Source organism: Glandiceps talaboti, chromosome 17 (genome assembly GCF_964340395.1).
Source record: "Glandiceps talaboti chromosome 17, keGlaTala1.1, whole genome shotgun sequence".
Taxonomy (NCBI): domain Eukaryota; kingdom Metazoa; phylum Hemichordata; class Enteropneusta; family Spengelidae; genus Glandiceps; species Glandiceps talaboti.
In genome coordinates, this window is record NC_135565.1 from 12,924,245 (window position 1) to 13,054,624 (window position 130,380).

General features: G+C 35.7%; 6 protein-coding genes and 1 pseudogene across 8 annotated transcripts in view; 3 read left to right on the forward strand and 4 right to left on the reverse strand.

Moving 5' to 3' along the window:
* The window catches only part of LOC144448608 (lipoyl amidotransferase LIPT1, mitochondrial-like), a 7,930-nt gene extending 1,537 nt beyond the window's left edge, over nt 1–6,393 (forward strand). The window contains exons 3-9 of the mRNA XM_078138886.1: nt 195–369; nt 1,184–1,342; nt 2,213–2,320; nt 3,313–3,459; nt 4,411–4,479; nt 5,043–5,214; nt 6,069–6,393. Coding sequence (XP_077995012.1) covers nt 195–369; nt 1,184–1,342; nt 2,213–2,320; nt 3,313–3,459; nt 4,411–4,479; nt 5,043–5,214; nt 6,069–6,202 — 964 coding nt within the window. The 3' untranslated portion in view covers nt 6,203–6,393. The remainder of the gene's footprint in view (nt 1–194; nt 370–1,183; nt 1,343–2,212; nt 2,321–3,312; nt 3,460–4,410; nt 4,480–5,042; nt 5,215–6,068) is intronic.
* Nucleotides 6,394–8,482: 2,089 nt separating this feature from the next.
* LOC144447915 (peptidyl-prolyl cis-trans isomerase FKBP4-like) lies at nt 8,483–20,510 on the forward strand. Its single transcript, XM_078138011.1, has 9 exons — nt 8,483–8,564; nt 8,887–9,232; nt 10,254–10,352; nt 11,857–12,018; nt 12,910–12,978; nt 13,525–13,703; nt 14,623–14,892; nt 15,680–15,919; nt 17,085–20,510. The coding sequence occupies exons 2-9, from the start codon at nt 8,908–8,910 to the stop codon at nt 17,289–17,291; spliced, it is 1,551 nt and encodes a 516-aa protein (XP_077994137.1). The 5' UTR covers nt 8,483–8,564; nt 8,887–8,907; the 3' UTR covers nt 17,292–20,510.
* An 18,282-nt stretch (nt 20,511–38,792) lies between these two features.
* LOC144448533 (GPI-N-acetylgalactosamine transferase PGAP4-like) lies at nt 38,793–41,362 on the reverse strand. The gene is made up of 2 exons (XM_078138799.1): nt 41,311–41,362; nt 38,793–40,374 (listed from the first exon to the last, which is right to left on the reverse strand). The coding sequence occupies exon 2, from the start codon at nt 40,088–40,090 to the stop codon at nt 38,855–38,857; it is 1,236 nt and encodes a 411-aa protein (XP_077994925.1). The 5' UTR covers nt 40,091–40,374; nt 41,311–41,362; the 3' UTR covers nt 38,793–38,854.
* Nucleotides 41,363–42,883: 1,521 nt separating this feature from the next.
* Nucleotides 42,884–48,922, reverse strand: LOC144448446 (prostaglandin reductase 1-like). The gene is given in 10 exon segments (XM_078138697.1): nt 42,884–42,994; nt 43,618–43,736; nt 44,070–44,175; nt 44,771–44,923; nt 45,428–45,545; nt 46,373–46,414; nt 46,416–46,544; nt 47,081–47,140; nt 48,557–48,602; nt 48,817–48,922. Coding segments are annotated over 10 exon segments (990 nt in total).
* A 1,235-nt stretch (nt 48,923–50,157) lies between these two features.
* LOC144448238 (cytochrome P450 3A24-like) lies at nt 50,158–67,126 on the reverse strand. Of its 2 annotated transcripts, XM_078138398.1 has the most exons (13): nt 66,981–67,126; nt 63,870–63,963; nt 62,907–62,959; nt 61,904–62,000; nt 61,245–61,361; nt 60,290–60,378; nt 59,654–59,802; nt 58,875–59,005; nt 56,262–56,432; nt 55,362–55,582; nt 54,282–54,419; nt 52,913–53,075; nt 50,158–51,059 (listed from the first exon to the last, which is right to left on the reverse strand). In XM_078138398.1, exons 1-13 carry the CDS (start codon nt 67,055–67,057, stop codon nt 50,985–50,987), a joined length of 1,575 nt encoding a protein of 524 aa, XP_077994524.1. In that variant the 5' UTR covers nt 67,058–67,126; the 3' UTR covers nt 50,158–50,984. The 2 variants fall into 2 exon arrangements, with proteins under 2 accessions (XP_077994524.1, XP_077994525.1); XM_078138399.1 differs by lacking the exon at nt 63,870–63,963 and having other exon boundaries at nt 66,981–67,115.
* Nucleotides 67,127–70,740: 3,614 nt separating this feature from the next.
* LOC144448489 (prostaglandin reductase 1-like) lies at nt 70,741–77,215 on the forward strand (annotated as a pseudogene).
* A 33,189-nt stretch (nt 77,216–110,404) lies between these two features.
* Nucleotides 110,405–121,592, reverse strand: LOC144448457 (uncharacterized). 2 transcript variants are annotated; one of them, XM_078138709.1, is made up of 11 exons: nt 121,458–121,592; nt 119,597–119,749; nt 118,133–118,309; nt 116,928–117,212; nt 116,017–116,322; nt 115,149–115,340; nt 114,475–114,651; nt 113,219–113,389; nt 112,863–112,925; nt 112,316–112,394; nt 110,405–111,776 (listed from the first exon to the last, which is right to left on the reverse strand). In XM_078138709.1, the coding sequence occupies exons 1-11, from the start codon at nt 121,525–121,527 to the stop codon at nt 111,224–111,226; spliced, it is 2,226 nt and encodes a 741-aa protein (XP_077994835.1). In that variant the 5' UTR covers nt 121,528–121,592; the 3' UTR covers nt 110,405–111,223. The 2 variants fall into 2 exon arrangements, with proteins under 2 accessions (XP_077994835.1, XP_077994836.1); XM_078138710.1 differs by lacking the exon at nt 113,219–113,389.
* Nucleotides 121,593–130,380: the final 8,788 nt, after the last annotated feature.

Here is a 130,380-nt window from a genome sequence, read left to right on the forward strand (position 1 = left end):
CCATCCAATTATAATATAATGTATGAAAATATATTTGTGTAATATATAAGTTGTCAATGCACAGTGGATATAGTGCCACTGTCCTTACGTTTCCATTTACCATATTTCTTACCTCAGTTTATACAGGTGTTCCTAAACACTGTGTGTTTAATACAAAGCAGACATCTTAATATTCAGAATTCATTTTTAAACAGGGCTTATGAAAACTGGACTTTTGAAGACATATATCTTCTTCTACTGTGGAGGAATGATCCATGTGTCGTGATAGGGAGACATCAGAATCCCTGGATGGAGTGCAATATACCTAAACTACAGACAGAGGATATCAAACTAGCCAGGAGAAAGAGTGGTGGGGGTACCGTTTATCATGTATGTGTTGTCATGGTTACAGTTGTTATGGTTACCTTTGTATATTTTACCATGTCATTACAGTGTTTTTGTAGTTCTTGAACACCCATTGGGATAGTCTCGGTTACCCAGAATCCTCTAACTTCCACCACTCCGGAGAGTATGGGAAATGCAGCACCAGTGATTGGTATAAGCCGGCTGCTCCAAGAAGATGACTCATAATATGACCTCTGCAATAAAAATGTGTAGTAGCAACTCTTGCTACGAGTATTTTGGTTAATCTTCTAACAAAGACGGTTTCAAAATTGTATACTATGATTTCCATATATACGAGAATTAAGAATCATTTGAAATGACTTAGAAACTTTGCACGTCAAGTGACAGCTGCCATATTACATTACATATCACTTACACAGCATTACCCCACAGACTCTGAAATCAGAGGAGTCTGGGTAATTGAGACTACTATTGGTGATATGGTTAAAGTGACACATAATGTTACTTGTAGTTCTCTCAACATTTGGTATGGAACCTAAGAATGGAAATGGATGTACCTCTGGTCTTTATATAGTATGAGTACCTGTATGATTTCTAGAGGTCAATGTTGACTACATTGTATGTTCTGTATTGAATATGTATTTACTGTTAAGCAACTTACTTGCATTTGTGTATATGTATGTGTGCACACCATGCGTGCATTTGTGCAGGTCTGCATGCATGTATGCATGTGTGTGTCCACCCCTACACTCTATTTTACAACTCCATAGTAATTTATACATATATTTCATACTTAAATAGTAACATTCTTGATGTAAATTGTATTGACTATCTACAGGATATGGGAAACTTAAATATCACTTTCTTCACACCCAGAAAGATGTATGACAGACACCTGAACTTGGAGTTTATTATGAGAACTCTGAAGACAACCTGGCCACACCTTGATGTTAAGTTATCACCACGAGATGATTTGATGCTTGATGCAAAGTACAAAGTATCCTTGATATTTCACAGAAAGTTACTACGAAACCAGCGTGAATATAGAGTTGCAATTGGGCAACACAACGCTCATTGTTACAGATTCCATAACAAAAATACAGACACGCATAAGCATAAAAAAATGATGCATTTTATGTCACTGTGAACACAAATCGATGCTACTGTTGAATGAAGCAAAGAAGATTCAAACACAAAATGGTTTCTTTATGTTCAAAGTGAGATAAAATGTATGTGCATACTTGCTAATAGTGTCTTTATTTTGTTTGTGTAATTCATGACAAAAAATGATGTGCAAGATGTGAAAACACTGTGCCGTTTAATTGAAATTCTACAGTCACTCAGGTTCAATAGTTAAGACTTACATGTAGTTCAGCTTAGGATTTAAAATTTAGGTGTAAAAAATAGTTTTCTGGCAGAGTTTTACATAATTTTTTTTCAAGAACAAAAGAATAACCCTATGTAATCTTTATGGCTTCACTGATGAAGTAACAATAAGGTGACAGCATGTACACTTACACTGTAAGATATGTCATTTCGCACTGCCCTCATCAGCTTGCTCTATCTGGAAAGAGGTTGACTGATGTGTGAGGGCGCCCCATCATGGCATACCATACAGACTAGTACCACATTGTGAATGTATGCATTTTACTCTAATCCTATTTTTGTATATTTAGCTGGCACAATTTCTGTGCCAAAGTAAATGTGACCAAATTTGATCTTTTTCATTTGTAATTCCTAAATAGTAGGTAATTCAAGCCCTGATACGTTCTGTGCTTGGTAATGACAATTTCTACTCACAGAGTCAAACAATTTCTTGAAAGTTCAGTGCTGTTTTCCATATTCATTTTCCTTATGCAGTTAATAGATTTCAGGTTCAGCAGCTAAGCTTGGTAGAAATAATGCATATCATCACTGCACCCTACTGTTTGATGCGGACACTTCTCTTCTACATAACATCCTACATGCAAATACGGTATGTCAGATCATTACAATTAATTGGTAATTGGATGGTCATCTGTATATGGTTGTTTGCACTTGGAGGGAGGGAGGGTGGTAATTGGATGATCATCTACATATGGTTGTTTGCACTTGGAGGGAGGGAGGCTGGTAATTGGATGATCATCTACACATGGTTGTTTGCACTTGGAGGGAGGGAGGATGGTAATTGGTAATATGAGATGGACAGATTCCCAATCCAAAATTCATAGTCCTAATTTTAGAGCAAAACATTTTCAACTAATGTAGCTATGAAAAAGATGTGACAAATTGGGGATGTTGCATGTTGTATGCTTTCTGTTGCAACATGCTGACTGAAGGTAGCCATATGGATGAAGTTTGGATATTTAACTTGGATTTTAATTAATTTTATTATGGTTTATTACTTGAAAAATAAATGCAAACCAACCAAATATGTTTTTGTCACGCAATACACTGCAAACAGCTAAAAATGTGTAAAAAAGTGTGTTATCGTACATACAATAACAATAATTTTACACATTTATCAGTCTTTTGCAATTTATTGAGTTACAAACAAGGACTTGGCATATGTTGTTTCACATTGATTTTCCAAGTAGAAAGCAATGATAAAATTATTTTATAAATTAAAAATCCAAAATAAATGTGCAATCCTCACCCATATGGCCAGTTGAAGGTTTAGGTAAATGGTTGGGTTATGTTATATATACAATGTATGTACATGTATAAACTTTAATTTTGATTGTGTCTATGAATATTCTCAATCATCCAGGTGTGAAGGTGATAACAAAGTAATATAATTATTTCCTACTGGATTAGCTTTTATTTTGAATGGCAACAGGTTCATGTCATATCCTGGATGCTTCTTCAGGCCGACTGATGATCTGCTGACAGATGGATAGTTTTGATTATTACAATTGAAATATTCCACCATAACTGTGTCCGAGACATAATTAGTATAACACATGTTGTTTGTTAATCTTGTTACAGGATGGAATTGACAGTAAGGCTACAGAGAGTGTCAGATCAAAGGTCAGAAACCTGTCTGAAGTAGAACCAGCCATCACTTATAAATCATTGGTAGAAGCATTTGGTAGGGAATTCTATGAATGTAACCCACCTAGTCATAACGCAAAGGTTAGTATTCACATTTCAGTATAAATAATATCGTTACCTTGGTAACATGCATAAGGAAACCAAATTTAGCAGTCATCCAATGAAAGTAATTAAATTGTTTATAAACCTGTGATGTCTACTGCATATATTGTTATTCACTATAGTGGCATTCAAGGTTTCAGCTTACTAAAATAGAAACAAACAAACTATTTTTTGTTCGATGTGGTAAAATAAGTAAGTGGGTGAAAGCATTGCCTCTGTTGTGAAGACGTAATTACCTTGTGTAAGCAAGATAGTGTAAACATTGAATGAAGTTGAATGCACAGCCACTTGAGGTAACCATGCTATCTGAGATGCCACCCTACTGTGAGTGTAATTACATCAATGTCAAAGCTATTGTTGTTTGATATGGTAGATTACACAAGCAGGTGATAGCAGTGCCTCTGTTATGAAGACATAATTACCCTGTGTAAGCAAAATAGTGTAAACACAGGGAGTTCCCAAAATGTACATTTCAAGACCACGGGTGTCATCAGAAAAGCCTCCCTACTGTGACTACAATTTACCCAGATGTCCATTAAATAGCTTATATCAGTATGTCGCATCAATAGTTTTAGTTAGCGTCCATCTTAGTAAGCCGAAACCTCATTTACCGCGGTCGTATAACAAGCTAACTTTTTGGTTATGACTTGAAAATCAATGCATATCCTGTATGTTTGTTTTCAGTAAAAGTTATTCATCACTTCAGTTGTACCTGTATCCACTGAGGAGTATGTATTTTTAATAGCAAACATACTTCATATCAAAACTGTACCGTGTTCAGTATTTAGTTTATTAGAAAATTTCATATTTCTTTCAGCAAACTCATGAAAAGTGATTGATGGTTACAAATTGAGGGGTAGGATAGTTTTTTTTAGAGGGACTGCATATACAAGGAATCTTTTAATTGATTCTTTTTTATTTTTTTTGTAGATTTACGAATTCAATCCGTTGGATGAGCAAAGTTACCCTAAAGTTGGTGAAATCAAAGAGGATCTTAAGGTAAAACTGATAGCATGTCTTGTGACAATATCTACTGAATTCATGAATATTAAAATTACATTAGCTTTATGTGTAGTATGATTTTTTCCATAAGACAACTAGCACTATATTTACTGAAAATCACTAAAATGCCAATAATTAGACATTGTGTATGTTCATTAGATGTCTACCTATATTTTTAAGTAATATAGTAAGAAATTGAAATTTTGATCACTTGGAGTTGCTGATTTATGGGTGTTGACCCTAAAATCAATTTGACTAGATAATAAATACAATGTTTGTTATTGTATGTACATGTACAATAACAAACCTTTTACATATACTAAATAGCTTTTTGCCATTTATCGAGTTACACACAAGGACTTGGCATACGTTGATTTTTTCAAGTAGGAAGCCATAAATAAAATTGTTTTATAAATTAAAAATCCGAAATAAATAACTAATCCGCATCCATATGGCAACTTAAAGTGTGTCAAAGTATGCAAATCCATGTGATGATGTCACGATAAGGTTATTAGGTTAGTGAACACCACATTGGCACAGTATTTGTATATTGCTTGTAGAAGTGGAATTGGAAATATGGGTTTACACCAAAGTTTGCAGTTACAGCAAGATTTGGTGAATTATCTGTTTGCTTTCAAACTAAGAATGGTCTTATACAGGATGTGATTATCAATGGACAAGAACCATGGTTGAATGAAGTTAGTCGTAGTCAAATTGTACAGAATTTACAAAGTAAGTAGTCATTATACTAAGTCTTGCAGCCTGGAATCCACATATTTGAGGATTTTGCTCTTGCCTTTCTCATACCACACCTGACATTTTGCTAGCAACCTATTGCTTTAATGAAATTATGGTCAGAAAATAAGCACAGAGTCTGATCGTTTTTTTTTCTTTTTGTCAAATTAATTCTTATTAATTTCCAAGCTGTCAGACTGATACAACACACCGCATAATCTGACAGTTCTTGTTTGGTGCCACAAGCTCGACTAGTTCCTAAGAATATTTTTGTGGCCCTAGCCAAAAATTTGTTTTGTAGTTCTCTACATTATCTATTTGGTGGCTCATTTGACTTGTTAATTTTGATATTTTGTACATTTGTAGATAAGTTTAGAGTATTTTGTAAGCCTATAATTTATGGCAGTTTCGTGCAGGGTCTATATTAGAACCAATTTAGAGGGTTGAGGGGCAAGATGTAACATGACTACAATATTCAACATGACTGCAGGAAATCGTAATCTCATTTTAGTTCAAATATGACTTATAGCGATATGTTAGGCATTGCAGGGGAAAATGAAAGCAAACTCCCCTCATGACTGGATCCTAGGTTGTATATCTAGTGATATATCTACAAGGGTAGCATGTCTATTTATCTATTAGTAGAGTTTGGATGAATGCATTACTAGTCATCAACTTGAAGTAACAAGACACATTACTATAGGTCATTCATATTTTTCTTTGCTGAATAAAAAAATGGATTTAGCATGACATCTAAATACATGTGAAATATGCAAAATTAGATTAATAAGTCCTCACTTCACCAAATTTTATGATGTTGCTGACTAATGTATATGTTTACAATTACACAGATATAAGGTATTGGCATGCTGACCTTGTGAGGGCGCTGTTGCCTCTGAAATCAACAACTCAATCAAGTGGAGAACGTCAAGAACTGAATGAATTGTTAGACAAGATTTGTGAAATGGCCAGGGACCACAGATGATACAGAGAATAGTTTGAACAATGCTGATAATCTGGCACTGAGGAGAGGATAGTTTATAAGATCTGACATTCGTGCCATGCTATCAGTTATCACTCACATCTGTACTACTCTGTGTGTCTCTGCCTACTAGGTCAGCGGATTTAGCCCCTTTTTGAACGTGTGATTAGACGTAGTTCAAACAGAGGTCAATATGTAGATTAATATCAAACAAGACAGACTAGTTTCTGCTTCTGGTGATAAGAACGATTGTTGTTATGATATTTATCAATTATTGATATTTGATAAAATACTAGACTATGGCCAGAAACGTATGTTTACCATAATGGTATTGATGTAACATTTAGGTGGCTGGTCTCATAAATCAGCCTTGAAAGGCTGACATCATGGTCAGTTTGATGCATTTTACATCATAATGATATTTGATTGGCTGCAACCAAATCTGGTTGCACTGTGCAGGATATTGGGCAGTTTAGTACAGTTGTGGTTTAGAAGCCTGATACAGCTTTAATAACAACACAAAGTATCTTATGGTGTAGTAAAGAGATGTGACATTGTAGGCATTAGTTGTTGGTGATGTAGTGATCAACTATCGGCCAATTTTATGTTATTTTATAGTTGAATAGGATGGACTTTAGCACTCAATTATGAATATTATCTGTTGTCAGAAGATGGGTAATTGGTTATTTACTTTTGTATTAGAAATGAAATTACGAAAATGAACTTTTTTTTTTGTAAATACAAAACACGGGTAATGGATTATTTATTATAATTAAAAAATGAAATTACTAACAAAATGGATTGTGTCTGTATCATGCTTGTATTGTATTCCATAATGGCAAAAGTCATACAAGTATCGTTTTGTTACTGTGTCCATCAGTTAATGAGATGTTTGTAAGTTGTGATGGTCATATGGTTCGAGTAGATTACTTGTAATTTGTTAATTGCTTATTTTCGGTACTGAGCTGCATTAACACCCTCACCTAGGTACTCTCACCACTGCCACCCTTAATTTCCTACATCAATTTGACAAAATTTGCACAACACTGACATTTGGTCTAGGCTATTAAAACAGTGCAACTCAGGAAGGATTATTCAGAGATGTGATCATGACTAATTCGAATCCCAGGGGTGGCACAACTGACCAGCTGTGATAGGGTGTGTGGCCAATACTGTCAACTACACTACAGAACCCATCTTGGACCCTTTTTGATCAAAAACCAATACCTCATATTAGCTCATCCCCCCCCCCCCCCCCAGATCAGAAGCTCGACTTTGTTTCCCTGAATGCCTCTTCTAAAACATATTTTTCAATTTTTTTATAATCTGCCAGTATCCCGTTTATGTCACCAGTAAAATGCTTGTAAATACTGTAATTATTGTGAGTGTACTTTTTTTCTGATCTGAGAGAAAGGGTTGCCGTTGACCAAGTGGTTAAATCACTTGCGGCAAGTTGCCTCTTACCACTGTGGTTGGGGTCTGAACTCATTCAGGGTTGTCGTTGGCCGAGTGGTTAAACCACTTGCCTCTTACCACAGCAGCAGGGGTTCGAACCCATTCAGGGTTTGAATAAATTAACCACGCTGTAAGTAAGAAGAGTATCATTCAGCTGCCTACCAAACAATGCAGGTTTTCTGTGGGTACTTCAGTTTCCTCCTGCATTAACACTGAACCCATGAGGGATGGTCCTCCTCATATGGACTTCTTGGGAGATAAGTGTTTATATATTTAAAGAACTATCCAGTATAAATAAAGATTTTTATTATAATCTTGGGGATGCAGTTTTGTGGTAAACAATAAAAGTTTAGTTTGACATTTGTCATCAGGAGAGACATGCAAAACACGTCATACCAAATCCATCAAATATTAATAATAACATATGCAAAGGGTTATTGAGATACATTCCTTCAACCTAAAGTTAATTCCCATTACATACTTAGATGTCTGTTTTATGTAATTTGTAATAAGAAATTCTTTTGTGAGATGTACACAAATCACTGTGCTACCGAATTGAAACTCTATAGTCACTCTGGTTTGGTAGTAAACAGGACATTTGTATCAGCTATTCAATGACAATGTCTGTTTAATTTTTCAAGTATATTTCATCACGTGCTGATACAGCTCTGGTTTGTCCTGTTGCAATACTTATGTATATTGTTATATTCCCCCCTGAATTCGAAATTGTTGTTTATTGCAAGCAAAACAAACGGTATGGCATCACAACATGTGATAACGCTCGTTGTGCATGCAGCCCTCAGCGTGGGGCGCCCTCAACAAATAACCCGGAAGTAACGTTGCGATCGAGGCTAAAAGAGCTGTCTTTCTCACGTGGGTATTTGGGGAATACCCATTGGGCTTCATTCAGGTAAATATTATGCGGTTCTTTTCCATTCATTGGATTATGCGTTTCTGTGCCATCGTTGATAAAATTTGACAGTATCGACATCTAACGAGGGTCACACCTATTGCAACTAATATACGTACTAACTCGGAGTGTATTTATGAAACCGTGCCAATAGCGGACATTTTCTTTTGTACCCACGTGTTGTATGTAAGTGTCAGAGTGTGTATCGCATCAGATTGTTTCTAGAGAATTCTACGAAGCTGCTTTCCGCGTGTCCCTTGACTTTGCAGTCTGCACCGCTCCGTAACTTTATCTCACGCTCTCTTTTTACTCCAAATAACAGCGGTAAACAGGAATTATCATCATGGATACGGGCGATACAGTGACCGAGCAGAAACAAGAAACATCACTGAAGTCAGAGTCAGACAATGGGGCCGGACCGACGATAATGGAAGGTTCGGGGGACGCTCCGGAAACTGTTCCACCCCTGATGGCAGGGCGGGGACAGGACATAACGCCCAACGAAGATGGGGGTGTTATGAAAGCCATTATTAAGGAGGGTATTGAGGGAGCAGTACCCATGAAAGGAGATCATGTTGAAGTCCACTACATTGGTACACTCCTTGATGGTACTAAGTTTGATTCTAGCCGGGATAGAGGGGAGAAATTCTCTTTCACATTAGGCGAAGGTAAACATGTATAAAATTTATCACATTTCTTTTCTGAAAACGTAGTTTATATAAATTAGGGAGAGGGGCGACTATGTATGTAATCGTTGCTTTTCATGGAGGGGGGGGGGGGGTTAATGTGTGCTGTTCTTGCCATAAAATACCAAAATAAATCACTTCCATGAAATGTACTAATAGGAAACACTTTCACGGAAGTGAACAGTTTTAGGAATTTTGTCAAAACAGCAAAGGAAACCTACAGAATTAGCAGAAGGCCATTTTTATAGGGGTCAACCCTAAGATTTTAAAGGCCAGAGTTTCAATCCTAGGTTTTCTTATTTGTATTTTTTATCAGTGGTGTCATGATGATGACAGCGGATCATTCTTTTTGTCCAACTTTTTGTAGAAGTCTGCCAGACAACCAACATTTTCATAGTTAATTTTTAGTCCTTATCTGAACTGGGCTAGCCTACCAGTAGATGTGTAGGGCTAATGCTACAACACTATTTCCACTATCCTAACTGACATTTTAATCGTTTTAAATTTTCACTCCGTCCCACAAATCTACAATGATAGCTTTGTCACACTGGTGTCGAATGGCATTCCTGTATCAACTGTTATTGGTCAAATACATAATAAGACATATTTAATGATGAGAATGCTGGTAGATTTTACCTATTTTTATTTTTTTTATTAGATTTTTTTTAAAAAGCAAAAACACTGTACATGCAAGAAGATATTTTAGCCACCACTTATTTTCACATGTTTGTTGTCCAGTGAAATAAGTAAAAATTAAGTCTTTTGTGAAAGTTTCCAGGTTCACATTAAATTCTGATAACTTGAAAAAGTTATGCTAAGATAGAGTACCATGTGACTTTTCCATCAACACCAGAACATTCCTAGCAATGTGAGAACAAAAACAGTTATTGTGGCGCTTGAGAGTATGATTGAAGAAACCATATAAAATTGTCTTTTCACTTATGTTTCCACAAAATGGCAGTTTCATAATTTTTATTCGCTCTTTTTTTTTTCATTCCTGTAGGGCAAGTAATCAAAGCATGGGACATTGGGGTGGCTACTATGCAAATGGGAGAAATAGCAGTTCTGACCTGTAAGCCAGAGTATGCATATGGCAAAAAAGGTAAGACTTGGATTCTTGCGCAATTTACATACTGTGACCCTGTTGGCACAGTCAAAGATACATAGCACACCTCCCTATAGAGCATAGCGTACATGATAAGAGTTGTACATATACTACTCTGAGGGTGTGTGTGTGGGGGGGGGGGTGTTGTCATCTAAGTGTGCACCATAAAAGTGTTCCTGACAGTGATGAGTTTGTGTTGTTTTTCTATGAAATAACTCGAACTCAAATAGGTCAATATGTCTTTCCTTCATCTGAAGTTTTTTGGCATTGAGCCTGAGATTTCTGTTAGTCGATAATCCACAACAGAATGACAACTTCTATAGGTACAGTTGACCACTAGGTGGCAGTATGATCATAGGAATTATAGTGTCTGATTGCGATAGCCTCCCTGATCTTTCTCGCGAAATCATGTTGGGATGTGTCAACAATGTTATTTGTTATTCCGATGAGGATTGTCAACCAAGACAGACTGAGAGCTCAATGCTAAAAACATTTAACTACTTACGCATTATAATCTATTTGAGATGAATATGTAGTCTAAAATATGATAAAGACAAAACAAACTAAAAAGTACAGAAGCAATGTCTCCCGTAATATGTTTTGGAACTCGAAGGCCAACTTTTGAAAGATATGATGGAGCTAAAAAATTAACTTGGAGGACTTAAGCATGAAATGATGACATCATTGCAGGGTTCTCCCATATGTATAAAGTGTGATGTCATGATGACATCATTGTAGAGTTGTCTTTGATAGTGTATGTATGAAGTGTGATGTCATGATGACATCATTGTAGAGTTGTCTTAGTGTATGTATACAAGTGTGATGTCATAATGACATCATTGTAGAGTTGTCTTAGTGTATGTATAAAGTGTGATGTCATGATGACATCATTGTAGAGTTGTCTTAGTGTATGTATACAAGTGTGATGTCATAATGACATCATTGTAGAGTTGTCTTAGTGTATGTATAAAGTGTGATGTCATGATGACATCATTGTAGAGTTGTCTTAGTGTATGTATACAAGTACCAGCGCCAGAAATGGCTGAACCCACTGATACTTACATACACAGTGATTCTATTGGCTCTACTGTGTCTGAACATGCACACAAATATCTAACCAACTGTAGGGAGGTGGGGGGTTTATATAGGGGTGAACAAATCATTTTGCGAACTGGTGGTCCCTGGACCAGTGCCTTAAAAATTCCAGTGGTCCTGCTGAAAGAATTAGTGATCCAAGGTCCCACTAATGTGATACATTAAATCTTACCTATGAATCTGTATATTCAGACGACTTTTTAACATGGTTATTAACAGTAAGGTACTGGTCCGACAGACCAGACAAGGTAAAATTTGTGTGGTCCGCCCCAAAAAATCACTAGTCCCGGACCCAAGACCAGTGGATTTGTTCACTCCTGGGATAGGAGGAAATTTAGAAGAAAAACCTTAAGCCATATACACTGTAATAATAGATTACTATGTGTTTATATTCCTGAATCCACAGCACAGGGAAAGATTCCACCGAATTCCACACTCGTGTTTGAAGTGGAGCTGTTTTCCTCGGAGGGAGAAGATTTAACAGAAGACCACAACAAAGGTATCCTAAGGAGAATCGTGGAAAGTGGTGATGGATGGCAGAATCCTAATGATGAAGGAACCGTAACAGGTGAGTATACCTTAAACAAACTCAAAGTGTTCATTCTGCCAAGGATATCAAATCTTCAAAAACACTTCTCCAACAAATAAATTTACAAGAACTGTAAACCAGAGCACATCACAAACTGTAAACACAGAAATAAATTACAAAAAAGTGTAATCACACCACAATACTTCAGTGTACCACACTGTCCTGTGTATGATAACTGAAAGGTGTTTTGCACAGTATAAAGCAGAATCAGAAATCTGTTGGTGTAAAAATAATTTAAAATGATGATGCACATGTTGTGGACTATAAAGAGGAACACCACTCCAGGAAATACAGACATTTTCATAAACCATGGGTTCTGGAGAGTCATTTCATGATTTTACATCACCTACAATTACTTGCAATTTCAGAGAAACATCACGTTGATCTTGATACTGTATAAAGGCACAAAATCAACTTGATGCTTTTCTGAAATCTGAAGTAATTGTAGGCAATGTAAAATCATGAAATGACTCTCCAGAACCATTAGTTCGTCTCTTTTTTCCTGGAGTGGCATTTCTCGTTAACCCATGTAAAACATGGTGGAAATTGTCACTCAAGACTTATTTTCACTAATTTCACTAGAAAACAAAACGCAAAAATAAAGAGTGACTAAAATGCATACATGAAAACAATGTACCAGTCTGGTAATGCACATTGTTCTACTAGCAAAAATATCTAGGTTTGCAGTATATTTGTACATACCACAGTAAGATTATATGCCATGTCGATATTAAACTTATACCATGGTGATTTCAACCTCTGGGCCCAGGGTTTCTTGATACCAAGGCTGTTCATGCATTGCCAACTAACATGTCACACTTTGATTTAGTGACAATAAATATGAATAATTCCTGGATTGTTATCTTTCAGTTCATGTGACTGGTACATATGAAGACAATACATTTGATGATAGAGAGGTGACTTTTATTATGGGTGAAGGTAAGTGTAATGTTTGGAGACAGTAAGTACAGGATTTAAGACATGTTATGGTTATCATTACTAGTAAACCAGAGAGAGTATAGAGTTTCAATTTAGCAGTTCAGTGAATTACTACCAAAAAAGAGAGACTATGAAGTTTCAATTTAGCAGTTCAGTGAATTACTACCAAACCAGAGTCTATAGAGTTTCAACAAGGTAGCATGATGTTTTATTAAGTCGTACATAATGTTTTTATTATGAATTACACACACACAAGATACACACTGATCGTACACATGCACATAAAATGTTAATTTTATCTCATTAACAACCCATGATTACATTCTTGCAAACATAAAGACTCCGCTTAAATGTCAATATCCCAAAGGTAAGCTTTCTTTTTATACCTTGCCTTTGACTTTGATCTTCGTATTCAAATAGGATTTTGGCCAAGAAATTATCAAGTTTTGTATCTGGAGACTCCATTCAAATTTGAACTAAAACTTTGCCATAGAACACACCAGTTTGGCGTATGTCTTGAATGAAGGCTTGTTAATTATATTACAGGTAATGCCCAGAGTATCCCACAGGGTATTGAAATTGCTCTCCAAAAGATGAAAAAGGGTGAAAAATCTCAGTTGACTTTAAAGCCAGAGTATGCGTTTGGTGCAAGTGGCAATGAGGAATTTAAAGTACCACCAAATTCAACCGTTACTTATGAAGTTCACCTCAAAGAATTTGAAAAGGTTGGTTGAAGTAGATTTCTCTCTAAAAATAAAAATAGTGCCAATGCAGGGCTCGAAATAAAGGTGTTTTACTTGCCCAGGACAAGTGACTTGAAGCATTGGACAAGGGCTTTAGAAAGTACTTGACTTCTCCGAATGGACAAGTAGAATTTCTCATGGTTTTGGTTTTACTGCATTCTCATTCTAATATAAGTAAAACTTTCCTATACCTGCAGAAATTTTAAAAGTGATATTTCAATTATGAATAGAAGCATATTTTTTTTAATTAATCTTTCATATACAGAGACCATTTTGGTGCTGAAATACTGTTCTGCCAATGGAACATATGAATGACATATCTGCTTAGATTTTCATTTCCTGAGTTTACAGTTTACAGTAACAACAAAATCCCAAACTCAAACTGGAAGTATTGATATGACAACTTGCTTGGTGACAAAGAGTGATTGAATGGGACAACATGAAAGTGAAATTTACAAAAAAAAATGTATTTCCATTTTGTGGACAAGTACATTCTGATTTGAATAAGTACTATTTTATTTCTATTCCATTGGGAAAGAAATTTCTTTTCATATAAATTTTCGAGCCCTGCAATGGCATTATAGCACATACTGTATAGTTTGTGATAATTTCAAGAAATATTTATCCACACGCCAATCCATCCTTGTTGTTACCCATGCATTATACACCATCATTTTAATGTTGCTATGTGCAGTTTCTCAGTTGCTGGGTGGCTTTATGTCATTAAAACAAATATTTATTTACTTGCTTAATTATATAGTCTAGCGACTCATAGTGACAAAGTCCCTTAAGTCACTCGTATTTTCCTTGGATGAATGAAGATATAATTGGAAATGACATCTAATTATCATAAATCTAATTTCTTCTCTCATGCTTTTCTTACCATATTCTTGAAATGCAGGCAAAGGAATCCTGGGAAATGGATGTCAATGAAAAACTGGAACAAGGTGAAGTTGTGAAAAACAAAGGCACAGAATACTTCAAGAGTGGAGACTACAGTAAAGCGATAAAACAGTACAAGAAAATTGTAGATTTCTTAGGAAATGAGACTGATGTGGAATCAGACAAGAAAGAGAAATCTGAAAAACTTCTTTTGGCAGCACACTTAAACCTAGCAATGTGTTATTTGAAAACATTGGATAACTTAGAAGCCATTGCTGCTTGTGAAAAGGTAAGTGAAGATTACCAAACTTTCTATAGGGTTGTATCATTTGTGACATTTACTAGCAAACCCCAAAGATTATAGAGTTATAATTTATAGGTGGCATGATGTTTTTTTACGTCTCCCACAGCATTTTTTTGCTATGAATTACACAAATAAATACAGGCACTGCAAGATTGGGGGAGAGGGGGGGGGGGGGGTATACCCCTTATTTGAGTATATGTATATATGTGCCACCCTATGGGGTGTCTTTTCTAGCCTTGTAGTCTAAAATTGGGTGTGTGTATTTCAAGGTGAAGAGTCTAAAATGGGGTCTACTTTGCATTATTTTCGATTTTGCTTGGTCTAAAATGTGGTCCGTTGTCATAACTGCCTTTAATTGCCTGAAAATGTTGCCTCCTAAGGAAAATGTATTTAGTTATAAATTTTCATCCTTTTACAAACCTGTAATGATCTAAAATGGGGTATTGATCTTTAGTCAAAGTGTGTTTAAAATGGGACCTGGGGTTTTCAGCACTGGCCACACACCCCTACCAGAGCTCGCCACTGGTACCGCCCCCGGGTATAAAACCTTCAGCAAGAACAACATGAACATGAGTGGTGACTTTGTATAAATTTGCTCTCCTTATGGTATCATACTCAATATTTTGACCCTCATTTTCCGGCTCCTAAATGGTTTGTGCACAGCACTCCAAGTGGCCAAACTATGAACTCATCTTGTTTCACTTATATCTTGAGTATGGCATATAATCAACGTATGCAATATTTATGTTATCCAATTTGTTTGTTGTTTCAGGCACTTGAAATGGACATGAAAAATGAAAAAGGATACTTCCGACGAGGTGCAGCTAGGGTGAACCAAAGTGAATTTGAACTTGCGGAAAAAGATTTCAAAAAAGTCTTAGAATTGGCTCCAAATAATAAAGCGGCCAGAAATCAACTGACATTAGTAAGCCAAAAAATTAAAGCACAGAAGGAGAAAGAAAAGAAAATTTATGGAAATATGTTTGCAAAGTTTGCTGAACAGGACGCAAGGGTGAGTATAGTTTTGAGTCCAGTCATTTGGAAGGTTGGAGTATTTCTATTTGTGGCTTTTGAAGTCAACATACCAATCTCATTAAAATCTGATGTATTGTACACATTGCGATTTCTTTTTGGCTGTTACATTTTCTGTCGTTTGTTCTTTTTTAGTGTGCGCTCGTTACATACATCCAACACAACCCCGTAGGCATTCCCGTACCAAACTCTAAGCGCTGAGTGAATTCACTTGTAAAAAAGATTGTGATTGGCTACTCATAAGTACAACATTTGGTACGGAAATGCCTATGGTGTTGTGTCAGATGTATGTAACGAACACTCACAAAAGAACAAGCGACAGTAAACATAACAGCCAAAAAGAAATCAGATTTTAATTAGATTGTAAACATACCAACCTGTATCCACACCTAAGATACACTAGTTTTGCTGTGTGAAAATTTGGGAATCCCTTTTTTTCAGAATGTTTTTATTTGAAATTAAGCATTTTTTACACTTCTACATGTTGTCTGTTTGTGATTGGATGATGGTAGAAGTCTGTCTCTTCAAACTGTACTGTAGTAAATACTACAGATGAGACTGGATGTCTTTGATGTAGATAATCTGAGATTAAAAGATTTGCTGATGGATATTTACAACCCATGGATTCAAGCATCCAGAGAGTCCTGCTCATTGCACTGGTCTATGATGCGAGCATGTTGTACTGTGTGGGTACATTATTGATATAATAATAATTATTATAATAATAATTTATTTTGTGTGCCAGCTCATACACTAAGAAATTGCACAAAACACACAAAAAGACTCATTACTATACAGTTGATGATGCAGAATATGTTTTGCTTCTTGGCAACAACTCTCTCTGATGAAACAACAATAAGATAGTTTATTAGTCATGTGATATGGTACTCACAAAGAACTTCAATCTCTGAGAATCATTCTTGTTTATGATATTTTTTTGCATGAAAGATAGTGTGCCATGAAAGAGGGAGAGCATTGTTACAGTACTAGTTGGATGGCCACTAGAGGGCGCTATACCAGCTGGATGAAAATAAAAAGACATGCTGTACTAGTTCGATAGATGAGGACGCTGTATACCAGTAGACCAGCCAAATTATAGAGAATACTTGTACTTTACTGTATTATTTTGTTTTGTTTACTTGTAGGCAGCAGCGTTGAAAAAAGCAGATGATTCTAAAAAACTTGACAAAGTCTTTGAAAAGGTTGGTGATGGGGACCAGGCTGATGATGAAATGGATGACTTAGAGTCTGAGGAAGAAGAAGAGGAGGAGGAGGAGGAGAACGAAGAGGCGGGTGAAGAAGGAAAAAAAAGTGAAAATGTAGAAAGTACAGAAGAAACAGCGAAAGCATGACACACGTAATGAAGAATGTGACAGGCATGTCAGTGTTTAACGTAGATGAGAGTAGATTTCACTTTCTTGATAGAATTTGTAGACTGATTTCTCTGTGAGTTCTAGTATGTTAAAATGTAGCACTTTAATACTTCAGACACTGCTAAGCTTTTTTCAGAACACTAACTAAAGCAACCACTTCTCACACTTAAAAGAAAAAAAATTCAGGGATACAACACGATTCATTTTAAAAAATGTAGCACAAAGTATCAAAAAAGTAAAAATGTCACAATTGGATTCAAAATGGCTGCCGTACTGCAATTTCATGTTATTAAGAATTGAAGTTAGTCAAATTACGTTGAAGAGTGAAAGATGTATTGCTATGGGCATAATATATGTATGTCAGTATACACACAAACTGTGATCAATGCTGACAGATATACTGATGTAACTTTTCAGGCCACTATTTTCGGACTTACCCGCAGAATGCAAAATTCAGGAAGTATGTGGCGGATCACAAAACAGAATGCAATTTTGGAAAAAGCAAAAAAGCATTTCATTGCAAAAAAAATATTGCATGGTGACACGTCAAAAATTGATATGGTCATTCAAATGGGATTTACAGAGATATTGTGTCTGTACATGTAAGTGTTTATGTAAATTCACCGGGGACAGCTACAAGGGTCAAGATCCTATGTTAACAATTATACAAATACATAATGATATGCATATGAGGCGCCATAGCTTTAACATGTACTTCATAACTACACAACATTAGTTAGGGATGGTCGCACAATGTCACATACGCTCAATAAGCGAACTTTGTTTAGCAGGGAAGATGGTCTGGCATCATACGATTGCTGAACTTCATTTTCACACTTCTATTAAACCAAATTTCAAAAAACTTTCATGCCTTCAATGAGAACAGTGTCTGTATTTACTACTGAGATGTTGATAAAAATTGACTTCTAATGCGAGATACAATGCTGGGATTCCGGTAGTATTTTGATGTATTTACCATCATCTCGGTAAGGTTGGAAATTCGTGTTTAACATGTTTTTACATTGCATCGATCGCAGTGGTGTGACCGCTACAGTTTTCATCATAGTTTACATCATATATAAATGTGTGATGTCACACTTGTGAACATTCGTTTAAGGGGAGGGGGTTTTGTCCTTAATGAACGATGTTTGCTTATTGAGCTTGTGTGACGTTGTGCGATCATCCCTAACTACCATGAATTCTCCTTTGTGTTAAGCAATGTTAATATTACAATATATCAATCAATGAGTCATCAGATGTCATTTGTTTTTTTCACGAGAGTTAAGAAATGATGTACATTAGAAAGATGATGAAGACCGATATTGCTATCACTCAAGATCAACTGATTTATATTTAAAGGTTTTGTTACACTTTTCAGTTGATATTTGTAGAAGGTTTTCGCTTATAGTTGTTGCATTTGGATATTTGTAAAATGTTTCCTTACAGTTGTTTTGATTGGATAATTGTAAAAGGTTTCCTTATAGCTGTTTTGATTGGATATTTGTAAAATAATTTCTTACAGATGTTTTGATTGGATAAATGTCAATTGTTTCCGAACTTACAGTTGTTTTGATTGGATTATTGTAGAAGGTTTCCTTACATTTGTTTTGATTGGATAATCATAAAAGGTTTCCTTAAAGTTGTTTTCATTGCCTGATTGTAGATATTTTGCAATATTTTGAAAACAATTAATGATCATGATGTTGATTTACAGTTTCCATGTCACAATATTTTTCACTTTGGATTTTTTAGTGCATATTTGTAATTCTATACTTGGCCCTGTATCTGTTGAAGGTAGCATGTTTGTGTAAGTTGGATAATAATCTTCAGCTCTTTCATTACAATGTTGAACCCCCCCCCCCAAAAAAAAAACAAACAAACAAAAAAAAACAAAAACAAACAAAAAAACCCAAGAACAAACAAACAAAAAACCCAGTATTTCTTCTTAGTATATTTGTCCTGTAATTGGTATTTGCATTCAGTAATATGACCCACTCGTGTTCAACTTGCCACAGTGCGTTTTATCATGTTTTGGTCTCACTCAGTACAGTGTGTACAGTGTGTACAGTGTTACTACAATATCAGGTTAACGTTTGATTTGCACTGCCATGATTTTGATAAATCTGACCCTTATTTCTGGAAACAAGTTTGTTACAAAACACTCAATCCTGATTATTCAAATTTCGCAAAGTTTCACACGTTTAAAAGAAAATAACACCATTTCAGGGTCAAATTGATTGATATGATAACATATTACCTCTGACCTTTCACCGTTTATTTGCATAATGTTTTCCAATGTTTCCAACTTGCCCTCTACTCAGTCACGCACACAATCCACACAATTATATTACGTTGTCTGTCATCTTATATAATCAAAGTAATCATCATTTGAGGCACATGATTACTGTGGTTATTAATCATGATTGTGATTGTTTATGTCACATTTATTTCGTACTCAAAGGCCATCGGCCCAAAATACAAGATTTAAATGTTTTCTAACAAAAAGGACAAGTCAGAACCATAATTAATGAATAAATACACAAGCCAATGAGAGAAAATATAATAAACATTACAAATCATCATTAAGTTTCTTTCTCAAAGTCATAGCGTGAAAAACAAAGGCTGCCAAACGCTGGATGTGATCCACATCATGATTGTGATTGGTACTTATCAAATACGAAATCGTAATCATGATTGTAGAAATCAAACACACCACATGGTTCTCTCTCCTGATTCCAACTATTTCTAGGCGTTAATAACTAGTAGTAGTATGTATTCCACCATGTGATTTCTTTAAGACGATAAAAATCAATGAACATACAATGTATGTATGTTAGTTTTTCCAAATATATTGTTATCTCTGACAAGATCACTGATTTTTGGATTTCTTGGTATACAGGTCAAACGACATTGAATAGTAGCATTTAGTGACGACTTGTGTATTTTTCCGTGATGAATAGCGCCATCTAGTGGTGATTCTTGTGTATTTTTCCGTGATGAATAGCGCCATCTAGTGGTGATTCTTGTCAAGAGCGTTAATACTAGACTGATGCATGTAATTTTGCAACATGATGAAAAAAAAATATTTTTTGTACTTCAATCACTTTAAAAGTTAAGAATGCACCAATATTATGTTCATGTTTTTTTTTTATCCCAACTGCCATTTTGTTTTGTTTTTGGACTTGTAATGATGATTTTATAGTTGTCCATCAAAAAAATAAACGTTTTCATAAGATGTACTGTGTATATGGTATTTATTTTGTAGTAGAATACTCGATTACCTATAGGGTCCAGTAAGGATCCTTTTTTTATCATAATAATTTCACAGATTTATACTTTTTGAGGATGCTTTCACTGGTCACACATATACGTTACCAAAATCTATAACACCTAACAGCTTATATGAAGGAGAAGGAGCAACATCAGAGTTTTACTCAAGGATAAGTACTTACACCATGCACAAGCCAAATTATTGTCTTTGAACAGAAAATATAGATTATATACCCTGGTCTTTATACGTCACAGCAACCCTTGTCTACGTCACTGGTTCTGCGGTGCTCGAAATATGAGTCGAAATTAAAGTTCCAAATTTTTCCATGTTTTCTCGATTTTGCGTGAAGTATGCTTGAGGATTATTCCCCAATGTTTGTCTTCATTCAGAAGAAGGGAAATACTCGTCTAGCTACTCATAGTGACAAGGCCCCTTAGGTCACTCGCATTCGAACTTTACCACGCTGTAAGTAAGAAGAGTGTCGTTCAGTTTGACTCAAGGCAGGTTTTCCCCGGGTACTCCGATTTCCTCCTGTACTAACACTGAACCAAAGGAGCCTATAAATGGGACTACCTCATGTTGGTTATATCCGATAAATACATAAAAATAAAACAAATATAATGGGTGAGATGCTTTCGAATGTAAAACTGTCACCATGGTGACGTGGAAAGCTTTGCTTAGTTGCATTTGATGTCTTGATTGCACGTTCATCTAGACGAAATGTCTGAAGAAGTCTTACTGTCTTCTAAAGTGTAGCATGTGCAGTTTCTAATTGATTTCTGCGTGGTTGCATCACACAGAGTCGCTGAACAATATTTTGAAATCCGCTGTAAAACGAAATAATTTTAGGTTCAGTTGGTGTAAGAAAACAGAACCACCACCACCACGTACCACCACCACCACCACCACCACAACAACAACAACAAAATCGCTATAAAGCAAGTATTCAAATTTTCGCCATTTTCTTTCCCCGTGCGAACCTGGCTGTCTGCGTCACACGATGAATATTTTATAAATGGCATAACCATGAGAAACCTGTTTTACGATTTCACGTTTGTCCCCACACGCCCACTTCACCTTACAAAGCAGTCGTTGCGAAATTCCCGTTCCTATGGGAACCGTGTAAAAGCAAACTTTACAATCACATAGTTATATACTATAATGGATGTTTTGTGACGCATAAACTTTCTTGTAAGAAAAAATACGTCGGTTATCACATTGATTAGTTCCAAGATGTGTTAAGTATTTACGATTTTGGATAATTGGCAGAGAAAGGACGTATACATGTTTGACAAGAATACGTCGACTAGTTACTCCCTGTCGAGTTCTTTTATCACATTCAAGGACGAGGAAGTGCTAAAACTTGAATATAAGTTGTCAGACTTGGGCGGTATCAAAGGATCGCCTCTATACTCTATTATCAAAGGGATGCGTCAGGCATACATAATTAGGTGTCTTTATTGAGTTGACTTCACCTCATGAAAAGCGACTATTCAGGTGAAAAACGTAGGGGTTATCAGAGGTTGTACGAAGTTTTCAGTTAATATTTACCGACTGGCTGTGGGACACATAGGCATAGTCAGTCAACATCTCTAATCAGAAGAGTTGCACAGAGTTCGACTGTAACTGCTAAAGGTGAGTTCTCGCTACGTTGATATTGTTTTATAGTATACCGTCTATCTCACACTCCCCTTTATTTGATTTCCCCCGTACTTTCTTCAAAATAGAAACGTCTAGTGATTTTTATTCACACACAGTCTGTTGTATTAATTTTGATCTGAACTTTGACGAAGCCATCGTTAGCAATACGATATAAATCTGAACAAATTACCCATGATCAAAATCGGCTTCAACTTGCTCAAGATTACGTTACGTTACAGACACAAACACGGATACACATCTTTAGTCAACGTTACGACAATGGGACCATTTTCAAGCATTAAAACCCAGGATTATTGAATTATTATGTACTCGTACGATACTTTAATAGCGGATCTTGTACCTTGTCGTTACCCTGAGTGAAGTTCATGATGTATGATGTTTACATGTACAGCGATAATATCTCTATATCCTACTCGAACGATCCTATCAATTTTTTTATGTGTCACGATTTAAAATCAACTTGTTTGTTTTATCTGGTTTTTGTTTATCGTGACATTCATCTAGACACATAGAGTGACCTAGAGTGACCTTCGGACTTTACAACGCTTGTTGTCATGTAAACAATATAGTCATTGACACACTATTTTCTGATTATGCGAATATATCGATTCCTTTGTACATGGGAGATGTAGGGAAATAGCATGGCAAGCCTAACTCTTTAAGACCCGACGTGTTATGCCATTCTATCAGGTACTATTTCAATGGAAATTCTGCCGATTAAGGCGGTTTAAAGACATGCAAGGCGTATTTTACAGTTTAGGCAAAACCCGAATTACAGAAAACAAGTACGTCATCATCATCATCATCATCATCATCATCATCATCATCATCATCATCATCATCATCATCATCATCATCAACAACAACAACAACAACAACAACAACAACGACGACGCGTGACGACGACGACGACGACGACGACGACGACAACAACAACAACAACAACAACAACATCATCATCATAATCATAACCATCAATAACAACCACTACAACTACTAAAAATATAATAACAAACATAACAATAATGACTAATTCTCGTGATTTGTTTTTGGTGTCGGGATACTACATGGAGGTGAGAATATCTAAGCTCACATGTATTCGATCAATCAACAAAACGACAAGAAAAAACCTGAACACTCGCTCAAATTCAAATTCTGTTAACGTTTCGCATTTTTTTTACCATTTTTGAAAACATTTTATGGCAATCATTTGTAACCCCCCCCCCCCCGCCCAGCTGACAAGGAAATAATACGAACAGTGTACTTATACTACATGGAAAATATCAAGTAACTACATTTTCGTTAATTATTCGTATAAACAGCCGACAACACCGCCCCCCCCCCCAATAAATAGACATCATTGTTTTTTAGCCTTGTAAAACTGTATATTATTAACAGCAATGAGATATTAAAAGTCAATACTTGTTATCTCTTTATCCGGATCCAGCGTGATGTGTTGAAGTGATGTAGATCCAGGTTAGTTATTCGCAGACGTATTCATAGATAAATGGACCAACATGATAACTAAAACCTAGATACGTTGTGAAGTTATAGGAAATCTTGTCCCTGAGAAACTATGCATATAATTGATATATGTGAATACATGTGTGAAGTGTGCTGAGTTCTAAGCTATGTTTATAGCTAGGTCCCCATGGGAGGGTTTTGAAGGGATGAGGCTGTACAAATATACAAATATTAAAAAAGTGGTCCGTTTGAGATGAAATTGGAGTGCAGGGTCAACAAACAGTACAGTATAGTTCTTATTAGTTAGAATAATCGTTGCTGTTTCGAATAGCGATTATTTGTCAAAAAAGGCATATGCAAGATAATCGTGGACTCACTATACCCAACCAATACGTGTGTACTGAAAAATAGCAGATAAACACAGTATAAAGTTCAAATAAACACTTAAATAAAACAAACAAACAAACAAACAAACAAACAAACAAACAGACAGACAGCCGGACAACACAAACAAACAGACAGACAGACTGATATAGATAGATAGATAGATAGATAGATAGATAGATAGATAGATATATAGATAGATAGACAGACAGACAGACAGACAGACAGACAGACAGCTAGCTAGCTAGCTAGATAGATAGATAGATAGATAGATAGATAGATAGATAGATAGATAGATAGATAGATAGATAGATAGATAGATAGATAGTAAATAAATAAATCGGATGTTTATTTTGAATTGGGCATTTGGAGACACATGAATAGGGACATAAGTATACCCCATGCGATTTTTTTCAAGGAGTTATTTTATTCTGCATAAGGTTACTTATCTTTTTTTACTTCCCAAATCATGGGTACTTATCAACCCGATTAAAATCTGATGTAGTGAATACAGCGTGATTTCTTTATTGACCTCTATTTATCTATTATTGTCGTTGTTTTTGTTGTTGTTGTTGTTGTTGTTGTTGTTGTTCCGGAAGTGAGCGTCTTCTTCTCACCCAGTAGGCCACACTAAGGCTCTTGTGAGCCAATCGTGGGAAGAAGGCGCCCACTCCCGGAACAACCAAATCGACAAAAAACAACAACAGCGATAATATACAACAGGAAATAGAGGTAAATAAAACAAATGTAGTTTTTGTCACGTGATCACCACATTATATTTTAATCAGATTGAGATAATCATCATCTGTTGCTGACAATTCAAAATTGCTATTTGATGACGTCATGATTTAGAATACGTCTATTGGAATATCGATGATTGTATCATGTGAAAAACTGACATTATCACGTGACCAACTGTGCTGGACAACAAATCGGCATAGAGGACCAGACGACATTGTAAGACATACAAATATTTTAGTTCGGAGGTGGGGGTGGGATGGGGTGGTGTTTTCAACCATTTTAGTCCTCACCCTACCAAAATGATTTAACTTTAAACTCTGTTTCTAAATCTGTTTTGTACCCCCAAATATAAATATTTCTGACAAGTGTCGTCAAATTGAGAAATGGAAGAATTTTCGCTATAGTAAATGAATGGCACTACATTAAGTGTCAATATAAGAACTAGTTTATCCCAACTACATACTGGCTTTGTATTCATAGCACTACATACTACTGCCATACATACTGATTTGATATTTATTGTGCTCAGTGTCTGAAACAATTTTCAATTTTGACCAATTGAGTTATAGAGGTAGAGTCACGGCAGGGGTGGGGGTGGGGGTCCTGAGGCTTAACTAAAAGAATGTAGTTTTATCTTCTATTAAACTATTGATCTGACCCCTTACGTACACGTTTATTGGTAGAACATCGATGGTACCTGATGAACTACAGTATCGTGTGACCAACCGTACCGACAACAATCGAGGCATTTGAATAGATAGAGAACCTGCGATTGATAAAGTACTGAGTCAGATTACTGTAAGCTATAGAAAATACACTGGCGTAACCTGTTTGCTCAGATCTCAGACTAATAGAGTTTGAAATGTCGGGAACCCATTCATAAAGGTCGTGCCTTCGTACAATAATACAGTGAAGGGCTAGGCCGATTTCACTACGTCAAATTGTTTAGGTTTTCTGTGGTCTTTTCGTGAAAAGCACACTTACTCTCGTATAGTTATTGTTTAGGTGTCCTTGCATGCCCTGATGCTTGATCACGGGATGTTCCATGCCACAAGCAAACTATGCACTGGTATTGGTTCATTCACAGACAACTAAGAACTCTCACAATACATGTATAATACGTACATTGAAAAATGACTAGAATGACGTAAACATATATACCAACTTATTTTTGGACTATTGAACCCAAGCTAACGGTATGAAATTAAATTTATAGCAGCGTTGAGATATGTGCGTGTATGGCAATAACATAATATTCAAATATTGCATGGGCGTGTACATTAATTTTGTAGGTGTCGGTGTAACATTTGCCTTTCCAGCTGTATTATTTTTTCAGACATTCAAATTCACTCCCAATGGGATCAGTTAGTATTTAGCAAACAAGCTGACCAAAAAATCACTTAATTAAAGAACACATTCAAAGATATAAACATAGACAATGAAAGTGATAGTTTCACAACATTTCTCTCTATAGGCATTCAAACATTCAATGAAATATGTTTTATTTTAGACAAGACTCACAATCAAATACAATCAAATTTCATATACATTACTAAACTTTTAATGACTACGATACAAAATATCGTATTATATTAACTTATAACTGACATACACATTAATATAATATAATATCATAAATTATATAACACTATTGTATAATTAATTATATAATTTCGATTAAGGCGCACTGCATTTTTACCTGGTATGTATGTATGTATGTATGTATGTATGTATGTATGTATGTATGTATGTATGTATGTGTGTATGTGTGTGTGTGTGTGTGTGTGTGTGTATGTATGTATGTATGTATGTATGTATGTATGTATGTATGTATGTATGTATGGATGGATGGACCGATGGATGGATGGATGGATGTATGGGCATGTCTGTCTGTCTGTCTGTCTGTCTGTCTGTCTGTCTGCCTGTCTGTCTGTCCGTCTGTATTTTCTGCTTATGCCAATATATTGATTCTTTTGCGTATGGGCGACGTGAAAATATTATGTGAAACCTTCCTCTGTAAGATCCGTCGTGTTGTGCCATATCGCATTATCGTATGTCTATGTGCACCTGTGTCATGTGTATGTACAATGTACAATGTGTGTGTGTGGGGGGGGGGGGGTGTGTGAGTCAGTAATTATGGATGCCTTATTACTCGACGAAGTACTAGTTACTGTTTGGTATCATTCGAGGCGGATATTGTAGAATGAAGTGTGCATAGACACACAGTTGTTGTCCGGGCAGCGATTAGAAAATCTACTATATTTAGTTCATACATGTCTACAGTGTTATGTTATACATAGTCGTGGACACAACATTTAATTCGAAATATTATTTGAGCTTTTCCTATTAAAGCCGATCCAGTGACACTGAACAGCAGGTATTGCTGCACGATGACCAAATTGAACGCTAACAAACAGTCGTCATCCACAGCATATCATCACACTCATAAACATTTATAATTTCCGGGGTTGCTAATATTAATTTGTCACCATAGCATAGGTGAACTTTGTAAATTTTGCTGGGCGTGGGTCACGTGATCAGTACCACTCGGCCGAGAGATTGAAAATAAACCAGTACTGACAGTGTAAAAGTTGTTATTAATGCTGACATGGAAAGTGCCCTTGGACCAAATCGCGACATTTTCAGTCGGATAATTCACGCTGTCAGGCAGCTGATTCGTTCAAGTCGAACAGAAAATAATGTTAACAGTAGTGACAGGACTGATATTGAACAGGCATCGACGATTTGTGACAGCGACGCTGTGAACCAAGGAGACACTCCTCCAGGCGATGTTGGCGATTCTCGTTCGCAAGCTTTGAGAAGGATCGGTGATGTTGTCCGCCGACTGGTAGGTCTACTCCGTAGAAATGACGACGAATCGAATAGAGATGTTAGCAACATGACCAATGGAGTCATGGAACAGCAGGCAAAGTCTCGTGGTGAAGATGATGGTGAGCAAGTACACATTGTGCCTGAGAGCGTGGATAATGTTTCAACTACATCGGACACCTTGACCCACATCATCGATCGGTTGAAGCAACCTGTAAACGGCAGCACTTCTGTGAATGTAAACAAGTCTTACGGAACATTAAAAATTGATGACGCATCTGGTGATGAAGATGACGGGGAAGAAAACGATGAGCGAGAACAGCATCTCGTTGATTGCTTTAAAGGACTGTTCAAGTTAGTATTAGACCGACTCATGTCGAAGTCTGACGACGTAAATCCAGAGGACGATGCCAATGCGATGCGTTCCGGAGCAAAAACAGTGAAAGGCAAAATGGATAACCTCTTGACCGACAAACTACGTTACACTTTCAATTCATCTGTGAATATTAATTTTATCGTTGCCTTTATATTTAGTGGCATCAACTTTGCCTACAGTATGAAAGACACCTTGTCTGTGTACCACATCGTGAACCTTGCTACGAGTACGGTAGAAACATCAGCAGTCACCATAGTGTTCTGGTTACGGTCAAAATTTCAAAGACTGTTTAAAAACCTACAGCACACGAATTCAGAGATCTCTCTCGAAAGTGCGACGGCTGAAATTGCGATATATCCACAGATTTTCACCGCTCTCCTTGGAATCATTGTGGCCGAAAACTACCTTTTACGTGACCGACAAGATTTGGATCAGTTGTTCATGTTTCTTTCCTGCCTGGCCACATTACTTTCGTTGTATGTTTCACGGCTTTACATGTTTTATAAAATGCTGAAACAAGTGGTTGATAAATTTTCGCAGACAGATTTTGTTCCCATCCCGAGTCCATTTTGGACTCTGTTTCCCTTTATTGTTAATATTCTAGGGAACCTTGTTATTTTTTTGATTATGTTGTTCATCCTGTCCTTACAGATGTCACATGATAATTCTGAAACTAAAGACCATACCATTAGTAGATGTACCATTGTAATGATGGGGTTCCAACCTGTGTTAACCATCCTCAGCGTTGCAATGTTCATCGCCATTCACGCTGGCAGAGCGTTAGAAGTCTTCGAGGCTGTCAATGTCATCGAAGCCTTAGACAACGCACCGGATGACGATGATGACTCCGATGACGCGACAGATAAACGTAACGAAATTGAGAGGCTACAGACAAGATTTCGCATGAGAGAAAAACATCCCCATAGATCAAATCTCCGTTTTGTACTTGCACATAAACTTGTAACCCTTTGTCTTTTTCTCTGGGGTGCACTTTTGGGCAGCTATATTTTAACTTTGTGGTTTGCACCGGGGGTGCCGCCCATAGCTCTCATCATAGTATGTGTAGCCAATGTTCTGATCAACATAAGAATAGCAATGACGCTCGTGGTAGTGATGGGTTGTTACATCGGCGTCATCGCCTTAGGAGTGTTTGTCATTTGCGGAGGATGGATTTTTATCATTATATACTGGAAGCTCTATCTTAAAAAGGGGAGGAAGTATAGAAGAGGAAAGAAAGAGCGATTCAACGAAGAACAACCGCTTAAACATTACGAAGAGACAGCGAGTCAGATTGACAATTGAAAGTCAATTATTTTTTTCTCCTTCAACTTCATAGTTTACATGTTATAATGTTAAACTGAAGTTAAATTGTATTATATCATATTACTGGTTTATTCTCATGTACAGTATTAAAAGTCCCCGCAAACTTTTGAACAATTTATTTATGGCGTGTTTTTGGAATTGGTCTATGTTCACAGTATTTTGTAATTCAAAATAGATATAGTTTCAATACTTTGGTCTACGTGTTTGATTAAAACGAATTTACGTAAGAGGGCAAATATGAGAGAGAGAGAGAGAGAGAGAGAGAGAGAGAGAGAGAGAGAGAGAGAGAGAGAGAGAGAGAGAGAGAGAGAGAGAGAGAGAGAGAGAGAGAGAGAGAGAGAGAGAGAGAGAGAGAGAGAGGTTATTAGCATAATGCATGTTGGGATGGGAACCTGAACGAATATGACGGCCACTAAAATCAATATGTTGCATTAACAATAAACTCATTGAGCGAGATGTTTTAACTTTTAACTCTTTAAAATACACAATTGGTTTACTGTTCATCGGAGTCGATAACAACAGTTTAACATTTGAACGTACCTGGCGACACTTGATAACTATCACGTGACTTCATCAATGCCCCCGGCATCGTTAATGCACTGCACGTCCCAGCTGAGGACTTCGACTTTGCGCAGTATCTGCCTTGGCTACGACCGGACTTAACCTTAATGTTAAATTGGCGTCCAGGGGACGAATTCTACCAAAAAAGCTGATTGGTTTTGAGGAAGCAAGTCATCCTTACTATGGAGTGCTCACTGACTTGACTCAACTTCAACAGGTTATGTTTACTATCATTACACGTAACTAGGTAAGACTGCCACCTGTTACAACAGGTATCAATGACACACGCCTCGCATGTTTGATAGCTTTACCCTCGCAGTATTCCGTCTTCGAGTGATATCGAAATCCGCTCTGTACAAGTATCATCAAGTACCAAAAATATATTGAGTCTGTATGAGATAATAGCGCGTTATGGTGTTATGTGGTCACTTCAAATTTTTTTAGGGACAACTATGAGTGATTTTTACTTTATTATTCGGTCAGGCTCCGGTCAGCGATTTCAAATGTATATAATAGTTATATATTTGACTATAGCCCCATTGGCATAGGTAATATTCTCAACTCCTACTTGAGTTAGATGGAGGGTTGTTAGTGTTACAGTGGATTTCAAAATAGCATTCAGCTTCTCTAGATCTGTTTGATACAACAACGCATGACATCAGTCAGAAACTCCCCTTGCTACACTTAAATAACAAGGGGGCAAAATATTGCTACATTTTGTCTAAACAAATATGCAAATTTAAACCAACGTACTGAAACTAGACGTATACACGCGCGCGGGCGTCAAAGTTTTGACGTTGGTATGGGATGTCTGCATGGTGGCGTCAGTTCATTTCATTTTAGACAAAATGTAGCAAGAAATTGTGTCCATTTTCAATCTTGCTGTAGCATATGCAACATATGCTTGCTTATTAGCGTCTGCATGATTTTATCAAACAGAGCTACCGAATGGCGTTTTGTAATTCGCTGTATGTACACAAGTAACCACATCCTCAAACTCTCCAGATTACGACATCTAGAGATATGGGAGGTCTGCCACAAACGTCCAGAGATAAGCCACCTGTACGTGGGAGGGTTCGTATCCGAAATTGGAAATAGTCCTAAATCTGCTGTGCTTGTAAGCGCGAATGACTTTGTAGTGGTAGTTCTACATATAAATGGAAAATTATCCTACCACCGGTAGAACTCGGAACCAGGACCCCCTCAGCTAGGAACATCTGAAATGGGATGTTTATTAGTTGGTTGTCGGCAATGACAACTGATATAATAGCTGGTTCAGATGTATGAGACTGGAAGTCAAATGGTGCAATATTTATAGTACTGACACGAGTTTTTGTTATCTCAACCACAGTACACAACCTTTGAAGGTCAGCATTACATGTAATCCCCGTACTGTAATCACGACACTTTGATAATCAGAAGCCCATTGTTTGATATAGATCACGCTTGCTAAGGATCACTGTCCGAAATATTCAGTATTGTAATTATTTGTATCACGAACGTATTGTGCTTATGTAAGAGTGAGTGAGTGAGTGAGTGAGTGAGTGAGTCAGTCAGTCAGTCAGTCAGTCAGTCAGTCAGTCAGTCAGTCAGTCAGTCAGTCAGTCAGTCAGTCAGTCAGTCAGTCAGTCAGTCAGTCCGTCAGTCAGTCAGTCAGTCAGTGAGTGAGTGAGTGAGTCAGTCAGTCATTCAGTGAGTCAGTCAGTGAGTGAGTGAGTGAGTGAGTCAGTCAGTCAGTCAGTCAGTCAGTCAGTCAGTCAGTCAGTCAGTCAGTCAGTCAGTCAGTCAGTCAGTCAGTCAGTCAGTCAGTCAGTCAGTCAGTCAGTCAATGGGTGGGTGGTATGGATGAGTGTGTGAGTGAGTGAGTGAGTGAGTGGGACACAAACATATGTATGAGATGTTGATGCTGCCAACGCTTTGCTACTACAAGTGACACTCCCGGTACTTGCACATGTTTACGTCCAGGAGTACTGTACCTTTACGTTATCGTGTGTGAATGATAATCAGTGATTGGATTACGGCTTACCTAAACTAAGCAGTATCACTTACACGCTGGTCTGTATTACCATGGCAACCTAATTAAAATGTTTAACACGTAGACGATAGACAGGTTTATTTAGATAACGGACAAAAGATCGACATTTTCAGGTTTCTTGGTCATTGAGGTCATCGTACGACTATTATTGTTAGTATAATATACTGAACTAAAGTACACGCGGGATGGTATGGGATGTACGTTTAAACTTTGAGTGGATATTTTTAGAGGAAAAACACGAGATTGAATTTTATGTTGAAAAGAAAAGCTGACCACAACAAAAAGGTATGCAGACATTTGTGCAACATTTCCAAGAATTTAAAAAGTATGTATGTATGTATGTATGTATGTATGTATGTATGTATGTATGTATGTATGTATGTAGGTAGGTAGGTAGGTAGGTAGGTAGGTAGGTAGGTAGGTGTGTGTGTGTGTGTGTGTGTGTGTGTGTGTGTGTGTGTGTGTATGTATGTATGTATGTATGTATGTATGTATGTATGTGTGCGGGTGTGATTGCACATAGACCCTCCACCAATGGTTTGTATGTATGTATGTATGTATGTATGTATGTATGTATGTATGTATGTATGTATGTATGTATGTATGTATGTATGTATGTATGTATGTATGTCAAGGTAATTGCAGTAGTTGCCAATTTGTGGATAAATATTTACCACATAGCAACTTCGGTATACTGTATTTTAGTTCTACCGTTTCTCGGTGACAATGTCATTGGTGTTGAGAATGAATGGAACGCTCCTTAGCTCTCTCGAACAAATACTTAATAAGTACTTCAACTTGTACTATATATTTTGTAAGGTAAAACATATAGATGTCCAAAGTATTGTCCATTGGAATGTAATATTGTGTTATTAAGCCTCAAGAGAAAACCCAGGACAATTCAATCATTTCTACAGAACAAATTTACAATAATCCACTTAGAAATAGTTTTTTATGTGGTAGTCATTGTATTGTCCCTAAAGGAAACGAAATCACAACGTATATTTGTGGGGTCATGATGATCGAATGGTCAGAGTAACCGGCTTAGAATCTGCAGGTTGCGCGTGTCTGAGCCTCGCAAGAACACTAATGATTTTAGTTTTGAATGGCTTTCCTTGGGTAAGATTTGAACCACGATTGTGCCACAGTCAACCCAGCCGTATAATTGGGGACCTGGTAGGATAGAGGTTGCAATGTGAATGATTTAATCCTATGCGCTTATAGAGGCTGCAATGGATTGTATGCTAACAGGGGAGTTAAGTATAAAGGGTCGTTGTGTCGATATAGATCCGAACCAGGGGTAATAATTGTTAAGCGCTTTGAGCACAGAGTGGGAAAGCACTATATAGAAACCAACATTTATTTTTATTAATTGACATTTCACAAAACGGGCTATTATAATGTAACTGAACCTAATGATGTCTAATTAACGCGTGTGTCCTTTCTTTGTCTATTAAACTATTTGGTAAGTCTAACTAAGTACTTATGATTTCTATCAGGGACACTCATCCACTGTTTTGGTAGGGATGTGTCGCACTGGTGTAATATCAAGTCAGACTAAATTTAGACCAATTTGAACAAAATACTGCCACGTTGTAATTTTATAACGGGAGGATTGATAACATTTTAGACCAAGCCTAGATAACCCCCATTTTAGCTCTACCTCCCTAAATCTATACTCCCATGCTTTTAAACCAATCCCCCAAATATAACACCCCACTTAAGACCAACCTCCTCAAATCCACACCCATTTTATACCAACACTCAAAAGTGCATACACCGAATGGTAACACATCAACATGATGGCCATCATGTACATATAGAGTAACAATTTGACTTGGTAAAATATTCTAATAGTTATGATAATTTTTGTCATATTATCAACCAATAAGTCGTTTTGTAGTTTTGGTATAATTTACTACAGTAACTATTATACTCAAAAGACTTCAGTTCAAAATGGATATATTATATATTTGATAGTTTATAACTTAGCGTTGTATGACTCTGTAACATACCTAGCAACTGGAGAACTTAATATACCACCCTATTAAAACAGTTGTGTGTGCTAATCTCTACTATTATAGGGGCATTAAAAATTGAACTCTCCGAGTATTTTTGGACCAATTCCAGTTGTTCAAGGTAATTGGCATATTTCTGAAAAGTAGGTCACTGACTTTGAACCTGTTTCATACCACATAACAAGTTTATAACTACACATACTTGTTTTGCTGACTGTTGGCCACGTCTACTTGCCTAATAAGTCATGATAAGATGTGTATGCTAATATTGTTCTGCTACACTGGGCCGCAAAGAGACTAGTTACAACTTGTTTTTAATTGACAGGATTATGTCAAAGTTGACTTGTGAGTATCAAGCAACTGCGAATACATGTCAGTCAAACTATCACAAATCAACACTCCAGCTTTTCAACTGTTGTTATGACGTCATCAGACAAAGGTCCAACATTTGGTTGTGGTCTCTCATGATAACGATCTAAACTGGTGATTATTTCAAGTTCCCGGCATACTACCTTCTAAAGTACGTACATACAACGGAAGCACCCACAAACCCAACATTTTTACATGGCAAGGGTCAATTGCTTCTTCCGTATCAGTCATATTCTGTATTTGAACTGCTCGTCTTGTTCGTTCCCTGTCTCATTCTAACCGTTGACGGCGCTGTGCCGATTTCGATCGCACGGCGAAGCCACTGAGACGTAATGAACTTGATAATGGAATGGGATGTTGAGAAACAGCCACACGATCTTATTTATTGACATTTTTTGTTCTCTTCCCTCTTTTGTTTTACCAATATAATTATGATTTTTATTTGTGTTATTTAATTTCAGAAAAACTATAGAACCACATCGACGTTACTATCACATGACCCGCTGAAAAGAAAAGAAATATCAGAGATTTGAGGAAATATTGGAACTATATCAAGCAGAAATGGAGTCGTCTGAACCCGTGGATAACTCATTAAAAACATTGACAACACAAAGTACATGTCTGCCTGGTCAAAGCGAAAATAATAACAATGTAGAACATCAGACGAACCAAACTGTGCAAAGTTCTACGGAGCATTCACAAATGAGGAGTTTTCCGAACTTTTCGAAGGAAGCCTGGAGCGAGGATGAAATCGAGGAGAGTAAAGGCACCAAAAAGTCGTATGGCAAAATGACGAAACTTTTGAAATCAATCAAATTTAAGAAACCAGTGCTTCGAGAGAAGAACAAAGTCAAGAAATTTTAGATTATGCCAGTTTTTTTTCGATTGCAACAGTCGTTGAGGGACGTACTAAAAAAGGCGTACACGCAAACTAGAACAGCACGTCGTAAAACCAAAGGCCACTTTGCGGCGCCATGAACAACCTCGTTCAACGACAACGTCAACGGCACATACTTGTATACGGATTATATTATTCTACTCATCGTCGTAAACCACAGCCTCTTTTACGGCACCGTCCAGTGTTGCAGAAGAAATAACAACTCTGGTTTGCCAGATTGAATTCTTATGTGTGTGTCTTTTGCAGCCAAAACGACAACCAAGCGAACAACAATGAATAACATTCACACGTGTGCTACGTAAAACGGTGCTTGTATGCATAATTAGAGAATTATAAATTAGTGGATGAATATGAAATATTTTTTTAAAAGTTAACAATTTCTAAAGCTGTGTTGAAGAAAATATATTTTATCTTCCCGTGACATTTAAAAAAATATATTTTGTTGAATTGCCACAGCTGTTACTCAATATATGTTTAAGTAATGTGTTTTTGTACTGCATACAATGGTTTGGCAGTTTTTGTCTTTTGATGGCATAATTAGTCGTACAGTTCAGTTCTTTATCAAAACCATGCTATTTTAAGTGGGTTATATGCAAATATGTCGTATGCTCAGGTAAAAGTAACAATAACATTTGTAGTAAAAACATAGAAAAACCGCAGTTAGATTTTCCTAGGATGAACTCAAGTTGATTCAGCAAACCGTATCTGCTTAAGGCCATCCTTACTTAATTCTGTGTTTCTCTTGACAATCCCTTCAATCTGACGCAATAAAATGACGCCCTCTACGGCAGGGTTAAAACAATATCACAACGTCATTGATTGTCACATAGGAAAATCATGAGCGCGTATCTGAGCGAAAATTATAATAATAATTGTTTAGTGCTGAAATTCGGAGGGGATTTATAAAACAAACGGTTCAAAATTGATTTCTAAGTCATTCAGAATGTTAAAATATCACCAATAAACATATATGTACTTACCTTTGAAAAAAACAACACTTTTTTGAAAATTGTTATAGCGATATGGACTGATCCATAATTTTTGAAAGTGTACTACAATGAGAATCATAGCATTACGTAAGAGCGCCCTCATCTGATCGTCAATTTGAAGCTTATGGTTTGTGTACTGGAATGTGTGTGCTTCTTTTGTGCATTTTTCAGAATATTGAATTATGGTTTGTTGATGAAATCTGTATATTTTGTAAAAGAAAAGCATCATTCTATACAACACTAGTATATATACATTTTCATAAATTGTTTTAATTCATTTTGTTTATGCAGCCCATTTTAATGGAAATATTCTAAACAAACTTGACGAAATAAAGCAAAGAGTAAATAACTTAATCTGTACGTCTTTCTTACGAATAACTGTATACTCGAAATGAAATGTTACAAAACGAAATTCTCGTTGAAAACAAAAATTATTATTGACAATGACAAGAGATGGCATTGTACAAAAGGAATCATGTTTCCTTCAGAGTTTTCAAAATGTGTTCCTTGTTATAGCGATCTTAGTTTCCACGGCCCCAGGGGTCCTGTGCTTTCTACCCTTTAGAACTTCAGTAGATTATGAAATACAATGTTTGTCATAATCTACTGTATAAAATCCACCCTCCTACACATACCATGAGCAGAGCTATGAGCAGCACCCCCGGTGGCATCCGCAAAGTTGGAACATAGCTGCTATGCCCACTCCAACGAGAAAGACAAAGGTTACAACTTTATATTTGAGTATAAAACGGAGATTTGATCTATGGGGATGCTTTTTTCTCCCATGCGAAATCTTGTCTGTAGCCTCTCAATTTCGTTACGTTTATCTGTTACGTCATCGGAGCCATCATCGTCATCCGGTGCGTTGTCTAAGGCTTCGATGACATTGACAGCCTCGAAGACTTCTAACGCTCTGCCAGCGTGAATGGCGATGAACATTGCAACGCTGAGGATGGTTAACACAGGTTGGAACCCCATCATAACAATGGTACATCTACTAATGGTATGGTCTTTAGTTTCAGAATTGTCATGTGACATCTGTAAGGACAGGATGAACAACATAATCAAAAAAATAACAAGGTTCCCTAGAATATTAACAATAAAGGGAAACAGGGTCCAAAACGGACTCGGGATGGGAACAATTTTATAAAACATGTAATAAAGCCGTGAAACATACAACGAAAGTAATGTGGCCAGACAGGAAAGGAACATAAACAACTGATCCAAATCTTGTCGGTCACGTAAAAGGTAGTTTTCGACCACAATGATTCGGGTGCGTTATCTAAGGCTTCGATGACATATACAGCCCGTCGACATCCAATACCATTTTTCATATTGGACACAATTGCGAAGTCTTGCTGTACTTTACAGTAACATACGCCACCAAGGACATTTATTGCATCATTTCATGAACGCCTCAGTCAAGGATCACGTGATAATACAGAATTCAGTTACTGAATTCATACCAGCCTCTCTGAAATTATGAATTTTTATTGAAGTATCTATTATCGGGATGGGCAGATGCTGTTTAAAAGTGTTCGATCATATAGTTCATACACTAATTTTCTGATCGGAGAATTTTTGTAGAAACTTTATTTCCGAATGTTGCGTCAATGATTACATGAAAATGTTCATCATATTAGAAATTACTAAATTGTGGTGGGAATTACGAAAAAAGTACGGTTCACCATTATCCGGTTGAAATTGTATACGGGAGTATTTGTCTGCGTGTGTATAGTAACATTTGTCCTTCAAAAGTTGACGGTATTGTCATTGACAATTATTATATACAATAATGATATTTTATACAGGTCGTTAAAAATAGACATTAATGTGTTATTATGAAACCATATTGTTATGAAGGTGTTTACTGCACTGCGAAGGATTGAGGACATTTTAAGGAAGTACATTTTTTTATTTTGCGACCAATAAATCATTTTTAAGTTGGTTAATCGTACATTTTTTTCCTAAACCAAGAGTTTGTTGTATGGCCATATTAGCGGGAACTGTTGTTGAAATGTTGTTTTCATTCTATATAGTAGTTCATTATTGCAATTATGATATTTGTGTATAAAGTTATCTGCTTAGCTTCTTTACCAAAGAACGAATGATGTGAATGTAGTCTTTGACGCCGAGATGTGATGAAGGTATCAAACTGTTGTGGGTTTCATGAGCGCGCCCTCTACGGAGACAACTTGCCAGTCTACCTGTCATTCTACTATTTACTATTGAGTTTCATAGATATAGTTATCTATAACAAATTTTCCCTTTTCGCCTAAACCATGTCGGACACAGGTCAGCAACATTTTTTGCTGAAGAGTGGTAGTCTGTTTACCACTCAAGGTATGCGGTGTCGCAGCGCCCTCACACAACAGCCAACCATAACCCTTTCAACGAGCGTGACGCCAACGTTGTATGTTATAATTACTGACTAGACTAACGTTAAACACATACAACATGGCGATACGACATGACGTATCCAAATGAGCCATACTTCATAAAATCAGAAAAAAGAGCAAGAATCATGATACATTTTCAGAGTAATTGTTTCAGGCCAAAAACGATGTAAGCAGTATGTACATTGACAGAAATAAATAAATAATATGGTAGGTATTTCATCATCTAGGAAATATAAAACTCAATAAAATTTAGAGAGTCTGCGTGAAGAGAAGAAACTAATCCAATATGAGTAAATAAATTAGGTACCGTCATGTATTGCTGTGTACCCGACACCTCGACAAAGTTCGACAGCAAAAAGTCTATAGGAAGTGTCTTTTGACGGATGTATGTCGTAATGCTAGGAAGGATGGCGGAAGGATACAAAACTGCTGCTATGCAGCATGAGGTTGCCGGGCGGATGTCAAAACCTAAATGTGACACTCCGCGCCAGTGAAGAAAATATTGTCGACCAATAAAATGTAAAAGTAAACCGAAATATACAAAACTGATCACAAATACACAGTACGTCCACAGCAGGGCATTTCTTGAATGTTGGCGGTAAAAATGTTCATATAATAACGCACAAATGCTTGCACAAATCATTGCTATAGAAACGCCTTCACCAATGAACCACCAGTGTCTGTCAAATCCGGCTAAAGGAGCGGGAAAGTTTAGTTTCAGAAAAGCCCACTTGATATCATTCTGTGCATAATTTCCATGTTTGTTACGCATTTCAAGTTTATTTGCTAATATGTATTGTAGTTTGTCATAAAACCCCTCATTTGGTATGGCATCGTCTTGTAAAATTATACTATACTTCGGTTCGTATTTTCGTGAATTATTTAAACAAAATACGTAGTCATCTTTCTCCTTCAAGTATCTACTTCGTCGATCAGTTTCAACGTTGATGGCGCTATTCATCACCATAGGAAAGTACTTGGAAAGCGCCATGGCTTCAGAATGACTCGTTGGGTTGGCATCCACATTGCAGATGAATATTGTATTGCGATGTCCATGTTTCTGTTGCTGTAGGTTTTGATGTAAACGTGATAATACTTGGGTTAAGTATTTTGGATTGGAGTTAACGTTCGTTGCATCATTGGTTCTGCTAACTGTTATGATGCCTATAACTATGTTTACATCTGTCCTGATGTCATTGTATTGGCGAAGTGTGTCATCCGGGTCTAATGTTTTCAGGTAACTTTCATCTTCGAATATTCGTTTACTGTTCGCTTCATTTACTAATTGCAGGTCTCTGTTCCGATCAGCTACGTAATAAAAGGAGTACGGTAGACTTCCACACAACAATGGCAAGACGAAGAGAAAGGTCAAAGTGTAAATACAGAACGTTGAACCTAGGTGAGTTGAAAGCAGACGAAGGGAACACCTTTTCCTGTTCACAAGAATGCGGAACATCATAATGATGAATACGCATGCGCACCTCTTCTTCTAGTCTGCCTGATAGTGCTAACGAAGGTCAGTTTTGACGAAGCACAACTGGCCAACTATATTTTCAATAACAACCCCTTCTTTCCCTATAAAAGCGGTCTTCAAATTGAAGCACTACAGGGAATAACAAAAGTTTTATAATCCACTCTCAGACTTCTTTCACACGAATTTAAAGGTGTGAATATTGATGTTTGCAACAAATCCTATCACATCTTCAGTTACTATATAGTAACCATATGTACGTGTTCGTATCTCTGTAAAAATGGAACGAAAAAAAGTTTAGGGTCGTCGTGAAAAACTAGGTGGGGTCGGGTAACCGGAACCAAACAACTTTTTTTTTTATTTGGCCTAAAATGAAATCTCTATGATACTACGAAACCAGAGAGACTATAGCGTTTCAATTATAGCATATTGTTTTTACGACTCACACAAGGTTTTTTGTTACAAATTACATAAAACAAAATAACAAACACTGATAGCGTGCACATATAAAATGATACATTGTATCTCACTGTGAACATAATTCAATATCAGTGTCGGTTAAAACTTACAAGGAAGATTAAAAAACAAATTGTTTATTTGCGTTCACAGTGAGATAAAATGTTACATTTCATATGCGTGAGCGCTATCAGTGCCTGTATTTTGTTTGTGCAATATAATTCGTAACAAAAAATCACGTTGTTTTAGATCACAGACAAGTAACACACCCTTGTCTGTCGCTTAATGAAAATTTTATAGTCGGCTAGATTTGGTAGTATGTCTGCTGTCTGCTAGCCTGTTACAATGTAACTTTATACAAGTCAATAATTAACCATAACTATGGATGTATACTGCATATGTACTCTGCATAATATGCGTGTCATGGGTGTTCGGTACGAATATCACCTAGTCATGGCCCTATCACAACCAAGGTAAAAAGCCCAACACCGTAATATCATGAGTGATATGTAGACGATGTGTTCTTTTATGCCCACAGGTAACTTCACTCCAGACGTAGATCACACGTGTGTAAGCGTGAGGCCGTTTCGACTACCGTGTTCGTTCAGTCACTGAATATAAATTATATTTCATTTGTATGTCTTTTGGTATGTCTATGATAAGACTGAGTTCACTATAAAATTACTTTAGAAAATAGAACGACTCGTTATGGGGGAATAAAACAAAGGGAAAACTGGTGAGACGACACTTACCTAAGCCAGACCTGCCAAACCCAATATTTATCTGTATCAAATAGGCACGACATGACCGTTTGAACTTTGCGTATACATCCTGTACAGATTTTGTTTACTTATGCAAATGTTATACTCTTACAGGTAGATGGGTGGATATGGATGTGCGCCTTTTCTTAAATGAACTCTGAGGGCGGAGTACTACTAACGCCATACCCGGACCATAACTATGCGATCTGCCAGATTAAAACCTGGTCAAGGAGAAATCTCCATCTGCGCTATTTACTATATTTCAGGTCTACTGTTTACGTTCTCTTTTGTTTATACATCAGGTGCAAGGCAGTTGATGTGTAAAAAAATGGAAAATGTCGCTGCAAGTACAAGATGTGAAATAAAGGTTAAAAAAAACAAATCGAGACTTCTCCTTGATGAGATGATTGCATCATCAGACAGAGGTGCCCTCTGCTCAGACTGCTGATGTATAGCAATAGACTCTCTCGCAGGCCTTGGAGCTTCGCATATGGCTAAATCCTGGGTTGTTTTGTATGTACTGTTATCTACTGCATAATTGTACTCGAATATCCCTGTTGTTGACTTTCGTTGATGTGTTAGCGTGACGCTCCCTGTTAACGCGAAGCTCGAATCCACGACCATCACACAACCACGACAGTACCAGCCAGTGACTCGTTATGCACGTATATCCATTGTACAGTGCTCTTTCGATATTATTAACGTAACATATGAAATTCATATAAAAAACAAAATGAATTTGAAAAGAAATTATTAATAAACTCATAAACAAAGAAATTTCAACATTCCAGATTATGTACTGGTCTATCACTAAGGCCCAAAAAATTGTTTGGTTCCGGTTACCCGACCCCACCCTAGTTTTCACTGCCGAAATTAAGGATTTGTTTTATGTATTCAAGAAAAAAAATAAAATCGCGACAATTGTGAATCTCGCGAGAAATAGTTGATTCGGAAGCTGACATCAGACAATACTAAAAGTGTTCTTCTAATCTGTAATGGCTGTACAATTTCATATATTTAGTAAATATGACCAAAAATGGTAATAGTTGACTTTTCCACCGATAATTGACATTTTTGACAAGAACCTTGAGGTCTTCAAGCTCTTGATAACTCATGATTTATTGCTCAGCCTCTGTTTTGTTTATGTATTTTGTACCAAAACATATTACGCGAAGTACGTAATTAATCATATCTCCATTCAGAAGAAATACTGCCAGTCCTTACATAGTAAAAGTATCAAGTAGAGGATGATCATTTTAGTGTTGTAGAATTAAATTATTTTATTTCAAAATCGATGCATATACATTTACCTAATATTGGTAGTAAAATATCGACATTCGTCACTTTACATCTTAGAATGTTTAAAGTCTTTTGTTTTTTATTCAATAAATGAATTCGGGTTTAATCAATGCCATCAGACCCTGAATCAAATTCCCACTTCAAATATATAAAATAACCAGTGATCTTAAAGTTCTGCAAACATTTTCTCAAAATGCTACATTTGTAATGATCGAATCATCAACAATGATCAAGATGCAAATGTGTAGGTTTTATTTCGTCGCCATTAAGCTTTAACGAGTGCCTTCCCAGTGTTTTCGCCGGTAAACAACCCAAAGAAAGCCTTTTTCATGTTTTCGAAGCCTTCGGTAATATGTTCCTCCATTTTCAGTTTTCCCTGCAAAAACATTGTACGGTTATATTACAAAAAGAATACATTAGAAACCAAGTTGATACTGTTTTAGGAGAGTTGCATTGTTTAACTTACTTCATGAGGACATATAAGGGACTGGAGACATATAAGGAAACATTATAGCCATATAAGGTACATCTGGGATGGACGACATTTTCAAATTTACAATGAACATTTATTTAGAGTACAATACAAAAATGAAATGATGAACTCTAGCATAATTTGTTGCGTGGCTTTCAAAGGTAATAGGTGGAAATGACGTGACTGAATTGGGAAAGGAAACACAACTGGCTACAGGGTCTGGGTTTGCAAACTAATAAATGATTAAAATACTTATACTTCCATACTTCAAAGTATCAGAAGATTCAAGATCCAAAGAATCAAGCTATCACTATTTGACCGTAACATTGAATAAAACCTCATCACTAGAGCACAAGTTAGGTCATCCACGAGTCCAAACTGATACATTGATTTAGATACATAAAATATAATCATGTTGTTCAAGTACTTGCCCTAGATCTGTTCAGTACAGTACATGTATTTTGTGCAGCACATTGGTTACATATCAGCAACATATAGGATTAGTTTCACAAGATATTTAAACCTACCTGGAGATACCATTCAACCATTTGTTTATATCCCTCGGGGTATTTGTCCTTGAACGTGGTTACTATAAAACCTTGTACCTTTAATTCTTTGAAAAGTATCAGTCCATCGGGACATGGAACTAAAACAACAACAACCCCACAGTATTGTTAAATAAACGTATGAGTGTATGGGGGGGGGGGTCAAAACATGTCTACCTAAGGAATGGGTGGAGCAATTTGTGTAGCTACTCATTAGTCTGAATATTGTCCCACAATGGTGTCTATACATGTACCAAGGTCAGACAAATTATGAAGACCGAATCCAGTCCTCAACAGTTGATTTAATTGTGTTTATTGATGTAGAATGAATTATTTCAGTGGGTAGATTTTCCAGATAGGTATTGTCGATGAAAAGAATGAGTTGAGGTAAAGATCTGTTCTTGACGTAGTAGAAATAGTTTACAAGTTCTTACCCAGTTCCTGTTCTTTGTCATTATATTGAGATATAGTCCCACACTGACTAATACGTCCATACAAATTCATGTGGTTCTTGACAGTCACTGAAAATTTGCCACCAACCTTGGATATAAACATATATAGAGATATGTGAACTAATATGCTTTCATACATTGTTAAGAATATTGCGAAAAGTAAGCATCTTTAGCATATGATACTATGAATGCTCATCATGGAAGCACTAAGATTCATACACAAGGTCTCTTCTTCTACTTTTGAGTGAGAAGCTGTTTCGAACAAATCACTTGTACTTCTTCAGTGTCTAACTGGATCTGACAGAATGGTCCAAATTTGCTGGAGGTGTTGAGTAACCAGAGGTGTGAAAAGGTTAGCCTCAATATGTATGTAAAATCAGGTGTGAAAGGACTTGCCAGTATATTTAGCATGTCTAAAAAAAATAAACCTCTAGCACTTTCATATGTACTCAAATTACTGGAGAAAATCAACATTTTGAAATTGTATCAATACTGAATGGCAATGCTTATAAATTCATGGAGTGTTTTGTTTTTTAATTTTAACATATACATTTGTATTGAACGTTTGTTGCCCCTCTGTTTCTTTTGTTTAAATCATGTTTATAAATCCCATTTGTCATTATATTTACACCTGTCTTCAAAATGGTCTAGATAGGTAAAGCAACTAATTTGAATATGCTTACATTGTCGAAGTACATGTCAACACCATTAGGAGCTGCCTTCTTCAATGTCTCATCCAGATCAACAGTTTTGTAATTGAATGCTTCATCGAAACCAAGTTTCTTTAGGAAGTCAACCTTTTTGTCAGTTCCAGCGAAACCAATGACTCGACATCCCTTGATAAGGGAATATATAAAGGCGTGTTATAAGGAATGCAGTAGTCGTATCGTCCGATTTACGTTATTACAGGTCAATCTTGTTGATATTATAGGCATATCAAAATGAACAATAAAGTGCCACTGTATTTCACGTTGTGCTCCATCATACATTTAGGCTGGGGCCAGAATTTACGGCGGGGGAGGGGGGGGGACTGGGGAGAAATGAGGGGGGCATGTTATAAATTGAGGACTTGAAGGGGGGGAGGGCATGAAAATTGGGATGGACTGAAAGGAGGACTCCGACATATTATGCTCGTGATTTGAACCAAATTAAACCTCAGGAGCAGTCGTTTACCGATTGAATTTAAAGATTTATGTCTCTGTCTGTCTGTCTGTCTGTCTGTCTGTCTGTCTGTCTGTCTGTTTCTCTCTCTCTCTCTCTCTCTCTCTCTCTCTCTCTCTCTCTCTCTCTCTCTCTCTCTGTTATGTCAGTAAATGGCCTCCTACATGTCCTATTAATACCTTTATTTTTCCTAACTGTCCAACCAAGCTGCCGACTGCTCCAGCTGCACCATTTACAACCAATGTTTCTCCTTCTTTAGGCTGACAAATGTCGAGGAACCCAAAGTAGGCCGTCATCCTACAGGGGGAAATGACCAATTTTTTCTTTTACAATATATAACAAATTTAAATTTACTACAGTAATTTGCTCTCCAGACGTGGAATGGGCAACATTGATGTCGTCATAAACAGAAACAACAGCTACGCCAATTATATTGTTCGTTAATAGAAACCATACCCTATTGAAGGATGTCGCCTGTAATCAAACATACATAAATACATACATACATACATACATACATACATTAATTAATTAATCAGAAGGTGAAAATTTGTCTGATTTTATATTGTGAGGTTAATGTCAAAGACAAACAAGACTTAATGAGGTGCTTTCTACAATCAGCAATTATCTTTTAGGCAAAATTGTTTTGTTGTTGTTGTTGTTGTTGTTGGTTTGTTTGTTTGTTTGTTTGTTTGTCTGTTTGTTTGTCTGTTTGTGTGTGTTTTTTTGTGTGTTTTTTTCTTACTATGCACTCTATTTAGTTATTTTTATGAATTGACAATTGTATATATTTGCAAAATGGTTTATACACGTTTAGAAAGTTCAAAATAGTGCAGTTTTCATCCAAACCTCTCAAATTTGTATAGCTTTTGAACAGCCAACGTAACATCATTTGCTAGGTATTTCTTCTCCATTATTTCAGAGTACTGGTACATTATCAACGTCGTGCTTACTAAATAATTTAAATTCTTATATTACAATATCAATCACAAATAGCAATGTAATGAAAAAAACCCATAAAAAACTTCTGAAAAAAACAAAACGGAAAGCATAAAAGTACACTAAAAACAATGTATGTACTAAATAATTGTAGTGATTTTAAATATATAATAAATTCAACTTACCCTACCATACCAATCACTCCCAAAGCCTGGGATGGTTGAAGGATGATGGTCTAACTTTGTTTGGATTTCTTGACCTCCTGTTCCTATGAAATGGCTTTGCCATCCAGATCCAAATAAACCACTAAGGACATTAGTACCAATCGGGTAATCTTTATTTTTGCTCTCGATAACCCTGTTGGAATTTAATGCACAGGTGAAGCTTAAATTCGTTTTTTTTTGCCACCACATTTGTAAGTGGTCAAGAATATCTCATTTCAGAAACACTCATATACGTTTCCTACTAAACTTGTATATGACTGACCACTATACTATGCGTCCTTCAGTGGGATTTAGGCCAATTTCAACATGTCAACCTAACGTACATACTGCCATCAATGATAATATACTAATAAATTGCCTTCTTGATTAACACATGTGTCATGGAATGTTTTAGACTGTGTTCATAAAAGTAATACTTTGCATTTGGAAAAAAAACTCATCGGGTAATGGTAAAGTTTGAATGTGGCCAAATGTTTGACGAAGTGTGCATTAATTATATACAAAGCACCGGGCGCATGGATCTATTACACGTAATACGTATCATTTCAAACATTCATTATAGAGTGTCATAAAAATGTATGTATCCTGATTACTTGAAGGATGTTTTCACTAACTATCTCTGCGTTTTTATAAGTATTCGATCACTATAGCTCCATCAACATTAATTACCTGGCTATCTGTTGCCCAATCATGACATCACCTTCTTTCATTCTGGTTGCACTATAAGGTCTGAAAATATATATAGACTTTATTAGTCTGCGAGAGAGAGAGAGAGAGAGAGAGAGAGAGAGAGACAGACAGACAGAGACAGATTGAGAGAGACAAAGAGAGACAAAACACTAACTGACAGGGACACAGACAGACGTAAACAGAGGGAGGGATAGAGAGTCAGGCAGACAAACACAAACAAACAAACAATCAAACAAACAAACAAACAAACAAACAAATAAACAAACAAACAAAAAATAAACAAACAAAAAAACAAACAGAGAGACCCTATAAACATGTATACACGTATAGTTAATGTGTATCGGCAACTTAATTATATCTATACATATCTATTGTGGGAACGTAGATCATTCTCTCTCGCTCAGTAATGACATCATCAGTAATGACAAGGGGAATGGCTGGGGGAATTGAGGGTAACTTTTTACAAATTCAGGGGAGGGCCATATTTTAGAAAATGAGATTTTCTATTCAGCAGCATTACTTTTTTATTTTGACATCTATGCATAGTTGAATGCAAACCCCAAGCAATATAGCCGGTAGGTGCACACTTAGTGACCATTCAAAATTAAATAGTATTTGGATTTTTGACACTGTACTTTACATCTTTATTAGCTATGTATATGTGGTGCTCAAACATGGTTCACTTTTACTGTATCATCCTTGAAATGATCAGTCCAATGGTGTCTTAAACTATGGCTTAGGGTTAGATTTAAGTATCATATTATCAGGCCATATAATCAAATCACCGCTAACAACCATATAGCATATAGTGAGCAATGTCTTCACATAAATATACCGTGGTGGTAGTAGTTTAGGAAATAACCAAAGCCTTTAACATCTTCAACATCGTGGCAGCCATGGGATTAATCCCGTTGATTCTAGGACTAGTGTCCTTTTTCAATGTCTGACAGCACTTACTAACAATGTTTATGAAATATTTTAACGAGATGAGGGTATAGAAAGGATAGTTAGGGTAGATCACCTTTTAGCACAATGTTAATAGAGGAGGGTTACATTTGACACAAAGCCCGGGTCTGATTTTCCCCAGTCCCCCTCTTGTAATTACTGAATGCTTCCTTATCTTTCTTGTTTGGTCGTTCTTTTCATGCCATCTCATATAACGGTAGATCGTGCAGAACGTGAATGCCATTCCTCACTTTATTGCCCTTTGACACAAGACTTGTGATCACGTACGTGTGTGATGACACAACGAATTTAGAATTCGCTATTTTAATTCCTATCTCGCCATTTTTTTTCGTCGGATTGCAAATCAGATAACACTTGTAATCTCACCATTCTAACAAAACATAGTAAATAGAAAGAACCAGTATGTATATACGCAAATCAAGTTTTGCTTATATTGCAGGGATAAATGCACAACATTAACGAATTTGAATTTAACATGACAGATCTTACCTCATATATGGGTCTACAGACAAATACACAGCTTGACAAATAAATTCTGTAAAAAAGGAAACAAATTTATATATATATATATATGAAGATGTTCGGCTATGTTGTCTAATATACATCAGGTAGGACTATGGGTCTTTGGTCATTAGCAATCACCCCAGGGTGCGTTTGACAATCCATGCTCGACATGTGCGGACTATGTTGTTTAAATTCATTGACCAACGCTCAGACCACGAAATAGATAATACAACATACATTCGTACCTCCATCTTGGATATCTGGCAGCTCCTCTTCTACAAGCTGAATGTCACTATCTTTTGGAAACCCATCAAAATGTTTGGCTAGGATGTATTTCTTGGCTTTGACCATGTTGCAAGAGGGGATATGCGTGTTGTCAAACGGGCAATTGTAATGAGTAACGAATGACCCTGCTTGAATGTGCAGACGTGACGTGTTTGGTGACCTGTGTCAAATGTGCGAGTGAAGGGAAGTAATATCCTAGGTCTGTGGTTAGTGTAGTGATTTGTTTCCACGTTATTCGCTATACTCATAGCTCACATCGAGATAAGTTATGTAGCTGTACTGGTTTGGTATAACAATTTAGCCCGTCTGCGTTCAAATCACGCTTCACTACGGACTGATGAACAGATGATAAATTACAAAAGGGACAATTTAATTGCTGAAAATACACCCGCCCGTACACTGACCACGGCCTGATTGGCAATATGCCTGGGGGTGAAGGGATAGTACACGAGGGGAAATGTTTCAATGGAAATCAAATAATATGTAGCTAAATAGGACAAGGTGGACTTCATATTCAAAGGGACAGTTAATTGGGACTACATTCACCCATAGTGTTTCCTCACCTTCTAACTTCATAATTCCATAAAGAATACGTTACCTTATATTAGAAAACCATTCTTTAAAAGATAATATTTGTACATAGGAAAAAGTAACTAGTAGTGATATAGGTAACTACTGGTGATCATTTACTTTATCAGAAAATACATTAGAACAGTTACTGGATAAATACACCTGAGATGTGAAGGTTGGATAAGGGGTATTTCCGTCCTTCGTAATTGGGCTATTTTATTTTCATAAACTGTAAAATATTGCGATAAAGCGCGTAAAATCGCAATTCAGTGGTCGGAGTACTGGGAAATCTACTTTATTTTGACTGTAATCGGTAACAAGAACCCCTTTTTCGTACACGTAAAACAAGTACACACACACACACACACACACACACACACACACACACACACACACACACACAGTTCAGTACAGCGCTGATATTCAATATGCATACACCCAGGACTGAGCAAAAAGATCTCAGCGGTCATATCCAGTGTGTGATATTAACGGAAAATTTGATTACTTTTCATAAGGACTGACAGGTAGCAAAAGCTGCTGGTCGTTACGGAAAACTGCTTGTCCATACTCAGTGCATTCACATTCACGACCTCTACACAAAAATGTATCAAATCCCCCTCCCATACAGATCAACTGACTTTGAACTTTAAGTTGCCACAGCATACTCTGTTAATGCACTAAATTAAATATAAAAGAGAGTACAACGACTTGTTTAATATTCACTATTTATTTTAAAATACTAATCTGTTCTTACAACTGACAATTTCCATTCACATTCAAAAGATATCTTGGAGGCGAATTTGGAATTCGACGAATGGACCGTTATAGAATTACCAGAGACTAAAAATGTTCTTGATGATACCAGTACCTTGTGAGCAGACAGCTGGCCGTATGCACTGTGACACGGATGGCATTTCATCTTCTCGTTAAAGTAGTAGAGTAACCCACTTTAACGGAAAAAACACACGAAAACAAGAGAATACCGTGAAAGTCACAACAAACGCTACAATTATTGCAGCTACTTGGCAGACAGAATTTAAGAATTCGAAATTACTTCTAAAATACTCTGCGACGGATAACATTACTTGTCCAAATACAAATTAATATCAAAGTCTATCAAATTTGTAAATTCCAAATATATGTGAGTGAAGGAAGATCATTATATGAGACTTAGTGATTTGAAATTATGAAAGCCGATAACGGATTGAGAAGCTGTTGTTGTTGTTGTTGGTGGTGGTGGTGTTGGTGGATTTCTCACATCTACATCTATATGTATTAGTATTTCTTTGCAATGTGACTGAAAACAGCTCCACCTTGTGACTAATAGTAACACAACTTAAAAGTGAACGAAAGAAATCAAAGAAATCGTCATCATATTTGAGTAATGCTATAATGAAATAATAAAATACAGATACATAACCTTAAAAAGTTATTCTAATTATTGGCCAAATATTCTGGGCATTTATTGTTGACATTCAGCACAAAAATCACGTCTACCTCCTACAGTGTTATTCCCCTTAATTTGTGCAAATTTCAAATTAACATATTCCATCTTTGTTCATTGTCTTGACTTCACTTTGAGTTTGATACCATTCGTAGGATCTATCTTCGTTATTCCAATTTTCAGTGGAATCTAGAATACAATATAGATAAGCAGTGTGTTAGTAAATATACGTTTTGTGAAGTTACCAGTGGCTTTCATGTGTATATGTTCACGTACATTGCTTCTTACACAAAGGAAGAAATACAATAATAAAAATATTTAAAAGAAAAAATAACAACAGGGTACTTTAAAAGTAGTTTTGACGCCATACTCCATCAACACTTGTTTAAAGGGGGGAGGGGGATAAACTGACCATATGCAGAGTGAGGGGGCTATTTTCACTAAAAATTAATATATTCCTGGATCATTCTACTTCTTTAAGCATATTCAAACATTACCAAAATGCAACCTGGTATATACGTCTTGGTGTATGAATAATGGCGTCTCAGCAATATTTGATCGTATCACGATGAAAGTTGATATGCACATGTATGTCATAGAACACTGTCCTAATACCAACTTTAAATGAGATCTGTTCAAGCATGTCTGAGTTATGGCTTTGGACATGGAAAATTCGCAAACAAAATGGCTGCTAGGCGGCCATATTGGATCGTATCATGAAACAAATTGACGTGCATATGTATGCCATTGTATGTGGCCCCTGTACCAAGTTTGAAAAAAATCGGTCAAGGCATCTCCAAGAAACGGCTCTGGGCGGACGGACGGACGGACAGAACCCAATCCATAATTCCTTGTCCCGGACTTCGTCCGGAGGGGACTAACTAAAAGATTATATATTAATTGACGGAATTTATATACATGAATGAACAGTTTAGAATCTTATCTTTAAGACATTGCCACTAAATTTACAATGAAAATCAATTGATTTGGCAGAATGGCACGTGATTTGGCAGAATGGTGGTTTGGGATATATTCAAAGTCGATGTGAAACAATACCACAAGATTATCATGGTGAATATCATTCAAACACAATTAGATAAAACCAAGTCCCAAAATAAAATAAAACATAGAACATCTTAGTACAGTCCCAGGGAGTTAAATGTAATAAACACAGCACATCTTAGTACAGTCCCAGGGAGTTAATTAAAGGCAATAACTCAACGTCGTAAACCACAGACGCCTTTACAGCTCCCTCCAAAAAGTACCCGACAAGAGGCGGTGGTTTCAGTCATATGTATTATTTATCACGTAGCTTTGTACATCAACACTATCTGTGCATATTTCGTTGATTCTGCAGAAATATTTGCTCTGGATTGCCAGAATGTACTAACTGTAAAGCGCTTTGAGCACAGTTTGGAAAATGATATATAAAGAATGTATCAATATTAGGCCTAATAAAAAAAATTGTGTGTGGTTCCGGTTACCCGATCGAACCCGCCTAGTTTTTCCCACCGACCTTAAACTATTTTTTCATATTCAACAAGAAAATAATAAAATCGCGAAAATTGTGAAGTCTCACAAGAAATAGTGGAATCGATGCGGAAACTAACATCAACTTAAAAAGACAATATAAAACTATGGAAACTAAAAAGAAAATATAAAACTGTTCTTCCAATCTGGAATGGCTTTACATTTGATAAGAAGAAACCAATGACACTGAGACCATATGGAAAACAGTGGAAAACATATCTACCTGAACTAGACACTCACATATGAAATATATATATATATATATATATATACACACACACACACACACACACACACATATATATATATATATATATATATATATATATATATACACACACACACACACACACACACACACACATATATATATATATATATATATATATATATATATATATATATATATATATATATATATATATAATCTACCTACCCCACCTGTTTTAAAATTGAGCGTAATCGGAACCAAACAATGTTTTGTTAGGCCTTATATAAAGTAAGATTTTTACCTCAGTTTCTGCACATGGTTCAAATGAAAACTTCTGAAGTATGCGTACTAATCCAACCTTTGCATTTAGCAAAGCGAATCGCATTGCGATACAACTTCGTGGACCAGCACCAAATGGTAGGTAAGCGTATGGATGGCGTTTCTCTTTCTCTTCCTTAGTAAACCTATGGTTACAGAGACAGTACACAAATAAGTACAGTAGTTATGTTATAAGCATGTAATGGTTAATACAGGCGATTTCGTCTTAGCTTGAACATGTTACTAAAGGATGTATGTATCAAGTTCAGAAGTTCAGTGAAACTAATCAAAAGGTTTAATGTTAAAAATAAACACAAAAGATATCAGATGGGCCTCGCACTGTGAAAGTGTTTCGTTGCCTGCATATACTCTTCTCTCTTGTTCCCATGTAAATACTATAGATGATATGTATACACATTTTTAAAGTTATAACTTGGTTCATATGTCAATACACTTTTCAGTGATCTGGTGGTAATTCCACGTGTTCATAGTGTGAGAGAAATTTAACACAATGTACTGCTAGAAATATTTCACTTGCATATTTGAACTTGAACAGATTGTACCAAGTCTACCATGATGATAGGTCTATAGTAGTAGTGTGCATGATGATACTGTTTAAGGACAGAGGAACCAAGTCCGGTCACCAGCACCCCAAGGGAGCCTTCAGTGATTACAAGTCGGGAAGGCCGGGAGAATTAGAGGATGGGTCATCTTTTACAAATCTGTTTTCGAGGGCAAGTCATATCTTAGAAAATAGAATTAGGGGAGGGTCACATTTTACTTTGACTCATTGTATTATCCAGCTTTGCATTAGTTTTCGATTCCGCTAGTGCTGCCACCACTGCACTGCCAAATCCCACAGCTACCACATCACAATTTCAGAACATATCAGTCTTATTGCTGCTGACAACAATATTGTGAATCAACTGTTAGTTTTGGGGCAAGCAGAGGAGTGGGTCTCACAAGAGAGAGGGGCTGGGGTAACGGTGTGGTAACATATATTGGGGATAATGTAATGGAGTGGACATGTTGACTTACTTTTTGGGAGTTCCGGCACTCAGCTCTGCCAGCAAAATCCGAAGACAGATATTACTTAATTAGATAATGCAGTGGCCGTAGTGGCAGTGGTGGGTAAAAAACAACACCTTAAATTCATCAATGTGGTGGCAGCGGTGGGATCAAGTTTTTACCGTTGACTGTAACTCTTTTCACATCAACCAGCATTTCATATAATCCATGTTTTATTTAAATTTGAGGGGGGATCACATGTTACGCAACAGACTGGGCGTGATTTCCCCCAGCCCTCCCTCCTTGTAATGACTGAAGGATCCCTTAGTAGAATTGCCACTTACCTATCCGGGTCAAATTTACTTGGGTTGGGGTACAGTTCCGGGTCATGATGTATGGCATAGGCAGGAATACCCACTAGGATGTCCTTTGGTATTTTTATTCCGTTGATCACTGTGTCTTGGCTGCATTTCCTATCAAACCTACAAACACAAAATTATATACATATTTGACAAATCAAACTTATACATATAGGCTTAATAGTCTGAAATTAATTCGTACAATATACTATGTATTAATTGTGGCGTCATGATGAGCGAATGCTGCCGTTTGTTGCTGAGTGGCTAAAGTCCTTGGGCCAGATTTGAACCACGACTATGCCTCAGTCAACCCAGCTGTATAATTGGGGACCTGGTAGGATAAAGGTTGCAATGTGAATGCTTTAATTTTATAAAAGGCTGCAAGGGATTGAATGCTCCCAAGGGAGTTGAGGAAGTATAAAGGGCTGTTGTACCGCTATAGATCAGTGCCAGGGGTAATAATTGTAAATCGCTTTGAGCAGAGAGTTGGAAAACGCAATATAAAAAACCAACATTATTATTATTATTACTTATTGGTGCCATCACTTCAAGTTCTTCATTTCCTATCCTAATATTGACATCGTGATATCCTCAAACCTTAGAATGAGTTTTGAGATTTTAAGAATAAAACAGGAGATAAATACATCTGGTTAGCAGATCTTTAGAACAATGTGATTCAGAACAAGGGAATATCCATGGTAGCCTTATGGCGCCACTGAAAAGATAAAATACCCAGGATTGAAGCCATTGTCAAAAAGAGTGAAACCACGTAGTAAAGATATGACACTATAAAGATCTAGTGCCATAATTTTAAACCAAACTTGATGTTCAAAGTTCTTTAAGACTTTAAAGGTTGAAGGCCGATACTGACTTACCACCGCTATTAAAGTGAATAGTGCTGTTTTTTCCACAGTAACACTGACAAAGCTTGTAAGTAAATGACAAACATTAATGGGGCACTGACCTGTTTACAGCTATATTGGCATTGCTTAGGAAATAGTGACAATAGTGTCATAGAAACACTCCCGTCGCTTGTAACCAAATTATAAAAAACAAACCGCTTACCTGAATCCAGGTGGATACATACGAAGTGTCTCAGAAACTACCATATCCAAATATGTCATTTTATTGACAGCCTCATATCCGGGTTCTTTATATCCTTCCATTACGTCATCAATTTCACTCTGAACTTTCTCCTGAATATCTGGATTGACAGCCATACAGTAGGCAAACTGCGACATCAAAGTTGACGTAGTATCATATCCGGCGAGGAAAAAGGTGAAGGCCTAAAAGATTCAAAATATACTTTACAGGAATATCAGTCATCCTTTGTCTTATGTTTTTAAATAACAATAAATACCGAGTCGCTTTAGCGCCCTGGGCGTTTTCAATGTTACTCTCTGTATCACATGATTGGGTGATCTAACCCTCACGCCCATCCTTCACTTGGGCTACACCTATACATAACTATATTGTTTTACAAACACCAATTGCAAGGGTAGAGTACATTCCTGTTTGGTAAATGTAAAATTAATAGTCCATAGAGAAAGAAATGTTTCCTTTAGCTTGGTTAGGATGAATATCTAGTCACATTTTACCCAACTACTGTCATCCCCGTCGTGTGGCAAGTCTACATCATTGAATCATATATCTATAACAAGTAATGAAGGCTGACTGACTCGGTCGAAATATGCTAAATAAGGTAAAGTATATATGCTCTGAGTTCTGAAGATATAAATTATCCCAACAGCACCAGAACAAATAGTTTAGATTGATAATGATTTTATGGAAGTATTTTCACTTGTCAAATCAAATGTGCCACTTTTAAGTTAAGAAATAACTTTATATCAACGTACATATGCTATTATCAAAATTAATCAATCACTGCTAATATAAATCAACCAATCAATCAATCAATCAATCAGTAATTGTATCGATATTTCCCTAGATGCCATTCATGCTAACCTGAGCTGTAATTTCTTCATTTGTGAACCCTTTATGAAAACTGGTCTTGTTTTTATCAGAATACAGCAGACCTCCATGTTTTTCATCAGCGTCTTCTTTATCTTCACCGTCTTTGATATATTGTTTATAGACTTCATTAGCATCCAGCATTAGTTGCATAAAGTCTACTCTCTGTAATAAAGCGATGAACAAATAGTGATTATGTATGTGGCTGGGTGGATGGGTGGGTGGGTGGGTGAGAGGGTGAATGGATGGACAGACAGATGAAGGGAACGATTGATGGACTGATGACGGACAACCGGATGGACGGATGGATGGATGGATGGATGGATGGATAGATGGATGGATAGACAGATCAGTACCGTAGCCTGCGGGGGGGGGGGGGGCAAGGGGGGCAGCTGCCCCCCCCCCCCTGAGATTTTGGAAAAAAGCAAGACAAAAGCTACTTTTTGAATACATATGCTATTAAAATCATTATTTACGTGACGATTCCTAGCATGCGCGATTTCAATGGATAGTTCACTAAAGTGACTGTACACTGACTCATGGCTAATATATATCTTATATCGCTATTGTACGCTGGCTTCACTTTGAATTAAAGTGTGTCCACTTACAAATTGTAACTTTTTGCAGCAAATTAAAAATTCTTTGCGCGGGAAAGTACAAAAGAAGTGCGCACATGCACTGTACATTTTCTGCGAGTAGTAGTCTTGAAGAAAGTCTCCTTCATTTGAAGATATGATATGATATAATATGATTTTATTTGGGTAAAAATTTATACAAGTACATATTAAAATACAAGGATAAAAAATCACCGAGGATAACACATAAAAGTATTTTTAAAAACACTTATTTCCAATGTGGTCCTCATAGGGGTATTCAAAACGCCATGGCAACAATGTTACAACAACAACAAACAAACAAACAAACAAACAAACAAAATTAAAATAATTTTAAATGTAACACATGACAGAGCACAAAAAAATTATAAAATACACAGACTACACTCTCAATTTTAAAAAAGGAAGGACTAAAAAGTTACAAAATATTATGTTTTTTAACCTCTAATTTGTTCCATAGAAAAGATTTGAAATGGTTTTTAAAACTATGTTTTGTATGAGATTGTTTCACTGAGAGTGGGAGACTATTCCAAAGACCAATGCATGTGTAAGCGAATGAACTCTTACCCATACCACTGACTCTTGGAACTGCACATGACAGTTCACTCGCTCTTGTTCTATAACTGTGCCGATTACGGACCATTTCTATATTGCAATTTAAGTACTCAGGAGCACAATGATTTATGATGTTGAACATATGATTGAGTTTTAATTGCTCAACCCTCAATTCTACAGGAAAGTTTAACATACCTACAAGTTTAAATTGATTATATCCAATGTGTGTTCTAGGAGCAGCACTAAGTATGTATCTTATGATGTTATTTTGCAGAACTTGTAGTCTACCCTTCAACTTCTTTGTGAGACCACTGTACCACGATGAACAGGCATAGTCGAAATGACACTGAATCAAAGCCAAGACAAGTAATATCTTTGTTTTCAGATTAAAAGATCGAGTATTACGGTATAAAAATTTAAGTTTGTTTGCGCATAGCACGTCGCAATTATAATGTCAGCGAGTGAAACTCAATAAGACGGAAAAGTCGTTCATCGTGAGGCTGCCTGCTATGCTGCATGCGGTGACTCCAAAGATGCGCTCGATCTCATTTACATCTTGTTCCTTATATTAAAACATTTCATTCTGATAAAACGGCAGATCTCTTTTTGGAATATTTGGTGGCCCTGAAAAACTATTAAACTAGGTACAAATGTACACAGTTTAAGATCCACTATTTGAAGATTATTTCTTTCAATAATTGTGTTCGACGTTGTCTTTGGTTAAAATGTTGTTTGATATAATTATCTCATTGCACACTGACATTAGCGTTATTCCGCAATTCATTTTGAAGCGATAATTTGCTATGGAAAGAATGGCCCTGAATTTGGAACCAGAGCTGTACCTTCGACATCAAAATCCCAACTTCAATTTCCATTATAATGATAATGACGTCGACAAGAAGAATTCACTGAGTTCACCTTGGGTTCCGACATAAATGAGCCCATAACAGTTTTGAGAGTTGGGTCAAGAAAATGATTATTTTGTTGTCTTACTTATTTGAGAAAGCACCATCCATTTTTTACTTTGAATGTGGCAGTTTAACATGGAAATTCTACTCTTACATTGAAGATTATTTTCAGGGAAGGATGTAAATGTTCTTTGTTCCGGATTTCAGTATAAATAGTAAAAAAAACATGCGAAATTGTCCATCCGATAAGTTGTTACTCAAATTTAAAACCTATGGTATAACTACGGGATTCGAGTATCACAACATCAATCTTAACTTCCTTCTTGTCTGATGGGCAAATGTCTCACATAGTACGTATGTTATATTTTACCTTTGTGCCAGGTTTGCTTGAAATCAATCAGTGTATGCCAGATATATGAGGGTAAACGCACGCACGCACGTACGTACGTATGGACCAACGAATGGACGAAACCCAACATAATAGCCCCTCTCAAGGCAGTGCCTGTTAGGGGCTATTAATTTCATCTTACCTTCTGGCTTGCGTCATTTCTCCGCAGCTCAACTGTTTCATCAACAACTTTCAAAAGATAGTCTCTGGCATCTTTAGGGAACATTATAATGTCAAAGTAGTTCAAGATAGGTGAAAGAAATGGAAAGAAAACTGCAAAGAAAGGATAAAAAGGATGTTATTTAGTGCTTCTGAGGTACTTGTGGAATGACATCTAGACTTTATGTTTGGGTAGTTAGTAAATGATACTCTTTTACAATTTAACAACATACCAACTTACCAACATACATTATTACTTTCATATCTACCTACCTACCTACCTACCTACGTACATATCTACCTACCTACCTACCTACATACATACATACATACATACATACATACATACATACATACATACATACATACATACATACACACACACATACATACATACATACATACATACATACATGCATACATACATACATCCATTATACACATACATGCATGCATGCATACATACATACATACATACATACATACATACATACATACATACATACATACATACATACATACATACATGCATGCATGCATGCATGCCTGCATGCATACATACATACATACATACATACATACATACATACATACATACATACATACATACATACCGTGAATGGGTTCGAACACCGATTGCAATGGTAAGAAGCAAATGGTTTAACCACTCGGCCACTGACAACCCTAATTATGTTAAGACAATGATGGACGGGAGTCTTGTTTGCAAACCTAAATATTACGATAAGATGGTAGTACACTTACATGCAATAACGAATACTGGATCAGTGAGTTTGAACTTCATTGCTTTCTGTACATTGGTAACAAATGGATGATCTGGAACAGACTGCGAGTCGATGTCAATACCAAACCCAGTACTGATCACGCTGTCCATGACGTACTTTCCAAGCAAACTACACATAGATTTAATTAGATTTAGAAAATAACAAAAGTGACTTAAAGATAAATTGCATTTGATATATAGATCTCAACATAAAAAGAAATATTTCTAGCTTCCCTTTCTCATATAATTTGACTTTTAAGCCAGTGTTTATATCTATTGCTGTGAGTGCCTTGCGGTACAAAGATATTCTGGTATTAAAAATAAGACCCTTGCAAGGAAAAATACACTTAAATAATCTCTCCAAACTGACCAGATCTAGAGTTACTGGTTGTCTAACTAGCAGGTTTTCTAGTTTCAAATTGCTGGTTACTTAGATATTTTGCTGATTCCCTAGTTGGCTAGTTTCTTAGCTTGGGTTTTCTGTTGTTTGCTGGTTACCTAGCGTGCTTGTCAGAAGTTATCTAGTGTTTTGGTTGCCGTGCTTGCTGGTTGTCTAGCTTAAAGGCCATCTAACTTACTGGTTATTTGGCTTGCTAGTTTTACAGATTTACACTTACTCTTTGCAGTCAAAGGCTTTGTCTTCCTTTTCTTGTATGTCAAGGTTTCTTATTAAACCATCAGCAATGTAGTTCAACAAAGACGACATCTGCACGTGCATGCATAGAGAGGTAAAATAACGACATTAGTTACAACTGGCGAAAAAACACCCACACCAATGCTATGGCTATGGAAAGAACGATACATATACAAATGATACAAAAGCAACAGCGACTGCCACTGATATAGGTTCAAGTTACGCTTTTATCAGTTGGTTCATATCTGTGGAAGTTATACACTAACAGTCCGACTCAATCGTTATATCATGTAGCGTTCTGTCAGCAAATAATAATATAATAACAATAATGGTTTATTGCTTCTTAAGGCCTCCTGCCCATATCGCAAAAAAATTTACAGTACTAGTTTACATAATCTCACGGAAGTGTACAGAAAACAAATTAGCAGAATTCCTTTCTTAAAACACCTACTCTGTCAGCAAATATAGCTATAGGATCCTGGCTACTTTGGTGTTTATACTGCCGAGACTAAATACATTGAACATCTCTTGTGTTATATATAATGAGAAAGTACACACATTGGCGTTTTTAGCAGGTTGTATATGATGAAAATGTTGTTTTTTTTTCTCCAGTGTATAAATTATTTTGTCACTGTGGTAGAGTGTATCATCAAGTTCTTAAAATCTCCCCAAACATTGTCGTATGATATATTTTTCCTTATTCCTTAACAAGAAATTGTAGGAACACAAATTTCTTCAAAATATGTCCACAATATGATATTTGTACCATATATAGCATCTGGCACCTCAAACAATGGTTAACTATAGCCCTCCTCCACACCCCACCTACCTCCCCACCCACCTCCCCACCCACCTCTCCACCCTCCTCCCCACCCACCTCCCACCCACCAATTCACAAGAGGCTTTACAGTCTTCTTAATAATTTACATAACACCTACCGCTCTCATTTTTGATCCACTGAAAGCCGGCGTGAGTGAAGTCCTTACATTCTTCCATTGCTCATTCTGTAGGACACCTAAACCAGCATCCAATGGTTTATTCCGCAAAGCTGAACTCTAAAATATACAGATCAGTGTTTACTTAGTAACTGGGCATTTCTGGTAGTGTCTTTGATTAGATATTGAGCGCTGGTGGCTAGAGGGCGCTGTTCAATTTGCACTTTATCACACAGAAATTGCACTGAAAAGTTATGCCTACATGGCAAACAATTCTATAATTCTACTGCAAAGTGCACAATCCTCCAGCACGTGCTTATCCACCTAACTAATATTCAGTCTAACATACAAGATTCTAAATAAACACTGAAATTATATACATGTATATATATATATATATATATATATATATATATATATATATATATATATATATATATATATATATATAGAAACTACCCCTGATGATTGAGGAATACGCACCTCACGAAACAGTTCTGTAGGGTCTATAGCTTATAATTTGGTTCAAATTTTCAAAACCTGTATATAATTCGCTCTACTACCCGTATTGAGCGCTTTTATGTGGTTTTATCTACATCCAGTCAATTATATATATATATATATATATATATATAATCAACTAACTAAAGTTCGTGACATACCCTTCTATTGGGAAACGATGAAAAATTCTTGACTAAGATCTGCCTCAGCATATCAAGATCAGCTACGACTAGTGTAGGTGTCCCACCGAAGAATTCACTGATAAGATAAAAAGTACATATTAACAAGTCTTCAAAGACATAGTCCCAAGCTGGTCTTTGTTATATTCAGTAAATTTAACTATGACCTTGAAATTGAATTTGTGTATTTGACTTCTTGAGTTGTAGTAGGAAGACAATTTTCGATTCTTTCAAATGGAAAATGTTCAAGGTTAAAGGGTAAATATCCTATTAGAAATCTTACCATAATAATGTGAAGGTAGTGTGGTAGGTTTAAAGATGTATCAACCGTTAAGCTTGTGCTTTTTAGGGCAAAACTGGCTGCCATTCACGAAATTAAGTGATATATGCATGTCTCACCTAAGGGTAGATTTAGTTGAAATCAGTTGGTGCTTTACAGATAATTGAGAATCAACGCACGCATACGCCAACACAAGAACAGACGCTAGGTCAGAAGCAAACCAATGTAATAAAACAACAGTGAAAAGAAACATGTATGTATGTATGTATGTATGTATGTATGTATGCATGCATGCATGTATGTATGTATGTATGTATGTATGTATGTATGTATGTATGTATGTATGTATGTATGTATGTATGTATGTATGTATGTATGTATGTATGTATGCATGCATGCATGCATGCATGCATGCATGCATGCATGCATGCATGCATGTATGTATGTATGTATGTATGTATGTATGTATGTATGTATGTATGTGTGTGTGTGTGTATGTATGTATGTATGTATGTATGTATGTGTGTGTGTGTGTGTGCGTGTGTATGGATGGATGGATGGATGGATGGATGGATAGATTTGTACAAATTGTATAAATACTGTATGTTAAACAGTGGATATAGTGTCTCCGTAACTGCACATCCTAGAGCGATGCTAAGTTTCATGACTATCATAAAAGGGGTGCTTTACAAAATATCATCTTACCCGTATACTTTGCCATACGTCTGTATTCTCTCTAAGTCTATTAGTGCCATTGCCTATTAAATACAAAAAGAACATGTTATTGAACAAGGTACTGTAAGAAATACATGTAGAATAAAGGCACACTGCTCACACGAGAATTCAGTGGTCCGGGTGAAATGCTTCACATTTGCTGACAAACACAGTGTATCTCGTCTCTTCTACCAAGTACCATTACCCCTCCCAAACCAACGAGTTGATCTTGGTTTATTTGCATGTCAAGGTTCACTGGTGGTAGGGAGAATTTCCATAAACATCATGTAAAGCTCGCCCCACAAACAAATAGTACGTTTTAGTGTCCCTAGTTTAATACTGGCTACGTTTTCGTAGCGTGGGACCCCCGAGCAGTGTGTTTGAAAGAGATTACTGCAGTGCGTCAAATTCATAATAAAACTAAATGAAATCTATTTATAAATGTGATTACATTTATTTAAACATATCATAAATATAATTACACATTGCATGTAAAAGTTAAGCTGCTCTCGAATCAATCAAATTGTATACAAGCCTGTTTGCATTTAGTATGCTTGTACTGTCACTACAGTCATTGCACGATTACTCTGGATCACCCTCTAGTCTTAAAAAATTACTCATATTGTTTAATTTGTATTCCGGTTAAAACATGTAAGGTTCTAAACCATACGTACACCATCGTTACACCCCTTCACTTGATGTTGCAATTGCTTGACAATATCAAGTGATGGGGTGTGACGTCACACATTCTCAGATTGACCACGAGAGGGCAGTTCAAAATGGGCAATATGGCGGTATGCATGAACTTGCAAAATCAGACCACAGATGTAATAATACTAAATGGTAGAACGCAATAATTAAACCCATTTTCAATACAAGTCAATTTGTTTTCGGGCGACCCTCGCATTTAAAATAGAACAATAAGGTTGTAATTAGAATTGATCAGTCAATCACCTTTTTTCCACGCATTAATTGTAACATTGTTCCAATGAAAGGAAGGGGTATAGGTCCACTTACACCCATCCTCCAGAATGTCAAGTACGTTAGTCTGAAAACAAAATATATATTACATTTTACTGAAAGGAGGAAAAAGTCTGTAATGGCCATTCACTAACTTTAACTATAAAGCTATAAATAAATTTGCTATTAAAATTATTGCTATTAGTACTGGTAAACACATGTCCAGAAAACTTGTATTTTCCCATGGTTATCATTAATAGAACGTCTGTCTAGCTAGCTATGTGCCTGCCTACCCGCCTGCCTGCCTGCCAGCCAGCCAGCCAGCCAGCCAGCCTGTCTGTCTGTCTGTCTGTCTGTCTGTCTGTCTGTCTGTCTGTCTGTCTGTATGTCTGTCTGTCTGTCTGTCTGTCTGTCTGTCTGTCTAAGATAATAATCAATCTCTGGATATCCGCTTATCTCTTCAAAGTTACACAGTATTGGGATATAGTCTTAGAGAAAATTGTCACTGTTGAAGTGCAGTCGGTCCAGTTGCACTAAAGGGGACCATTATCAATGGATCTTAAAAACTGACAAAAACTGATATTTTTATGCATCATTGTACCATATGACTTTATATCTCCACTTTAGTGTAGATGACATAAGAGGTGGCTAAAATAATGCTTGAGTTTCATTTGGTGGGCTTAACATGTTTTTAGGAGAGAGGGTGAGAGGAACTTCACCATTTGTTTAACTGTATATTGTATACATTCACTAACTGTAGCTATGCAGACATATTGCATGAGATAGTATCAAGGTGACTCGACCTGAAATATTTTGCTTTAATTATATATGGTTTGTTTTATCCTTGTAAAGCATTGTGAAAAAATGAAATCGACCTACTACCTATCATTTTTTATGTTTTCTGGCCTTACATATGATATTTAATTGCGTATGCTAAAATAGATATTACAGTATGTAGATTGCATGCAAATTTATGTAAATACGCACCTTTCTAAATTTTAAATGCATGATTGCACCAAGACAAAGTTCTGCCCCCCCCCCCCGGCAATTTGGCCAGGGTACGGCACTGGAACTTGACTCTTCGATGGTGAAAAAAATCGACACAAAATGCTGACTTGACAAAATTTGGAGACGAGAAATCTTTAGACTAACACTAACAGCTTTATGGATTTGTCATTGTGGATAGCCTTATCACCCGTTACGACTTTAGTTTACAGCCTGTACCAGCAGTTGCCGAGAGTTGAGTGGAGTCTTATGACGAGCTTGACATTGTTGACTATCGTCTCAACGCCTCGACTGACTGATCAGCCGTTAACGTTGTGGGCGCCGTCTAGGTCTGATAAGATCGATGACGTCATTACAATCTATACATGACTTGACTCTCGATGACGTCATTGCATGACCAGTGACTATTGGCTATAACAGGAGCGAAACAACAACGAATCTTTTATCTTAAGGTACACGGGGAAGAATCGCCTTGACTATTTACGACGTAATCCGACACAGCACGAAGTGTTTTGGACTTTGAACTTATTTGCATATGTCAAATTGTCCATGCTCACGTCCCACCACGGCCAGTCAAAGAGGAGGAACATTATAGTCCAATATTCATGCTCCTTTACCAAAATATACTCAAGAATTGTCATTCCTGACAAAAAAAATTCTTAAATACTGCACTAATGTTTCAAAATACCCGCGATGTCACAACCAATGCACTATCGGGCGATCCGTTATGCAGAGACCTACTTCCGCATTCCACTCCATTATCATGGCGCCACCCGTAACATCTCATGAATATTTATTAAAAACGTCATCTTCGGCTTCGTTCGGCAAGATTTTTTTACGTTCGGACTAATCCTTTGACCCAACTTTGCGTGTTAGCGGGAAGTACCCGGATGATAACGTAGTTCTATGGTAATTCTTCAGACTCTGACCTATCGATGTTTGGCACTAGCTTTTCAATCGGATCACTCGTTACAGATTTACGTGATTTCGCCTGGGACTTGAAAATGACATCGTTTGGACTCAAAAATGCACCATTTTCATAGTTTTTACTAAGAATTAATTGGAAATTAACCTAGTTTCTATAAAACATCGATAGAGTATGTTGTTTTGAATGTGTCTAGGTCATAGTTCAGGGTGTACGGCAAATACATTTACAGGAAACGCTCGCCGAAATTTTCACCGATTTTTTCCCAAAATCTTGACCAAATTTGACGTTTTTGTAAAGAAAATCGCTTCTACCAAGCAATTATTTTTTCATACATCGATTCACTAGGTATTTTTAAGTCTGTATTCGAAGTTTCATGAAAATTAAACGGCAAATTTCCATATGAGTGGCATGTGAACTCAACAATGTATGTTAGTAATTGTTACAGATCTAAGGGCCTGCAATCGGCAGCGGTTCTTCCCCGTCTACCTTAAGAAAAGATTTTGTGACAAACTGGCTAATATTGACTTGTGAATTTGACCTTTGACACATGTTAGTTACTATCTGTCCTTTACGTTACCACTGCGTCACAGCCTAGCGGCGACAACGCCATATTTGCTATGCACCTCATTCAGTTCTTTATTTAAGTGCAATCAGTAGTCTGGGCAATTTCAAAGAATTAGACAATGAAACAAAATGTATTACTCTTTTTAAACTCTGGTCAAATACAAAGGATGTTGACATCCCGTATTTAGGGCATAAATAGGCTGCCCAATTCTCCCCACCTATGCCACGGGTTCCCATGCAGTGTTGCACAGCTTCGTTCGTTATGCTTTGAATTCTCGCATCATTGTATGAACGCCACGATTCGCGGCATTAACCTGCTATCTAAACTATATCAAGACACGTCATGTCTTTCAATGACAGCAGACCTCAACAAAGCTAGACGACCGGGTCGTGGACTACTGCTTCGGCTGTTTAAAATGTACAACAAAGACTATACATAGTATACATGTAAGTAGGGCGCGAGGTCGGTCACCTTCATGCAGCCGAGTGCTCACTTTTCTATCGCGCTGTAAGCGATCGCGACTGTTGTGTTGTCGACTAAACCGCTTCTCAAACTGAACTCAGTATGGAATAATGTAGTCTAATCTCAAACAACACTGGATACTTACTGGTAATAAAGAAATACAGCTAATAAAACCAAACCCCAGGAAAGGTACGAAAATCCCAAGATACCAGAACTCTCCATGGTGTACAACTGTAACGTTGGGGTGTGTGTATAACCTGTAAGCTCACAGCAACGTTCGTAACAGGGGCGTACTGTCGTCTGTAGCAGAGCGGGTCTGGTGTATATAATTATGGCGACCTCACATTACGTCATTCTGATAATCTATCAGTATTCATGTGTACCCAGCAGATATGTACTTGTTGACTCATAACAGATAAGCCATCGCCCTTTCCCCAAACCACAGGGCACAGAACGCAGTTAATTTTGTTCTCGTGATTTTCCAGATTTCTGATATTATTTTCTTATTTTCTCTATATTTCAAATAAAGTGTTATATATTGCCATCACGCGTAAATACAATTATGTGGTTCCGATTACATTCAATTTTAAAGTAGGTAGATTTATTTTATTTTATTTTATTTTATTTTATTTTATTTTATTTTATTTTGTTTTATTTTATTTTATTTTATTTTATTTTATTTTATTTTATTTTATTTTATTTTATTTTATTTTATTTTATTTTATTTTATTTTGTTTTGTTTTGTTTTGTTTTGTTTTGTTTTATTTTATTTTATTTTATTTTATTACATTGTTTTTTTTTCATGTGTGAGAGTCTAGTTCAGTTTTTCCATTGTTTTCCAAATGGTCTCTGTGTTGTTTATTTCTTCCTATCAGATGTACAGCCATTAGAGATTGGAAGAATAGTTTTATATTGTCATTTTAATTAAGTTGATTTGTGTTCACATTGAGATAAACTGTATTATTTTATATGCTTGTGTGCCAACAGTTTCTGACGTGTATTTTATGTAATTTGTAAGAAATTGACGGCAATACCTAAATTAAACTGACATGTTGAAAGTGGCATGAATTTCACTGAATGGACGGTACAGTATTATGGTCATGGAGAATATATTGTTCATAGTTCCAAGCATCAATAGGACAGTACAATGAAGTCATTTTGATATGTGCAAATTGTATGAACATTGTCCTTTGATAACGGAAATCAGACAATACGACTACTGTATCATGGGATGTCGAGTTTCGCTGGAACTGACAAAAAGGTTGACTTCCCGAAGAAACTTAGTTTCGATGAAACGTTCAATTACAAAACTATTGATCTGGGTGAGACATTGAAGAAGGCGCAGCTCCTAATGTGTTGGTATGTACTTCGATAATGTAAGTATATTCAAATTAATTGCTTTACCTACCTAGACCATTCGAAAACTGGTGCAAATGACTTAAGCAAGAGAAGCAGAGGGAAACAAAAACTGTAAATACAAATGTATGTTAAAATAAGAAACACTCCGTAAAGTGATAAGCATTGACATCTCAAAATTTGAATCCGATTCGACGAAAAAGCAATTATGACATCATTGTATTCAGTATTGATACAATTTCTAAGCGCTTTAATATTCTCCTGTAATTTGAGTACATATGTAAATGCTAGAGCTTTACTTATTTTAGACATGCTAAATATACTAACAAGTACTTTCACACCTGAATTTATATATATTGAAGCTAAACTTTTCACACCTCTGGTTACTCAACACCTCCAGCAAATTTGGATCATTCTGTCAGATCCAGTTAGACACTGAAGAAAGACAAGTGATTTGTTTGAAACATGTCTGTTTTTCAATCAAAGTGGAATTCGAAGAAGAGAACTTGTGTATCAATCTTAGTACTTCCTTGATGAGCTTACTGAGTATTATATGCTAAATATACTTTTCTCGATATTCTTAAAAACATATAAATATGTAAGCTGATGTATCGCTGTGTTCATATCCAAGGTTGGTGGCAAATTTTCAGCGACTGTCAAAAACCACATGAATTTGTATGAATGTATTAGTCAGTGTGGGACTATATCGCAGTATAATGACAAAGAACAGCAACTGGTTAAGAACTTGTAAACTACTTCTACTTCTTCCACGTCAAGAGCAGATCTATACCACAACTAAATCGACAATACGTATCTGGAGCAATCAAGACACTGAAATAATTCATTCTACACCAATAAACATAATTAAATCAGCTGTTGATCATGAGGACTGGGCTCGGTCTTCATAATTTGGCTAACCTTGTTTACTGGTGATAAAATTGGGAAGGCGGTTGTTCAAGCTTAATGCCAATAATGGAGACGAAACCCACCGCACATTTGCATCTTGATCATTGTCGACGATTCGATCATTACAAATATAGCATTTTGAGAAAATGTTTGCAGAAGTTTAAAATCACTGCTTAAGTTTTATGTTTGAAGTTTGAAGTTTGAATTTGATTCAACGTCTGGTGATATTGATTCAGTCCGTATTCATTTCTTGAATAAAAAGCAAACAACCAAAAAACATACTAAGATGTAAAGTGAAGTATGCCTATATTTTATTACCACTATTATGTAATTGTATCAGCATCGATATTGAAATAAAACAATTTAATTTTACAACAATAAAACGACCGTCCTCTACTTGATACGCCTACCATTTAAGGACTGGCAGTATTTCTTCTGGACGGAGATGTGAGATACTACGTCTGCTATATAGAATATGACCCTCCCTGATGATTTCTTTAAATTTCTAAAGTTTGACCCTCCATTTTGCCTCTCTGAAAAATGGTCCTTCCTATATCCAAATATTCCAAACGCATTCTTTAGGATGTTATCATAAGTGAAAAGAGACCAAAGTCTGGACACATCATGCGCAATCTTTGTTTCCACAGTTTCAGACACTGTGATTCAATTAATGTCATATTGCCTTTTTCATAAATGGTTATAATTGTTAGGGATCTAGCCAGTGTAATGTTTGCTGCTGTAACAACAGTTTAACAACAGCCAAGCACTCTTGATTTACTTGGCAGATACCAAAACAGACACAAATGATAATAGGTCATGGTTTGTAGCACCTATATAATTTTAAATGTCTGCGGAGTGGGACTTACACCCTTAGACCCAACAACTAGACATGTGCATGATGACCATACTTGGCCCATGGTCAACATCCTTACTCTTTCTATGTCTTTCCACACTCTTCCTATTTCTTACCACTTCTTTCTTCAAGATCCCTTAAAATTAAGACCAAATGCACCCAGTTTCAATTAACGCAATCCCTCATCGATATTTGTAGCTCATTTAAATGCCTAAAATATGGTGCTACAATTTGCTTGCAGGTTCATTACTTCTATTCATAACATAAGTGATGCGAATTGACCCATTACACTACAGGAGAAAATAAGCATCAACTATGCATAGTCCAATGTATCGATATTTGAGCCCGACACGGTACAAAGTCAGTCTGACTAGACAGCTTGTGGAATTATCATGCACTTGAATCGTATGACACAAATTCTCGGGTTTGTTGAGCCATTTAGTATGTGTGTGAATATCCTTGAGGTCCAAGTTCACTTTCAAACAGCTGCAGGTTTAAAAGTGTGGGTGTTTACACTGTAACTATGTCTATGCATGCCAAGCTTAACGATAAATTGCAGACAACAATTAAAAAAGCCTACATTCAAAAACCTTTAAATAAATCACTACACATACAAAACCGAGCACGTAGAATGACTGGGGTCACTCCACTGTTCTAGGTGAATATAATTATTTGTGCTCTTCAGATACCTGACACAAAGGTCATCGGGCTATGAAGGCCCAGTGTAAGGATAGGTAACGTGCGCAAATTAAATAACTTGATCGACGGCTTCTATCATTTAGTCTACAACATGGTGAAAGCCAAGAAATTTATCCTCGTCAAACACTTCGATGGGTTCCCAAAGGATAGTGACATTCAGCTTGTGGAAGAGGATCTGCCAGATATCCAAGATGGAGGTTGGTCGAGGAAGTATTTCACAGAGTGATAAATTTGGAATTGTGTTCAAACCCATGCACATGTTTGCAGCAGTTTAAGAGTGATTAGACGAGATGTTTGTTGACGTTTTAATATATACATATTCAACTGTTTTGACAGAAGAAAAAAACATATGAATATATCACACGTTTATTTTTGTTTTCAGAATTTCTTTGTCAAGCTGTGTATTGTCTGTAGACCCATACATGAGGTGAGATGTTATTACACTGATATTCTACATTTGTTCCTAAAATATAAGCAAACATATGTATATTGACTTTCATTCGATGGGCAAGACTGCCAATGATGACACGAGAAAGGGCGAGCATTACAAAAGTCAAAACAGAACTAGAATTGCTGACTTAAATACACATTACCACTAGCTACAACCCCGTATATTGATGTAGAACAAAGGTCGATGTAGTGATTGAGTTATGTGCCATTTGATCTTTGGTGTTATATGTATCAACAAATGCAAGATATTAAATACAGTGGAATGTGAGTGTATAGCAATAGTAGAATAAGTCCGATAAATGGAAGAATTTCAAAATACATTGTCAGAAATAACTAAGCAATGCTCCGCTAGGAAGTGCCAAGGGCACCTCTGTCTCTGTCTGTCTGTCTGTCTGTCTGTCTGTCTGTCTGTCTGTCTGTCTGTCTGTCTGTCTGTCTGTCTGTCTGTCTGTCTGTATGTGTGTGTGTGTCTGTATGTATGTATGTATGTATGTATGTATGTATGTATGTATGTATGTATGTATGTCTGTCTGTCTGTCTGTCTGTCTGTCTGTCTGTCTGTCTGTCTGTCTGGCTGGCTGCCTCTCTGTCTCTGTCTCTCTCACCACTATTTCTTTCTCAAACGTAATTCTAATATTCTTTCTCTTTCCAGGCTTTTCAGTGCAGAAGTAATGAAAGAAGGTGACCTCATGATAGGACAACAGATAGCCAGGTAAGGCAATGTCCGAATAGTGATAATGTTATGTTGTGAAAACATTCTATGCTAATCTAGATCCATCGTGCTTCCAATTCCACACATCACTGTAAATGTGAAATTGAATGGGGTTAATTAATGGTCCAGTGTTTCTCATAACATTTATGTATTCAGGTAGTAAACTAGTTATTCGAATTTATGCATTCTCAGTATTTATCTGGCAAGTTTCACCAAATGTAATATATTTCATAAAACATATACTGTAAACAAATTATTATAGTTTACCTGTTCATAAAAGGTAAACTGAAACAACATCATGTCACGCGTGTGAATCACTGGGGTCATTTATTGTCATGATGGTGACATGCAAATTGGCTTAATATGATGATATTGTCCTAAATCCCACGACATTTAGGGTATTCATCGAGTTGTCAGGGGTGATATATAATACTTTTATTGCCTGGCTAAGGGCACTTGTAGACGTCTATTACCTGTCATATGTAGTAACTATTTCCTGAGACTGGAAGCCGAGGAGAGGTGTAAAGTTGCTAAATTACAACCGGAGGGGTGATATGACTTCTACTAGTGCCTAAATAAGGGCCACACAATAAATGTCACATTCTCAGGCACATATTCTTTCCTCAGTCAAAGCAAATCCTTGACAGGACTTCCATGCTACATGAATATTGCCTTAGGGGAAATAGAACCTGATTAGTGCCACTGTATGCAAATGGGATTACTATGGGTTAATAGTCCATCCCACGTGATAGGATCTAAGCCAATCATTGAAGGGTATATATATGAAAATCATGTGCTATAAAAGAATGTAGTATTAAAAGACTTTTAAATATAAACAAACGTGGATATTTGGAAATGTCTCTTTCATTACCTGCCAAGATGGTATAGCAAAACAAACATCTATATGTATAAATGATAACTTCAACAGAGTCACCGATAGCAAGAATGAAGACTATCCCATTGGTACTAATATCATTACGGATTCATTTGCATCTGGATGGCAAAGTCATTTCATAGCAACAGGAGGCCGTGAAATCAAATCAAAGTTAGACCACTATCCTTCAAATATTCCTCTATTCCAGGCTTTGGGAGTACTTGGTTATGTTGGGTAAGAGAATTTTCACATGATATTGTTCAAAAACTTTAGAATTTCTTTCATAGTAATGTACGTGTGTATGGGAGTCACATTTTGGGGGTTTTGATATTTAAATGTCTTTTCTTAACAGTATAATGTATTTAATGATTTGAAATTACTTAGTATATAGGACGTTATCATAGTGAATAAAATATTCAAGCTCTAAGAGCCTTAAAGGGGAAGGATATGTGTATCTTGTTAATTCACAATGTTTTAATAAAAACTTGGATGTTAAAAAGAGATGAAATGTGTTGGGTTGGTTTAATTTACTCTCATGATCACTTATCAATCAGCACTTAGGTGGGAATGATGTACAGGCCTGGCTTGGCAAATTCCGTTAAATGTTTTGCCGACTGTTTCAGTTGTTATGGTTTAACAATGTAAGCAGCTTACAACACATTTAACGGAAGTTGTTCCCTTCAAGGCCACTACGTCACTTCCTCTTTGTTTACAGTTTGGATTGATACCAGTTCATTATTTTAGCGAAAGGAAATGAAACCAATGCATTTTATCTCATGTTTCTTTTAAACATAGTGAATTCACAAAGCGACATTGCTTCTTTATAGAGATGAAATGATTACGTTATGCCATAATGTCTTTCAGAAAACGATGGTTCAACGTCTCTCTAAATATCAGAGAGTTCGAAATGAAAACTGAATTATTTTGAATTTTCTATGTTAGTTATACTCATAGCCATAGGAGTATTTTCTGAGAAAAAAACTAGATATAAACATATGTTATAGATTTGTTAGTCATTGATCGTAGGAAGGTTATATTGATTATATCATAACATAAACTATAATGTCCTTTATTAGGATGACAGCATACTTTGGGTTCCTCGACATCTGTCAACCTAAAGAAGGAGAAACATTGGTGGTGAATTGTGCTGCAGGATCAGTTGGAAGCATGGTTGGACAGCTAGGAAAGATAAAGGTATACGTATATACCCTTTCTAGGGATTCTGCTGCGTGTGTAATAATAATACCCGGATGTAAACTGAATGCTTTCCGTATGGACAAACCTTTCGACTGGTTGTTCCTGCTGGCCTTGTCGAAAAGAAACATTCTGCTCTACAAGACATGACATTGTATAGCCGTTAGTTACTATATTAATAAAACTATAGAAACATATGCTCAAAGAACTCCGACCGACAAATTGTACATATCCGATTTTGCAAAAGTCGAGTTTTGCGACATGGACGATAATATTAAACTAGACATGATGGTGGCCCATATGCCAAAATGTTCGATACAAATTTCATGTCGTTGAAGAGAACTCTAAAATCTGTAACGTTTAGGTTATTCGCCCAGCGGCTTAGCCTGTTTACGGCGCTCACAGTATATTCCAATCAATCAATCAATCAATCAATCAATCAATCAATCAATCAATCAATCAATCAATCAATCAATCAATCAATCAATCAACCAAAACCCACCCACCCAACCACCCACCCACCCACCCACCCACCCATCTACCCATCCATCCATCCATCCATCCATCCATCCATATGCCTAACCGCCGGGCAAATAGTAGCACAGAGGTTGGTATTCGCCCAGCTGATACCAGATTATTTTATGGCAATTTATTGTGCAATCGACTCAGTTATGATAAGTGTCTAGTTACAGGCACCATATGAAAGGTTATCACTGTGCTACAGTATCTGACATTTGATAAATGTTAATAAGTATAACCACTGCCAATCGAAAATTAGTCAATACGACCAATGCATTCCTTGTAACTAGCATTTATACCTCTGTTGTCAAGGGATGTCGAGTGATTGGTTTCGCTGGAACTGACAAAAAGATTGACTTCCTAAAGAAACTTGGTTTAGATGAAGCGTTCAATTACAAAACTATTGATCTGGATGAGACGCTGAAGAAGGCAGCTCCTAATGGTGTCGATATGTACTTCGATAATGTAAGGATTATATTTAAATTACTATTACCCTTAAACCACTATGCAGACTGGTGTAAATGATATATGAGATAAATAAACTTGATTTAAAGGAAAGAAAGAAACAGAAACATAGCCAAGGTTTATTAATTTAATTAACAAAAAAACATAATGCAAATGAAGATATTTTGAAAAATGAACAATCCATAACTGGTAAATATTGGCATTTAAAAAAATTAAAGATTAAATGTTCGATTTGACGAAAAGCGCATGAACGTACACTTCCTATATATATATATATATATATATATATATATATATATATATATATATATATATATATTTATGTGTGTGTGTGTATAAATACTAGATGTTTGTTAACTTTCTTTTAGACATAGTAAATAAACTTTTACATATTAGCTTTGAGAATGAGTTGTATATGTAGACATGTACATTCACCTATCTATATTTTTATACACAAAGGTTGGTGGCAAATTTTCAGCTACCGTCAAAAAGCACATGAATAAATATGGACGAATTAGTCAATGTGGGGCTATATCTCAGTATAATGAAACAGAAACGGAACCTGGTAAGGAATACTAAACTATTTGAAAATTGGCCTTTCATATTTTATTTTTTCCTCATACCTGTTGTTACTTTAGTTTAGTTTTTTATTTTGTAAACATGCTTATTAATGTTAAATGCTGAAAACAGCACCATCCAGTTTCATGGCTTTGTGACAGCCTATAAAATGCATGGTTTGTGGTTAAAACACTTGCTTGGGTTTGCTGTCTTCAATAATGCAAGTAGCTTTGGAAGAATAGATTGCGTAATCGTACAGAAAGGTTGACACTTAAAAAAGATTGAACATTAGGTGTGAAAAGCAGTTTGTCTGACTAATGCTTAGAAACAGTTCTATTTGGCAGCGTAAAAGAATAATCTTATGTAATCCCATGACCATGACCAGGATTGAATCCCTGGCCTTTAACGCGAGGGAAAGGAAAGTCCACATACGATGTTGGATGTTACAGGTAGATGTAATCATAAAAAGCTCGGGATATACCAGTAGATTGAGTTTCTTTGCAGCATGTAATATATATAATCACCAAACCCTAAGACATGTTTTGACACCCCCCATGCATAGCTCAGTATTTTTGTTTTTGTCTCTTATTGCAGTTCCATGTCCCGATAAGCTAATTGTTTACAAAGAAATAAAGGTGCGGGCTTTTTAGCGACAACGTATGAAGAGAGATTCCCTGAGGGGTATAAAGAAATGGCTGAGTGGTATCTCCAGGTAGGTTTGACTGTCGTGCGAAAATAATCATTTTGCTTTATTTCGCTGAGATTTTTTCTCAGTGTTGTACAAATTTCGTGTACTACTAACAAGTACTTAAAAACATGAGTATTTTATATATTTAAAAGAATATCAGTTTGAAATTGTGGTGACCTAACTTGAGTTCGAGTGGTGAGGTATTTATTATTCATTGACTATCATGAATGTTGAAACCCTGAATGGGAGTATAAGTATTGTCAATCTACACAGCGTCCGGTTGCCAGTTACAGCTAAAACAGGGAGTTTACGCCAAATGACTGTACATAAAGTGTGTACACTTAATGATCAAAAACTATCATTTGTCAATGTGAGGTTGAACACACCAGGATGGTGATTTAGGGGAGATTTATTTACATTAATTCAGATTTGAAACTCCCCTCAATAACAATCATAATGTGTTCAGCAGTGAAAGTGTTGTTATATATCAAGTAAAACGACACCTATTAAACTTAACTGACAACATGATAACATTATTCGTAAATGTATATGTTACATAGAGTCTGCTGGCGAACACAGCCTGTTTCAGATGTATGTTTTCTCTCCCAAATCTACCTTGACCGTGTCATACCTACTTCTTTATTTGCATTCTGAAGAAGGCTGGTTTGAAGTAAAAGCTCATATTTATTCATGAAGTTAATTGAGAGTGATAAACCGTCTGTTACTCTACACAAATACACAAATGTTAAATGAGATACTCAGAATGAATATGCATATTTTCAATACGTTAAACATAGCTCATCCTTATATGGACATAATATTTCCTTATAAGTGTGCCTTCATTAGAAATGGCCAATAAGCACGCTTATAAGAGTAATATTTTGATCTCTACTACATTAATTCTCTTTGCATTTCTAATTTTTACAGGGAAAACTGAAATTGCAGGCACATATTACGGAAGGCTTCGAAAACATGAAAAAGGCTTTCTTTGGGTTGTTTACTGGTGAAAATACTGGGAAGGCCCTCGTTAAAGCATAACGGTGACCACTAAAAACACATATTTGAGTTTTGATCATCACAGGCAATCCAATAAATTTGATAACATGTCTGGTAGAAGTTACGAACGTAACTATTTTGATAATTATTAATATATCCAATCACAAGATTGTTATTGAAAAACAAAACACATTTTAAACATTCAAAGATGTAAACTGAACTATGTCGATATTGTATAACCAAGGTTGCGTATGTAAATGTTCATGCACATCGGTCCCGGTATAATATATATTAAAATAAAACATTGCTTGCAAACAACAAAATTGATGTGTTGTAATTTGTTATATCTGCTAGAGAAGGAATGTATATAAAATCGTTTGTACACCCTACACATTTGCCCAGTGGCCGTTATTTTAAATTTTAAATCGCCCCAAAAAGATACTCCCTCGACATAATTTCGATTGAACTTTTATAACGACCTGAGATATAAATATTCTTCTAGAAACAATGATGAAATATGTAATCCATGATATATATATTTTTTTACAATTACAGCCTAAATTTGGCTTTTGATCAACTGAGACCAATTGCCCCCCCCCCATGTAGACTATAGATTCATATCCATATGATGCACAGAAAAGACGACATCGCACACTTTTGCACCCTTACTGTATTAATCACTAATAATAATCTGGTATACCCACTGAAATAATTCATTCTACATCAATAAACACCATTAAATCAGCTGTTGAGGACTGGGCTCGGTCTTTATAATTAGTCTGACCCTGTACATGTACGGACACCATTGTGGGATAATACTCGGACTAATGAGGAGCCACACAAATTGATCGACCTAATCCTTAGGTAGACATGTTTGACACTCTCACCCCCCCACACACACACACACTCACACTGTGTGGCCGTATTATACAATACCGTGTTTTGGTTCCAAGTCCTGATAGACTGATATTTTTCAAAGAATTAAAGGCACAAGGTTTTATAGTAACCTCGTTCAAGGACAGATTCCTTGAGGGGTATAAACAAATGGCTGAATGGTAGGTAGGTTTAAATATCTTGTGAAACCAATCCCATATGTCGTTGATATGTTTTCAGTGTTGAACAAATACATGTACTGTACTAAACAGACCTAGGGTAAGTACCGGAACAACATGATTACATTTTATATCTTAAACTGTGTCAGTTTGAACTAGTAGGTGGTCTAACTTGTGCTTTATTTAAAAAATGTTCGAGTTTTATTCAGATGGCAAATAATGATGCCTTGACTCTTCCGTTGAAAGTGTAACTATTGTCATTCTTATTATTTTGCAAACTCACACCCTTTAGCCAGTTTGTTTTCCCTCCTGTCATTTCCACAAGAAGAGGTGCTACATTTGTACGCCCATGCTAATTCAATGAATTGACCCAGTTTCAAATCGCCCAATCCCTCATTCACAACTGTAGCAAGTCTTCAACGTTCGAAGACATAGTTCCAACTACATTGTAGTTTTGTCATTTAGATTCATTCAATATGATTCTTCAATTTGCTAGCAGGTTCATTACTTCTATTCATAAAATGACGCAAAATGTCCCGTTACACAACAACAGGCGAAAATTGGCATCAACTATTTATAGTGCAATGTATCGATATTTGAGCCAGACATGATACATGATCAGTCTGACTACACAGCTTGTGGAATTATCATGCACTCGAATCATCTGTCAATGTCACAAATTGTCAGGTTTGTTAAGCCATTTTCTATTTGAGTCTAATTATTAATTATTGATTATTGCGTCCCTCCGTTTTAAAACGAATACATGATAACTTTTCTGTTTTGAAATATTATGTAAGCTTGAAAATCCGGGATACTTACTAGGTAAGCGAAATTGTCTCCTGAAAGTATAAAGTGAAAAAATGATATCTCGGCTAAATTGCTGTCTTTACAAGACGCTCACAAATAAGGGTAATCTAAGCCCTAATTATAAAACTCAGCTTAAGATTCCAAATAAATCATACACGTTCACCTAGCATGTAATATAATAATATTATCATCCGATCCAAGACACACACACACATTGGGACTGGAATACAATATATGACATAGCAAGTAAGTGCATAACTTTAATGAACTGAATTTATGTTCATACATCAGCATCATATTGGATTTTCAAAGTATCAAAGAGTATCAATTTTCAAAATATCAAATGTTAATCAAATACAATGTACTAATAAAAAAGAATTGTATACAAGGTTAATAAGATTCTTAAAAAATGGAGGGAAAAACTATAGAGAAATATTGAGGAAAGTGACGCTGAACTGTCACATATCATAGTATCGAATAGCAGGCAACGACATCGTCTCCACGGATCACTGCTATTCTTGATTCGAACTCGGTAATTCAATTTGAATCGGATATAAGATACCTTTCCCAATATAAATTCTTTAACTGGTCTGCGTTACAAAATTAATAATATCAAGCAACTGCCAACCAACAGAAAAGTCTTAAATTTCAATGTCTATCATTGACCAATAAAATATATTCCTGAGTACAATATTTTGCAGGTTGTGTAATCTGTGAGAAAATACAAGTAATAGTTCTAACAAGTGCTTATTTTCATACAAAGTAAGTAACTGTTTTAGGTCATAAAATTGCTTCAATATGTAAATGACATATTATGATTAATATTATTAGTATTGAATTTGGTTTGCTGTGTAAACTTGCAATGTAAACCTGATTATATTTTACTATACTCGTACATTACTGTTTACCATTTACATTAATTATTGTAGTTATTGTGAATGTCACTACCATATCACTAACTGTAAATACTATACTCGGTGTAAGGCCTAAACAAATTGTGTGATTCCGATTGCTCTAATTTTAGAATAAGTGGGGTAGGTAGGTAGGTTTTCTATACAATTTATTTTTCATATGTGAGTGTCTAGTTCATCAGGTAGTTATGTTTTCTGTTGTTTTCCATATAGTCTCGTGTTATTGGTTCTTCCCATCAGATGTACAACCATTATTTCAGATTGGAAGAACAGTTTTATATTGTCTTTTTAAGTTGATGTCAGTTTCCGAATCCAATATTTCTCGCGATACTTCACACACAATTTTCGCGATTTTAATTTTTTTCCTCGAATACGTAAACAAAAGTTTAGGGTCGGCAGCGAAAAACTGGGTGGGGTCGGGTAACCAGAACCAAACAAATTTCTAGGCCTAATGTTTTCATATTTAAAAAAGTATTTTGTACTCTTACATCAACAATCACCATCATCAATAAGTTTTATAATTACATACACGAACATTAATGATCTTTGCAGACGTTTCAATTAAAAGTAAACTCTGAGTAAATTAATGCTAAGATAAATTGTAAATAAAATGATCCTTGCCCCAATAATGTCACTAAGTGTCATGGTCTAGATAAGTAAATGTCACAACAATATTAAATGGAAGGTATAATACAAAGAAAATATAAAGATATATGACATTATCTAACTATCTGAAGACAATTTGAAATCTTTCAAGGTATGAAATCGATTGATTGTTGGATAAAAGTACTCATTTACTCGCAATAATTTCATACGCATGACTAGTTTAAATATACATACGCATATCCATGTATATTCGCATATCCATGTATATAAGAGACATAGAACTGGGGAATGATTACTAGTAACATTGCCATCTATGATTACCTAACACCCTTCCCCTACTATACCGATTTATGGAATAGTTACAAGGGGATTTCCAGGCACGGTTATCTACTCCAGTGTAGCATACGCTGATTCATCTTTATCTCCATCATCAAATGCCTCATACGCGATGTTTTCCTTCATTTCCCTCTCCGTGTCATCTCGGTTTGTGTCGTCCATCTTGTCAGCACAAATGTCATCAATAGATTCGTAGTTAGTGTTGCTAACCAATACAGACCCCTCGTTCCCTGTAGGTTGAGAAGTAAGGCCACCATTTTCACGACCACTCTGAGCTGTAGGATTTTGTTCAGCAATATCATGCTCATAGATTATGTTATCAACGGACCCTTCGGCATCATCAATCTGGTATGGATTGTCATTCTCTCTTCCGTTGTCACCATTCTCTGTAGATTCCATTCTAGGAGCTGGAAGATTGGTAGCTGTACTCCCTTCGATTTCATTGTAAATTATTTCCTCACCGGTTTCTTCCTCAACAATTCTGTTCACTCTCCCTTCGGCTGACGCGTCCACAGACTCGCCTCCATCTCCATGCAAATTCTGCATACGAATTCGGGAATCTCCGTTTTCACTAACTGTTGCATAGTCGTCTTCGTTCCCTTGTGGTTTACTCTGCTTACTTTGACACGGTAACAAACTCCTATATTAGTTTAGAGAAACGTGAAAAGCCAATTCAATGAACAATTGTACATTACGATTTTCTGTGTATCATTGGTATTTTCCTTTTTTGATACAGAGAACAGGTAAATTGCCAAGGCCAATTCGTATCAGACTCATGTAAACGTCACAATATATTTTATTGTTGTAATTATTAATGTGATTTTATGAGAGCAAATATAGGCATCATAAATTTAACATGAATAAAAGACTGAAATAAATAACAAAATACAAATAACATAGGACTGCCATCAAAAATACTATGCTATAAGTGCAACATGAGTTTTTGCAGAAATCTTCGTAACAATGTTTTTTTTAGAGAACACTTTGGATATATTATCTTGTAGTCAGAACACAACACACTCAAAATATTCAACACTATATATTGCAGCACATATATCATTCAAAGAATGAGCATTACATCACAAATGTAAGATGGAAAACCAATTTACCGTCTTATCAGACAGACCACAACCAATAGCACAATGATAATGGCAGCAACCACTCCTACTACAGATCCAGCTATGGCGGCTACAAATAAACGAATTGTATATATGTGTTAAAATATAAAGAGGAAGTTTAAACTATTCACATTTGTATTTGTGTACATATGTTACTATGGAGGTGGAATGTGCATGCCTCCATTGACACACACACACACAGCCGGACATACACACACACACACACACACACACACACACACACACACGCGCGCGCGCGCACGCACGCACGCACGCACGCACACACACACACGCACGCACGCGCGCGCGCGCACATGCACATAGCAAACTTACTTGCTTGCTTGCTTGCTTACTTACTGACTGACTGACTGACTGACTGACTGACTGACTGATTGATTGACTGACTTACTTACCGCCCACCGCAGACCTAATACCGAGTTGTCTAAAGGGATCATCACATATAAAAAGAATGCTGTAAATACGAACTGAACTATTCATTCATGGCGGATGGCTTTTGATACTAATGTACTTGAACTTCTGTATATATCACAGAAAATATTTGGACATACTGATTTTTTTACAAACCTGTTCCATCAGCTGACCTTGGCACAAATCTACTATCTGTTGCTGGAACCGATGGAGTAGGAAGCGTTGATGTTATCAATTCTATAAAAAATATCCCAGAAAATAACAGTTAGAGAAGGTAAAAACAAATATGACAACGGTTAACCTATGCACGGTCAAACTCGAACATTCAGAAAATATTTTTTATTGACTATTGGAATTTCAGCTTTCAGAATATTAACATAATCACCAATTACATTATTAGAATGACAATACACATTTACTTTACGACGATGATGATGATTTTCTTTATGAGGAAATGTTGAAGGGAATTATAATTTACAAGGAATTGATGACGTAAAAATAAATCGACTATTACATACAAAATTTGCTATTCACCGTTTTTAATACAAGTTGGCTTAGTTGTCCACTTTCCAGTGACGTCACAAACTATAGTATCACCACCTACAATATAGTAATCTCCAATACACGTGTACCGTACACTATTGTTGTACGTGAATTCATTTCCTTGTCTGTTTGAATTCTCAACATATCCTGGATCACCACAATCTATGACTTGTAGATGTCAAAGAAAAGATATTGTCGTGTACAGTACTCTTAACAAGATACAATACACCCAACACAAGCGAACAAACGAATGAAGGACCGAATAAGCAAATGAAGAAACAAACAAACAAACAAACAAATAAACAAGTAAACAATAAATCAAAGGAAAGGAAAGAAAAATTGATATAATCAAGACATGTTCTAATGTAGACATTGGTATTTGAAAATATTTCTCGAAAGTCTGTTGAGGACAACAAATGTTGTATTCTGTAATTGTAAATAAATGAATAAATAAATAAATAAAAATAAACAAATTCATATTATCATCATTATTGTGTCCGGTTCTGTTGACATATTTGTGGAAATACGTAGGAGTGGAATTCGTCAATTCCACAATATTATTTCATAATATTTTCTGATATGATGGTTTGCCCTTTGCTGCCGCATGGACTTACTTATTCTGGTATCTTTATTTGGGAGTTCATCTTTGATATATTTATGATTACTATTTTACATTTTATAATTTTATCGCGATTTCAATATACTTCAGCAATCAATGAATGCGACGATGAACTCTTATTTATAGTTCTATGATATAATATCAATATCGGGAATACCAGCACCCTATTTTTTCTCAAAAACCTGCATACATTTATTAACATAGAAACTTACTTTCACACACAGGTAGACTATCACTCCATGTACCATTCTGTGTACATTCAATACTATTGTGATCACCAGTTAGTACATATCCAGTTCCACATGTTGTAGAAATGATATCACCTTGGAAATATGGACACGAGTGGTTGTATGTTCCCTTTTCCAGACCAGGTGGAGGTTGACAATCAGGGTAGACACCTAAATTGATGACAAAAGATTCATTTTAGAATAGACTCACTGTAGTAGTGGACATTGTAAGGGCTGGTTCCTTTTAATTCTTGGAAAGTTCGTCAATATACTCTCCCCACCCCAGCCATTAATGGTACTGAATAAATATTAAATATATTCAAATCCATATGTGTTAGTAATCCAATGTATTATTTTAAGCTTTTGTTCAAAACAGGCAACAATTTCAAAGTTTGTATATAAATAAAATGCAAATAGTAAATGTACATAAAAAGGTATCCTTTCTATATGACTGTCACCTTTATTATGTGAAATGATAGTTTACATTGATATTATACAAACAGTAACGAACCGAGCTGCAAAGAACTAGTCATCCGACATTAAGTTGCATTTAGGAAGCAGGCACATGATGTTGATTTCCTTTCCAAAGGAAGAAAAATATTATGTTTTAAGTAGAAATGATTACAAATCAATGATATTGACATATGCATACTGATGACATTCCCTGGATGCAGTTTATGATGATAATATGAATCATGCACAAACATATATACATACCTTCAACTTTTAGAGCAAACATTCCGGGTGCATTAGAATCTTCTTTGGAGCTCGAGAGGAATTGAACTTGAATTACGTTTGAGCAGCTGTAAAAAGTCTTATTTCCTAACTCTTGTTCACGATACAAACCATTATTATTCTCATAATAATGTATTCGATCGTAATATTGATTGATGGTAGGAATGATAAACTCTAGACGAATCACAGTCATCGGTTGTGACGTCACGTTCCATGTACAATCTATAGAGTTGTCAATGTTACCAGGAAATCCCGGTGAATAAATTGTTCCAGATTCGTTGATATGACCTCCGCAAGCACCTAGGGTAGCTACAATCGAGAACAAATGGATTTCTTTACATTATTACTTTCCTTCAAATATTGAAGCATTTATTTTGTTCAACTTTCAATCCACTCCCTCGTATCTAAATTAATGCATCGTAATAAATAAACTAATGTAAGTATCTTTTGAGGTATTCAATGTGTTTATGTTTTATAACAAGCAAGTAGTAAGTAAAAACCTGGTAATGAAACCCAAATATCTTTAATTTAAAAGCTATATGAATACTAACTTTTATAGATACTCAACTTGTATAGGCTTCCGCAGATCTGATCTCCGTCTCCTTCACATGTTTTATGACAAAGGTAATTTCCCTTCCTGCCATGTCTCCAGTATTCCGTCCCTTCTTGTCCACAGTAGCAATGTGTCTCGTCATTTAGACCAGCATATGCCATGTTATGCTGTCTGCAATAGTTCAGACACATTTGTATTGTCATACCAGAATCTGAATATCCTCCGTCTCCAGGATAAGGAAGTATAAGATCATCATAAAGGTTGTCAAAACAACCTAGATAACCATCATCTACAAGATATTCAACAATGGCATCACATGCTTAATTATATTCAGAAAGTCAAATGTTGACGATAAACAAGTTCGTTTTGTTTTAAAGTTATGCAATGGTAATCAACGCTTATTCTCCCTGTTATTGACATAATCACGTTTGAATTAGTATATGTTTCTTACGTGACGAGCGGGAACTATATCAGTGGTCAGAGTTTCGTTGTAAAGTAATTATAACAACCATCGACAAATCTATGGGATTCAAGGTAAAGAAATTTGTACTATTTAATAGCGCCTTCTTACATAGTATTGGAGTTTAATGAAATCGGGAAAAGTTAAAATTGACATAATTATCAAAATGTGTTCACGTTTTCAAGTATAATAACAAATACAGTTATAAGTCGAATTATTTTCAAATGCTGTCTTTATGTTTGCCTTCTAGATTGATCAGACAGAACGCTTACCCATGTTATTGTCAATGAGTGACCTCAACACTTACCGTTTACTTTGACCACTTATATTAACATGTGGCACAAAAACTTAAAGCACTAATAAACTTGTGAAATGACACAAAGAATATAAGTTATTGTAATATCGGATTTAAATGGTATTAAAGACCATATTGTTAATATTGTCAATGATTGTATCATGACGTTTCTCCTCGCCTATAGATTTAATATGACCTCCATGGGCAATGACCAGGCAATTATGCGGGCTAGTTTGGGAGTGTGCTGTATTTCCCTTTCCTGCATACCACTTGTTAAGAATATGCTTCTTAGCAAAGCAAAATAAACAGTGTTTGTTTTGCTATAAACAAGGACAAGTCCTCCTAAGGTTTGGTTATGGTACAATTACAATCTTAATTACATAATTACAGTGAAGACTTCGACCTTTTGTCTTCGAGTCATTTATTTGCAATTGAATATTCTCCCAAGCAATTACTCTCCAACATTCCAACTTATCCTACCGATGGAAATAACATGTGTAATGTAGTATTTAAACTGGAAACAACGGACTAACAAACATGTGTGAAACATTTGGTAGAAAACCAAGGATTTTTCAGTCATATGTCCAAATGATTCACGTAGGTTGACATTATGGCTGTGGGGAAGTCATATTGATCAGAAAAATGGAAAGTTTCTGGACTAGATTTGAGATGGAACTTTCGGACAAAACGCACTCTTTTTGCTTATTCTAATATTGTTATTATACTTACAATTACATCTCACCGTTGCTGTATTTCTACTGGTGTCCACTGGATCATGTATTGTATATTGACAATCTGATAGGGATGTTACATCTCCATTACAAGATATATCATGTATACGTTTCCTATCATCTCCGACAAGGGCATTAGACTCATAAGATTGCCACATTGCTCCTGGATATCCTTCAAATTGATAGGTATACGAGAGTAAATGATTTATTTATAGATAAGAGTCTCCAACAATACAGTTTAACACGTATGTTTTGTCGCTTCATGTATTAATCATACGCTAATAGTGTTAATGTTTGCTTGGTAGTTGCCTTCTTCGGTTTTACAGGCAGGCCACATAAGCAAGTCTTTTAACAAAAACTATACAGTAATCAGTATACACATAATATGCAACACTATATATTTCTATTCACAACATTGCTAATATTATTCGTCAATACGGTCGTTTATCCAGTGGATATGTAAATATGAAAACATGTGGTTCCTGCCGGTTATTTTCCGTAACTTCAATGGATATATTTTTTAGGTTTTATATTTTTGCCGTGTATGTAGTAGTCATGATCAGTCTATGGGAAAAGGTGTATGAGAAACGCTACGAGGATTGTCTCTTGGGTACAAAATAGATACCGTCCTCTGACGTTATTGTTACAAAACATCAATTTGAAATTATTATAGTTTATTGATAAAAAATTCCCAAAACCGATGCTTATGGAAAAAGCTTAAAATCTGTTAGTCAATGTATTTAGATTTGAAGTACCTAGTTCTTTACAAGCAACTTCAGCTGCATTAAATGCCCATTTATAATCGCCGATACCACTCTCTATAGGTAGCCATCCACCGTGATCTTCAAAGTACATTTCAACCAAACCACTGTATGGACTTTGTCCGTCTACCAATCGAACTGTCTTTACGACATCTGAAAACGATTTTGTCATAGGAAGTCAGTAAAGTAGATGAGAATGATTAGATACCCAATATTTTGTAAAAAATATATCACTTGGACGAAATAAATCAAGTACAAACGATCGTTATGAGAGAGTCCGGGGTTCCAAAATTTGAGACAGTTCGTATTCCTAATCTTAGTGATGCAAATTAAATACACCCATATACTGTTAAAATCATGCATCTCTCTCTCTCTCTCTCTCTCTCTCTCTCTCTCTCTCTCTCTCTCTCTCTCTCTCTCTCTCTCTCTCTCTCTCTCTCTCTCTCTCTCTCTCTCTCTCTCTCTCTCTCTCTCTCTCTCTCTCTCTCTCCACCATGCACATTCATACATACATACATACATACATACATACATACATACATACATACATACATGCATGCATACATACATGCATACATACATACATGCATACATACATACATACATACATACATACATACATACATACATACATACTCACAGACGGCAGAACTTTAAGTTGTACAACCGTTATTATTGTTACTGATTATACTAGCATTCAGATCATGTTATATATATGGCATTATAACTTTATAAGTAATAAATCGTGAACAGACAGTTTTATTTCGTATGGTAAACTTAACAGCACCGTTTTTGTTAGCCAAATTTATGACGCGCAGGTGTAGGGAAGCATACAATGTTAACACACAGTTCTGTGTTTTATATGCAACTGAATATGGGTTAGGGTCAAACCTTAATCTTCCGTCTTTATGGCTATGTAATCATACCAGTACTACACAGTGCCCTTTACAGTACAACATTTACAGTACAACATAAAAGGCTTCATACCTGATTAATACATTGACCACCACTGGTATATATGTGTGAAAGACGGTGTAGATAAAAGACTTGTTGTGAGACGGTGTTGATTTGCATTTATTATACTGTTCTTACCTGATGAGGTCATTTCAATCTTCAGAATGCATCGTAGTAATAATAGGATAATAAATATATCTTGACAGGTCATGTCGGGTCTTTCTTTCCAAATTCTGATGAGTAGTTGACCTGTTTTACTGTGTGTTACTCATCGAAAAAGTAAAATGGTTGAACAACTGATGTTCCTGGTTCAAAGGTGACGAAGACAATCGTTTGTGACGTAGTCGACACACCTGAACGAACCTATAGTTACGAGTAAGACACAACCATATATTATTCTGCTTAGTGCAGGGGCAGAAGTGTTGTGGACCGACATGCTATGATATATGTATCGAGAAAGAGGAATGTGTTAATAACTAACCATATGGTAATCTAAATAGTGAACACAACTCACTGAGGGCGAAGTTATTATACGTACACATACATTTAATTTGATTACATTTAACTGGACGTATAAAAAGCAATCCCGATGCGGTACGATCAATTTGATGCAGAAAATATTTGCATACATATTTAAAATGTTTATTCACTTGTCTAATAATCCGTTATCTTTGCAATATACATGATCATTTGGCTGTTGCTATGGGCGTGGTGTTTTTTGGTAGGCGCATTAACACACGTCTTTTGAATGTTTATTCACTTGTCTGTGAATCCCTGTTGTTATCTTTGCAATATACATGATTATTGGGCTGTTTGGATGATTGTCCACTTGTCTAAGAATCCTTGTTGTTATCGCTGTGAAATACACCACCGTTTGGCTATTGATATGGGCTTTGTCATGGTTGCTAGGGATATTTGCATACATTTTTGTATATTTGCCTACCAGATGATATTGTTATTTGACCAAAATATACTACCATTTAGTTGTTGCTAAGGGTGTGGTCATGGTTGCTTGTGCCAACTGTGTCAACATGTTTTGAGCAAAATCTGCAGAATAATAGAAACATCTCAGTCTCATTGACCAGCATTCCCGCAAATCACAGTTATTATTTCTTCCGCTCTTTCTTACGATGGACATACGATTATTTCAGATTGGTAATAACTATTCACGAGAAAGGGCGTAATGACGGACCATATCTTCCAGATTGTGTAAGCATGTCCGCCGTACGTGTGTATCTAACACTGATCGGCGGCTAATTATACTTATACTCTGACTTATACCTGACTTGCCTACGAGGATAACCAACACATGCTGGGGTTAAAGAGTATAAAGTAAGATCGGGGAAAGATTCGTTGAAAATTTACATTAAGGGCTGATAAACGGGCACTGTACAGAGTATTACTAGTACGGGTGTCATGAATGCAGTCCCGGCGTTCTAGGTCGTGCGCCCGAATCCTTCAACGGCACTCTGCTCAAAGGTCGTACTTAAAAGTTATATAGCGTTCAGCCCAGGTTCAGTTCCTTGTAAAATGAAAGAGTATGGTAAACAATACAGGTTGTGAATGGATTTACGTTTATCGCGAGTAAACTCGCATGAATCAACGAATCTCGACTTGTTGTAGCGCTACTTGTACTAACCTTGATACAAATTCACGATCGTTTAGGAAGCCAGGTCTGACGGAATCTGATGGTAAAATCTCCGGATTTCGGAAATTAGGGGGTGTTTTTTTGCAGTGATTTTCTCCAAAGCTTCACTAAAAGGGGGTGTTTTTCATTGATATCGTTAAAGGGGTACATTTGAAATTTCGTTAACAAGCATAGGTACCCACCCATCTAGTTGCTCCCATCGTACATGTTACACATTAAAATATGTGTAGCAAGGAAGGGGCTAAGAAAATTCTTGATTTCACTTTTGTGGGGCCATGACATTTTTCAACATTTTTGTTTGGGTTGCGAATTTTTCTTTGACCAAAATAATTTCTCTCCCGCACCCCACCCCTTCCCACTCCATAAATTCTGATCCCAGCCTAAGGGAGAACAAGCTATTAACTATGTACAGTCGTATTACGAAATACTCTTGACTACAAACTATTAACTGTTCTCCCACACAAAAAATCAAAGTATAATAGTTTATTTTCAAATACAATCGAACAGTAAAACAATCAAATTAAGCAATAAAACTCCAAAATTTCATTTTTTTTTAGAGTATTGTATATATTCCAATGCCATAATTATTGATGTAAGCACGTCATTGGCGAAAAATAGATTAGTAATAATATGCTGTAAATTGATCTGAAAATTACTGCTAACTTATTTAAATTAGATTTAGAATGAATGAGTGATACAAATATCACAGTCGAACCGATCCGTGATTATAATTTTACTATCAAACAGTACAAGGGATTTTAGCAACAAATAAGTTTACAAATATATAAACATGCAGATAATATCACAAATAAAAGCTCTGATAATAAAGGAAAATATCCGATTTGATATTGTAAATAGATACACAACGAGAGCTAAAATTACAATTAAAATTCAGACAAACTTATACAAGGATCATGTAAATACTATGATGGAAATTAACAAACTTTGTTATTTACTCGATATTATCATCAGTCATGCATAACAATACATATTGAACGTGTGAGTATCAATATCATTACTCATATGAGTTTACTAGTGAGTTTGTGAATTAGTTACTTTTCTACTTCACAGCGTGGATATATAATGAACTTAATGCAACTAGAATGGGAATGGGGAATGCACATAGCGTTTTCAACATATCCCGTTATAGGTTATCCAGGTTGTAATTTCAAAACATAATAATTATAAGCGGCCGCTTGCTATGGAGTCGGTGATTCAAACAGACCAGAAATTCGGTTATCTACTTGGTAATACTTTTCGGGAGTACAACATTACTCAGTCTGATGTCCATGGTCGCAAGTTCAAGGTTAAGTCGGTTATCCATATCAAATTCTTTTTCCTCAATACAAACATGTCTCTATCGTTAAAATTATTATTCATGTATTCATTACAATACGGGCGTATTGATTCCGATATGTTATCAATGCAATCTCCCTGACTCAGAAATAGTGTCGAAATCAACATATTTTATAGCATTGATTGATTGATTCTCATATACTTCATACAACATATTCTAACATACCACCTTCAAGCCTCACAAACTCACTAAAATAGGAAATTATTGAACATTCCTCTCTTTAACGTGTTTAGCAGTAGTAAGATAATTGAGGTTTTTATGCAAGAGGTTCCTCACCCATTGCATTGTGGACTGATGCATGAGTATCTCACACAATTTATTATGTAATCAAATATATTGTTATTGTTGGCACTTCTTATTCACTCATGTCAATACCGACGTTTATGTAGCTATTATCTTGCATCCTGACCTCGTCATAGTCTAAAGTTTCATCTCGCATTTCCCCTTTCTGCGGTTCTACAAGGTCATTTGCTGGGCATACATCGGGGTGCGTCAGATGCATGTATGTAGGTTGAGAAGTTTCCTTGTGATCAAGGGTTTGATATTCAGCCTCCATTTGCTGTGTAGCTGGACGGTGTCTGGTTTTATCTCTGAGGTGTTCATTTTCCGCTGTGCTATCTACTTTCTCATAATCATCTTCTTGATGGGATGTGTCGTTGCTTTTCCCTTCGTCACTTCCTCGTCCTGTTTTCTTCGGTTGGATTTGATATGTTACGATGTCGTCGAACCGATTCAGGTGCATATATGTATGTTGTGTTGTTACCTCCTTATTGAGTGTTTGATATTCAGCCTCTGTATGTCGTTGTTGGAGATCATTTGTATTGATGTTCTCTTCTTCTGTGTTATCTTTTCCTTTTCCCACTTGTTGCATTTTTCTTGGGAAAAATGAATTGATTACGATACGTGAAAGGAACAAAATGAAATTGAGTTCACATATCAAAATTAGAATTAGTACGGATATAAATTGGTTCCATACATGTTTTGTTACATACTTTATATTGACAATGTTTCAAGGACATGGCATTAGCACCAATGTAAAAGCTTCATACTTACTAGGGCAAATGTAATATGCATAGTACTGAAGTAGATTAGCTTATTATTATAGTGCCATGAGATGAAGTATGACAAATATAGGAAAAAGGTTACAGTACAGCAAGACACCAACAACATTGATCATATAGAAAAGTGAACTCACCGTCTGATCACATAGATCACAACCAATAATGCGATGATAGCCACAACTACTCCTACTACTGCTCCAACTATTCCTCCTACAAATGAAACAGTCGTGGTATTATACATGGGAAAATAAACAAAATAGCAAACAATTGATATAATTTCTTCTGAATTGGTTTTGATATGTATCACGCAGGGTGAATAAACTATTGATGAGATAATACATTACAGAAATATCTGAACTCGGTATAACATTTCCAGCAAATTTGCCTCTATTTCTCGTACATTTAATCTAATTTCTCCTCACTGACACTGACATGTTTCACTTATTTACACACACATAGAAATAGACACAAACACAGACACACACAGAATGAACATAAATAATTATAAATAACACATAAAAATATAACAGAGTAGTAGTAATTAGTTTGTGTGTGTGTGTGTGTTGGGGGGGGGGTGGGGGTGGGTGGGTTACTGTATAGTAATATGAGGTTTATGTACATATTCCTATATAAATACTTATCATATAATTACCTGTTCCATTGGTGGATCTAGCTGATGCAGCATCTGTTGGTTTGGATGGAGTAGTGTTTGTCGATTCTGCATGGAAATAAACAATCACAAGTATAATACATTCGAATGAAAAGTAGACGAATAATCATGCACATTATAATTTAAGCAAACGTCATTCCAAAGGGGGTTAAAATGCCCAGGGGCATGAGCCGAGTGGCAAAAGGCCGCGGGCAAAAGGCCGGGGGGGGGGGGGGCAACGGACCTGCTTCGATATTTTCCTGTATTCTATGGCATGGCATGGCATGGAATTGAATTGAACTGAACTGAACATTCAATTATTTCATATGATAAACCTATGACAACAAACGACATAAAACAATGTATACTTTTAAATAACATTTACGCATCTCTCTATTCAACAAGCCATTTCTTAGTAAGTCCCAACAAAGTGAATTAGAATTGTTTGCTAGGAACTGTAAGGGTAAGACATAACTAAACATCATAAACCAAGATTATGCCACTCACCATTTTTAATACAAGTTGGTTTAATTGTCCATTGTCCAGTGACGTCACAAACTATAGTATCGTCACCTACAATATAGTAATCTCCACTACACGTATATTGTACACTACTGTTGTACGTGAATTCACTTCCTTGTCTTTTTGAATTCTCAACATATCCTGGATCACCACAATCTATGACTTATAAAAGTCGAAGGAAACAGATTAACATATAGTATACATTCACGATAAAATACACTTAAGAAACGGAAAAAAACGAATGAGAATAAACAATGAACCCCCCCAAAAAAACAACAACAACAAAACAACAACACCACCAACAACAACAACAAACAAACAAACAAACAAACAACAAAAAACAAAAAACAAACAAACAAACAATAAATCAAAGGAAAAGAAAGAAAAAATGATGTAATTAAGACAAGTTCTAATGTATTAATAAAATATTTCTCGAAAGTTCACTGAGGACAAGTAATGTATTAACACCGTAAAAATAGATGTATTCACATTATCATCATTATACGCTGTTGACATATTTATGCAAATACGTAGTAGTGGGTTTCATCAATTCCTCAATACTAGTCTATAATATTTTCTGACAAGACTGTTTGCCCTTTCATTCCACCAGGACAGACGTTTACGTATTCTGGTATCTTTATTTTGGGAGTTCAAATTTGATCTTACATCAATATAAGTATTCGAAATATTTATGATAATTGTTTTACATTCAATAATTTTATCACGATTTCAATATAATTTAGTAATCATACTGCGACGATGAACTATTATTTATTATTCTCCAATATAATATCCATATGGGGAATACCAGCATCCTATTTTTTCTCTAAAACAACCTGCGTACTTTGCCATCATTTATTACATAGAAACTTACTTTCACATACTGGCAGTGCATCACTCCATGTGCCATTTTGTTTACATTCAATACTATTGTTATCACCTGTTAGTACGTATCCAGATTCACACGACATTGTTGTAGAAATTATATCACCTTGGAAATATGGACACGAGTGGTTGTATGGTCCATTTTCAAGACCAGATGGAGGTTGACAATCAGGGTAGACACCTAAATTAATGATATAAAGATCAATTTGAGAATAGACTCACTGTAGTAGTGGCCATCTTAAATGCTGGTTCATTCAAAGTTCTTGAAATGTTTGTCAATATAATCCCTCCACCCCAGACATTAATGGTATTGAATAAATATCAAATATATTCAAATCCATATGTATTAGTTATCCAATGTATTACATTAAGCATTTGTTCAAAACAGGTAACAATTTCAAAGTTTGTGTGTAAATAAAATACAAATATTAAATGTACATAACAACGTATCATTTCTATATGACTGTCACCTTTATTATCTGAAATGGTATTTTACATTCTTATTATTTAACAAAGCAAAGCAAATCAACAGCAACAAAAACGAGCTGCAAAGAATCATCCAACATTAATGTATTTCGGACACAGGCGCATGATGTTCATTTCGTTTCCATAGAAACAACAGTCTGATGTTTTATGTAGAAAAGATCACACATCAATGATGTTGACATATACATATTAATGATATTTCCTGTATGCAGTTTATAAACATGATACAAATCATACACAATTATACATGTATACTTACCTTCAACTTTTAAAGCAAACATCCCTCGTGCATTAGTAGAATCATCTTTGGAGAGAAAATGAACTTGAATTACGTTTGAACAGCTAAATATAGTCTTATTTCCTAACTCCTGTTCACGATACAAACCATTGTTGTTCTCATAATAATGTATTCGGTCAAAGTATTGATTGTTGGTGGGGATGATAAACTCAAGACGAACCACAGTCATTGGTTGTGACGTCACTTTCCATGTACAATCTATAGCACTGTCATTGTTACCAGGAAATCCCGGTGAATAAATTGTGCCAGATTCGTTTATATGACCTCCGCAAGCACCTAGGGTAGCTACAATCGTGAAAAATAGATATAGTTACATTATTATTATACTTCAAATTGTGGTCGTTTATCCCTACGTTAAATTCGGTCAACTGTCTTTTACTTAAGTTAATAAATCGTAATCAATATATTATCATTGTCTTATTATACAAAATGTATAAAATCGCTCGAAAAAAATGTGCTTATGTTTTGGTATATATTGCGTCAAGTCATATCGCGAGGAAATGAATTTACATGCCAAAATTTGAAAAAAGGAAACCAAATAAATATCTGTAAAACTATATCGATACTAACTTTTATAGATACTCAAATTGTATATGCTTCCGCAAATCTGACTTTCGTCTCCTCCACATTCAAAACGACAGTCTTCATTTCCCTTCCTGCCGTGTATCCAGTATTCCGTCCCTTCTAGTCCACAGTAACAATGTGTGTAGTCATTTAGACCAGCATATGTCATGTCATGCTGTCGGCAATAGTTCAGACACATTTGTATTGTCATATCAGAATCTGAATATCCTCCGTCTCCAGGATAAGGAAGTATAAGATCACCATAATGGTTGTCAAAACAACCTAGGTAACCATCATCTACAAGATATTCAACAATAGAATCACATGTGTGATATGGTTAATTATATTCAGAAAGTCAAAGGTTGACGATAAAATAATTCTTAAAAGTTCATTCTGTTTTAAAGTTATGCAATGGTAATCAACGCTTATTCTCCCTGTTATTGACTTAATTAATCAAATTTGATTTAGTATAAAATTATATGTTTCATACTTGACAAAAAGGAACTTTATCAGCGGTCAGAGTGTCGTTGTAAAGTAACTATAACAATCATCAATATATCGAAGGTTAGTCAAGGTAAAGAAATTAGTACAATTTTTACTATTTAATAACGCATTCTAACTTAGTATTGGAGGTTTTAATGAAATCGGGGAAAGTTAAAATTGACATAATTATCAAAATATGTTCACGTTTTCAAGTACAATAGCAAATACGGTTATAAGTCGAATTATTTTCAAATGCTGTCTTTATGTTTGCCTTCTAGATTGAACAGACACAACGCTTACCAATGTAGCACATCCCTTATTGAGTTACCTCAACATTTAACGTTTACTTTGACCTCTTATATTAACATGTGGCACAAAAACAAAGTGTTAAAGCACTAATAAACTTGTGAAATGACACAAATAAATTAAGTTATTGTAATATCGAATTTAAATGTTCTTGAAGACCATATGTTATATTGTCAATGATTATAATGTAGTAAATGACGTTTCTCCTCGTCTATAGATTTAATTTGACCTCCATGGACAATGACAACGAAATTATACGGGCTAGTGTGGGAGTGTGCTGTATTTCCCTTTCCTGTATACCACTTGTTAGGGATATGCTTCTTAGCAAAATAAACAACGTTTTTGTTTTGCTATAAACAAGGACAAGTCCTCCTAAGGTTTGGGTATGGTACAATTACAATCTTAATTACATAATTACAGTGAAGACTCCGACCTTTTGTCTTCGAGTCATTTATTTGCATTATTGAATATTCTCAAAAGCAATTTCTCTCCGAACATTTCAACTTATCCTACTATTATATATAAATGGAAATAACATGTGTAATATAGTATTTAAACTGGAAACAACGGACTAACAAACATGTGTTGAAGCATGTTTGTAGCAAACCAAGTCATGTGTCATATTGATCTGTAAAATGGAAAGTTTCTGGACTAGATATGAGATAAAATGTTTGGACAAAACGCACTTTTTATCTTATTCTAATGTTGTTATTATACTTACAATTACATCTCACCGTTGCTGCATTTCTAATGGTGCTCACTGGATCATGAATTGTATGTTGACAATCTGATAGGGATGTTTTATCTCCATTACAAGATATATCATGTATACGTTTCCTATCATCTCCGACAAGGGCATCTAACTCATAATGTCGCCACATTGCTCCTGGATATCCTTTGATAGGTATATAATAGTACAAGGATTTCTTTATAGATAAGAGTCTCCAACGATATAGTTTAACATGTATGTTTTGTCGCTGCATGCATTAATCGTACGCTAATAGTGTTAACGTTTGCTTGGTAATTGCCTTCTTCAGTTTTACCACTTTGTGTCATGTATCACGAAGATGATGAAATTTGGGGTATATAGCTATTTATTTTTTCTAATGACCGACGAAGATTTCCATATACTATTCTAGATTCCAAGACAGGTCAGATAAGCAACTTTTTAAACAACAGCTATATAGTAATCAGTATACACATAATATGCAATACTATATCCACAATATTGCCATTATGATTCAAGTCAATATGATCGTGTATCCAGTAGATATATAAATGTGAAAACGTGGTTACTGTCGGTTATTTTCCGTAACTTCAATGAATATATTTTTTAGGCTGGATATTTTTGCAGTGTATGTAGTGGTCATGATTAGTCTATGGGAAAAGGTGTATGAGAAACGCTACGTGGATTGTCTCTTTTAGTACAAAATATATACCGTCCTCTGACGTTATTGTTACAATTAAACATCAATTTAAAATTATTAAAGTTTATTGATAAAATTTCCCCAAACCGATGCTTATGGAAAGAGCTTAAAATCTTTCAGTCAATGTATTTAGGTTTTAAGTACCTAGTTCTTTACAAGCAACTTCAGCTGCATTAAATCCCCATAAGTAGGGACCGATACCACTCACTATAGGTAGCCATCCACCGTGATCTTCAAAGAACATTTCAACCAAACCTCTGTATGGACTTTGTCCGGCTACCAATCGAACTGTCTTTACGGCATCTGAAAACGATTTTGTTATAGAAAGTCAGTAAATTTAAAAGTAGATGAGAATGGTTAGATACCAAATATTTCGTAAAAATAGGTCACTTGTCCGAAATAAATCAAGTGCAAACGATCATTACGAGAGAGTAAACGGTTCAAACATTTGAGACAGTTCGTATTCCTAATCTCAGTGATGCAAATTAAATACACCCATATACTGTAAAGATCATGCATCTCTCTCTCTCTCTCTCTCTCTCTCTCTCTCTCTCTCTCTCTCTCTCTCTCTCTCTCTCTCTCTCTCTCTCTCTCTCTCTCTCTCTCTCTCTCTCTCTCCCCACCATGCACATACATACATACATACATACATACATACATACATACATACAGACCGTTATTGTTACTGATTATACGAGCTTTCACGTCATGTTATATATATGCCGTTATAACTTTATAAGTAATAAATCTTGAAACAGACAGTTTTATTTCGTCTGGTAAACTTAACAGCACCGTTTCTGTTAATGACGCGAAGGTGTAGGGAAGCATACAATGTTAATACACAGTTCTGTGTTTCATATGCAACTGAATGTGGGCTAGGGTCAAACCTGTATAGTCCGTCTTTATGGCTATGTAACCATACCAGTACTACACAGTGTCCTGTACAGTACAACATTTACAGTACAACATAAAAGGGTTCATACCAGATTAATACATTGACCGCGACTGGTATGTGTGAAAGACGGTGTAGATAAAAGACTTGTTGTGAGACGGTGTTGATTTGTATTTATACTGTCCCTACCTGATGAGGTCATTTCAATCTCCAGAATGCATCGTAGTAATAATAGGATAACAAATATATCTTGACAGGTCATGTCGGGTCTTTCCTCCCAAATTCTGATGATTAGTTGAGCTGTTTTACTGTGTGTTACTCATCAAGAAAGTAAAATGATTGAACAACTGAAGTTCCTGGTTCAAAGGTGACGAAGACAATCGTTTGTGACGTAGTCGACCCACCTGAATGAATCTATAGTTACGAGTAAGACATAACCGTATATCATTCTGCTTAGTGCAGGGGCAGAAGTGTTGTGGCCCGACATACTACTATACATGTATCGAGAAAGACGAATGTGTTAACTGGCCGCTATAGAAATCTATATAGTGAACACAACACACTGACGGCGAAGGTGTTATACGTACACATACAGTTAATTTGATTACATTTAACTAGACGTACAAAAAGCAATCCCGGTGACGTACGGGTCAATTTGACGCAGAAAAAGAATCGTTTCACCATGTTCCGCTATCCGGCATCCACTCATGTAAAGAGGATTACCTCCTGAAAAGTAAATCGTTGGATAAAGTAATATTACAAACGTTATGATAACATTTATTAGTTTTTGTATAACCATATAAGAGAAAGAAAATAACTTACAAAACATGATGGAATTGAATGTGGACAAACTATTAACAGAAGGCATTCAGCTGTTAGTATTGTTTCATAAAAAAGGAGAGAAATATTATATATGTCCTGAGAACCGATGGTTTTGTTGGACAAATTATAATGTGATCCTTAAACGTAAACGTCAAGATCTTGACATTTACTTACGACAAAATCCAGTGCCAAATTTATTTCATAAGTTCAATGCATGTCAATAAATCAGAATCATATTGAAACAGCTACGACGTTGAAATGATTTTATTTAAAACAAATATGTGTACAAATGTTTCAATAAGAGAAATACTACTTGGGCAATTAAAAACAATTAAAACTGAAACTATGTGAATATCAATACATTATCCGACAATAAGTAACTGAGCAGTTCCCTTGTATCATTTCTAATGATATTAACTGAATGATATGAAAAAAAATTATTTCATATTCGTGATATCCTTGATCCGTATCATTCATGGTTGCGAAGTTTAATAAATGTCAAGCAACCGAAAACCAACAAACAATTGCTTTTAAATTACACTACAAGGACTAAGTTACATAATGTAAAACTGACCAAAAAGCAAGTATAGTGATATATTCATATCTCTACTGTAGGATGTACACATCAATTCCATATATAAACACCTTGATGACTAAATGTTAATCGTAATCTTGTGATCATCAAAAGTTTACAGAATTCTATTTTGTCAGAAAAATACTCAGATATTCTAGTACAACATATTAAACATATACAATGTCAAATGTTATGTAATGACAGGGAAATATTACAGAACTGACAATCCAGACTGAGCATGCTCAGATTCAAAGGACTATGGGATTATCTGTGGTTATTATAATATCTTATCTGGAGCTACCGATGAAATAAACCTCCCACACTGGTCAAGCTAAATATGAATTGATCATTCATGGTTATAAACAATATAACAATATTGTTTACATACTAATTGATGTGTGTTTATTTTCACATTTCCCATAATGCAATATTCAACATGTCGGGTTTGCAAGTTCCCTATTGACCAGTGTAATGTAACCGTTTTATCAGACAAATACAAGCAATAATTTTGTCAAGTACCTACCTGCCTGCCTACCTACCTACATGTACCTACCTACCTACCTACATACATACATACATGCATGCATGCATACATACATACATACATACATACATACATACATACATACATACATACATACATAATACATATATACGTAAGTCAATGGAATATGGAAACTTTGTTATACAAGTGCACTGTTATACTTGAATTTTAAGTAACCGGTAAAATGTGATACTGAATGCAATATTTTGTAGCCTATGTAAATTGTGAGATAAGTCCATGCACTTATCAAATTGGGTTGTCGGTGGCCAAGTGGTTAAACCACTTGCCTCTTACCACTGCGGTCGGGGTTCGAACCCCATTCAGGGTTCGATTAAATTTACCACGCTGTAAGTAAGAAGAGTGTCGTTCAGTTTGACTCTACCGAACAACGCAGGTTTTCCCCGGGTACTCCGGTTTCCTCCTGCATTAACACTGAACCCATGAGGGATGGCCCTCACTGGACTTCTTGGGTGACAAGTATTTAAAGGTGCCTGTAAATGGGCGTTATGCCCGTTGGTTTACCTGAATAAATAAATGAAGAAAAAAAATTGTATACGTATAAAGATTGCACCAAGGGACAAAGCGCCCTAAAATATACAAATACTTTTTCCTGTCTTTGGGTTAAATACAAGCTCAAATACATATGAATATAGTATTGGTAAATACTGTCACTGTAGATATGCATTTATTCACTTGTATATGAACTGAATTTATGCTAGCCAATAATTTGTCTGTATTCACTGGTCCGTGATACAGCACTGTCTATATATTCAAATTCAGTTTGGATTGTCGTGTATTCAGTTAGTGAAAGTGACTGCTTTATGAAGACCTTGTGACATCATCATTGCATTGCCTACATAACATCCTTGAAAAAACGTAGTATTAGTAGTATAAATTAGTTTACTATTTAAGTTTCACATAACTGATTGCAATCCTCTTGTACTACTTTTACCCTCATTTTTCAATATATTGTTATCAGTGTGGACATGTGAAAACACGTATATTTCGTCTTAAAGTGGCATGGATGACAAATTGATGTTAACGTAGGTTCTTTAATTTATGAAACAATTTACCCTGCTCTCCTCTTGAAAAAACAATAATACAAAAACAACAGAGACCAAGTATGATATTTACTCATTAAATTGCAATATGGTATTACAAATATTGACAAAATATGTTATTGTACGTACATATATTTAACACCTTTTATCAGCAATTTATTGAGTTAGAGAAAGGACTAGGCATTTGTAAAACCACACTGTTTTGTTCATGTAAAAACATGACAGAGTTGCTAAAATTAAAAATCTCATCCATATGGCCAGGTTAATGCAAAGTGCTATTAAATTGATTGATACATATTTTAAAATCTTAAATCCAAATTAATTATGTAGTTATTAGTAATTTTATTACTAATAATAGTCATCATATAGGCTGAATGATTGATGCAGATATAGAAAATGAATCATATGAGTAAATATAAAGTGTTATTGCCAGATTATAACTTTGAGTTCTTGGGTAGGTAAATTTAGATATAGTGGGAAAACAATACATTTAGTGTAACGATACTTTACATTTGTTATGTACTGGAAAGTCGTCATAAGTTTGATAACTGTGAAAAGAATAAAATGATATTAAGTAAGAGAATTTATTTTGCAAATGTCGAATCTAATCATTGTCCTTGTACATTTCACAATCGTATAAGAGATTAAGAGTTTAGAACAACGTAAATATTCTCATGCCGCCATTTCTAATCTGTAATGCTCGTCAAAATAAATGGAAATAGTTTTATATTTCGCTACGTTTCAGTCAAACACGTTGGTTACAGTTTCATCATCGTCATTACTCTCTACTCCAGTGTAGCATACGTTTCTTCATCTTTATCTCCATCATCAAATGCCTCATACGCGATATTTTCCTTCATTTCTCTCTGAGTGTCATCTCGGTTTGTGTCGTCCATCTTGTCAGTACAAATATCATCAACAGATTCGTAGGCAATGTTGCTAACCAATACAGATTCTTCGTTCCTTGTATGTTGAACAGTAAAACCATCATTCCCACGGCCACTCTCAGCTATTGGTTTTTGTTCAGCAATATCATTATCATAGATAATGTTGTCAATGGACCCTTCTGCATCATCAATCTCGTAAGGATTGTCGTTCCTGCTTCCATTATCACCATTCTCTATACATTTCATTCTTGAAGTTGGAAGATTAGTGGCTGTGCTCCCTTCTATTTCATTATAAATTATTTCCTCACCAGTTTCTTCCTCAAGTATTCTGTTCACTCTCCCTACGGCTGACGCGTCCGCAGACTCGCCTCCATCTCCATGCACATTCTGCATACGAATTTGAGAATCTCCGTTTTCACTAACTGTTGCATAGTCGTCTTCGTTCTGTTTTGGTTTACTTTGCTTAGATTGACACGGTAACAAATTCCTATATTATTTTGAGAAATGTGAAAGTTTTAATGAACATGTGTACATTACGTTTTTACGGTTTCTGCGTTTCACTTCACGTTTCCATATTGATACTGAGCACATATATATTATACCTTGGCCAATGCATATCAGATACATGCAATATATATTTTTAACTAGCCGCCCCAAATAAAAAAGATGACTAAAAATGCAAATAACATAGGTCAACGCGAGTATTACATCACAAATGTATAATGGAAAGCTATCTTACCGCCTTATCAGACAGACCACAACCAATAGTACTATGATAATGGCAGCAACCACTCCTACTACAGACCCAGCTATGACTGCTACAAATAAACGAATTGCATGGATGTGTTAAAATATAAACAGGAAGTTTAAACTGTCCACATCTGTATTTCTGTACACACAATTTACTATTTATCATGCTGGTAGCACACGTATGCCTCCATTGACACACACACACACACACACACACACACACACACACACACACATCATACATAATACATTTATAATACATCCACACATACGTATGTACGTACGTACGTACGTACATACATACATACATACATACATACATACATACATGCATACATACATACATACATACATGCATACATACATACATACATACATACATGCATACATGCATACATACATACATACATACATACATACATACATGCATACATACATACATACATACATACATAAATACATACATACATACATGCATACATACATACATACATACATACTACAATAATCATCGCCAAAACATTATACAGGAGTGTCTAGCACATATCAAAACATTGGTGAGAAGAGGACGTTTTATGGTTTTGCAGAGAATAGTTGGACATAAATACACATTTCTGCACATACCTGTTCCATTAGCTAACCTAGGCATGGCTTTACCATCTGTTGGAGGTACCGATGGAGTAGGACTTCCTGGTGTTATTGATTCTATAACAATATTCCCAAAAAATAACAGTTAGAGAAGGTAAAAACTAACATCACAACGGTTATCATATGCACTGTCAAGCTCGAACATTCAGAAAACATTTTATTGACTATTGAACTTACAGTGCTGGAAACACAAACTATTCATCGAGGACGTTTTCTGGTATCGCAGAAAAATATTTGGACATAAATATACATTTCTTTACATACCTGTACCATGGGTTGACCTTGGCATGGCTCTGCTATCTGTTGCTGGTACCGATTGAATAGGAGTCCCTGGTGTTATCAATTCTATAAAACATATCCCAAAAAATAACAGTTAGAGAAGGTAAAATCAAACATCACAACGGTTATCCTATGTAGTGTCAAGCTCGACCATTCAGAAAATATTTTTATTGAGTATTGAACTTTCAGCATTCAAATTTTTATAAATACAAATACATAACTATAGTATCATCACCTACAATATAATAATCTCCAATACATATGTATTGTACACTACTGTTGTACGTGAATTCATTTCCTTGTCTTTTTGAATTCTTAACATATCCTGGATCACCACAATCTATGACTTGTAGATGTCAAAAAAAAAATTCGTATACATACACTTAACAAGATATAATACACTTAACACACAAGCGAACAAACGGATGAAGGACCGAATAAGCAAGTAAACAAACAAACAAACAAACAAACAAACAAACAAACAAACAAACAAACAAACAAACAAACAAACTAACAATAAATCAAAAGAAATGAAAGAAAAATTGATATAATTACGACATGTTCTAATGTAGACATTGGTATTTGAAAATATTTCTCGAACATCTGTTGAGGTCAAATAATGTTGTACTCTGTAATTGTAAATAAATAAAAATAAATAATTTCCCATTATCATCATTATACACTTTGTGTCCGGTTTTGTTGACATATTAGTAGAAATAAGTAAGAGTGGGTTTAATCAATTCCAAAATATATACAGTTTGCCATACGCCTCCACGTAAACAGACGTTTACATATTTTGTTATCTTTATTTGAGAGTTTAACTTTGATCTTACTACAATATCAATATTCGATATATTTATGATAATTATTTTACATTTGATAATTTTATTATGATTTCAATATAATTTAGTAATCATAATGCGACCATGAACTATTATTTATTATTTTCGAATATAATATCCATATGGGGAATACCAGCATCCTATTTTTTCTCAAAAACAACCTGCGTACATTGCCATCATTTATTACATAGAAACTTACTTTCACATACTGGCAGACCATCACCCCATGTGCCATCTTGTTTACATTCAATACTATTGTTATCACCTGTTAGTACGTATCCAGATTCACACGACATTGTTGTAGAAATTATATCACCTTGGAAATATGGACACGAGTGGTTGTATGCTCCATTTTGAAGACCAGGTGGAGATTGACAATCAGGGTAGACACCTAAATTGATGACAAAAAGATTCATTTTAGAATAGACTCACTGTAGTAGTAGCCATCTTAAATGCTGGTTCATTCAAAGTTCTTGAAAGGTTTGTTAATATACTTCCTCCACCCCAGCCATGAATGGTAATGAATAAATATTAAGTATATTCAAATCCATATGTGTTAGTTATCCAATATATTACATTAAACTTTTGTTCAAAACAGGTAACAATTTCCAAGTTTGTGTATAAATAAAATACAAATATTAAATGTACATAACAACGTATCACTTCTATATGACTGTCACCCTTATTATGTGAAATATTATTTAAATTGCTATCATATAAAAAGAAAAGAAATCAAAACAAAAATGAGCTGCAAAGAACTAGTCATCCGACAATACGTTGTATTTAGGAAGCAGGCACATGATGTTGATTCCGTTTCCACAGATACAACAGGCTGATGTGTTATCTAGAAAAGATCACAAATCGATGATATTGACATATGCACACTAAGGACATTCCCTGTATGCAGTTTATGAACATGATATAAATCAACACAAACATACATACATTCATACCTTCAACTTTTAGAGCAAACATCCCGGGTGCATTAGAATCTTCTTTTGAAAGGAATTGTACTTGAATTACGTTTGAACAGCTAAATATAGTCTTATTTCCTAACTCTTGTTCACGATACAAACCATTATTGTTCTCGTAATAATGTATTCGGTCAAAGTATTGATTGTCGGTGGGGATGATAAACTCCAGACGAATCACCGTCATTGGTTGTGACGTCACGTTCCATGTACAATCTATAGTGCTGTCATTGTAACCAGGAAATCCCGGTGAATAAATTGTTCCAGATTCGTTTATATGACCACCGCAAGCACCAATGCTAGCTAAAATCGTGAAAAATTGGATATAGTTACATTAATACTTTCCTTCAAATTTTGACGGTTTATACTATTGATGTTAAATTCGATTCACTGCCTTTTAAATTAATAAATCGTATTCAATTACTAATATATCTTTTAATACATTTCGAAATGTATAAAGTCGCTCGAAAATGTACTTAGGTTTTGGTACACATATCTCGTGAAATTTAATAAACTTTTCAAAACCATATAAAAGTAAAACTAATACCGTTTAAACTAGTATATGAAATCAATACTAACCTTTATAGATACTCAATCTGAATAAACTGCCGCAAATCTGACTGCCGTCTCCTCCACATATTTTAAAACAGTCGTCATTTTGCTTTCTGCCATATCTAAAGTATTCGGTCCCTTTTTGTCCACAGTAGCAGTACGTCTCACGGTTCAGACCAGCATATGCCATGTTATGCTGTCGGCAATAGTTCAGACACATTTGTATTGTCATATCAGAATTGAAATATCCAGGTCCAGGTAAAGGAGGTATAAATTTACCATTACGATAATAACTGGCAAAACAACCTAGGTAACCATCATCTATAAAAATACAATAATTGTATGATACTTTTAGATTGTAAACGTCAAAGTTTATAAATAAAAAATCTTAACCGTTCGAAAGGAAATTTCTTTTTAAAAGTTAGGCGAAGACAAACTAAGTATATTCTCCCTGTTAATTTTACTTGAAAGTCGTAATTAATCAAACTTGAATTAATACATAATATGCTTCTTACGCGACGAAAGTTGACTCACATTGTCAGAGACCACATTCAGGTTTCCAAAAATACAAAATGAAATTTCGTTGTAAAGTAACTTAACAATCATTAAGTTTTCAAGGGAATTCGTTGTAAAATTATTAGTAAAATAACAACTTCTTATATAGTGAGCAGTATTTAAGTTTTAAAGCAGGAAAACCGATGTAAGTATCAAACAGTAATCGGAAAGTTTCACCAAATTTGAGATGAAACTTTTTAAAAGAAAATAAACGTACTGTTTGCGCTTACGCTAATATTACTATTATACTTACAATTACATCTCACCGTTGCTGAATTTCTAATGGTGTCCACTGGATCATGAATTGTATATCGACACTCTGATAGGGATGTTTTATCTCCATTACAAGATATATCATATATACGTTTCCTATCATCGCCGACAAGGGCATTATACTCATAATGTCGCCACATTGCTCCTGGATATCCTTTGATAGGTATACAATAATACAAGGATTTATTTATAGATAAAACGTTTCCATTTATATTTAACATGTATCTGTTGGGCGATTACTGTGTTAATAATATGTTAACAAAGTTATTGCTTGGTAATTGCCTGCTTCACTTTTACCACTGCGTAACAGGTATGACGACATGATTGGGTTATATCATTATTTATGTTTATAATGACTAACGAAGAAATTCACCTAATAGTCCAGTTTCGAAGAGAGCCCACATGGGACAAATCTTCAAAAATAAATGACGTTATTAGTACACTTATAATAAATACTGTCATTATCATATACCAAGGGGATATATAGATTTAGTTACTGTCGGTTATTCACCGTAACTTAAATTATTATAAATTTGTTTGCATATTTATTACAATTGGTGTGTTCATCAATTTGAAATTACAAACTTTATTGATATAAATTCTCCAAGGGATCTTTGTGGAAAAGTTTAAACGTAGCAACGTTTAATGTATTTACCTAGTTCATTACAAACGACTTCAGCTGCATTAAATGCCCATATATAATCGCCGCTACCACTCACTATAGGTAGCCATCCACCGTGATCTTCAAAGTACATTTCAACCAAACCACTGTATGGACTTTGTCCGTCTACCAATCGAACTGTCTTTTCGACTTCTAAAAATGATTTTGTTAAAGAAAGTCAGTAAAGTAGATGTGGTTAGAAACTCAAAATATATTAAGTAGAGCACTTGTATGAAATAATCAAGTGCAGACGATCATCATGAGGAAGTCCGATATTCCAGCTTTTGAGAAAATTCGTATTCAAAAGCTTTTGATGAAAGTTAAATATACCCATTTACTGTTAGGTTCGTACATGACGAAGTGATTGCATATAATATCATGTAACTATTATGTTTAACCATCATTCCTTCCTTCGTCCGTCCGTCCGTCCGTCCGTCCACCCCCCCCCTCTCTCTCTCTCTCTCTCTCTCTCTCTCTCTCTCTCTCTCTCTCTCTCTCTCTCTCTCTCTCTCTCTCTCTCTCTCTCTCTCTCTCTCTCCCTCCCTCCCTCCCTCCCTCCCTCCCTCTCTCTCTCTCTCTCTCTCTCTCTCTCTCTCTCTCTCTCTCTCTCTCTCTCTCTCTCTCTCTCTCTCTCTCTCTCTCTCTCTCTCTCTCTCTCTCTCTCTTTCTCGTCATGTTATGTATGGCGTTACAACTTTATTAGTTATAAATATTGAAACAGACAGTTTTGTTACGTCTGGTAAACTTAACAGTTCCGCTGTGGTCAGCCTACACTAATAGGATAACAACATTCTAATTTAGTGTATCTTTATTTACCTAAGCACCTAATTACATCCACGTTTATGACGTGCAGATGTGGGGAAGCATAACATGTTAACAGACAGTTCTGTGTTTTATATGTAAGTGAATGTGGATTAGTGGGAATGGTCCGTCTTCATGGCTACTGGATCATACCATTACTAAATCAGTGACATTACAGCACAACGCTGTAGTGTAAGGAGTGCTTGTCTATTACTATACGTCGACCTTTTCTTGCAAACATGTATAAACGGGGTCATGCATGATTAGTACATTGCACGCGACTGGTATGTTTAAAACATGAATCACAGACAAGTAATACTATATACACCTAAGTTCAGTTTTGCCAAAAAAGTCACCAAAAGCATGGCCATTGTTCTTACCTGTTGATGTGTGATATATGTTAAGAAAGGACCATATCACTTGTCTGTGCACAAAAAAAACCGTCCCTTTAAGCGTGTCCTGAGCGTGGACAAAAGATGTGTTGTGCTACGTATACGCTGTTTATTTGCATTTTTACTGTTCTTACCTGATGAGGTCATTTCAATCTTCTGAATGCATCGTAGTAATAATAGGATAACAAATATATCTTGACAAGTCATGTCGAGTTCTTCTTCCCAAACTCTCAGTTGACCCGTTTCACTGGGTGTCCAACGGGTATTCAGGAAAGTGACACTGCTGAACTGAAGTCCCTGGTTTAAAGGTCACGTCGACCATTGCTTTGTGTGTGACGCAGACAACACACCCAAACAACCATATGCTATTCTACTCAGTGCAAACTTAGAAGTATTGTGGACCGACATGCTATTATATGTATCGAGAAAGACAAATTTGCGCACCTGCGCAGAAATCTTGATGTATTTACTGACCGTAACTCCTTGTGGGCGAACTTATTTACACATTATACTCACATTTATTTGAGTACATTTAACTGTAAGTAAGGTGGAACAATCAAAAGTGAGCGATAGTACAAATTGCAATACCAGTACGGGTCAGCAGGAGGCAGAAATAGAACCGTTTTACCATGTTCCGTGATCCGGGATCCAGCGGAACCAATGAAAAAAGGACTACTTCTTGAAAGTGCATATTAGGATACATTAATACTACGAATGTTGAAAAACCAGACAGAAAACATACCCTCTCAGATGTTAATATTGTTTCTAGAATTGAAATATTATCTCCTACGAACTGAGGAGTTTTGTAAGCAAATTTAATACAGTAAGCGCAAACGCCCACATCGTGATAACTACTCAACACAAAATTCAATAACAAATTATTTAATCAGTTGAATGTATGCTAATACATCAGCATCGTATTGAAAGCTACGATGTTTAAAATATTCTATTAAGAAAATATATGTACACAAGTTGACACAATACTTTCAAAATAAAGCTGAATATTTGCGCATATCATTTATATTATCCGGCAGTATTCAATGAGTAACTGGGCAGTTTCCTCGTGCCATTTCTATTTTTACATGAACAGAGGATATGAAAGTATAAAATTCACCAGGATGTGACATCCGATATCAACAATCGTCATGGTTACAAAGTTCAATACATATCAACAACAGAGAACAATGGCAGTTGCTTTTAAATCAAGAACAGTATTGCATATGAAGGATTAAGTTATTGATCTAAAACCAATAATCAAGTGTATTGATATATTGATATCTTTACTCTCCATGATGTACACTTCAATTCTGTATATTCTGTGAATGATTGATGCAGACATGAAATTTAAAATAAAAGTTATAAGAAAATGAATCACATGAGTAGATATAAAACATTATTGCCCGATTATAACTTAGAGTTTTAGGGTAGTTAAATCTAGATATAGTGGGAAAACAATACACTAGTGCAAAGATAAATGGCAATTGGTATGTACTGGCAACTCGTCATTAGTTTGATAACTATGAAAAGAAAATAACTATAAATATGAATTTATATTTGCAAATGAAATGTCGACCCTTAATGTTTTCAATGTACATTACACATTCGCATATGAGTTGAAGAGTTCTTCAAAAATATCTGAAAATAGTTTTATATCTATTTACGACGTTTTAGTCAAAAAAAGTTGGATGCAGTTTCATCATCGTTTATTTTCTAAACTTCAACGTAGCATACGCTGCCGGCCACGTTGTTAATCCAGCATCAAATAACTCGTGCACGATAACTTCCTTAATTTCACTCACTGTCAACTCGGTTTGAGTCGTCCATCAAGTTAGCAAAAAGTTCATCAGCAGATTCGTAGACAATATTTCTAACCCATACCGATCCCTCATTCATTGCAGGTTTAGCAGTGGAGGCACCATTTCCACGATCATTATTCTGATGAGCTGTAAAATTTCCTTCATTCAAGTCACTCTCGTAAGTGTTGTCTGTGGCTACCGGTGCATCATCTGATATCTCGTATGGGAAGCCTTCTCTTCCGACTCTTTCGTTACCATTTACACGACCGTATGAGTACGCGTGGTCATCAGTATTTCCCAAGTTCTGTTCTGGCAGATTGTTGGTCGTCCCCTCTCCAATTATTTGCTCTCCAGTTTCGTCCCCAATTATTCTAGTTTCTGTATCCATTAGTCTTTCTGAGACCTCTTCTTTGTTCAAACTCTTCATACAAATGTTAGGGCGCTTAGCGTGTTCGTTATCACCGACTGTTTCGTTATTGACTACCTCATTCTGGTGTGAGATATGTCCACCACTGGTATTTCCACTTTTTAGACAAGGTAATAATCGCCTGCAATTGAGTGACAGATACAGTAACTGTTATTAAACGAGCACAACAAAATGTTATCAAATGAAGCATTCCTTTAATTTGTTATATTGTGGTATTCTAAAGTAGACATACTTTGAATACATATGTACGTAGATAACATGGTAGCCTTATAATGGGATTGGGATCAAAAGAGTATGGAGACATCGTGATGTGTTGCGAGGCATGACGAAGTGATTGCATATAATATCATGTAAAACTTATGTTTAACCATCCCTCCTTCGTCCTTAGTTATCCGTCCTTCTTCCGTCCGTGCACACACACACACACACATACACACTGTCCCTGTCTGTCTGTCTGTCTGTCTGTCTGTCTGTCTGTCTGTCTGTCTGTCTGTCTGTCTGTCTGTCTGTCTGTCTGTCTGTCTGTCTGTCTCTCTCTCTCTCTCTCTCTCTCTCTCTCTCTCTCTCTCTCTCTCTCTCTCTCTCTCTCTCTCTCTCTCTCTCTCTCTCTCTCTCTCTCTCTCTCTCTCTTTTCGTCATACATATAGCATACAGACTTACCGTCTCATAAAGCAACAAACCACCAGTAGTACAGTAACAATTACGAAAGTTATTCCAACTGATGTTCCTGCTATAATTGCTGTTAGTCAAAAGAAAATGAAAAAGATTATGACTGCAATAGTATGAACTATATTATGCAATGTCTTGTCAGTGTCACTTAACTATGGAATTTAAAGATTCATACTGCAAGATTAAGATTATATTGTGTTGTTTGTATTTTCTCTTTCAATTGACAGACATGGCCATATAGTAAATAGGTTATTACCCCTTCGTTCATTCGTACGTGTAATCGTTCATGCTGTTTCTGCAATAATGTGACACGAGTCAAAACACACGTGCCACATTGCAGAAACGGTACGAACGGTAATACATGAACGAAAACATAAAGTAATAAAAAATATATTCAGTTACTGTTATTTAACTGTTCATCTGAGGTCACGTGATTGACGTTTTTAAGACAGAAATGTACGAAAACAAAAGCTGGTAATTTGCCATGCATGGTTTCACTGGAATCAGTTCTCAGGGTTTTACATATGACTTCACCTACCCGTTTCATGGAATGATCGAGCCTCTTGATCTGGTGTGGATGGAAACACAGGCAAAACAGACTCTTGATATATGTAAGACAAACCACAAAAATATAATTACAAGTATATTTATGGGTATATCGGGTACCTTAGGACTCTGTAAGCATTTATAAGAAATTCTTCATAATTATTTAATTTCACAAATTTATGTTAAATCCTTCATAGTTATCTCTCCACTTTTTATCACGTGATAAAATCCTGCAAAACACAACCATATAACCAATAATACCCATATGTTGGTGAACGAATTTCAATAACACTTTTATTCCTTAAGAAAGACATGAAATACATCAAGAACAGTCTATAAACAGCTCACCATTTTTTACACACATTGGTTTTGTGGTCCAATTTCCAGCGACAGAACACACTATGACACCGTTACCAGAACTATAGTAACCACTGTGACAGGTATATCGTACAGTATTGTTGTACAAAAAGTCATTACCATGTCTGATAGCGTTTTCGACCTCCCCCGGATCACTACAATCTGTAATTATACATAAGGCCTAATAAAAAAATGTGTGGTCCCGGTCACGTTCAATTTTAGAATAAGTGGGGTGGTAGATCTTTTTTATTTCATTATATTATATTTTTTCTGTGTTAGTGTCTAGTTCAGGTTTTCCATTATTTTCCAAATGGTCTCTGTGTTGTTTATTTCTTTCTATCAGATGTACAGCCATTACAGATTGGGAGAACAGTTTTAGAGTGTCTTTTTAAGCTGATGTGAATTGCTGCATACACTGTTTCTCGCGAGACTTCACACAATTTTTGCGATTTTGTTATGTTTTCTCTCGAATACGTAAAAAGAGTTTAGAGTCGGTAGTGAAAAGCTAGGTGGGGGGGGGGTCGGGTAACCGGAACCAAACAATTATTTGTTTAGACCTAAGGTTAGCAAGAAACCATATATGCAACCTGTTATTAGGCACATTAACTTTAGCTAGCAATACCATAACAGAGCAATATCAAATAAAAATTTGAAATATTAGTATGTGTCATGTTTTCCACAGTATAAATAAACTAAATAAAATAAAATAAAATAAAATAAAATAAAATAAAATAAAATAAAATAAAATAAAATAAAATAAAATGGTGTGTTCTCTTAGGCCTAAAATATTGTTTGGTTCCGGTTACTCGACCCCACCTAGTTATTTACTGCCGATCCGAATTTATTTACGTATTTGATAAATAACAATAAAATCATAAACATTGTGAAGTCTCGCAAGAAATAGTGGATGCGGAAACTGATATCAACTTAAAAAAGACAATAGAAGACTGTTCTTCTATTCTGTAATGGCTGTTCATCTGATGGGATTAAACCAATAACACAGAGAGACCATATGGAAAACAACGGAACACATGTCTACTGAACTGGACACTCAGACATATAAAAAAATAAATAACATAAAAATCTACCTACCCAATCTATTGTAAGATCGAGTGTAGTCGGAACCACAACATATTTTAGGCCTTATGTTTTGAGCTATGTACATGCATTGAACTGGATTTCAAATATATACCTATTCTATGTAATATACTATAATACAAAAATTAAAGCTGAAGTGTATTACGTACTTTTTCTAAGACAGGTTGGTTTTTCCGTCCATTGTCCGCCTGTAGTGCATGTGATAAAATCATGTCCAACAAGATAGAAGCCATCAAGACACATAAACCTCACAGTATTGTTGTATGTAAAATTGTTTCCATAGCTTAGTGCATTATTGACATCACCAGGGTCACCGCAATCTGTGACTGGAGTCAAATGATACATGATAAGTGTTTTATAGGGTATTGATTAATAACACTTAGGAGGCGCTCATCAAAAGATTAACGTGTTTGCAAGAGTTTCAAGTCATAGAAACCTGGTCCTTAGTATATCCTTGTGATGACCACAAATTCTCATTTCACAATCAATATTCAGTGAAATGGGATTGTTTTAAGATAAAGAGCAAGATACAGTTAAAGGAGTAATCCATCCAGATATATCCACTCCTTTAAATTATTTAATTATTATAGTAAGTGATTTTTATCAATATGTATGTGATTTGGTAAGTTAAAACTAAAAATATCACAGTTTTGGGATTTTGAGGTTGGGCTAGATAGGTAAAACCGTATGTTGTGTGGAATTGAAATCCACCATTTCACCGCAAAGGTTTTCGTATTTCTTTGTACATGGGCTGGAGGCCTAGAAATGCAATACATATTGCTATGGCCATCTAGCGTTATATACATGTATGTTTTAAACCTACCTGTACACACAGGTAACGAATCATTCCACATTCCATTTTGTTGGCAAACTATGCTTGAATAATCACTATCTACTACGTATCCAGGGTCACAAATCACGGAAATTACATCACCATGGAAATATGGGCATGAATGGTTGTAAAACCCCGGACCGATTGACAAGCCGGATAGAGGTTGACAGTCAGTGTTAACTTCTAACAAAAGACAATGAAATGAAAAGAAGATCAAAGCTTAGTACATTCATGAAAAGCAAATTATTAAAAAGCTTGACCCTTTTAAATCTTATCTCAAAATAATATATTAAGGAGGGAACAATGGAACGGAAAGAAAACGGGATCTTAACAAATTGGCAATAGTTTCGGAAGTTACAATGGGGAACTTGCAATCCAGACTGAGCATGCTCAGAGGCAAAGGACTATGGGATTATCTGTGGTTATCGTAATACATAATCTGGAGCCACTGATAAAATTAACCTACCACTATTGTCAGGGTAACTATGAATTGAGTATTCGTGGTTGCAAACAATGTAACAGTATTGTTTACAGTACCATTTCAATAGTATTTATTTTCACATGTCCCATGATGCAACATTCAACATGGTGGGTTTGCAAGTTCCCTATTGGATTAAGACAACAGGAACAGAAATATTCATGGTTATATTGTACATGTCAAAGTAAATTTCATTCCGTTCTCTTAGAATTTCTCTATTTTAGAGCTAATAAATTCCACTGATGTGACAGCACATGCCAATTTCTTTCGTGCTTGCAAATGTTTTACAATGACAGAAGTTTTAACAGCACAACAAGTGAATGTGTAACACAAGAAATAACTGTGCGAAAATATTCAACAAATCTAGTATTATCTACTTACCTTCAACTTCGAGAGCAAACATTTCATTTTCAGTGGAAACATATCTGATGTGAATATTATTTGAGCAAGACCAAATTCTCTTATCAATTAATTCTTCTGTGTGATACTGATCACCATCGTATTCATACATGTATATGTGGTCGGATTCAATAATATTGTAGATGATAAACTCAAGTCTTATAACAGTCATTGGTTGAGTAATCACATTCCAGGTGCAATTCGTACTTTCTGAATATTGTCCGGGAAAACCAGGTGAATAAATCGTTCCAGATCCATTTGTTTGGCCTCCACATGTACCTAATGTAGCTGAAAGGAAACATATTCATCGAATAGCGCGAAGACGGTATAGCTACATATAATATAATGCATGTTCACTATCAGTATACAGTAACTATTTATAAGGACTTCTTTTTTTGGATGTAACTCCCGTATGAAGTATGCAAAAATGATGGACATTTAATCAGTGAATATCTAAAAAGTGCAATGAAATGACTTGTTTGACGACAAATATTAGAGAAAATACAAACACATTTTTTAATCCTCAAAGTGGCCACATGGATTGGGATTAGGTATTGATTTTGGATTTTTAATTTATAAAATAATTTTATCATGGCTCAATGTAAAACAACACAGACTAAGTTGTCCTTGTTTATAACCCAATACATTGCAAAAAGCTAAACAATGCGGAAAACGTTTGTTATTGTATGTACAATAACAACCTTTTTACACATTTATTAATATTTTGCAATGTATGGAGTTACAAACACAGACTGTCCTATGTTGTTTCATGTTAATTTTTTTTTCAAGTAGGATACCATGATGAAATGCACATGGAGCCAGTTATATGTTTGATTGCTAAAAATTGGGTTTTTTATAAATATTTTCCAAATTAAGAATACATTTATACTCACTCCGATATATACTGCGCCTAAATTGTCCACCACAGGCTTGCGTCTCATCTCCCTTACATTTATCGTCACATTCATCATTCCTTAGTTTGCCATATTTCCAGTATTCCGTCCCTTCTTGTCCACAGTAACAGTAGGCAAATCTTAGACCAGCATATATCATATTATTGTTACGACAATGCAACAAACACGATTGTATTGTCATATGATCAGTCTGATATCCACTTTTTGGAAAAGGAAGGACCGGGTCGTCTTTTGTAGTTTCATAACAACCAAGGTAACCATAATCTATATTGAAATGAAAATAAAAATTATTATGACGAAGTAATCGCAAACAACTTGAAAATGTTGGGGAATGCCACTTCGGGAAATAAAGACATTTTTTGTAAACTTTGGGTTGTAGAGAGTCATTTTATGATTTTAAATTTACATCACTTACATTACGCACGATTGCCAAGAGAAAAAGTGAAAATTATTGGCCGCCCATTGTTTAGTGGCAGACCTTACATGTTTTAGCGGCCGGCGTTGGCTATGGGTAAGCCCCATTACACTTACATAATTTCCACACGAGTTGATTCGACATTTGTTCCATACTAATGAATACGCAGTGCCATCATATCATTGGAATACAGCTGCACATATTCGCCCAATTTTACTTTTTACAAAGACACTGCCAATATGTCCTTATAACTAAATACTGAGATTTGTAATTAATACATTGAGGCACTATAATGGATTAGCATACCGTCGTATAGAAAATAGCGTGTCGGGTTAAATGTTTTTTGTTGTTCGTATTATTGAAAATGACTTTAGTACTGTATAGTCACCGTGTTACTTTGTTTTATATTTGCTACAGATTAGAGGGTGATCGGTTTGTCAAGTACTATACTAAGTAAATGTTGCCTTAATGATATTGACTTCAGCTGTACAATAGTCAAGGTCAAATTTAAGATCGACAAATGATGACAAATGAATGTTTCTCAACAGTGGTATGATTTACACCACATGACTAACCATATATATTCTGAAATCTGTTTGCTCTGTTTTATGCTGACATTGTGTTTGTTGTTGTCATTTAAAAAGGTGAAAGTGAGAATGTGATTTTCAAGGTTAGGAAACAATATTTTGAACACATATGTTGACTTTGAACTTCGTATTGACCTTGATCTTTGTGCATTTCCCCATAAAACGCACTTATTTGTACTTACAATTGCAACGTGTCTTTGCTTGATCAAAATAGTCGTTCCCTGTATATACTAACTGATAATCACAATCTGACAATGTAGTTTCATTCCCATTGCACTGTATTCCTTGGATACGTTTTCGATTGCTTCCAAACAAAGGATACGATTTTTCAGTGCTATGCCACATAGCACCTGGGTGCCCTTCATGGGAGAAAAAAATGCATATATGTAACCTTCAAAGAAATTGCTTAAAGAGGAACATACTTCTTAAGGTGGCGCTGCATTTATCCTAGCTGCCGTCCCTATACTTAGGTTACCCATGAAAGCCATTGTCAAGGATTTTGCAATGTGCGACTATATACATTATATATAACTTAAATACGGTTACAAAATGACAAATGTGCTCGGCAGAGGCAACCCCCTGTTGTAAACTGAAGCGAAACATTACGAGACATAAGTAAAGTAACGCCCTTTACACTCCTTTGGATTGTTTCATTGGCATTCTATTGGCAATAATTTAAGATATACGTAGGCGAATAACTTAAATTATGTCCCGTGATGCCTTGCTCCATTGTAAAATATGTTTCTTCTGAATCAGGTTTGCTAAGTACCAAAGTTTTACTTTACAGAGGCCACATATTGCAATCTTGGAAAAACGACTTTTCTTTTACCAATGCCATACAAATTAACACCTGACCAGCGTCGAGAATTATGTGATAGCTAGCATGAATTAAAAGTGAGACTTAAAAGTATTCAAGAGTAAAGCTTCTACTTGTTGTTGAAAGACTACCTCTCGGATATTAATGGAAAAATATTGTGCAGTGGGCAAATCGCATTTAAAGTGGATGTGTGCCCGGTGAATTCCGAAAGATCTTCCATTTCATTGTGGGTGTTGTCGTCATCACCCCCCCCCCCCCCCAACTGATGATAAGGACAGTATCGACGACGTATACTGTCTAGGCCCGGTACTAATAGCCATACATGAGGTTGTTGTGAATGCCTCTGTGACCTTTACTCGCAATGTTGACCTTTTAACGACCCCTAGTAGGACATGTGTTGGGACATTAGAGACAGTGTGTGAAATTTCTGTTTACAATTTCGCAGTTATTTTGGGTGTGAGATTTAAAAAGAAAAACAATATTCAAAAAAAGGTTGCCAGATTCCAATTTTATATAGTTATAGATAACTGGTTTATAGTAAGTACATTCTTATGTACTATCTAATACTTAGAACGTCCTGTGTCAGTATTATCGGAGTTACTGCATCTAATGTGTACACTATACATGATATAATCACCGTTTAGACATAGAGTTGAAAATTTAGAGAAGCAGTGTATGCTATCATGATACCTTGTGTCATTTGTAAACGGACTGGTTAAAGCAATAGAAGTATTCAATTGCGTTGGAGACCAGCACATGTGCTAGTTAAAACAAGGTACAAATTCCCCAAAACTAAGGGGCAACATAGACTTCTTTTAGTTATTCCTACCTAATTCGTTGCATGCAATTTCTGCATCAGTAAAATGCCAATTAGGTGATCCTCCAACTACAGGTATCCATTCACGTTCACTTTCCAGGTAAATTTCTACTTTACCACTGTATGGAGTTGGATCGCCAACCAATCGGACAGTCTTTGGTGCATCTGAAAAGAGGTTGTAATATTCAATCACCATTAAATGAATAATATGTCATATACTTAGAGAAATGAAGCGGACGTCCTACTTATTGCTATATGTTTCCAAATTTAAAATACTCCTTACTTAAATATAATTATCAGTATCTTGATTTTTAATACGAAATAGGAAGCTTATGCTTTTTTTCTTCTGTCTGTCTGTCTGTCTGTCTGTCTGTCTGTCTGTCTGTCTGTCTGTCTGTCTGTCTGTCTGTCTGTATGTCTGTCTGTCTGCCTGCCTGCCTGCCTGCCTGCCTGTCTGTCTGTCTCTCTGTACTGTAAACATTATACATGTATCTAAAAAAAAAAAAATCAAATCTAAAGAAAGTTGCTACACGTCTTTCGTAGGTTAATTGTAAGAACTGAATAAATTTTACTAAAAATTATATGGATACTAATCAGTCGTTTGTATAATTAATGATTTTGGTAATTAGAATATATATAAAAAATGCCGTTAATTTGTGTGATTAATTACATGTTCAGAAGTCAATCTTCACATTTCATATATTAATTTGTTAAAAGTATGAACGCGCGTTTGATATAGTTTATTGAAGTATTTTTAATTGCAATTTGCCATTTGTATAATTAATGACTTTCGATAATTTCATATACTTTTTGTATAGTTAATTTCCCAAGTAAGGGGTACATCATGTATGATAGTCAGCTCTCAGAATTTTGCATATCAACAATGTGTGGCGGAACAAAACTCAAACGACTTCCCTTTATAGTAAAGGCTTTCGCTTTACATCCGGTTAGTTTTGTACATGTTATAAAACTTTCCTTTCTCATGTACTGTATACTATTATCTTTAATGTATTATGTTGATATGATTTAGGGGATAACCGGTGGGACCTTGCAGTGTGAATTGGCCAATAATATTTTCTGACAGTTTTGAAAAGTAGATTGGCAACGAGTAAACTTCTTCGCAGCCTCATTGAACTCTGCATTTTGTTCAAATTGACACTAAATATTATGCGTCATCAATTGAATGCTTTTGTTTGCCGTCCGGGCGCGGTTAGGCTTGTCGGTAGAATCGAAAAAAACGAGACATTTCGCCTAGCCCAAATTTCAGCGGAAGGCTGTATTTCATAATAATGTACACGCAAATGTAGAGTTTAAATATCGTCAGAATAACTACGCGTATCTCTATATTGTTGTTTAAGACGATCAAACTTTGGATTTTTACATTTATATTTCACCAGTGTAGTAGAATTTAGGTACAAATAGAAAGTGAATCAACAGGAAAGTGAATTCTACATGACATGCTAGCATTGTGTTACTTTTTCCGTGGTTGCTTCCCCCCCCCCCGTCTGCTTGGTAGGTTTGATGAACTTCAAGGACAGAAAACAAAGTATTTAATTGACGGACAACTTACAAACGCCACTGGAAGGTAATGCACTACCTACATGTACTTAAACATACGTTTACATCTGACCGACTGCTATGTCTCATCACATACAGGAATGTTGTTGTTTTAAAAATATATTCACTCTCGTATTCTTTTTAAATAATGCACCAGCTTGTACAACATGTATGTTGTGACTATGTCATAAAAACAGCATTTCAACTTATACATGTACGAAAGAAAATATAGCTCAACGCAACAATATTGAAAGTGTTGTTGAAAGGGTCGACTGAAGGTCATTTAGTGCAACATTCGTTTGCACTGTTCACTTACCTTGGGTCATTTTGATCTCGTGAATGACCTGTAGTAGCACTATGAAAATAAACAGAGCTTGACAGGCCATGGCACTATATATTGGAGGTACTTTAGGTCACATTACCACTTGAAGAAACCTAAGGAAACATTTCATAAAATTCGTAATACGACGAAAGTTCCTGGTGCAAAGGTCATATGTAATATTAACTGTTTGGCTAGGGAGTCAGTGAGACAAAACACCAAGTTGTCTGGTTTATAGTGTTCGCTTATGGATTACAAAAAAGTCACTCACATCGATTTATAAATAACTACTTCAAAGAATTGTAAATGAAAGGGATTATTAATAGTAACGACATCCGGAAATGAGATAATTTTTTGTTTAAGAGTGATTATACCATGATACCCAAATCTAGTTATTATCTCTGAACAGACAGTATGGATAATATACCGAGGTCGTTCTATGTCATGACAACGCGTGTTTACGTCACTGGTTTTGCGGTGCTCAAAATATGACTCAAAAGGTTGAAAACCGTTATTGTTTTTCCGGATTTTCGTAATTTGAGCTTGGGGATCTTAAATTATATTATTCCACAATGTTTTACTTCGTTCTGTAGGACAATACCCGTGACCTAATGGTTTGTCACTTCTTGCCTTGCGCGCGCGCGAGAAAGAACCTGAGAGAGAGAGAGAGAGAGAGAGAGAGAGAGAGAGAGAGAGAGAGAGAGAGAGAGAGAGAGAGAGAGAGACAGAGAGAGAGAGACAGAGACAGAGACAGAGACAGAGACAGAGAGACAGACAGAGACAGACACACAGAGACAGACAGACAGACAGACAGACAGACAGACAGACAGACAGAGACAGACAGAGACAGAGACAGTGAGCCAATTCCAGGAGGGGATGTCACGCACAGAGAAGTAAATGGGTCACTTTGTCAAGATAAAATCCTCAAACGTAGGTCGGCCTCTCATCTCAATATTCCCTAATCATTGGGTCGATTAAACTAATGCTTTAGGAATACTATCATTGTATCAGAATAAACTTAGGTAATTGCCCCACATGATTTTACCCAAAAGTCCATAACGATGGGTCTGTCTTTGGGATATATATGGGTAGGATTTTAAACATGGATCGCAAACCCTAATCTGAAAATTTGTGGAGCAGCCCCACCCCCATCCCTCCCGGTATTATGTTAAGTTGGCGATGTACACTGATGATTGAAATTTGATATTTTCCCACAAGATTTGCGTTGGATCGAGTTCCTAAGTTCTGTTTCGGAAATTAATAAAATCAGACATATAAAAGTCCACGACAATTAAATGCTATGTACGTATCACTTCAGTTTCTATCGACGTGCATTCCCTGATACTATTGTCTAGGATACCACAATCATGTAGTCTGTAAACTGTGAAGACAGTTAAGTATGAAAGTAAAACAGAAACGAAATTATACTATGGCAAAATATGTATCAGTTTTAAATAGTTTTAAATAAAGAAAAAACAACCGTGTTTGTCGTGACACTTAAAGACAGAGAACTACTAATTGTTGAACGTGATGTCAAAGGTATGATTCTGTTTATTCACTTGTTAAAAATTTCACATTTTTAAAAATAAAAATGTGTAGCTAACGTAATGACAGTAATGTCACTTTCGGAATTCCGAAGCCTCGAGTTACTTATCAACACGATATCTCTTAGTGGAGATGGCAAATCTCAAGCTCTTTACATTTGCTATATAGCCCAAACAGTAAAAAAATGTTCTACTCAAATGCTTGTTATTAATTCAATTGAAGGGATTTAGTCAGAGTACAAGTAATTGGTTTAAATCACACTTTGTGAAAACATCTTGAGTAAATTGACCGTCTTTGTATAAAAACCACTAACTTGCAGATTCCAAGCCTGTCGCTCAACACACTCAGCTATTATGATCCCATATCAAGCTACGCTATTGAATGTCATTAATTGATATTATTTATATTCGTTGATATTCTCTTAACACAGAAATCTAAGAAAGAAAAATCATAATCCATAAATCACTCCTAAAATATGACAACTCTGTATATTTACATAATTACTCATAGAGGTAATATGGAATCTATACTGTCTTATCTGATTAATGGACTGAATATAACTTGACAAAAAATATTACATGGTGGTAAATCATTATATTGTGCGATCATCCCTTAGTAAATCGTAAAGTTTTAAAACCGAATATATTCTGATTAGTAGAGTGCATATCCTAGAATAATTAAAAATATGTCACATTTCTTGTCTTAACGATTGTATACATGTACAGTTATGAGATGTGTCAGATTATTAAGGAAGAGGCGTTTCACCGTTCATTGTGTTGTCGACGGATGATATCTCACACCATTTATTGTGTAACCAAATGTAGCACATTTCACATCCTGTCAATGTTCACCGGTCTTACTGTGCTTATTCATGAATTTCAATGTAGTTACTATTGTATTGTGATCTGTGCTGACCTCATCGTAGTCTAACGTTTCATTCCTCAATTCCTCTTTCGATGGCTAATTCATCTTACTTAGTGGGTTTACATTGGCATGCGTCAGACTAGATGCATATATGTAGGCGGGGATGTTTGCTGTTGGTTAAGGCTTTGATATGCAGCCTCGTTTTGCTGTGTAGCTTGACACTGTCCGTTTTTAATATCACCGTGATATTCTATCACGCTTTCGCTCTCGTAATCATCTTTTTGATGGGATGTGTCGTTGCCCTTCCCTTCATCACTTTCTCGTCCGGTTTTCGAAGGTTGGATTTGATATATCACGCTGTCGTCAACATGATCAAGGTGCATATATATATGCGGAGTTGTTTCCTCTTCATGGATTGTGTGATATTCAGCCCCTGTGTTCTGCATATCACGAAGTTTTTGGCAATCGTCTGCATTGATGTTCTCGTTTTCCTTCTTCCTTTTCCTACTTTGATGGGCTTGCCGTTTCCTAGGAGACGTTGACAACAGGATGGCAAATATTGAAATTAAACTAGACACTGCTGATAGTATTAGTTACATAGATTTAGTTACATCGATTGATGTGAAAAATTTGGCATGTCATTACCAATTACCAACCTGACAATTCCTATATGTTAGATTTACAAATGTTTTCTCTTCTAACGACTGCTAAATTTTCGATGTCGAATATATTCGAAAAATCGACACATTATTGAAATAAGAACCTTTAAATTGACACTTGAATAAAAGTTAAAGGCTGGTAAAAGTTAAACTTTACATAGAGCAAATAAATTAATATTTTTAATACTTTAATAACACATATGTTCTGTACAAGTAGTGATTAATAAATATTAAGATGTGGTATCAGGCCTTTTGTTTGTTTACGTATATATTTGTTTCCTTAACTGTTACACCAATGACGAAAGAATTGGTCGTTATAGTATGCATATGGCTCCATGCTTCTGTCGTGATCACTTTCTTTCACTTTAAACAGTCATTTGATGACCTTCAGGAGGTATTAGGAATTATTGATTCTACAACAGCCTGCGTCACATTTGTTTATGGACTACACAACTTACCGCCTGATCAAATAAACCACCACCAATACTGTAGTCACAACGACAACAACTGTCCCTACTGATATTCCAGCTGTGACCGCTGCAACAGCAAAGAAAACAAACGACAGTGTATGAGGAACATGTTAACAGTTATATAAGGAAAACCACTGCTGAAAACACAAACCATTCCTTAAGGTTAAGGGACAAAATGGAATAACGATTTGTAGTTTTGCAACAAATGTCAGCTATATAATGGTAATACATGAGTATATATGAAATAGAGTTTTGCATCGATACAAGATAACGTTTGAATGGACCTATTTTAGCCAAGAGAACGTTCGTCAAATTAAATGTTGGCATTAGTCAATATTTAACATAAACACTAGAATATTATAAACCACTCCACTTACCTGGCCCTAATGATGAGCTAGCACTTTCATCCACTTGCGATGCAAACGTTGAAAAGATTAAAAAAAAGATAACATTGAAAATTAAACCTAAGACTTATAACTGTAAAGGAAATGTCCTTAGTCGTTTATCAAAGTTGGTCGTTTTACAGACTGAGTTTTCTGTTTGCATGAAAAATGGGGTTCACTTCATGGAGAAGTTCATTATATACAAGCCTTACTTCCTCTTGGATTCTTTCTAAAATTCATCCATGTCAATATCAAACACTTCTTGGTAGATGGGTTTAAACATGACCCCATTTCTGATGTTGAACAATAATCGCTGACGATTTTGAATTTGTGATATACGGATCAGACAGTAGCCATACGGATGAGAATAGCGGTCGACCTATGCATACAAGTTTTAGTGACATTTTCAGACGTATATATTGCAATGCTATGTCCAGTAATGTCTGCTGAGAAACTAAAAGTACAACCTGATCCGTCGACTGTAAGCTTGACTAAGCAAGAGCTTTTAAATCAATATAGTCTATCTAGGTAGTTTGCATAAGCCGTCAAAGCCATTATCCATACAAGTGATGGATAATTCCATTCATAATTGACAAAAGATATATATAATTATCGAATTCAAAGGTATTAAACCTTGCATTTGTGTCAAGACAATAATCTTCAAAGCAAAATCTCATATCATTACCCACGAAATAGTCCTCACTCTTTCTAAGACAAGTTGGCTTTACTGTCCGTTGTCAATCTTTAGTATATATAATATAAGGTCCAACAAGATAGAAACCATCAATACATATTAACATCACAGTATTGTAAGTTGTATGTAAAATTGTTTCCATAGCTTAATACATTATGCACAGCACCAGGGTCACCGCAATATATGACTTTATGCCAAATGTCAAAGAGTAAATTCATGAGTTGATGGTAGTATGAGTACATTCATTCTCAGTACCAATTGTGTGAACAATAATTACCTTAGCACCTCTACAGATATGGACAAAATGTTGTGCGGCAATGTTGCGTAATTGTAGCTTAATTTGCTCAAAGATGTTCACAGATTCGGCTACATACATGAGATTTGAGGTAATTGGAATATCGTCACATCCCTTGATACTCACAATAAATAAAAAGTCAATACCTTCACAATTTTACCAGAAGACAAACCAAGACATACATTACGAAAACAAAATATTAAATTTTCGCTATTCACAAATTGTAGCGTCGAAATACGTGTTCAGTTGTAAGCTTACCTATACACAAAGGTAACGAAGCATTCCATATTCCATTTTATTGGCACACTATGCTTGAATGATCACTATCTAATCGGTACCCAGGATCGCAAATCACAGAAATAACATCACCATGCAAATATGGACATGAGTGGTTGTAATTCCCGAGGCCTTGTGATATTCCAGAAGGAGGTTGACAGTCAGGGTTAATTTCTGCCAAATGTACAATAGAGATATCCCAGAAAACATTTTAAGCCTATTTATCGAAACTCGTATAATTCACATTAAATATTTACTTAGTGAATTTAAAAAAATTAAACCTCAAAAAACGATAATGCTTTTGCTCGAGACGTGTTTGTTTACTTGTATTATACTATAATACAGTTGGGTGATTATAATAGTAAATAGTAAAGTTAGTTAAATTTGTGAAAATTTACAGCGAATCCTATGACACAAGACAATGTGATCCTTTTCCATTATATGCGACTATTCTGGACGGATCGGAGCTTTGCAAATCAATGTTATTTACAGACAGTTATTGTAAATAACCATGTAACCATGCAGTACTGTGGATAATGTTAAAATGGACAAGTAATCAAAATTTCAACAAATGCACGAATATATAATCACCCACAACTTCCAATGCAATCATTTTATTTTCAGTAGAGTCGTCACCGGATACAAAGCTGATGTGAATATTATCACCCTATTCATTAGCATATTTATTTCAGAGCTAATACATTTTTCCATAATTTGACAGCAGGTACCAATTTCTTTCGTGATTGCAAATGTTATACAATGACAGAAGTTAATTATTTCATTTCAAGCAGTTATAACAGGCACAGCAAGTTAATGTGTAACTTAAAGAAAATACATTCACACAAATATTCAACGAATTAAATAATATCTAGTTACCTTCAACTTTGAGAGCAAACATTTTATTTTCAGTTGAATCATCACCGGAAACAAAGCTGACGTGAATATTATTTGAGCAAGATAAAGTTATTTTATCAATTAATTCTTCTGTGTGATACTGATCACCATCATATTCATACATGTATATGTGGTCGGATTCAGTAATATTGTAGATGATAAACTCAAGTCTTATAACAGTCATTGGCTGAGTCATCACATTCCAGGTGCAATTCATACTTTCCGAATATTGTCCAGGAAAACCATGTGAATAAATCGTTCCCGATCCATTTAGTTGGCCTCCACAGGCACCTAATGTAGCTGAAATGAAACATTTCAGTGAAGACGGTATAGGTACATACATTATTTATTAAAAATATATAGTAACAGCTAAGAGATGTATGGGCCTCTCTTTTTTGGATGTAAGTACCATATGTAGTATGTATGCGCCGAACCTGATGATGAATAAATAAAATGTTCAACAAAATGACTTGTTTGGTGACAAATAATCTTCAAAAACAAACACACCCCAAAAACAAAACAAAACAAAACAAAACAAAAACAAAAACAAAATCAAAACAAGTATTGTTACTTTGTTATACTAGGGGTCATTTTATCCTTGTTGTTATAAATATTTCACTTGTAAATCAAACACTTAAAATATTAATGAAAGACATTGTAATGGGTTTGCTTTGAATACGAAATAATTAATACAATTAAGTATTTTTATAACCTTTTAAAAACAAAGAACATACTGCTACTTACTGTGATAGATACTACGTTTTAAGGATCCACCACAGGTTTGTGTCTCATCTCCCAAACAGTTAGCGTCACATTCATCATTCCTTAGTTTGCCATATTTCCAGTATTCCGTCCCTTCTGGTCCACAGTAACAGTAAGCATACCTTAGACCAGCATATATCATATTATTGGCACGACAATATGCCAAACACAATTGTATTGTCATGTGATTATTATGAAATCCATTTTGTGGAAATCGAAGAACCTGATCTCCAGACACAGTTGCATAACAACCAAGGTAACCATAATCTATATTGAAATAAAAATCACAAGTATTATGACGAAGTAATTATCACAAACTACATGAACATGTTTAAGTAAGAAAGAGTTCAGGCTTGTTTGTCAGACCCGTGACTATACACATGTGTCGCATGAAAATGGGCCTGTAACATTGGTATAGGGGTATTAATATTGCATGTATAGTAAAGTCACCGGCATGTTAGAGAACTTTAGGTTAGGTGGTCATACCTAGTATAATAGAAACTGGAATCTGATGAGATTTGGTGATTTGTAGTGTCACTAACATGTAGTTTCCAAAGTAGAAAGTGTATTAATCTCTTCTGACAAGTTCATACAGACGAGTAGAACAATTTAGATTAACTTCTTTTATAAACTATCTATGAAGATTACCAATACGAAACCTTCAAGTTCACTTTTGCCCCCAAGTGCACTATAAGTGAAGCATTGATTGTGAGCCAAGCATTTACATGACATGTTCTGTAACTAGTGTGGTAGCTAGGTAATACATGTATATGTATATGTATAGTTATGTTTGAACTAATAAGTAATAATACGAAACGGGGACAAGAACAAATATTTACATGTACCACATTTCAGATAAGGCTATATGCCATTGTAGAAAAGGATTTTTTTCTTCCATCACAATCAAAAACACAATCACCACCCCCCCCCCATCCACAATTTTCAAAACAACGTGACCCCCTACTGCCAATTTCAAAAACAGGGTGACCCCCCCTACAAATCCACGGCCCCCCCCCCCCCAAGAAACTGACCGGTCAATAATATCAATGTCTATAACAAATTATGTTTTATATTCTTACTCCGATTAATGACGTCAAAGGCATATAAGCTCTGTCAAAATTTCAGACTTCAGGTTGAGCTGTAAATAGTCAAGGTTAAAGTCAAGTTTAAGGTCGACAAATGATCAAATGATTGTTTCTCAACAGTAGATGATTTACACCACTACCATTATTTTCTTAAATGTTCTGTTCTGCTCTGGGTTTACTTTGAGTTTGGTTTTGTCAGTATCGGATATTGAAAGTGAGAAAAAAACAATAATTTGAACATATGTTGACCTTGAACTTGAGCTTGATCAATGTGTATCGCAACACACTATTTGTACTTACAATTGCAACGTGCCTTTGCTTGATTCAAATATTTCTTCCCTCTATATAGTAACTGATAGTCACAATCTGATAATGTCCTTTCATTCCCATTGCACTGCACTTGTTCGATACGTTTAAGATCGGTTCCCACCAAAGCATAATATTCAGTGCTGTGCCACATAGCACCAGGGTTTCCTTAATTGGAGTAAAAATACAATATGTAACAATCAAGAAATTGCTTAAAGAGGAACATACTTTTTAAGGTGGAGATGTACTAATCCTAGCAGTCGTTCCTTTGCTTAGGTGACCATGAAAGAAATTGTCACCGATTCTGCAACATGCGACTATATGTTATGTAGAATAATGTAAAATATATTTGCTGAATAGGAACTTTGAGCCTTTAATGCTTATATGTGACTGAGTTCTAGGTTATATAGTTATAGACAATAACTGATCAATAAATACATACTTATGTGCTATCTAATAATTAGAACATCCTATGTCAGTACTATTGCAGTTACTGCTTCTAATATATACACCCATACTAAAATAGTATGCAGTATCCAAATACTGTTCAGACATCAAGTTGAAAATTTAGAGAAGCAGTGTATACTATCGCAATGTGTTGTGTCATTAATAAACATTAATGGCAAGAAAACAATAGAGGTATTCAATTGTGTTGAAGTACAGTTGCACTAGTTAAAACGCAATAAT

Excerpts from the sequence above, each read along its gene's own strand:
- LOC144448533 (XM_078138799.1), bottom strand. The coding sequence starts at position 40,090 with ATGATGTTCCGCATTCTTGTGAACAGGAAAAGGTGTTCCCTTCGTCTG.
- LOC144448238 (XM_078138398.1), bottom strand. The coding sequence starts at position 67,057 with ATGGAGAGTTCTGGTATCTTGGGATTTTCGTACCTTTCCTGGGGTTTG. Across the intron at positions 53,076-54,281 it reads AGTAAATTTGACCCGGATAG|GTTTACTAAGGAAGAGAAAG; the intron begins GTAAGTGGCAAT and ends CTGTAACCATAG. Across the intron at positions 51,060-52,912 it reads AACCATGTGCAGAAACTGAG|ATTCCACTGAAAATTGGAAT; the intron begins GTAAAAATCTTA and ends ATTGTATTCTAG.
- LOC144447915 (XM_078138011.1), top strand. The coding sequence starts at position 8,908 with ATGGATACGGGCGATACAGTGACCGAGCAGAAACAAGAAACATCACTG. Across the intron at positions 12,019-12,909 it reads TGATGAAGGAACCGTAACAG|TTCATGTGACTGGTACATAT; the intron begins GTGAGTATACCT and ends GTTATCTTTCAG. Across the intron at positions 15,920-17,084 it reads TTGCTGAACAGGACGCAAGG|GCAGCAGCGTTGAAAAAAGC; the intron begins GTGAGTATAGTT and ends GTTTACTTGTAG.
- LOC144448457 (XM_078138709.1), bottom strand. The coding sequence starts at position 121,527 with ATGGCCTGTCAAGCTCTGTTTATTTTCATAGTGCTACTACAGGTCATT. Across the intron at positions 113,390-114,474 it reads ACCAACCTGTCTTAGAAAAA|ATTGTAGTGATCCGGGGGAG; the intron begins GTACGTAATACA and ends GTATAATTACAG. Across the intron at positions 112,395-112,862 it reads TCGATCATTCCATGAAACGG|CAATTATAGCAGGAACATCA; the intron begins GTAGGTGAAGTC and ends TTTGACTAACAG.